General features: G+C 47.0%; 3 protein-coding genes, 2 long non-coding RNA genes and 1 other non-coding gene across 13 annotated transcripts; 4 read left to right on the forward strand and 2 right to left on the reverse strand.

Annotated features, from left to right (window-relative positions):
• The first annotated feature begins 1,550 nt into the window (after positions 1–1,550).
• Positions 1,551–9,117, forward strand: ARL4D (ARF like GTPase 4D). 2 transcript variants are annotated; one of them, XM_088788953.1, is made up of 3 exons: positions 1,551–1,836; positions 2,903–3,511; positions 7,844–9,117. In XM_088788953.1, exon 3 carries the CDS (start codon positions 7,939–7,941, stop codon positions 8,539–8,541), a length of 603 nt encoding a protein of 200 aa, XP_088645079.1. In that variant the 5' UTR covers positions 1,551–1,836; positions 2,903–3,511; positions 7,844–7,938; the 3' UTR covers positions 8,542–9,117. The 2 variants fall into 2 exon arrangements, with proteins under 2 accessions (XP_088645079.1, XP_019607752.3); XM_019752193.3 differs by lacking the exons at positions 1,551–1,836; positions 2,903–3,511 and adding an exon at positions 7,090–7,268.
• Positions 9,118–15,470: 6,353 nt separating this feature from the next.
• Positions 15,471–29,479, forward strand: LOC141568908 (uncharacterized). The gene is made up of 3 exons (XR_012492210.2): positions 15,471–15,649; positions 20,981–21,055; positions 21,423–29,479. It is a non-coding gene; the product is annotated as an uncharacterized LOC141568908 (long non-coding RNA).
• A 24,178-nt stretch (positions 29,480–53,657) lies between these two features.
• On the forward strand, positions 53,658–79,167 carry DHX8 (DEAH-box helicase 8). The gene is made up of 23 exons (XM_019752259.3): positions 53,658–53,942; positions 55,305–55,390; positions 55,694–55,766; positions 56,173–56,258; positions 57,192–57,301; positions 57,691–58,074; positions 58,482–58,626; positions 58,718–58,921; positions 59,610–59,697; positions 61,068–61,165; positions 62,150–62,297; positions 63,312–63,493; positions 64,779–64,973; positions 65,279–65,464; positions 65,587–65,797; positions 66,131–66,312; positions 68,407–68,547; positions 71,178–71,333; positions 73,647–73,784; positions 74,240–74,368; positions 74,546–74,742; positions 75,197–75,376; positions 76,111–79,167. The coding sequence occupies exons 1-23, from the start codon at positions 53,795–53,797 to the stop codon at positions 76,328–76,330; spliced, it is 3,687 nt and encodes a 1,228-aa protein (XP_019607818.2). The 5' UTR covers positions 53,658–53,794; the 3' UTR covers positions 76,331–79,167.
• LOC141569119 (U6 spliceosomal RNA) lies at positions 70,664–70,770 on the reverse strand. The gene has a single exon (XR_012492511.1). It is a non-coding gene; the product is annotated as a U6 spliceosomal RNA (small nuclear RNA).
• A 1,022-nt stretch (positions 79,168–80,189) lies between the features above and the next one.
• Positions 80,190–94,664, reverse strand: ETV4 (ETS variant transcription factor 4). 7 transcript variants are annotated; one of them, XM_088788946.1, is made up of 13 exons: positions 94,462–94,664; positions 93,866–93,951; positions 93,559–93,652; positions 93,266–93,313; positions 86,634–86,687; positions 85,293–85,419; positions 84,668–84,823; positions 84,180–84,439; positions 82,345–82,419; positions 82,120–82,188; positions 81,772–81,944; positions 81,408–81,509; positions 80,190–81,068 (listed from the first exon to the last, which is right to left on the reverse strand). In XM_088788946.1, exons 1-13 carry the CDS (start codon positions 94,505–94,507, stop codon positions 80,844–80,846), a joined length of 1,515 nt encoding a protein of 504 aa, XP_088645072.1. In that variant the 5' UTR covers positions 94,508–94,664; the 3' UTR covers positions 80,190–80,843. The 7 variants fall into 7 exon arrangements, with proteins under 7 accessions (XP_088645072.1, XP_074176775.1, XP_074176777.1 ...); XM_074320674.2 differs by having other exon boundaries at positions 93,841–93,951; positions 94,462–94,655; XM_074320676.2 differs by having other exon boundaries at positions 84,668–84,805; positions 93,841–93,951; positions 94,462–94,654.
• Positions 93,103–100,401, forward strand: LOC109458518 (uncharacterized). The gene is made up of 2 exons (XR_012492353.2): positions 93,103–93,342; positions 96,646–100,401. It is a non-coding gene; the product is annotated as an uncharacterized LOC109458518 (long non-coding RNA).
• The last annotated feature ends 41,435 nt before the right edge of the window (positions 100,402–141,836 follow it).

The following is a 141,836-nucleotide window of genomic DNA, read 5'->3' on the forward strand; positions in this document are numbered from 1 at the left end:
CGGTGGGGAGGGGGGAGGAGGCGTGTCACACGGGGAGGCCCGGGCAGGGCAGCTGAAGGGGTTCTCTGAGATTCCGGCATCCGCGTCTCTCGGCGCTGCTTCTGTGAGTGAACCAAATCCTGGGCTCCGCGCGTCAAGCTCCCTCCGCCTGCGATGCGGTTTCCCTTCGCCTCTTCCTCACCTATGTGTTTCGTCCCACCCGGTGATTCATTTCCAGTCCACCACTCACCACCCGGTGGGGCAATCTTTTATCTCCCCGCACCGAAATCGGAGATCATTGAGGGCCGTCACCTCCTCAGTGCTTACCTCCTGATCGCCACAGGAACCCAGTGCCCTGCACGCCGTAGGCGCTCAGTAAACGTTTGAGTGAATAAACGAGGCTCAGGTCAGACTGATTCAGAGAAACAGCAGTTAGGAGGCCACCGGCTGGAACTCCATACGTGGCGGGGGTGGGGGGCAAGATCTGGCCAAGGGTGGCATTACACCAGACAGGAGAGCTTCTTACCGGACCAAGGTCCCACGCTTCCCAAGGCCAAAACTCAAAACGTCAGAGTTTGGAGTCAGGAAAAGGTTTATTGACGGAGAAGGCGCCAACTGAGAAGATGGGAGACCTAATGGTGTCTCAAATCCATCTAAGCCGACCTATAAGATTAAGCAATAGCTACGCTGAGATACCGTTTTCCCATCCCTCGTCCCCGGACCCACACACTCCTTGTAATCCTCAGCACCCCGCGGGCTGCAGAACTTTCGGGTGGGGGAACACGATTCAGTCCGTGACACCTACTGACCTAGAATCTGCGTTTTGTGAGGTCCACAGGGGATTCGTGTGCACCTTTAAGACTGAGAAGGAATCTTCGGAAAAGAAATGGCGGGTGGGTGGTCAACTTGTACGTGACACTTTGCATATTGTCGGAGGAAGATATTTATTCCACGTTAAACTGGCTTCCTGGGCGGATGTCTTTTTTGTGATCGGTTGTGTGGGGACAGAGTCCCAGAGAGCAGTTTCCAGGCTCTCCGCCTCACGTGGAGAGGTGCTGGCTGGTTATTAGATGGCCGTCAGCTGGAACCAGTTAGCAAAGGAAGGGGTTGGTTGGTCGGCAGAGAAGCGGACAGCGGATTGCAGCTAGCAAGTGGGTTGGTTGGCGGAGAAGCGGGCGGCCGATTGCGGATCGTGTGGCTCCGGCTTCCTGTGTCTCCAACCCAGCCGCCAGCGGGAATGTGGTGGTATGACTCCCCTATCTGTGGCTCCGTTGGTGTTCCTTTTTGGCCTCACCGTATCCTGCGTTCTGGTGCGGGGAGCGGGACTAGAGTCCCCGAGTGACAGGTTGAGAGAAACTAATATCATCATCATAAAAACTACCAGGCGTAGAGGACTTGTATATGCCCAGCCCTCTGCTGCGTACTTCACTTCTTGTACCCTGTTTGTTCCTCACAGTAACCCTATTAGAGAAGTATTATCATCCGATTTTACAGGTGAAGAGGTTGAGGCTGGGAAAGATAAGTAATGTGCCCAAGGGCTCACTAGGAGATGTTACAGTCAGGATTGGAACTCATCTTCCCAGCCAGTGCTCCTCTGAGTGTAGTCCCCGGGCCAGCGGCATCGGTGTCACCTGAGAACTTGTTATAAATGCACGTTCTCTGCCACCAGTGACTGCTGGAAGTGGGGCCCAGCAATCGGTGTTTTACCCAGTCCTGCGGGTGATTCGGAGGTGCTGGCGAATTTGAGAACCATTATTCGAAGCTCTACGCCCTTTTCAATCAATGTATGCGAGGCAACACTGGTGACTTGGCAGGGAAACCTCCTTTCCAACAAAAAAAAGAGACTGAACCAAACAGGTAAAGGCACTGGCGATTGGCCCCTGTTGTGAAAGCCCCTCGGCTTGGATGACTGGCCAGTCATCCTATGGGTTCCCTTCAGAGCCTGGGCCTGGCTCTCCCCCTGCTTCATCTCTCTGCCTCTCTCTAATTTGGTTGTTCCTCCTCCCTCGCCATTGCCCCCCAGATATTGTCATATCACTCTCTTGGGGCTCCTGTTCTGTTTCTTGCTGACCACCCAAGTCCCCTCCTCCAGCCAAAGCCCCTCCTGAGCACCAGGCTCCTGTGTGAATGAATGTTGGATATCTATCTCCACATGGATCTGTCCCTACAGACACAGCAAGTTGGCTGTAACTGAGCTCTTCATAACTTTCCCTCCTACAGCCCTGTCCTGCCTCAGCCTTCCCTGCACCTATTATTAGGCCCTCAGTAAAAGTATGGGAAATGTAATTGTAATGAGATTTTTCCTCTGAAATAATGTACATTTAAATCTGATCTCACTTACACAAAATAACTGTAAGAGGGTGGAGTTGCCATTCCTACAACCCCAAGTTGTAAAAAAGATCCTGTCTGAAAAAGAGACTCCAGAAGGAGGCAAGGGAACCTATGCAACTTAACCAGGAGGTTAAGACTACTCCTGCACTTTTCTTCAGGAATCAGGCAGTTACAAACACGTCCGCCAGGGGGAAGCATCTACTCCTTTCAGCCCTTGACTGGGCTCCGGGGTTTGGTTTTGGAAGGCTTGCCTCTGAAAGGGCCCCTAGTAGGGGAGAAGGGTAGCTGTGGGGCACTTTCACATATTTTTAAAAATTTTCCATACTCATTATAAGAAGTATCATTGTCTGTCTCTCCATTGTATTTTTTCCATTTTATTCTTGAGGAAACAAAACTGGGATTTGAAAAATGGGTCTTTGTGGTTCTCAAGCTGACAGCTACTCCTTGATATGCATCCCCCCACCCCACCCCTCTCCTCCCTTCATTTGTGCACTCAGACAAGTACTTGGTTAGGATGCTGTACTGTGGAGGTCAGGATCCTCGGCCATTTCCTAGGTGACCTCTTTCCATCCCCTACCCTCTCTTACTCTAGAGCATGGACTGTTACGGGGGAAAGAATCTGGAACCATCTAAACCCTGCATCACATGCTGAGGAAACCGAGGCTTCCAGGAGGAAAGTGGCGTTTCCAAGCCAGTCTACTAGTGAGGGACAGGACTCATGACGACTCTTAGCCCAGGGTTTCAGTCAGCTAGGCCTTGAGGGGGGCCTCCCTCTCCAGTGTCACCCCCACCCCGGCTTCTGTTTTTCTCCTCCAAGAAGACCCTCCTCCTCAGTAAAGGCCTGCGAGATCAATACTACCCAGACATTGCCTACAATGCAGGGTTTTATACGCATTCTTGGCCAACCCAGTATCAATGGAACTCCCAAAGCCTCGAGGACCCCAGACCAAGAAACTCCCAGGCTTGGACTGGATGTTTGGTTCCCAAATACAGGGAACCTCCTCCCCCCAAGTACATTTAAGCATTCCATTAGGCATTCATGAATTCCTGCAAGATTTCCTGACTGCCTAGTATGTACCAGGCACAGTGATGGACACTGCAGAGAAGGCGAAAAGAACCAACTCCTGGGTTCAGGGCTTTGTCTGGTGGGGGAGACAGCTCTGAGGAAGAGCAATGACACAGCAGCTGGAATCTGATCCAGGTAAGGGAGCCAATAGGAGGAAGCAGGTAAGTCCCAGATAGTCTGTCCTTCTGTCTAGAATGCTTACCTGACTCCTTGTCACTTAAATCTTGGCTCTAATGTCACCAATGGGAGAGGCCTTTCTGAGCACACATACCTCCAATCTAAAGTAGTTCCCTTCCCCCAGACACTTTCCAGCTCATGTCTCTGCTTTATTTTCCCTGATGGCATGTATCGCCATCTGAAATTAACTTCTTTATTCATTGTCTGTCTCTCCTTACTCCCTACTGTAATGTACACTCCATGAGGGCCTTATCCATCTCTCTCAGGACTATATGCTCAGAACCTAGAGTGGTGTCTCGCACCTAGCAGGCACTCCATATATGCATGTTTAATGCATGAATGTTTGAATGTTCTATGCAGTGAATCCCCCAGTGTTATTGGTCCTGGGCTGTGATCTTGTGAAGAGAAAGGGCTGCAGAGGTGAGGATGCCAGGAAAGAAAAGGGTCATTAATGGAGGAAAGCTTCCTGAGGCAGATGCCTGGGCTGGGGAGAGGAGGGGTGAGGACTGGAGTTACCATTTAAAGGAGACATATTGGGGTAGGTCCACAACCTGGTGCTACCCTGACAAACTGGGCCCCTTCCTTTACCCCTCCCCTGTTCCACCTCTTCCTTCCCATTTGTTCATCAACACCTTCCCTGGCAAACAGAAAAGATGAAAGGTGGGGTGGGATCACTAGTTTTGTGTTTTATCAGATAATCAAGTGACAATTTCCTTCTTGGGTATGAGGCCCAGGAGATATAGGAGAAATGTTAAAGAAGTTTCAAAGATTGTTGAAGAAACACAAGACAATCTGTATGTTTTCAGTTCTCTGTTTCTGTGTGTTTTGATTTCATAGCCATTGTAACATTTGTTCAAAGCCAAGTTTGGCCAATTTCTAGCTGGGTGACTTTGGGTAAATTACCTAACCTTTCTGTGCTTTAGTTTCTTCCTTTTAGAATAACCATACTTACTTCTTGGGTTGAGGTGTGTATTAAAGAAAGAAAAGTATGCAAAGTTCCTAGACCAGAGCCTGGCATGCCGTGATCACTAAATGGAGTGGAGTAGTCGTTCCCTACCTCTTGCCTTGCTCTGTCTTCTCTTCTCCTAACTGACCATGCTCAGCTCCACCTCTGTACCTTAGCTCCTGCTGCAATTTGTCACCCTCCCCCCCAACCTGGGAGTGTAACAAACTGATTTCCTAAGGTCTTGATCTCTTCAGGGGTTCAAGGAGGCTTCCAGTATCTTAGAGGAAACCAGGTGGCTGGTTGTGTAGCAGGGAGGGGAAGGAGGTGGCAAGGCAGGCTGGTTATAAACAGATGGGATGCTAGTGGTCAGGAAGGGTTAGGCCCTCCTGTCTGGCAATGACTGCCTCTCCCCTTTTTCCAACCCCCCCCCCCAAATATAGCCTTTAAAAGGTTAATATTGAATTATGTAATAAATGTAAGAATCCCGCCTCCTTATAAAAATGGAAATATTAGAGTTACAATTTCATCCTCCTAACCTCCTTCAATTTTACCTTGTTATCATTGTTATCCTTTGGGTCACACTGCCCCTTTGTGACATCTCTTCTTCAGGGATGCCCAGATTGTATCAGGCTGCAATGGCTGGGGAGATGCCACCCAGTCCTGTCCCCGCTCCTAACCAATCCTACACAGGACTAATTAACTTCTAGAAACCTTTTCAGAAGCTTCCATTTGACACTTTCTCTCCCTTCTCAGAAGTCCTACAAGTGCTTATCTCACGATTTGCAAAGGCCCAATACATGTGTGTCCTGCACTGTCACTGTTCCCTGTGTTGATGAAAGAAACCCAAATCTGTAAACAATTTTTTTTTTTAAAGATTTTATTGGGGAAGGGGAACAGGACTTCATTGGGGAACAGTGTGTACTTCCAGGCCTTTTTTCCAGGTCAAGTTGTCCTTCAATCTTAGTTGTGGAGGGTGCCGTTCAGCTTCAAGTTGTTGTCCTCTCAGTCTTAGTTGTGGAGGGCGCAGCTCAGCTCCAGGTCCAGTTGCCGTTGCTAGTTGCTGGGGGAGCAGCCCACCATCCCTTGCGGGAGTCGAACGGGCAACCTTGTGGTTGAGAGGATGCGCTCCAACCAACTGAGCCATCCGGGAGCTCGGCAGCAGCTCAGCTCAAGGTGCCATGTTCAATCTTAGTTGCAGGGGGTGGAGCCCACCATCCCTTGCAGGACTGGAGGAGTTGAACCAGCAACCTTGTGGTTGAGAGACCACTGGCTCATGTGGGAATCAAACCAGCAGCCTTCGGAGTTAGGAGCATGGAGCTCTAACCGCCTGAGCCACCGGGCCGGCCCAACAATTTTTTATAAGAGTTTATTTGAGCCAAAACTGATGACAGTTGTTGGGCAGCAAGATCTCAACTGCTCTGGAGAATGACAATTTCTTAGTTTCTTTTACACATTTAAAATTAAAGCGGGAACATAAGAAAGATTACATGAGGGTGGGAGAAAGCAAGGTGGGGATTGGATTACAGAACAGTTAACAAGATCATGTACTTTCTCCGAGGGTGATTAAGATTATGTCAAGGGTGTGTTAACCTAGATGCACAAAAACACTGGACAGGGCTTACTTAAGGAAAAGGTAAATCTTTAACTAAAAATTCATATGCCTGGGGTGTGGCTACTCACCATAACCTGCCCAGTCAGGAATTTATGATCAGATCACCCTGTGAGGTTACTTTCCATAGAACCCCTTTTCGTCCATACCTTTCAATGGCCAGTCTTGTCTCTCTCAACAAGAGTATAAGCTCTCTGAGGCCAGGCCCTGTCGCCTGCACATTCTCCATATCCCTAGTTTCTCTGGCTCATATATGGTGCGCAGTGTGAATGGGGTCAATAAATACTTGCTCTGTGGAATGAAGAATTCTGCCTTTATCTATTTGAACAAGGAGGTCTTTAAGGGGTCTGCTGTAGACCAACACTCTGACTAGTGATTGATGGTTTTTTGTTGGGGATGCCTAACCCTACAGCCTCCCTGATGAGAGAAGATGGTCAGAAGCCCAGAAACTGGATTTAGACAGGTCCTTGCTCAGCCTCTTACAAGCTATGTGTGACCTTGGACAAGTCATTGAACCCTTCTGAGTTTTCTTCACCTATAAAATGCAGGCAACATCAGCCCCCTACTTCTTGGACTGTTGTGAGAATCAATACGGGTAATGGGTTTAGGCTATTTTATAGGCTTCTTAGGTTCACACAGGTTTGAATATTGAATTAGGAAAGATAAAGGAGGGAGACTTGTCAGTATCTCCCCCAGAGTCCCTCGCGGAGGGATTTTACCCGTGGAAAATCCTGGTGGAAAACTCTGCCTGGGGGAGGGGGATGCGGTGGCATTGAGTATTAAGCTCTTTACTTCTCCAGGGTTAAACGCTGCCACACGTGTGTTCCTTTTGCCCTTCCCACCTCCCATTCCTGGTTAGTCCCGAGTTGAATACCAAATACTAGAATATGGTAGAAAAGATCAATTAAAACGGTTACGGATGGAACAGACACAGATCACTGTGGGGTGGTAGATGCGGCGCGCGTATCTCCACGCCCCGCCCCGCCCCGCCGTAGCGGGGCCGCTGATTGGCCTGCACAGTGTGACGTCACTTGGGGTTTTTAAGGCTGAGTTCCTCCACTGCTCTGCAGTGGCGGCTTGCTGGATGCGGGCGTGGAGGTTCGCGTGGCGGCTCAGGCGACTGGCCCGGAGGGGCTCCTACCGCAGAGAGCGCGGCTGAGGTAAACGGGCTGTTCAGGCGGTACTGAGGCGGCCTCCGTCCGGGGCCTGGGGAGCTGGAGTGGGCAATCAGAGGAAGGCGGGCAGAGGAGTGTCGGGGTCTGTGGGGAAGAGATCGCCGTGTAAGGAGGAGCGTGCCTACCGCCTGGGGATGTGGAGGGTGGGTGGGAGCGGGCTTCAATCTTCGGTCCCAGCGCCCGCACCTTAATTCTTAAATTGGGGGCGCTGCCCGACCTGCCTCTACCCGCGAGGATTCTCGCCTGGGGAATGAGGTCGCGGCTTCTGCTACCGCACCACAAGCTCGGAGAAGACGCGCTGGAAGCCGATAGTCCGCCAGTTCCACGCCTTATCCCCCACCAGTGTCCCGGTACCTGGGGGTTTCTTCAGGTCTCGTCGCCCTTGTTAGGACTCCAGGAAGAAGGGAGCGCCTTTGTTACACCTGCAGCTGTTTTAAAAAGGAAAAGAAAGAATTTTAACAAGGAAGCATGGGCAGCTGATTTAGGAAAGGATCAAGACGTTGCACATTTCATGTTTATTAAATGTCTCCTCTTTTCTCTGATGACCATTCCCTGCTCAGATAACCTAGCTGTGGTCCCCGGAGCCTGTAATTTCAAGACCTCCTTCGTGCCTCTACTGTGAGCCCCAAGACCCGCACTTTAGCCGGAGCTCACCATGGGGAACCACTTGACAGAGATGGCGCCCACCGCCTCCTTCCTGCCCCACTTTCAGGCCCTGCACGTCGTGGTCATCGGGCTGGACTCAGCTGGAAAGACCTCTCTCCTTTACCGTCTCAAGTTCAAGGAGTTTGTCCAGAGTGTTCCCACCAAAGGCTTCAACACAGAGAAGATCCGGGTGCCCCTGGGGGGGTCCCGTGCCATCACCTTCCAAGTGTGGGATGTCGGTGGGCAGGAGAAGCTGCGACCATTGTGGCGCTCCTACACACGCCGGACAGACGGGCTGGTGTTTGTGGTGGATGCTGCCGAGGCCGAGCGGCTGGAGGAGGCGAAAGTGGAGCTACACCGGATCAGCAGGGCCTCGGACAACCAGGGTGTGCCTGTGTTGGTGCTGGCCAACAAGCAGGATCAGCCTGGGGCACTGAGTGCTGCAGAGGTGGAGAAGAGGCTGGCGGTCCGAGAGCTGGCTGCGGCCACGCTTACCCACGTGCAGGGCTGCAGCGCTGTGGATGGCGTGGGTCTGCAGCCAGGCCTGGAGCGCCTTTACGAGATGATCCTCAAGAGGAAGAAGGCAGCCCGGGCAAGCAAGAAGAGGCGGTGACAGAGGCCTGCCCTGCCTCACCAGCAGAGGGCTGTGTGCACACCTGGACAGCCAGGCAGAGCCTGCGGCCCCTCACTCAGCCCCAGCGTCAGGACCTGTCCACCTCAGTGAAGGACCCAGGAGCACACTGGGGGTCCTCTGTTTTGGTGCTGAATTGGGGAGGGGAATGAGACATGGACTTTGTTCTCCCATTTCTCCCTCATCCTCCCATCTGGAGACATGGGGGCTGCAGGACTGAGGAGGTTTCAGTGTAAAATGTGACTCTACCTCGACCTTGTTTCTTGTTTTTCTTCTTTGGTTTTTTGATAGATGTGTTTGGGAGCAAAGGAAAGTTGCATTTGGGATGAATGAGAACTGTCTCTGCCCTGTCCCCACCCCCCACTGGGGAGTCTCCCCAGGCTGCTTTTCTAGGGATGCCAGTCACAATAGTCTTTATTTTTTTGTGTTTGTGTGAGAGTGCCAAGAATCTCTTCCCACATTTGTAGATCCACAGCCGTTTTATAAGCCATGTATGTCCTCTGTATTAAGTATTTTTTAGCATTTGTCTATAAGTTATTAAAGACTCATGATACTATAGCTCTAACCATGGTCTGGTATGATTTTCGTCTCTTCTTACCTAGCTCCAGGAACAATCTAACATTTCTTTCCCCCACCTTCTTTCAGCTCCCCCTCCCAACTCCGGTTCAAGCCGTTGTTTCTCAGTCTGGTTGTGTAGGACTCAGCTCCCTGGCCCATGCTGGTATTATGAGCCTTGTACCCCCCCCCCCCGCCCCCCGCCTCGCTTAAGGGGTCCCTGGTTGTCAGTCAGCTGCTCACAGCAGCTTTAGCCAGCTGCCGGCCACTCACGCCAGTTGCCTGCCACTCAGGATGAGGGCGGGCCACTCACACTGACCCCTGGTTGCTCAGGGCAGCCCAGCTCCAGGGAGAGCTATTGTTCACAATATTAGCTGTAGAGGGCGCAGCTCACTGGCCCATGTGGGAATCGAACCTGCGACCTCAGGGAGGTTAGGAGCAGGGCGCTCCAACCACCTGAGCCACTGGGCTGGTTGGCCAAGTCTAACATTTCGATATGGGCAGGGGTGGGATCTGGGGGTGGGTGGTGAGAACAACTATCTTGAAGGTGAATTTTCAGAGCAAGTGCACTTCTAAAAATTAGAGTTAAACCCCTCTCCCAAGCTATTGCCCGATCTCTGCAGTTTTTTTTTTGTGTGTGTGAGGGATCCCTTCTTTCTCCCACTTTTCTCCCTTCCCCTCATCCTCTAGCTCTTACTTGCCCCTGATACCAACTTGTCCTTGCAGATTTCACTTCAAATTTTGCTGCTCTGAGCTGCTTCTAGGTTTTTGCCTTTAGGGACACGTTCTAGGTCTACATAAATAAGTCCTGAAAGAGCCATTCTGTCCCCATTCTCCTCCTCTCTCTAGCAGTCAGGTTGGTCTGGATTTCTTTTCTTTTTTTTCACCTTAGGGGGGATCCGCTGAGAATGGAAAGTAGTTCCTGGCCTAAAGCCACCTAGGTGTGCTCAACCTGCTGACTACTTACTGGCAGCAATGGCAGTGATTGGTGCCGGGGAAGCCTGGGCTGCATTGAGGCAGCCTGGCCCTGTGACTAAGCCATGAGTTGCCCAGATCTGGGAATGGTAGCTGTTCCCACGAGAGCGGCAGTGGCAGCTTATGCCTGGTGGGAGTAAGGACTGCTGGACATCCACCCCCAACCCTCTGGGAAAAGAGGGGGAAGGTGTAGGCCACCAATGTTAGCTGTGATAGTAAGAACATGCTAAGGTGAAGGCCAGAGGGCCTCTGCCCAGACTTTCCGGGCAGCCCCCTCCTCACCAGCATCAAGGCCCTGCTGGGTCTGAGGTAACAGAACAATCAAATCCTCCATATGGGTGGGAGTAGTGAATAAAAACCCAGCACAATTCTTTCCAGCCCCCAGTCCCCCTCCCCCCTTTGTGCAAACATGGGCTCTGCAGGGCAGGTTTGGAGTCCCTGCTCCGGAATCATAAAGACCTTGAAAACCCTGCCCCAGGGGAGTTTTCCTCAGGAACTGCCTCTTCCTAGCTGGGCTGGCAGAAGCCCAAGTTTTCTGCTGAGTATGGGCCAGTTCAGATTTGCCCCCTCCCCACCCTGGGACTGGCAGGACAGGGGTGAGTGTGCATTGATCCGGAAGGGTGCCTAGTGTGCGTCAGTGCTGGGGACTACTCAACAGAGCTGCTGGGCTGGTTCTGCTGGGGACACCCACGTGGCCCCCCTCTACACAAGCCTGTGACTCATGGCTCACAGTCCTCCAACACAGTCTTCTTCTGCAGCCCAGGAACAGGCTGGGGAGGACCTGGTGAGAAGGACCTGTCCTGCTGGGAGATCTTTCTGACCCGACCCACTCCTCCCCAATTCTGCTCTTTTGTCTCAAAATCTCCAAGGACATGTTTTCTCCATTTCTTGTCATCTAGGGGACTGAGGTCTCTGGATTTGGGAGAAGGATGTATACAGAGGTGCTCGCCCCTCCCTAGCAGAGGGGCCTCCAAAGTGCCAGCTCTTGGCTCTGCCTATCTGGTTAGGATATCTTCTGCTCCCCCAGGCTCCAGCCCTGGGGGCCATGGTCCCCATAGGAGACCAGCTCTTTCCTACATCCCTCTGTGGCCAGCTGGTGGGGGTGGAAGACTGGGGAGGGGGGAGGGGGATGGTGGCACAAGTGAAAGTGAGATGGAGAAGCCAGTTGCTTTGAAGGGTTTGCAGGAGGGGGAACACTGAAGAAATATTGGAAAGCTACATTCTGGCTGAGTGGGGCTGGGAAGCTTTGGAATAATCCTCCTGCCTTGGTCCATTCCACCTAGGTATTCTGCATGCTGAGATTCTGGGACAATTGTTTGGAATAGGGGTGGGGTCAGGGTTGGGGGGGGGGTTGTAGTTCCCTTAGCCCAGCTTCTTTAAATAGACTTTCTTTGAGATCCTGAGATGGATGCTGAGGGAAAGGCTCCCTGAGGGCAGAGGGTCTTTGGGGACCAGGAGTGGTGGGCAAGGCCCGGATACCTGTGAGATGAAGCTGAAGGAAATCAGTGGGCCCAGAGTTGGGTCCCCCTTCTGAGCTGCCCTCCCCCCTACTTCCCGGTCTCCACACACAGGTTGGATTGTAAAATCCAGATGGAGGACACTTTCCCTGGCAGCCTGCCCTTCCCCAAGCCCCTCCTCATGAGAGCCAAGATGGCAGTGGTCCCTCACCTTCCTGTGCCCTCTGCAGCCCTCCTATGCTGCACTTGCTCCAGGAAGAGAAAAAGCAAAGAGGAAGGAAAGAAGTCCCTAAGGCTGACAGGGCAGTGACTTACCCAAGGATACACAGCTACTTGGTGGTACATACATACATCCTTCCTCCAGGCTGGCTTTTGTATTCACAATATAGACAACAGGAGATAGGAGCCAAGCGGCAAGTCTAGCATCCCTGAGTTCTGACCTCCCATTCCCTTCCTCCCTCCCAGCCTTGATTAGACTAAGAGCCAGCTTTCTGCTCCCCAACTCCCCTTCCTGAGGAGTGGGAGTTTTATCTCCAAAGCCCAGCACAGCTCTGGCCTCAAATCTGGCCAGAAGTTCCCACCCTCCTTTCACATTGACCATGTGTCATTCCAAGTCTTTCTTGAGATGGATGCCTCTACCAGGCCTGAGAAGAACTGAATTCCACTGAAGTACCGGCAGCGCATAGGACAGCCTGTTCTCCAACCCAGGCCATTTTGGATGGAGGCCAGCGGGAGGGAGGGAGCGAAAGCAGTAAGGGAGGCCCAGACCAGCACTAGGCGGTAAGGGGTGGGCAGTCTGTAGCCACACATCATTTCCAAGGCCATCTGCATACCACGGGCTGGGGAGTTTGTGGGTGGGTGTCATGGGACCTCCTCCCAGGCTAAGCCAGAGGAGGGTGTTTTCCTTCCTTCCTTTTTAAAAACATTTTTTTACTGTTCTCCCCCTCCCCCACGTGGTTACAAAAGTAATAGATTTTTGTTGTGAAAGAAACTTAGAAAATGGAGAACCCTGTAATCTAAAATTCAGAGCTAGCTAAACATTTGAACAGGTTTTTATATATAATCTTCCAGATGTTTTTTCTGCATATACAAAAAAGGCATGTATATATAACACACATGGGACTATTAGTATATAAGACATACTGTGGTATAGTTTTTCTTTCCTTATTTACATCTTGGGCATTATTCAATGTCAAGACATATGGATTTTTCTCATTCTTTCTGATGACTACGTGAGATTCCATTGTATGAATGCACCATCGTTTGTTAATTAAATCCACAGAATGTCCACAGCAATGAGCTTCCTTGCATATATTTCTTTGTACATTAAGGGGGAGATTTCCCATAAGATAAATTCCTAGACATGTAATTGTCGTCAAAGGGTATATGTATTTCAAATTTTCATAGATAATGCCAAAGTGTAGAGAGGGTTTGAGTGGGGCGGGAAATTTGATCCAGCGTCCTCTATGCCCAGAGTTCAAGATCTCTTCACACTAAGGTGTGTGTTGGGTAGACATTATAGTGCTCCTGCTTTTTGGGAAGTAAGAAATAGACCGGTTTCTGTAAACTTGAACAAATCATTGAATTTCATCATGCCCTATGTTCTCATCTATAAAACTGAGAAAATATCTGAGTATAATGATCAAATAAAATACTATAATTGTAAAATGTCTTTGTAAATACTAAAGTGTATATGCATGTTAAGTAATAGTTACTCTATCAACAAAGCTAAGAAAAAAAGTGGGCCAGGTGGAAAAAAGAAAGAAAATCACTAGCAACTTGGCAGAGGATTTGCAGGCATGGGGAGTGAGCTTAGGGTGACTTTCAGGGGATTGAGCCCTATGGGGGTTGCTGGCTGATGGTGGAGGTGGGTAGATGGTGAGGACTCCCTAAGCACCCGGCTTCTCGCAGACGTTAGGCAGAGTGGGCGAAACAACTCCTAAAATAAATCCCCAGGACTTGGCTCAGGGAGAGAGTCAGGCTGAGACTAGGAGTACATGCTGTGAAGGGAACATGGAGAACAAACCTGGAACCTGAAGGAGGGCAGCCGAGGCCCTGGACCTCACCCAGGGTGACCCTTGACTCCTCTAGTGGGGACCCCCCCCAACAATTGCTATAGCTCATGGACTCCTGGAACAGGAAGCAGAAGCCAGTGTCAAATACCTTGGCCACTCTGGGCTGTTTGGGGCCTCACCTCTCTGTTTAGTTCATTCAGGCCCCTCCTGAATGGAGTGGGGAGGCAGAGAGGTAGGGAGCCAGGAGGGTTTATCTCTTTAGCACCTCCCACCCCCTTCTATTAGATCTAGTGAAAAGGCTGGTGGGGGAGTAGGGATGACAGCTGGGTTTTAAAGATTGCTGAAAGTGAGGTTTTGTGCTTTTGATTGTGTTTGTTTTTACAAGATTATCTATTGCTTTTCACTCCAAATGCTGACTTATCCTTAGGGAGAGGGAATGCAGAACTGCTTACTCACTCTCTGGAACTCTTCCACTCTGATGGGGGAGAAACAGAAGAATCACCAGTTTGACCAGGCAGCACCTCAGAAAGTAACCCACAAAGCAAGACTTGGCTCTGCTACCAACTGTGACCTTGACCAAGCCATTCCTAGTCTTCTTGGCCTCAGTTTACCCTTCTGTAAAGTGAAGGGGTTGAGTAAACAATATCAGATCTTCTCTGGTTCACTTTCTATGCTTCTCAGTACAAACTGGGCCTGGGAACTCCTTAATGATCTTTCTCCCTTCATCTTATCACTGAAATTACCTTGTTTGTTTTGTTTTTGAGTTTGTTTGCTGTCTGCCTTCATCTCTAGGCTATGCTTTCTAGGAGGACAGCCCTTATCCATTTTGCTCAGCATTGTATCCCCAGGATAGTGGTGGGCACACAGTAAGTGCTCATCTCATATCTGTGGAATGTGAGGTATCCACTAAGGGGTTGGAGGGTAGGGGTGTCACCTCAGTGAAGAGGTGGTTTTAGTCTATAAATGCTGACAGCACTCAGGAAAGAAGCTATCAAGTAAGGTTGGAGAGTTTACCTGGGAAGGCTTCCTGGAGGAGGTGAGGAAAAGAAGCAGATTTGGAATACTGAATCAGTATTCTGATTAACAAGGGACTTGAACGACCATGGGCTTGGAAGTACTTTCTTGGCCTTACCTACTGCTCAGGAGGAAAGACTTGAGGTTTAATAGACAAGTTTCGTTCCTCCCTCCCCAGTAATTAATCACCTGGCCTGGGAGGTTCCCTAGAGTTTGTTTACCACTCCTCTCCCCCAGCTCCTCCCAAGGTCACCCTAGGATAGTCTAGCTGTATCTAGATCCCATTCTCTGCCTCCCACCCCAGAGGAACCGAGTGTGGGGCAGGTGTTGGGAAGGGACTCCCAAGATTTAGACCTGTGCTGGCCATGTGGCAGCCACCAGCCACATGTAGCGACTAAGCAAGGGAACTGGACTGAGACATACTGTAAGTGTGAAATACAACACATTTTAAAGACTTAGTACAAAAAAAGAATGTGAAATATTCATAACTTTTTATATAGCTATGTTGAAGTGAAAAATTTTAAATATATTAGTGAAATAAAATAAATTACAGGATGGTTCAGTTGCTTAGAGCACAATGGGATGCAGGCATGGGATGGTGGGCTGTGCCCCTGCAACTAAGATTGGAAAAGGTAACTGAACTTGGAGCTGAGCTGTGCCCTCCACAACTAGATTGAAGGACAACGACTTGGAGCTGATGGGCCCTGGAGAAAACACACTGTCCCCCAATAAAATTTAAAAAATAAAATAAAATAAAAGCATACAGTTGTATTGACTTTAAAAATAAATTACAATTAATTTCACCTGGTAAGAAAGTTTTTGCCTTTAAAAAAATGTGGCTGCCAGAAATTCTAAATTGATATGTGGTTCACATTCTATTTCTATTGACAGTGCAGGCCCAGATATTTGGAAGAAGGAACATTATGGATAAAAGAATGGAAAGACTATTGTTCTTCTGAAGTCAGAAGAGAAACGGATCAAACTGCAGCAGTCTGGAAGGAGGGTAGATGACAGGAAGTTCTGAAAAACCTGACAGATCTGCAGACTCTCCTTCCTGAAAAGCTTTCTGAATAGGTGAAGACTTTGCTTATCTTGATTTGTCTTAAAACATCTCATCAAACTGATTCTCAATCATCCAAACCTGATTATTTAGCAGTTTAGGTTTCCTAACTTCATTCAAGGTGTCTTCACTCTATAAACAGCAATTTAATTATCTATTTGATAATGAACCCAGATACCTGGGATCCACAGAAAATTCCTAACATGATTTTACCCAATAGTTTCTGATCTTTCATCAGACTGCTGTGACAGTAGCAACAGTGTTGACAGACTGAGATTTCATCATCTTACCCTCCCCGCTGCCTTCCTGTGCCCACCCCACCCCTCACCCCACCCAAAGGTGCTGGAGCAGAGAGAGGGCTCAATCAGGCGATACTGAGGGGGAAGATGGGGGTCTGGATAAGCCACAAACTGTGTTATCTGCCCCTGAGTTTGCACCTACATAAGCGGGTGGCCTATATGCAGACAGGATATACTGGGATAAACCACAGGGATCATGTGTGGGGGGGAGAGCAGTCCTGCAGTAAACCCCTCTACCTACTTATCTCCCATCAAGAGCATTAATCCAATCAGTCACTCATTCTCTCAATCAACCACATTCAATATCATACTATTTAGCGTTACCGTGCACTGACACACTGTCCTAGGCGCTGCAGCTCAGGGGCAATCTGTACACAAAGGCCACATAGATGAGGTTTCCTGAGACAGGGATTCAGGGGACACATGGTTTATTGAGGGCACAGTCTCAGGAGAAGGGGAGGGGTTAAGCAAGGACAGGGCTCTCATAGCTGAAGGCTAATTTTTGTGTGATCCTGTGGGGCAGCTCACTGATGGAGAATGGAACCCAGAAAGTGTCCCCTCCTGAGGCAGCGAGGCTGGTCTTTTCTATCCTCTGCAGTCAGCTAATGGGCTGCTGCTTGCTGGGGTCTCCAGAGAAGGGCATCCAGGAGCCCTTGGAGCCAACACTCAGACAGTCCAGGGGATGTGGGTGGGGCAGCGAGGGTATCCTCTCAGGGTGTAGCCCGAGAAGAGAAGAGTCAGCTGACCTGGGCAAGCCAGAGTCCTAATTGCTGTCTTTGTTTGGCAATCTAGTCGTCTTTCTACTCTCACTCTCGGCCTCAGCCTCAGCCCTTATCTGCCCTCGTCTGTCTAGCCTTGTTTCTGCCGCCATCTGTCTCTTTGTCCTTGGTTCCTTCCTCTGATCCTGCTGTCTCTCTTCTGGAGGTTTATCTGAAACTCAGGATAAAACGCTGCATTCCTTCAAGAGCCTCCAGGAAGCTGGGGCTACTGAGTCACGCCTGTTGACCTCTTCCCTTGCCAATGGGGCACCAGAGCCCCACTGCTCCCCCAGGCAGAAAGCTTTGGTGTCCCAGGGGACATTTGAGCCAAACCTCTTCTCTGTGTTTTCCCTTTACTGGCTGTATCCATCCCCACTTCTTGTCGTGGAGAAAGGACAGGAGAAATTCATTCTCAAGGCTTGACTTAAACATCACAGGATACGTTCTCTGGAAGGGAAGGGTGGGATCTGGGCTGGCTTCCTTAGAAACTTGAGCACAGAAGAGACACCTTCTTTCCCTGCCCCCTCCCATATTCAAACAGGGACTGGGAGAGAGGAAGAGATGAGTTTCTGCCCAAAGGCTGGGGCTCTCATAGCTGAAGAGACTGACTTCTGAACCTGCCTTTTTTCTGGCTCAGCCCTGTTTGTGGAGGTGCCAGAATTCTACGGCAAAAAGCAAGAGAGGAAAAGAGCATTGTCTGAGGGTATTTGACTGCCCTTTTATACTCCAAATCACACAGAGAGCCCAGTGTCATGCCCTCTACATCTCCTTGTCCTTCACATGTGGATTTCCCATAGTATGTCGCACACACACACACACACACACACATACACACACACATACACACACACACCCCTTCAAATTGTTGAAACCAGAGCTGCTGGCTCCAGGGAGGGGAGTGAGGAAGCAGCTGTGGACAGGTGTGGGTGGCCACATACCTACATACCTTTCTTTCTGGGAGGTGACACTTCCACTACACCTCCACAGGTTTCATCTGAACCTCACCCTCAGCTTGGCCCCATGGTGTTAGGGTGGGCAGGAGGAGTTGAGCTGGCCCACTGCCAACAAGGAAAGCATTCTTAACAGGCCCTTGAACTGGCCCCAAATCAATTCTCTGAAGGACCAAGTCTGAGGGAAACTCACGTTAGAGAACAGCAACAGGAACTGGGTCTAGATTGTGGAGTGAATTTCAGTGATGGTTGAGAGAAACACCCTGGAGAAGTGTGAGGAGCACCCATCCTCCCTGATGTATTGGATGAAGGCAGGGTGTAGGGCCAGGACAAAGTTTGGGGTCTGGACTGGGAAAAGTGACCCCGGAGGCCCAAAGCATTTGGCATCTCTGAATCAGAGGAAGGAACTGCCTGACTGGATGTGTCACCCCCATTAGGCTGGGGCTGGGGCTGTAATTGCTGTAATTCGTTGATGAATGCAATTTGCAGCTGGCTTCTCTCCTTGTGACAGGCTTCAATTAGAGCTGCCAGAAGGATCTGGAGTGGGAGGGGGAGCTGAGATGTTTCCAACTGCTTTGCCTGATCCCCTTTCAGCTCTCTGCCCCACCCCGAAAAAGAGGGGGTTCTTTAGGTTAATTGTCCCCCACTTTCTCTAAACATACCCTCAGAGATATAATTCCAGAACGAGTGGTACTGGAGTGGAGAGGGAGAAAGGTATAAAATGGATACCTGCCTGCAGGCTGGTCTGGGATGCTATAAACTGATTTTAAAACTCAACCATGTTTAATTTAGTTGAGTGTTTTCTCATTTATTTTAGAGCCCCTAGAAGTCCTATAGGAAGGAAGACTTTTGAGCGAAACTACTTATTTCTACCTCATAGTCTCTTCTCCAGCTCATCAAAGGAAAAAATACAAGGCAGAATGATGGAAAGGAGAGAGAGAGATTAGTTTTTCATAGATATATACTAATTTTAATTTCAAAAGACTGTAAGGACACGAGAGATCATTAAGTCCAATGGTTTTCAAACTCTTTTTCCAAAAAGCAGTGGAATGTTTCTTCAAACAAAATCTACTATAGAAGCTCAATGTGTAAAACAAGCCATGACTGATCCAGTTAAAGTGGAAATGGGGGCTCTGATCCCCCTGGACTGTCCTCCCCTACTCCTGCCTCGGTGGCCTCCCTGTGAGAGCTGTAAGGTTCAGTTAAGGTGACCAACTCATCCCGATTTGTCCGGTTTTAGCATTACAACTCTGGAATCCCAAGAAATTTGCAGAACCCCAGGCAAACTGGGACAGTAGGTTGCCCTACACTCAGTGGAGCATAGAAAAGCACTGATACAACCCCTTTGATCTATTGATGAAGATACTTAGGCCAAAAGAGGTGATGTGATTTGAAGTCCCATAGCTAGATTCCCCATATCCAGGAGTTGGGAGCTAAATCCTGCCACTCTGCCCTGAATCTCGGTGAGAGGTAAACAATCTACCTCCAAATCGCTTTCCTGCTTCAAGTACCTTTCCTATGAAGTCTTCCCTGATTCCCCTAGAAAGAGTATGTCCTCTCTTCCAATTCTTCTTTTAGAGCACTTATAAGGTAGAGTCTTTTTTATCTTGGGTCTTTCTTCCTATTTGGACTGGAAGATTCTTGGTTTCATGTCTCATTTATTTATTTTCATATCCTTCAGCACGTAGTGTAGTGTCTGCCATAGAGTAGGCATTCGAAAGATGATTTTAGATAGATATATGGATGGTGGATGGGTAGACAGATAGATGGATTTGATGGATGGATGGATGGGTCAATTGGAAGATGGAGAGATGGAATGGATGAGAGGATATAAAGATGGATGGATAGAAGGCTGGGTGCCGTGTTGAAGGCCTTTGGATGGAATAATGGGGCAGTTTCTAGGCAAGTTCCTCTTGTATCAATTCTCCCTAAAATGGTCATTCTGCTTGGATCTGATTTTTGGAATAGCTAACATACCTATATTTAGAGGCAAGGACCAAAGCAGCTTCCTAATCCAATTAGAAGTCATTTAAATTGATCATTTTGGATTATTTGTGGCATTGCTTTCCTCTATGCAAAGTTATGGTTTAACTACACAAATACAATATTTGATGAAAATACCTCAAATAGGCAGCTGATGGCAGTGACGAATCCTGTCTGAAAATAAAACAGTTTAAAAATATCAGGCAAGGGAGCGTGTAGGAGGCAAGAAGAGAGAGTGAGCAGTTGGTGAATATATCAGGACTCGAGGACTGGAAAGGCTGGAATCCCAATTCCTTGCAGGAAGAATGTGAGGTGTGCATCTGAAGAACTTCCCAATTACCAGGATCAAGAGACAATAGGATAGAAGGTTTTAAAAGAAAGAGGGGAACGGCATTGATCATGTTTGGGAGTAAAATATTACACGAAATGATTATTCACGATTCTTTTCTGACCTACTGTTCATTCAACTACAATTTACTGAGAGTCCATTCTGACCCACGCGTCAAGACAAGCACTTTCACTTATATTGTCTCAGCCCATCAGACCTGGGGGCGGGAAGATGGCGTGGACCTACTCTCAGTGTGTACATTCTTCTTGGGCAATCGCATCCACACCCATGGCTTAAACCACAGCAGCTACGCTGACTCCCAAGTGTTGGTCTCCAGTCCAGACCTCCTCTTGAGTTGCACACTTTACCTCCACCCCACTGCTGGGTGTCTCCCCCGGGTGTCTACAGGTGCCTTAAGCTCAGACCTCACACTGAACTCATTTGTTTCCTGTCTAAACTTTCTCTACTGCCGGGATTCCCCATCTCTGTTCATGGCACCTGACCCACTCGATACCCAAGTCAGAACCATCCTCTTCTCCCTCCCCCACTCCCCATCTCCTATGCTGGTCACCACATCCAGTAATTCTACTCCCTCAGTTCCTCACAGATTTGGGTCTCCCTCTGCCTCCCCACGGGAAACACCCTAAGTCCAGGTCTGCACCGTTTGTCCCTGGGTTACCACCCTAGCTTCCTCAGTGGTCTCCTACTTTCCCGTCTCGCACCCTGGGAACCTATTCCCCACCTGGTTGCCAGACTCGTTTTCCCAAAAGGCAAATCTGGTCACCTCATCCCCTTAAAGCCTTTTGACAAAAGCCCAAATGGCTTTAAAATAATATTCAAACTCCTTAGCATCTGCAACAAAGGTTTTCACAGTCTGGCACTCTTCTACACCCCTCAGTCGGCTGCACCAAATCATGACCCTTGCTGGCCATGCTGTCTCTCTGTCAGGCCCCTGCCTTCACACAGGCCATTCCTGCTGCCTCAGAATGCCTCACCTCCCATTTTCACTGATCTAATTCCTCCACAGGCTTCACAACGCAGCATTTTCGGTGTCACCTCCAGCAGGCAGACTCTCTGACTACCCCTTCGCGCCTGAGTCTGGGTGAGGTGTCCCTCCTCTGACTTCTAATGTGAGCAGTGCTTGTCTGTTCCTTATCTCTGATCACACTGTAGTACGGTTACCTGTTAACTTGCCTGTTTCTCCTCCTCCAATGTGAGATGTCCCAGGGGAGGTATGCTGTCTTTCACACCTGCATTCCTTGTGCTGAGTGTGTTGTGTGGCATGCAGTGTGCCCAGTAAATGTTTGTTGAATGAATGAATGATCTCCTGTGGTTCTCTGTCATTTATGGGCCTTTGATCTCATCCTCCCTCTTGAGGAAGACAATTTAGTTCAATTTAAGATAGGACTCAGGATATACTGTAGAAATCAGTATATTTTTCTCTACCTCCCCTCCCCTATCTCTTTCAGATTTTGCTGGCAGCCACAGCCTTGGCACAGACACAGGCAGCTCCGTCTGCAGAACATCAGCTGGTAGCGAAAAGCCCTTCCCTTCCTCCCTGGCTCTGTCTTCGCTCCGCACAAATCGTTTTTCCTTTTTGGGTGTTCAGAGCTCTGATAGCAGAGGGCTGGGTGGGAGGGTGGCAGCATTGGGCTGTCTGCAAGGAGGCGGAAAAGGGAGGTGTGGGAGAATGAAGACGTAGATGGAAGCATTGCTATGTAGGCCCTTTTGAGGGAAAAAGAAAATTTAGCTCTTTGGGGCTGCCTAGGGCAGAGCAGCTAGGATGCGCTTGTCCCCTTTTGCTCTCTGGGAGCTGAGATTGCCCTCCTAAATATTGGTAGGCTTTCTAAGGGGGAGGGGAGAGAGAGACAGAGAGAGAAGTCTGGATTTTCAGAATTGGCCCTGTATATGCACTTCCTACCAAAACATTGGGCAGAATCTTGGGGGTCAGGCTATTATTGTTTTTTCATTTTGGAGAACACAGGAAAAGAGAATCTGTCACATATCTCATTCATTCGTTCATTCATTTGTGATGCCAGATGCTGGGGTGCAGAGATGAACAAAGCTTAGTGCTCTGGGAGCTCACCATCTGAGGCAGGATGAAGCCTGTACGTAGATATGTTACAACACAGCAGCCTGGTGTGGTCTGGGATGGCTGCGAGAGCAAGTGCTTGGTGGGCTTGGAGGGCAGGTCACTCTGTACATGGGAAGGCATCAGCTAAGAAGGTGACACTGGCCCTCCAGGACAGATTACTGCACAGTGTTGTTCTCACAACTGTCTTCAACTTCAATTCCTCAGAGGAGACTCTCTTTAACTTTTCACGAGGAAATATGGCAGCATGTATGGTAGGAAGAGTACTGAATTTAGAGAAGATCACATGGTTTTAGACTCTGGCTCACCAACTCCATTCATTCATTCATTCATTCATTCATTCAGTGAATGCCCCTGGATCAGATCTGAGACTTTGAGAAAGTGACATTACTTCTCTGAGCTTCAGTTTTCTCATTTATATAATTGGGATACTGGTGACAGCCACCTCATCATTCTTTCCAGAGAATTATATGAACTGAAGTACGTGACAGTGCTTTGTAAACCGTAAAGTACTTTGCCAATGTGATCTGTTATGTATTCTTCTGCTCATGCATTCATTCGGTCAGCCAGTAACTATTTTTTTTTTTTTAAAGGAATATAAGTTAGTTTATTTAAGAAAAAAGGCACTGGCAGAGAGACTGCAGGAGCAGAGTCTCAAGCCAGCCAGTAACTATTGAGTGCCCTTTTCTAAGGTCCGACAAGCCCCTCTTCAGGCCGCTTTGTGCATGTGGCCGTGTATGTCTGTGTGTGAGTGACTAGTGCCTTCATCGAGCAGCCACCATCTGCTCTGCCTGCAGGGAAGTCCTAGCTTCCCCAGTCCCCAGCCCTCGCCTCCAGCTGCAGGTGGGCAGGGACACGCTATCCACTCTCCTGTCTCTTAGCTGATGGTTACTGGTGCACGGAGGAGGCTGGAGGAGGCCAGCAGGGCGCATGACTCATCAGCTTTAGTCACGCTGCCACAAGGACTTCTCTTCCTACAAGACAAAGACCCAAAATAAAAACGTGGCTGAGGAGCAAGGTAGTTGTCTGGGCTGTGTCTCTGCGGGACATCTGAGCCACCAGGAAGGGAGCTGAATTCATTATTTTGCACGTCCCCCAGCCCCCCTCCACCCCCGACGCTCACGTCAAAAGTGTCCTGGAGACGCTCACGTCAAAAGCATCCTGGAGAACCCCAGAGCTGAAGGGTGGTAGAGAAAGAGGCCCTGGCCGAGTGGTGAGCAGGAGACTGGAAGTCGCTTTCCCACGATAGTCATCGTCCCAGCAGATCCTGGTCAGTCACATTATCACCTCCAACATGTGGACAGTGCTTTACAGTTTAAAAAGTGCTTTCATACATGTTCTCTCATTTGGTTCTCCCAAGAACCCGTGAGGCCATTCCTGGAGAGGCAGACTAGCGTAGAGGTGGAGTGTGTGGCCTCCAGAGCCAAACAGCCTGCGTTGGAATCCATGTTTATTGCTACCAGCTGTGGGACTAAGCAAATCCCTTAACCTCTCTGTGCCTCAGTTTCCTCATTTAAAAAATAGGGATAATGGTGGCCGGTTAGCTCAGTCGGTTAGAGCGTGGTGCTAATGCAATCAAGGTTGCAGGTTCGATCCCCACATGGGCCACTGTGAGCTGCGCCGTCCTTAAAAAAAGGGGGGGATAATAGTAGTACCTACTCTGTACAATTTTTGTAAGGATTAATAGCTTACTTTTTCACTGTCAGTCTGCCCAAATTAGACTGGAAGCTACAGAAAGGAGGGATCTTTGTTTCGTTTGCTGAGTGTCTGGCATCTTTAGGACGGTGCCCAACACAGAGAGGTTTGCAAACAATATTTATGAATATTGCCTGAGATACCAGATAGGAAGGTGCTTTGTAATCTAAAGGAGACCAGGAGTGGGGCCCAAGCCGTTACATTCCTGTCAGAAGGCATGGTCCCGTGGCACAATGTCCCCCCATGACCACATGGCGGTCCCTGAAGAAATGCCTTCTGAGGAGTGTTTTGTGGTCAGAATATATTCTCTGCAACCTCTCATTCTTTCATTCATTCGTTTGTTCACGTGGTCAACACTCCTTGAGTACTGCTCCGTGCCAGTCCCTAGTCTGGGCACTGGGCATAGAGGGGTGTGAACAAGGCAGATCTTGTCCTTGCCCAGCAAACAGTCTATGGGACAGAGAGATTCCTGGAGGAGTCCAGTGCTGTGTGATACCAACCCCCAGGACAGAGGGACACACAGGGGCTCTAGGATCACAGAATCCTCATATCATTTCTTTCCAACTTTTTTTGCGGGGAGAATAGGGAGCCTCTGCCCAGCATGGCCTCCCCTAGCCCATCCTGAGATATCCCTTTGCTTTAGCTCATAGGTCCAGGATGGACAGCGGATGGGGAAGCTCTGGGAAGGCCCCACAGGAAGAACCCAGTCCAGGCACGTTCCTGCTGTAACCCTACTGCCTAGACCCCTGTGTCTCCCTGGAAGACATCTGCAGAGCCAGTCACGACATTTCAGCTTTCTCCAATTAAGCGTTATGAAGGTGGAGAGACTTGGAGTGCACCCTGGCCAATGGGTTATTTATTCCATCACTTGAATCACAATACATCTCCAAATTTTCCTTGATTTGGCTAATTCAAGAGATTAAGGCTCAGATGTGATGGGGGCAGGGTTGCCATTAAGTGTCACAAACCCCTCATTTTGTACCAGCTGATGGGAGACCATATTGCCCAGATGGTAGGAAAGCATGATTAGTCCTTCTTTTATGCCAAGCCCCAAGAGAGACAGGAATTAATCATGGAGCCAGGGTGGGAGGGGCTCTTCTGTCTCATCGCTCTCTCTTAAGCTGGCAAGAAGGTCCCTGATGAATATGCAGTAGAGGAAGCTGGTCACTCTTCCTGCTTAGCGCCAATCAGGTCTAGCAATAGCTTAGGATTCTGGCAGGCTCTGTGCTCAATACAGATTTTCCCTCCTCGTGTTCTCTCTCTGCTGCACATTTTGTTTCCCCTTTTCCTGCACGCTTCACTTCACCTCCTACTCACCCTGTTTTTATGTTCTTGACAACACTCTTACCAAGGTCAAGAGTGACCTCCTACTTGCCAAGGTAAATGGCCTCGCTGGGTTGTCGTCATCTACTTGACCTCCCTATAATGTTTGAAGCTGTTGGTCACTTCTTCCTTTTGGAAATTCTTTTCTTGTCTTCTGGGACTCCCTCTTCCTGCTTTTCTGATCTTTTCTACTTTCATCTTCCTCCCTTTTCCTGAAAATGTTGACAAATTCCCAGTTTTCTGTCTTAGACCTTTATCTATTCTCTTGGCTCCCTCAGGGAGTGGCAGATACAGTTGGTCGCCCATTCTTTTTCTTCTTGTGCAGTAACAGTGACCCTCCAGGGGATGAACAATGATTGGTCTAAGAAATCACGGTAAATAATTTATTTTCGTCTGTGATCTGTTTAAGGGTGGACACGTGACATAGTCCTGGCCAGCAGGGCATGAGTAGAAGTGGGAGGGATTTCAGGGAACAACTGTGTGAGGCGAAGCAGCCCTTCTTGCCTTTAAGCAAAACGTGAGGATACGGTGTCTGAAGCTGCAGCATCTGTCTTGTGAGCCTGGGGAGAAGACCAGTAGGCTCCATCACAGCCATGCTGCTCTGACTTTGATATAGTTAAGCCAATGAATGCATCGATCCAGGCCTGGCCCTGCTAGTCTCATTTTTAAGCTGCGGAAAGCGTGCCTGACAGATATACTTGGAGATCCTAACGTCTCCCATGACTTCAATTACTAGCTCTCTGCTGATGCCTTCCGAGTTTATCTGTTTAATTCAGACCTCTTGCCTGCAGCATCACAGACATCTTCACCTGGATATCACTGAAACCTAATGTCTGTAACAAAACCCCATCTATATAGCCTCTTATCCTCAGACCTAGTCAATTTGCCTCCTGTCACCTGAGAACTTTATTCATACCTCTGCTGGAGTACTTGTCCCATGGGTTTGTCTTCCTCTGCAGAATTTAAACTCTCATAGGACTGGAAACTTATCCTTCTTTAAATCCTTAGTATCAAGGAGGAGCTCATTAGGTTCTCTCTTTTTTTCGACAGTCATTGTATCATTAGGTTCTTGTTGGCAGCAAAGGGCTTCAACCTCACATACGTCTCCCATTTGGGGGAGGCAAATCCTCTTATTAGCTAGAACTGTGTTATATGTTCCCTTGGACCAATCTCTTGCAAAGGGAACAGAAATTACTACCAGGAATGGCTTAGAGCAATCCCAAGTCATCCTCGGTGCTGGGCACACTGCTGTGTGACAAACGCAGGGTTCTGAATCAAGGCAGACGAGGAAAGTATCTACCGTATGGATGACCAACGATGCTTGCCACTGAGGTGCTCCGTCTTGGTCCAAGTTCTTCAGAACCCTCACTGCTTCCAAGATACACATAGCTCTGCGGGGAGTGCACCTGTGCAGGAACAATCTCTAAATGCTTCATGTTTAGTGATCCAGAGCTGAGGCTGATTGTGTGCAGTTCTACGACTTTGCGAACTTGACCTCCAGCAGGGCTGCAGCAGATACTTGTGAGTGTTGTTCATTGCGCGTGGGGGGCAGTGTCAAGGGGAAAAAGATGGGGCTGAAAATCAACTCTGCTTACCAAACCACACACTGTGGCGTGGGGTTGTGTCTACTTGGAGGTCGGGGTGTCTGGCTCCCATTCTCACAAAGGCATTCGAAGGCCTGGGGCTGCCCTGCCTTCCAGAAAGGCTGTATCCATTTATACACCCACCAGCAGTATTTGAGAATGTCCATCTTTCTCTGTCTGCTCTCCATTACTAGGTATTATCACTTTAGAAAATCTTTAACACTCTCTTATCTGCTCCCCTAAGCCTTTCTCTTTGCATTTGCTGTCTACTCCCAGGTTTATCTTCCCCAAGAGCTTCACAAGATCTTCTATGACTCTTTCTTACTAATAAGTTAAATGCCTTAGTTGGCATTCTGGGCCCCTCAGGGTCTGGCCCCACCCTATGCTCCCAGCCTTATTTTTCATTACAAATCTTTTGCCTACGCCAAACATTTGCTGTGCTGTTATTCACCCTCAAATTTCTTTATTCTTTTCTGTTCATTCTTGAAGCCGTGGCTCAGATCCCATCTCTTGCAGAAACATCTCTTGTCCTCTCTACCTTCTTATCACCTCTGCATTCCTTCAGTTCAGTGGCTGTCAGGCTTGGTTGCACGTTGGAATCACTGGGGAGCTCTAGAAAATACCAACACCTGCCCCCCTCCCCGCCAAGATATTCTGATTTAATCTATCTGCGTGCCAGACTGGGCACTGGGACTTTTAGAGTCTCATGTGCAGCCAAATTCCAGAACCATCTATTGAAATCATTTGGTCTTATTGCCTTGCATAGGGAGAGCTGGTTGGGGGGAGATTTAAAAACCAGATTCCTTGGCTGCACCCCTGGAGGTTCTGACATCTAAACTTTTGTTTAAAGCTCCTCAGGTGATTCTGATGTTCAACTTGATTGAAGGCCACTATGCGATGCTTATATTTTTTTTACACTTCCTGTACACTGTAGGTGCTTAAAAATGTCTATTTATACATCAATTAATTAAGAAGAACTAGAATGACATAAGTGTGTAAAAGAAATTTGACAACGGTAATGTGCTGTGCAAGCATAAGAGTTTATCATTGAGGTTATTATTACCACTTTTAAGTTCCAAGTTTGCCCTTTACACTAGTGTGATGCTGCAAAGGACGTACTCAGGTTTCCAACCTTGGCATAAGGGCTTACTTACCAGTGCCCTTAGACTGTGGCAACACAGGTTGGTTTGGAGAATGGGTAAGGGCCTTGAATGCCTAGGTTCCTAAGGCTTGACTTTTTAGTTCAGAGGCAAAATCGCTAAAAAAAGCCCCACTTCTTCTCCTTCTCCCTCCTCCCTCTCTACTCCTCCCTTTCTCCCAGCACCCCAAGTCCCCAGGTGCAAATGCTGTGGTGGCCCCAGCCAGAATAAAAGGAATCCTCGCCCCTTTTTTTAAAGCAGGGGTTTTGCAAAGCAAAGCCAGATTGGGGTGGAGGTGGGGCACAGAATTGCCTCGGAGAGAGATTGGGATAGGGGTTCAGGTGGGGGTCAAGAGGGGAGCGTGGAAAATGGCACTGAAGCCAGACCAAAATATGATCTTTCTCTCAGTTACTCTTATTTCTTCCTGCTTCCTCTTGCCAATTATAGAAGCAATTCATATTTTGTATGGATGGAGGATGTGAAAAACAAAAAAGCCATCAAGGAATATCCAGGAACATCTGACCACCCATAATTCTACCACTCAGAGAGAACCATTGTTATTTGAATTTCTTTCAGTCTTATTTCTATGCATAACAAAAATGGTATGCAGTGGCCTGATTTTTTATTTTCACTTAGCAATATATTATAAACATTTGCCTTTGTCAGTAAATATTCTTCTATAGCAGAAGTTGGCAAACTTTTTCTATTAAGTTTCTGATAGTAAATATTTTAGGCTTTGCAAGCCATAAGGTCTGTTGCAACTGTTCAACTCTGGCATTGTAGCATGAGAACAATCATAGACAACACATAAACAAATGAGCATGGCTGTGTTCCAATAAAACTTTATTTACAAAAGCAGGACGCTGGTCCATTTGGCCATTGGATATGGTTTGCCAACTCCCGTTCTATAGCATTATTTTTGAAGAGCTTACTAGATTCCTGTTGTATATCCATAATTTTTATTTTCTTCTATTGAACCTTAAGTCATTTCCACTTAAAAATATTACAAATAGGGCCGGCCCGTGGCTCAGGCGGTTAGAGCTCCATGCTCCTAACTCCGAAGGCTGCCGGTTCAATTCCCACATGGGCCAGTGGGATCTCAACCACAAGGTTGCCAGTTCAACTCCTCGAGTCCTGCAAGGGATGTTGGGCTGCGCCCCCTGCAACTAGCAACAGCAACTGGACCTGGAGCTGAGCTGAGCCCTCCACAGCTAAGACTGAAAGGACAACTTGAAGCTGAACGGCACCCTCCACAACTAAGATTGAAAGGACAACAACTTGACTTGGAAAAAAGTCCTGGAAGTACACACTGTTCCCCAATAAAGTCCTGTTCCCCTTCCCCAATTGAAAAAAACACAAAACATTTGTTTGCTTATTAAAAAAAAAAATATTACAAATACCACTGCAAGTAACACCATGTTTCCCCGAAAATAAGACCTAGCCAGACCATCAGCTCTAATGCGTCTTTTGGAGCAAAAATTAATGTAAGACCAGGTATTATATTATATTAGACCCAGTATTATATTATATTATACCTGGTATTATATTATATTATATTAGACCCAGTTATATTTATATTAAAATAAGACCAGGTCTCACAGTACCTATGTATCTTTTTTTTTTTTTTTTGCCCCTTGGGATAAATTCCTAGAAGCATGAACACTGGGACATGGGATTTACCTAATTTTTAGGGCTTGTGATACAAACTGCCCAGTTGCCTTCCAGGAAGTATTAGTGCCAACAGTGGGTATTATAATTCCTTTTAATCTTTGTCAATTTGACAGATTTAATTTCTTTCCTTTTTTTTTTTTTTTTTTACTGATTGTAATCTCATGGTGTCTTCACTTAATGGTTTTGTTCGCAGGTCATGACACAGAGATACACTGTGCTCTCACCAGTCCTTTGTCACCAAGTCTGTGGGCTTTTGATAGACAAATTATTTGGTCTGGGCTGCAACCCCAGATTTTCCCGCTTACAGATAAGCATGTGGTGGAGAAGAAGGTAGGAAGATTGCTATAAATCTGAAGTTAAATATCTTCTCTCCCCAACTCCAATAAAGGGAGAAATATTTTGGAACTTATGTAAAAACATCTTTGTGATTTTGCCTGCGCAACAAACCCGACTCCTTGTTCTAAGTCCTGGGGCTTGTGATTGCCTTCCAGGGTGGTGTCCTATCCTGTCACGTAGGAAGTGGTGCCTCTGTATGACTTCCAGACTCTGCAGGCTCTTCAGGAGTTTGATTTGGGAAAGGGGGAAAAAGGCGAGTTAAGTTGCTGCCATCAAGTCCCAGGATAAATGGCTAAGTGATGAACAATTTGCTGATGAACAATTTGCATCTAAGAGGCGGTTTGGGAGTTTGTTGAATAGCCCATGATTGCAGCTAAACACCACCTGCCACGCTGTCCCCCGCAGCTCCCCTTCTGCTTGGGAGGGAGTTTTCTCCTGGGCAGAAATCTGTTCTCCTGTTCTTTCACTCACCAGTGCTTTTATGCTAATGTTTGGGAGCTAGATGAGAAAACCAGATTTACCGGAAGTTTAGCTGGTTCCTCTGGGAAGAAGGAAAAGCTGTTTCCAACTGAGACTCATCTACTTTTGATTAAATTGGAAAAGTGGTGGCTGCAGAGGCCCTTTCCCAGTCCTCAAAGGTCTCCTTAGTGTGTTCTGTGGACGTCACACTTGTCTCAATGCAAAGTCCACGGCCCTAACACCAGACCCAAGGTAGGATGGAATCTTTAACAAGCACCCTTCGGTGACCTTACGAACCCAAAGGCAGTGGGTTCTAAACACAGGTGAGCCTCATTACCTGGAGGGGTTAAAAACTATAAATCCTCAGGCCCCAGCGCCTGGAGATTATGATTCTGTAGGCCAGGAATCCTTGAGTGGAAGTGGGAAGTGTTCTCGCAAGCGATTTTTGAAACAGCCAGGTCTGGAAATCACTACCCTCGGGAATTGATCAGAGGTAAAACACTAGGAACCCTCCTATTCGTTCTACAGGACCTGGAGCAGAAGAGGCAGGGAAGGAAGCTGAAGGCCCGGTTCTGGGCCCATTATTTGCGCCAGATGGGCGTTAACTACTGAGCTCAGAGGCCCTTTGAACCAGCCCTTCATCTGCTCCTGGGTGGGAACTGCATTCTGCAAGCTGATTTCAGCCCTGAGCCTATCTGAGCCAGGGGAAGCTATGGGTGGGGTGGGAAGAGCACGGGGCTAAACAAGTTAAAAATTTTCCTTCCAAGTTTGACCCACTCTGTGAACTTGGGCAACTTTCCCTCACCTCTCTGAGCGGGGTTTTGATGTGTAAAATGAAGATAATAATGACCACTTTAGACATTATGTACAATTTATTAATGTAAGGAGGAATACAAATAGGAAACAGCACCAGGAAAATGAATAAAATCACAGAAATGCAAATTTAAAACAACTTGAAATACCACCATTTCACATAGTGGATGGATTATTTTAAAAAATGAGAGTGCTTAATGCTGATGAAGTTGCCATGAAATTGGTGCACTCATAGATTGTCAGGAAACGTTGCAAATTGGTACATATCTCTAAGAAAGTGATATGAAACTTTGTGCCAAGAGCCATAAAGATGTCCACACCCATTGATGCAATAATCCCATTTCTGGGAATTATTTGAATAATTAAAACAGAACCAGAGTTGTGTGCATAAAAACATGTATTGCAACATTACTGATAAAGCAAAAAAAAAACAAAACAAAAAAAAACAACCTGGAAATTAGCTAAACATTTAACACTTGGGACATTTTAAAAAATGTAACTAGTTCTGTGCAATGGAACACTATGTAGACATTAAAAAGATCATTCAGTATGAAACCCTGTAGCAAACGGAAAACATTTATAAGTGTTCAGTGGAAATAGCAGAACCCCAGAAGGTATGCTCTTTGACTATAACTGTGTACACTGTGAGAGCAAGTGTAGACAGGGAATGGAGGTAACATACAAAACAGAGTAACTATGCAGGGGTAAGGTTGTAGGTACTTTTCTCGTTTCCAAAATTTAAAAAAAAATTACTCTTATTTGTTCTTTTTCATATTAGAAATTACTAATTTTTAAACTGTGAAAACTGTTGTATGTTCCTGAAAGATCGTTGAAGGTGAACCTACCATGTATGACTCATATTTTCACCCCTATCATCCTAGATCTCTAAGACTAGACAACTCTCTTCATTCAGTGTCCAGCCAAATCCTGGGGAGAGAGCATGAGACAAAGTCTGTGGGCGCCTTCAGGCTGTAGGGACAGAGCACATCCTGAACTTATGGGGTGAATGTGTATACAGTTCTCTGGGCCATTGCTGGGGGAGGAGGGAGAGAAGGCACATGGATACTAGGTCTCAAGGGGCTCACGAAATAGAGAGGTAGACACCTGTTGAGGGTGTCTGTTTGTCCAGTGGTTCTCAACTGAGGCTGCTACTTTCCCCCAGGGGACATTTTAATTATCACAATGATTGGGGGGTTTACTACTTACTGGCATTTAGTAAATGGGGTTGAGATAGTCGTACACAACAAATGATCTGGCCCAAAATGCCCGTAGTGCCTCTGTTGAGAAACACTGATCTGGTCAGGATTGCCATGCACGGGTGGACAGGTTTGCCTACTGCACAATTCTTGGGGTCATCATTCACATGATGGTTAAATATGTGGCTTCTGAAACCTGACTACCTGAGTTCAAATGCCAGTTGGAAGACATTGGATGTGTTGCTTATTGTCTGGGTACCTCAGTTTTCTCATTTGTAAAAGGGAATAGTAATAGTAATATACCTAATAATAATTACAATAAGGTAAGAATAACCTCATAGGGTTATTCTTATGATTAAATGACTTAATATATGTAGAATTTATGTAGAATTTAGATCAGTGCCTGGCAGAAGGTAAACATTCAATTCACGTTAGATGATTATTATTCTCTGAGATCTAACTTCCCCATCTACTTGGATGGAGCTGCAGTTTCTACTCTCTGATCTTGACCCTACATGTTCTGATACTTGCTCTCTCTGAGGCTTAACTTTTCTGGTCCTTTCTGTATCTTTTCTTCTTTTATTGGGAAATATTGGGGAACAGTGTGTTTTTCCAGGGCTCATCAGCTGCAAGTCCAGTTGCTGTTTTCAATCTTAGTTGCAGGGGGTGCAGCCCACCATCCCATGCGGGAATTGAACCGACAACGTTGTTGTTAAGAACTTGAGCTCTAACCCACCGAGCCATCCGGCTGCCCCTCCTTCCTGTAATCTTATAAACTCCCTTGCTTAAGCTTACTTAATTTGGTTTTTGTAATATGTCACCAAACGTCTTAATAACTAAGGGAGAAACGGCACACCTGCATGGAACAACAGTGGATAATACAAAAGAGCTTTCAGTTAAGTGTGAGATTGCTTGGCCTAGAAAACCCACGAATGCCACAGACAACACCTAATCATAACTTCATGAAATTTCGATTCAAACCACAAGTCATTAAGCAAATGGAATGCTGCTAGCTCGGCTCTCGTCCTGTGTTCTAAGGAAACAGACAGGCCAAAAAATCAGGACCAGTCCAGACACGGACTGAAAAGTGAAGGGAAAGAGACCTCCTCTCTCAAAACCAACCCTATTAGCATCTGAAGTTTTGTCCTTAGCCATTTATGCCTTTGTTTAGCAGGGGGTCTTCTTTGAATATATGAATGTCCCTGGGAAGGGTAACTCAGAAAGCCTGCTACACCCTACTGAAAATATGTTTATTAAGTGGTTTCCTCCTGCCTCCTCCACTTTCTATCCCCAACCACCAAGGGGGCCAGCGAGAGAGCCGGCCATCCTAACGGAGGCAGAGCGTTGTAGAATGGATCTTGCTTCAATTGTTGGTGGTCAACCCCATGTTTACAGAGAGAGCAGTAGACCTTAAGGAACTGGAAAGAATGATCTGATTTGTTTCTGTCTGGCATGGTGAACAGTGGGAATGACTGTAGTTGCTCTTTTTGCCAAGGACCAATCCGATCTGATTGCTCGGAGGTGAAGGCGGGGCTTTTGGCTCCCTGGAATGGTGGGTCATCACACATTTGCTAAGCCAGTAGGTCTCAAATTCTGCTGCCCTTAGAATCACCTTGGGAAGCTTTAAAAATTCTCAGTCTCCAGTTTGCACCTCGGATCAGTTAAATCAGGATGTTTGGGGGTGGTTGCCAGGCATCAGAAGTTGTTAAAGACCCCCACCCCCACCCCACCGAAGTGGTTCCAAGGTGTAGCTGCTTGGGGACCACTATTGTAAACATTTAGTGTGTGAGGCACCTTAGGTGACACAAAACAGCTAAGAACCTGGTTCCTGCCCTCCAGGTGCAATGCTTAATTTTGTTAAATTTAATTTTCAAATTTATGTTTCTGTTGGTGTATAGTTCCGTGAATTATTTGTCGATATAATTCCGAAACATACCGTAACATTTACCCATTTAAAGTGCATAACTCTGGCTTTTAGTACTTTCACAAAGTTGTGCAACCATCCCCACTATCTAATTCCAGAACGTTTTCATCTTCCCAAAAAGAAGCCCTATACCCATTAATAGTTACTCCCCATTTTTCCCTCCCTGCAACCCCTGAACATGCATCTACTCTGTCTCTATGGATTTGCCTATTCTTGACATTTCATACAAATGGAATTACATAACATGTGGCCTTTTCTGGTGAGTTTTTTTCACCTAGCATGTCTTCAGGATTCATCCATTTTGTAGCGTGTATCAGTATTTCATTCCTTTTTATTGCTGAATAATGTTTCATTGCATGGATGTACCACGTTTTGTTTATCCATTCCCAGTTGATGGACACTTGAGTTGTTTCCTCTTTTTGGCTATGGTGAATAATGCTGCTATGAACATTTGTGTACAAAACTTTATGTATATGTGTGCGTGTGTGTGTGTGTGTGTGTGTGTGTGTGTGTGTGTGTGTTTTCTCATTCTCTTGGGCATATCTAAGAGTAGAATTACTGGATCATGTGGTAACTCTATGTTTAACTTTTTGAGGGATCGCCAGACTATTTTCCAAAGTGGTTGCACAATTTTGCACTCCTACCAGTAATATATGAGGGTTCCAATTTCTCTACATCTTTGCTAACACTTATTATTATATCATTTTTATTATAGCCATTCTAGTAGGTACTTCTGTGAATTTTGACACATATGTAGACTTATATAACCACCACCATAATCAGGATACAGGATTGTTCCATCACCCCAAAAAAACTCCCTTCTGCTATTCCTTTATTGCCACACCTCCCCATCAATAACCCTTGGCAACCACTGATTTGTTGTTCTCCATCCCTATAGTTTTATCATTTGAGAATGTCATAGAAATGGCATCATACAGCATGTAACCTTTTGAGACTGGCTTCCTTTACTCGGCATAAATGCCTTTGAGATTCATCCAAGTTGTGTGTACCAAAGTTTATTCCTTTTTATTGCTGAATAGTATTCCGTTGTATGGAGGCACTACAGTTTATTTATTCATTCAACTGTTAAAAGACTTTTGGGCTATTTCCAATTTTTGGCAATTATGAATAGAAACACTATAAATATACATGTACCAGTTTTTGTGTAGACATAAATATTCATTTCTCCGGGGTAAATGTCCAGGAGTTGGACTACTAGGTCGTTGGATAAGTGTATATATGTTTAACTTTATAAGAAACTGCCAAACTATTTTCCAGAGTGGCTGTTCCATTTTGCATTCTCACCAGCAATGTGTGAGAGTTCCAGTTGTTCCACATCACTGCCAGCATTTGGTATCGTCAGTAGTTTTTATTTTAGTCATTCTAATGGGTGTGTAGTAATATCTAATACTATCTAATATTAGTAATATCTAATGGGTATGTAGTAATATCTAATCATATTTTAAATTTGCATTTCCCTAATGATTGATGATACTGAACATCTTTTCATGTGCTGATTTGCCATCCTTATATTCTCTTTGGTGAAGTATTTATTTATATCTTTCGCTCATTTTTTAAATGAGTTGCCTGTTTTCTTATTGTTCAGTTATGAGAATTCATTATATTAATATATTCTGGATACAAACCCTGGGTTGGGCATGTGATTTGTAAGTGTTTTCTCCCAGTCTGTAGCTGAGACACAATATTTTCTTGTACATGTGTTTGATGAGAGAAAGGAATGGAATTGATGTTTATTGAGCACCTACTATGTGCCAGACATTGTAGTGGGTTGCTGGAGAAGTAGAGATATGAGTAAGACAGAGTCCCTGGTATCCCAGGAGTGGGGGTGGAGAGATGAAGCTTGGACATCACCATTCATAACACATGCAGAAAAACAGTCACTGGAGGGAACTCAGTGACGCGGAAGAAGGAAATGGTAGCAACGAATGGTTAAAAGTGAGAACTCAAGAGTCGGACTCTCTGGTTCCACCTGCACCACTTGCCACCTGTGTGACCTTGGGCAAGTTACTAAACCTCGCTGCACCTTGGTTGCTTTATTTACAAAACTGGAACAGTAATAATGTCCGCCTTAAAGGGTTGGAGGCACTAAATGAGATGATGCAGGTGGCATGCAGTAAACTCTCCCCCGTTGGTAGCTGTTATTATTTCTTTTTGTAGCAACATTATTCTGTGGCAATCAGTGAAAGCTCTGTGGGGGAAGAGTCCTTTGAGCTAAGCCTCAAGGACTGGAAGGACTTCTAGAAGTTGAGATAGGGCCAGCAATGTGATGGAAGGTGCTCTTTGGAACCATATACTTTGTCCCAAAGCTTATATTTCTTCTCTCTTCCTCGTTCCATTCCCTCCCCTCTTCAGCCTGTGCTCTCATCTCACATAGAGTCTGCCTTTCTTTTCCTTTCCTCTCCCTCTTTTCCTTCTCACCCACCGGAGGAGGTCTCTGTGGGCCCCTCTTGTGGTCTTGGCCTCAGGAGATCACTACTACTGGGTTATGGACCGCTGCTCCGAGGCTGCAGGGCCACCTTTGGATTCTGCCCCCCTCTCCAAAAGGAACAGGATGCTGTATAGAGGATTCTTCCCCTACAGCCAGGTGCCGCTGCTCAGGGAGGGATGAATTTAGCACTAGGTCACGTCTAGTACAGATTATTGAGCAATTTTCTATGCAGACATCAGGCCTATATTGGGACAACAGCTGGACCAGCTCAAGCTTGTTCAGTTAATAATTTAGTGCCAGGGAAATGGGAGTTAAATGAGCCAGGAGGAGTATTTTGTGTGAACTTTGGGATACCTCTGACAGCAATTTGTGTAATTTGTCCAGAAAGATACTAAAGCTGTCTGAATTCTAATGTCCTGACTGCCACACTGACCCTTTGTGTCCATTTTATTAACATGGTTGGCTTTGATTTATGTTTATTTTACTGCTTTGGTTTCTCTTCTGAGTTCATGATCAGAGCAGTGGTGACTGGAAAACGACTCTGAGAAATTACGTTCCTGTGTGTCCTGATTCGACGAAAGTTACCAGCTGCCATGGGTCTGCTCTGCTTTGCAGGACTGAAATGTCTTGCAGCAAAATTGCCCCTTTCTGCCCAACTGGCCACCATGTGTGTACAGGGCTGGCCCCATGGGTGTACGACCTGTGTAGTCAAGCAGGGCCGGGTGTTTAGAAGGCCCCTACACTTGGATTTCATGTTCTGCTCTTACTGTTTTGAAATTCTTAATACTTGACGAACAAGGGGTCAACACTTTGTGCTGGACCCTGAAAATTATGTACCTGATCCTGCGTGTGTGCCATGGCTCTTGATGTTGCAATTAAGTGACCCTCTAAGGTCATTCTGTCCTTTCTCCTGCCTTAGGGACCATCCTAAAATCCTGACTCTCAAAGACCATCAGGGAGGCTATGGCTACGCTGTCTAAGAATCTTACAGCCCGACCAGCCAAGATATCGTAAAACAGAACACAGAGAAAGAATTTGTTTAAAAATACATAACATATATATTTTAAAATATATGTTTTCCCCTAGTTTTCTTGTTCCCCTCCTGTAGAAGGAAGCACTGTTACCCATCTCTGGGAAACTTCCAGAGAGTAAATGCTGCAATGAACATATGTGTACATATCTCCATATTTCTTTTTCTTGACCAAATGGTGGGATAACTTGTATGCTGTTCTGAACCTTCCTCTTTTCACCTAACTATGCATCTTGGAAAATTCCAAATCATCATATAAATCTACCTTATTATTTTTTTGGTAACAATTTCCCATTGTTTGGATTTACTATCGTTTACTTAACAAGTCCCTTGTTGATAGACACTTAGGTTGTTTCTGAACTTTTGCTCCTATAAACAATGTTCTTAGAATTAGGCTGTCAGAGGTAGCAAATTAAAATACAGACTTCCCAGTTAAATTTCAATTTCAGAAAAACAATGAATAATTTTTTAATATAAGTATGTCTCATACTTATGTCTCAAGAGGGCAGGACAGTTGGGATATAGTTACACTAGAAAAAAATTGTGTTTCTCTGAAATTAAAATTTAGCTGGGCGCCTGTATCTTGTTTGGCAACTTTATCCTAGAACAGTGCCTAGCACATAGTAGGGGCTCAGTAAAGGTTTATTGAATGAATGAATAAGTATTTCCTCTCTAGAGTGAAAGCTCATGAGGGCAGCTACTTGGACTTATTTCCTGCTCTATCTGCAATGCTTAACAGATATTTGTTCAATACAGGCATACCTCATTTTATTGCTCTTTGCTTTACTACACTTCGCAGACATTGCATTTTTTACAAATGGAGGGTAAGACCCTCCACCAGCAAAAAGATTACAACTCGCTGAAGGCTCAGATGACGGCTCGCATTTTTAAGCAATAAAGCGTTTTCTAATTAAGGTATGTACTTTTTTTTTACATAATGCTCTCACACACTTAATAGACTACAGTAGAGTGTAAACAGCACTTTTATATGCACGGGGAAACCAAAAGCTTTGTGTGACTCGCTTTATTATGATATTTGCTTTATAACGGTGGTCTGGAACCGAACCTGAGCTGTTTTTGAAGTATGGCTGTACATGGACATATCCTATAATGAATGTCGTTGGAATACGTCATTTAGACCATGAGAGAATATATTTGTAGAATAAATTCATTTGTTTAAAAGTTTGATAGATTTTGTCAAATTGCCCTCCACAGGCCTCTGATGTTTGTTGGCCAAGTTGTCTAATTGTATTCCTGTTCATCACCTCAAGTCAGCTAACCTTTGGGGAGCTTCCCCCTTGAGGCTGCTCTAAATGGGGGTCAAAAAGGAATCAAAAGTGCCAACCCCATTATACCACCGCTTTATGCCTCCTCCATTAATTCGTGCCAAGAAATGAGGGACTTTAGATGCAAATGGCAGTAGATAACATCTGGCTCATCAGGGTCCCCGGCTGTCTTGTCCCCAGAGGTGCTGGAGGAGCCCGTGGGTCCTGCCAGCCCGTGGTGATGGATGGCTCACATTGCTTGGGCTGTCCCAGAGGTGCTCTTGGGTTCATAGTCCACCTGCCTCCTAATCTTCCAATCTGTCACTGACACAGGACGGTTTAATCATTGTAACAAGGCTGTCATTGAGAGCATGCTCTGCCGCCTCTGGTGGGAAAGCCTGTTCTATGGCCTTCCTGGCCAACCTAAGCACGCGTGGTCTTCGTTTGCCAACCACCAAGATCTGGTGGTTGCATGGATCTGGGTCCCTATTTCACCACTCCCTGTATTAGCTGGGTGACCTTGGATAAGTTACCTAACCTCTCTGAGCATCAGTTTCCTCCTCAGTAAAAAGGGGCTGTTAACCCCTATCTGTTACCTCAAGGGTTTGTTATGAAATTCAAAGCAATAAGTTATGGGGGAAAGGGTGTGGAAATTGTGAATTATTGTGTAAATATAAAACATTTTGAGGATGAGAGTGTGGATGGCAGAGGGTCTTGAGTGGTTTCTGAGTTGTTGTTGTTGTTATTATTAGTTAATTTTTTTTTACTAGCGTGGTTTCAAAATATCTATCCAGGAGGACTTAAAGGGCAGCCAACCACATAGAAGGCTGGAGTGGGGGCTTGCCCTTTATAAAAGACTGGGAAACAGTCAATATCAATTAATAGGTCCCCTCAAAGCTGGGGAGTAGGGCTGACTGATTACAGGGTTGGGTGAAGTGTCTCTAAGCCACCCTTTGGTGACCCTACTTTCTCTTCCCGGTACTGGGAACTGGGATCTCTGCTCCCCTGGGCTCCCTGTTTCTCTGTGTAGAAGACCTTCTCAATATTGTTCATCAGGACATACATACACTATTGACTCCACCAGCTTCTAGAAACTTGCCATTTCCAAAGAGGCAACAGTTCAATCTAATTTAAGATTGGGCTTCTTTCAAGTTCTCACTGTGGCACCTCTCAATCCCTGGTAGATGGGAACTCTTGCAATTTAAGACACAAGCCAATTTCTCAGCACTCCCCTGGTAGGAGAGCCTTCCCAGAAGTGGCTGGAAAGCAGAGGAAGTGTTGAGCCCTGGGGCGAGGGAGGGTGGCTCATTCTTACATGAAGACTGCTGAAGTGAAGGTCCTGACCCACCTGGCACCTGCCTGCCAGCATGGGGTTTATGGTTCTGAACTCTTCTTTTTCCTCTGAAGTAACAGGAAAGGTAGCAAATCACTGTGTGTGTGTGTGTGTGTGAGAGAGAGAGAGAGAGAGAGACAGAGAGACAGAGAGACAGAGAGACAGAGAGAGAGAGAGAGACAGAGAAGTATTACTGATATGGCCCCTTACCGTGAGGACCAGTGAATTTTGTCATTGTGTGAAATGCCAGTGAGCTGCAAATTAACAATAACTTCCAACATCTACTTCCAGTGTAAATTACCCCCCAAAGCATCTCATTATACTTTTACAGAGAGGCTGCCCTTGTAGAGATGTCTTTCTTTGCCAGTTGTTGGGCCTGACAGCCTCACACCCAGAAGTGGGACATGCACAAGAGTGAAAATGGGGTTGTCTAGGCTGCTTGGGGGTGAGGGATTCCCTAGGTGGAGGAAACAAACAGATGTAATCAAAGCAGATAAAAATGCGCTTATCTCATATGGTTCTGCCCCTGGGGCAGAAATAATTTCTGCACTCTAACAAAGCAGAGAACTGAGAGGTGGCTGGCTACTTGGATGCTGGAAAAATGGAATATAACCATTATAATAGGTTGCCTAGGTGTCTCCACTGCCTCCTGCAAGGGAGAGGTGATGCATCTGGCAGGGGAAGCCTCCAAAGTTTGGGGACGGGTGACTGGCTCCTGGCTTGCTGGGTGGTGACACACCAGTGTTTCCTCACCTGCACTCTTACTTCCCTGGGAGTTTTGGATTAGGAAGCTGGATGAGTCCCTTTCAGGGTTCTGTTGTGGGCACAGGAAAATTGGGCAAGTGGAAGAAGGAAGTGAAAACCTTCCAGTTCTCCATGTCTGCTGTTGTGCCCAGTGTCCCAGGACTCCCCTGCCCAACTACAGTTTAAAGTTCGGGAACTGGTGGATTTTTCCAGAAAGTATCAGTTTTCTCTTGCTTTGCTTCAGTTCCACCAGCCTCCTTTCTATTCCTGAAAGTCACCTTCCTGCCTCAGTGCCTTTGCATCTGCTGTTCTCCTGATAGGTTCTTAGAGAGACTGCTCCTTCAGCTCAAAAGTCTCTTCCCCAGACTACTGCTTCTAAAACTAGTATCCCTACCTTTACCCCCACAAGCTATCACCTCCAGGAGCTGGAATGTAGGGTGCAGTGGGCAGGGATCTCTGTCAGGTCTTGCTCATTGACATCTTTCCAGCACCTCGCACAGTGCCTGGTCCATGGCAGACGCTCATACATCTTGTTTGAGTGAACATTGAATAGAAAGCACTCTGCTTTCTATTTCCCATAGCTCTTATTGCTATGAAACATCACCCTGTTTACTTATTTATCTGTTTGCTTGTTTGTCGTCTGTCCCTCTGGCTGGATTAGAACCTCCATGAGGGCAGAGAGCTGGCAGTGACTGAGGCAAGGGTACAGTTGGAAATACCTGCAAAAATGAAGGTGATGCTGGTGATGGTGGCATTGCCTCTAACGCTGGTTGAGTGCCATGGCCAGGTTCTGAGGAACCACGTTTCCCGTGTTAACTCATTTACTCCTAACTACAACCACATGAGGGAGGCACTACTGTCATCCCACTTTTCAGAGGACAAAATTGAAGCCCAAAGAAGTTAAGTGAGGAGAATCCTTTAGTGGCAAAGGAAACAGCAGGCCTGGGGATAGGAAAGGGAATGTGGAGCTCTGCCTGTACTTGTCTCAAAGATTTAAAAAAAATGTTTCCTACTTACAATTTTTCCAGAGTCTCTGAGGACAAAAGCATTTTTCCAGACCTGTAGTCTGCTCAGATTCAAACTGGAAAGCAGGACAAGGGATTGAGTGCCAGCCTGTCCCTTTCACTCACCAAAAAGATTACTTTCCTGCAATCACTAAACTTCTTCAATGTGCAGAACTTGCCACACATCCCTGTTTTTTTCTGAGTTGGCAAGAGTCAGGCATCTGCTGTGTGACTTGGCTAGATAATTGGATGTTAATGAGTGACTGATGAGATAACATGGAAACAATTACCTGTTAGACGTGGAGTGCTGCAGGAGAAGCTGCTAGGATGTCTGTTGTTCAGGCCCTTCTGGAAGGGCCACTGTTTCGGTTTGTGTACCTTGGTGCATTATTTCTCTGTCACCCTCAAGGGCTCACCATTAATTTTCATTTGTCCTGGTCCTTTACAAATGGCTCCTTTCCTGGTGTCCTACAAAAATCTTTCCTTTTCAAATAGTACCATGTAATAGGGAGAAAAGATCTCTTTAGAGCTGGGTAATATATGAAGGACTTTGTTTTGTTCTACAGATGGAGTGGATTTAATTTGCTAAAATCCCAGTGACTGTCCTTGATTCTGCTTTCAGATAGAATGCATTTAAAAAAGGGGGGAAGGGCTTTTGTTTTGTTTCCTTCTTACTATTTGCCTTTTTTTCTTTTTTCTTTTTTTTTAATTAAGGAGGGCGCAGCTCACAGTGGCCCATGCAAGGACCAAACCGGCAACCCTGACGCTATCAGCACCACACTCTAAACAACTGAGCTAACCAGCCACCCTTGCTTTTTCTTTTTAAAATGCACTCTGATTTCGTGGATGTGTGAAGTGTGGTTTGATAAATGAAGAAAGGGTAGCTATCTGCATGCATTTTTAAAAATATGGTAAAATGCACATAGTAACATAAAATTTACCATGTTAACCATTTTCAAGTGTACAGTGTATAGGCATTAAGTACATTTACATTGTTGTGCTTTCTTGCAAAACTGAAACTCCGTATCCATTTAACAAGAACTCCCTATCTTGGCCCCTCCGCAATTTTTTTTTGACACTATGTTTTAAGAAAGTCAGAAAGTACATTAAAAATGTGGATTTGTCTCCTGTAACTGGTGTGTGCTCCTCACTGTTTCTAAGAAGAAATGATTATACAGCTGAATGAATCATCTACTTATAATGGGATCAAATGATTGAATATTCCCCCTTTACAATTGTGAGCTGGAAAGGTGTCTTGATGTCCCAATTTGCTGAGGCCTATCAAATTCAAGGGCAAGCTCACTGGGTAATTAATGGTCCAGACAATAGTCAGGTGGGACAGATGCTGGGCTGACATTATTCTGAAGAAAGACTGAGGGATAGAATTTTTAAAAAATAGTTTAGGGGTGGCCGGTTCGTTCAGTTTGTTGGCGTGTGGTGCTGGTAGCACCAAGGTTGCTGATTCAGTCCCCATGTGGGCCACTGTGAGCTGCACCCCGATAAAAAAAAAGTTAAAAAAATTTAAAGATAGTAGATGCTCCATTATACAAATTTTTAACTGTATAAAAGGGTATAAAGAGAAAATTGTCACCTCCTTAGCTCTCTCTCCACTTCTTGTGCTTCTTTCCAGATTAAATATGTATAAAAACGTATGTTTCCAAGTATGTTTATATCCATCTGTATCAACCATTCTTTAAAAAAGAAACAACGACAAAGGTCTCCTTGTTCAAACCATTCTGCCACTTTGCCGCTGCCTTACGTTCACTCTATGGATGTGCAGGATTCATTTAATCATTTCCCTGGTGATGGGCCTTAGGGTGGTTCATAGTTTTTCCCTATTACAAGCGGCGTGGCAATGAACATTCTCATGCATTTGGACACGTAGTTTTGCATCCTTAGCTGCACATGTCTATAGGATAAATTCCTAGAAACAGGATTTAAAAATTGGATAGATATTACCAAATACTGCAAGATAAAAATTTAAGACAATTGCTGACATCTTGAGAAGCTTCCTCAGGGTCTTCCTTCAGCTGATTCTATGAGCTGAAGAGCTCCCCTCCCAGTCAGTCAGTCAGTCAGGACCATCTGACTGATGAAAATGCCATGTGCCTCCTGTGCCTGCGTAATTTTTGGCTGGAGTACTCCTAGCATTCATCCTCATTATAAATAGGCAACTTGGCCTTCTGATTTCGAAGTCAGTTAATTAATGACTTTGGAGAGTATCAATAAATTCTCTGCAGATTGCTCATTAACCAAAGGGGACCAGTGCAATTTACAATCCAGTTTGTTCACTTGAAGTTTGAGGTCATCAACCATGGGTTAGCTGTTCTAAGAGGCCCTGTTTGAGAATGCTTTCCAGCACCTTGTCATCTTTCCCAGTACCTGTTCTTGGTGGCTGTTTTACGAATGTCTCTTGAATGAATAAATAAATAACCACAAAGTGATTTATCTCTCCCACGGATTAGAAATACCCTGTGGGCAAGTTCCCAAGGGCTAAAAGTCACCTGACCTGAATTTCCTGCAGTGGTTAGCCTGCATCCTCAGTTGGTCTCTGGATTGCTGGCTTGAATAACCAAATATCCAGAGCCACCCTGAGACCTGGGATAAGTCTGAGTTTGCATTTTCCCCAGAGCCCAGGGGCATCCCATGTTGATCTTAGCTGACCTTGAAGAGTCTGCCCTAAAGAGCAGAGCATCCCCACTGGGGATTCGCCCATTTATTTCCTCAGGATTGGGTCTGGTTGGAATCTAGCCAGGACTCTGATTGTCCAAGACAGATTTGAGGTAGCGATTCAGATCCAGCTGCTTCTGCCCGCCCAGGGAACAGAAGCATCTGTCAGGTGCTGGGGGAGTCAGTGACAAAAGCCTTTCCTGGGCTGTAGGAAGAGCTTCGGCAGTTTCAGCTGGGGAGAGTCCCAAGTGACAGCAATGCCTCCGCCCCCATTTATATTTTTATCTATTTTCTGCATGGGATTTCTGAACTGATATTCTTCTGGTGACAAGGGAATAAAGCAATGACAGGTGTCCATCATCTTCATGTGCTCAGCAGGAGAAGTCACATATTATTTTTTTTTAACTGCTGGCATGGCCTACTAATAGAAGAGCAGGGTGTTCACCATCATAGGACTTAGTCACTCTAACGTCCTTCTGCCTCAAATTAGCTTCACAGGTCACTGAGAATAGCAAAAAGGGGATTGGGGCTGTGTGTCTTATCCATAAATCGTTCACCAGTTCCCCTGGTAATCATTCTGTGTTTCTTGAGTGTTTTTGTGCTCGAATCATAGATTTTTGATACAGCTTGCTTGGGTAGCAAGACCTTTCAATGCTAGAAGATCTAATTGTGTGTAGGGCTAGTAAGCATTTATTTGAAGAACTTTCTGCAGGGCCGGCAGGCCTGAGAAGTGCCTCTCTCCTGTAGTGGGGAATTAGTCTCTGAAGGTATAATCCATGAATGCATGAAGCGGTTAGAATTGCTCACAGTTTCAGACGCAGCTTATGTAGCGTAGTGCCGAGCAAGACAACCCAAGTTTAAGTGCCTCCTCTGCCCGTTATTAGTTGTGTCACATTGGACAAGTCACTTCATGCTTCTGAGTCACGTATGTTCATTCATCAAATGGTCAATGAGCACCAGTAGCACATGGAATGAATGAATGAATGAGTTTATTGAGCATCCACTATGCTCTTGGCACTGTGATAGGTGTCTTTTCACAGTTTTCTTCTTTGTAAAATGTAGGTAATACTGTACCTACTCTCTATGTGGGAAAGTACTTTGGAAGAAGCAAACAGTATAACCATGTGGAGGCCTGTTATCTTTGCCTTTAATTCAGATTTTCTGCTTCCTCTGTTTTCCCTTCCCATCCTTCCAAGTCTATACCAGTTTGCCTGGGTGTGGCTTCATGGGGTTGCTTATTCACCATGTCACCCAAATCCAGTGTAGACACATAGCTGGGAGTGTAGCATTTCCTTCCAAACCCATGCCCTTAGGTGTACGCGTCATCTTGAAATGTACAAGATCAGTGGGAACAGCAGTTTCCCACATGCCATGGGCAATTGAGGCTGAATGCGTGTGTGAATCACGTGAAGTTGAAGGACAGGGATTGGTGCCTTTATGCTGTTCATGCCCATATTGTCAGAGACAAGATCTGAGCAATCAGGTGAACTTGATCTCCTACAGCAGAAAGAGCATGAGCTCAAGACCAACTGGGGGCAATGTGTCTCTTAGAAAGAGCTGGAGGATATTGTTCAAGGCTTAAACCAACCCTGCTCAAATTTGCTTCTGAAAAGCAGCAAAAATCAGAGGCTCCATCATTGGAGGCCTGGCCAAATGGCCCTGCTGCCTGTCTTCCCACTTCCTTGTATCTTGCAGCTCCTGCCCACCTCCTAGGGTTGTGATAATAATGACTAAAGTATCTAGCCATGTGGCTAAGTAGGTACTAAATAAATACAGATCCTCTTTCTTTTTCTTATGGCTTAAAACACTTGGAAAAAAAAAAATCATGGTCATATAATGTTGGCTACAGACATTCAGTTGTAAGAGCAGGTTACATGGCTCAAATATTGATCATGGTATCCACTGATTGGTTTTAAATTGGCCCAGAGGATCCCACAGTGATTCTCAATTTAAAAAGTATCTCAGTATTCTAAATGCTTTCTGACCCATGAAGAAATCAGGCTGGCTAGAGCACGTTTGGGTGCAGACACACAGATATAATTATAGTGCATGGTATGCCAACGGCTCAGAATAGCAGAACGCTGATTTAAATTGTAGTTTAGAATTTGTCAAATCACTACCTTTTCCTAAGAAGCCTATGTCCTCAGGACATTATCAGCTCAATGAAAAAAGCAGGAAATATTGTTACCGTCTGAATGTGCAGTCTCAATCATACAGCAGAACACTTCTAACTAGCCATGTGGCTTTGGGCAAGCTGCTTCAGCTCTTCAATTTGAGAAACATTTTCGGACCTACCACATGCAAAGCTTCGGGATGACTTCTGTGGATGACTCAGACAGGCCGTTAGGGAGAAAGGCAGGCTGGGTAGGGACTTTCAGTAGAGGTGAGTACAGAATCTGTAATAGTTCTGGAAGCATAGGACATATTTAGGAAGGCAGACTAGCAAGTGGTTTGGTTGAAGTGTATGGGACATTTAGAGGAGTGGGGGGAACTAAGGTTGTTGGGGAGCTATTAATTGGCTATAGGGCTCAGACGGGAGGCAGGTGTCACAGATTTGGAGGCTGGGTGACTTGGAGAATAAGATGCTTTATAGTGAAAATAGAAAGAGTTAGTGTGGGAAAAAGAGTGATGATTTTGATTTTAAATATACTAAGTTCAAGATCCCAGTAGTTGGATATCCATCTGGAGCTCCCAGTAGCTAACTGAAATGTGGGGTTAGCACTTGGGAGAATTTCAGGGCTGGAGATAGAGATCTGAGAGTTGCCAGAAGTGATAATTGACCTTGACTGGCTCTGTATTGATTAGGATGTAGGTTCAATTGATATAATAGTGACACCCAAATAATGATAGCTTAAACCAGACAGACGTGTATTTCTTTCTCTCTCACATAATAATTCAGGAGTAAGCAGTCTAGGGCTGGTATGGTGCCTCTGGGAGGTCAGAGACTTCGGCTCCTTCTATCTTTTTCTCTACCAACCCCAGGGTCATGACCTTGTTCATATGATCCAAGGTGACTCATCGCTACCACATCTGTTCCTCCCGCCTGTGGGAAGAAGGGAAAATAGGAAAAAGACAGATCTGAAAGTATTACAGGACCAGAACTCCAGTCATTAGCTGGACACGTGGCTACCTGAAATAAAGGTTACATTTCTCATCTCCCTTGCAGATAAGTGGCGATAAGAGGTGGGCAAAAGACATGTGAGCAACTTCTAGGTCCACTCTATACTCTGTTTTAAATATCAATAAGTCCTTGCATACTGAGTGGAGAGTACAGTGTTGTGAAAGCCAAATTAAAGAGAATCTTCTGTAGGAGGGGTTTCACAATGCTCCTGACATGTCTAGGAGGGTGAGAACTGAAGACATTAGGTCAGTGGCCTTCAACCAGGATGATTTTGCTCCCCAGGGGACATCTGGCATTTCTGGAGACATTTTTGACATTTATGACAACTGAGGGGAGGTTGGCATCTAATAGGTAGAAGTCAGGGATGCTGCTAAACACCCTACACTGCATAGGAAAACCCCCCAACAACAAAGAATGACCCTACTCCCAAATGTCAGTAGGCTGAAGTTGAAAAACTTTGCATTAGGGGATTAGGGCGGTGGTCCCCAAACTACCACACATTAGCATTACCCGGGGAGCTTTTAAAAATCCTGATGCCCACGTCACACCCAGACCAATTAACTCAGCATAACTCAGAGTGAGTCTACTTACATTATCTCTTAAATCCCTTCCCACTCTAAGCCTTTCCCGAGAAATGCAGTGATTGAATACTGCATTTAAATCCGAAATGTTCAAATAGCTGACAGTATGACCCCAATCAATCCTTGTTACACATGAAGTCCCACAAGGTCCAAGTCCATGGGGATAAAACAGAGTGGGAATTTCTGCCTGTGCTCAGTGGTGAGGCTGATCCATCAATATTGGATCTCTAAGTCTTTCAAAAATGTTTGTATAAATTCTACTCACACCAATATTTGAGAGTGGGCATGGGAGTTGGTGAAGGTCAGAGTCTTTCTGGGTCACGTAAAAGCAAATATATGACTAAGAAGAAAAAATCTTTGCCCCACACATACCCATGTGACAGTGGTTTATTCTCACTTCCCCCTCCCCCCTCCCTCAGCCAATTTGTAATAAAAGAGGGTAAAATGGCCACGCTGTGGAACAAATGACTTTGTTTGAAAGGCAAAACCACAGGCTGGTGTTTATGGGAGGACCCAGACTGGGACACTGTTGAGAGGCAAAGGGGCTGCTTGTTAGGAGCTGCTTTTGATCATTACTGAACCAGGCAAGGGAACCTGGGCCCCTGAACTCTGTCTCTTTCTGCTGGGCTGTGAAAGCAGGAGCTCGGCTCCCTAATTGTCCCATATGCTGGTTTTATTTGATGGCTCAGCTGGGTGGAGTGAACTCTAGGAAGAGATGCATTCATTTTTAGTTACCTCACCAGTTTGCTAATTTTCACTCTGGGAGCATAAATCACCATAATTACTATAATCCCAAAATGGAGAGGCAGCTATTCTGGCACCAGAGTAACAGCTACAGCTACCACCAAAGCTCTTCTACCTGAGTCTCAGGGTCTGGAGAGCCAGGAAGGAGTCCCATAGGGCCTGCTCAGCCTGCACTGTCAGATTTGGGATGGAGGGCATGCTGGGAACTCAGCCTCCTTCACTTGAGGGAAGAGATGGAGTTCCTGGAGGAGTAGTTTCTTTTGAGTTAGTGGTGAGAGCATGCAGATTAACACAAACCTTTGGCCCTGGGCTAGCTGGACAGTTGTTTACATGCTCAGCTTGCAAACAGAATGTCAGCTCTTCTTTTCTTTGGTCTCTTCCCACTAACACACTTCTTGGTTCGGCTTGTTTTTTGCATCTTTCCTGAGGAAAGCCTTAAAAGTTCAAAGAATGACCTCAAACAGAAACCAGAGGCTATAAAATTCTGCTGCCCCCAGAGGTGGGGGCTAAATATCACTAGAGAAAAAAGAAGCCCAGTGTAACTCATCACTTTGTCACCTATACTTGTAATATTAATTTTTTTTTAAAGAAAACCAACCTAACATAAGTCAGAGAAATATCAACCAGATGTGGAAGCAGGGTCACTTAAAGAATAATTGACTCATATTTACGTATGTGAAAATTTCTTGCCATTCCAATGGAAGGTGAGGAGGTGTAGAGGGGGAAACAAAATGTTTTACCAAGTTCCCATCATAGGGTGTCTGATTTTTTTCTTTTTTCCTGACATTTTTAAGACAGCCCTTCAAGTGAGAGAGAAAGGAGGAACTTGACTGTGACACGCAAAAAAGAAAGACCTAGTTGAGGCAGAACATTTTTTTGCCTGATACTGGAAAGCTATGGAGAATTTAGAGCCCAAAGTACCCACTATTACTGATGGCAGGTTGATGGCCTAAGAAGAGAGGGAATTTTAGGTCATGGACATTTGGCGCAAAACTGAGGCTGTGCTTGGGCATTAGAATGTAAGGCAGACAAATAATGGATTGCAACAGCAGGAACTGCCCTGTGAGATGGCCGCGGCCCCAGCCTGCCCCCTCACCTCCTCCCAGCTACCTTCAGATGACAGAGAGCAGACCTGATTTGTTTTTTGTCTTCTAATCACCTGCCTTCATGTTTTGGCAGCAGAAATGCCTGAGTTATAAACACAGCTCTGTCCTCTGCCATGAGCGTGGCATTTAGAATATTCTAGTTCTTTCCTGATGGTTTTCCACCACTTCTCAGACCCCTAATGATCCTTTCCAGAATATACCACAGTGCCTGGGCACAAAGTTGGTGTTCCATACATGTTTGATGAATTGATTCAAATTTGGAGAAAAATTTGGGGGAAAAGTCAAAGAGTGAAAGATGAGGGGTGTTTCACTGCTTCACTTTCTCTGGGGTCCTGTCCCTATCAGTGTGGGCCTCAGATAAAAGGGCTCAGGCCACTCTAATCAATGTCTTTAGGTTGGTTCCCAGGCTCTCTGGTTGTGTCGGTTTCCAGAGGAGCAGTGAAGAAGGGTCCATTTTTTCTGAAGTCTCTCTGCATTAATAACAATCACAGTTGGTGGCACTTACATGCTTAGAAGCAAAGCATTCTTGTTTTGCCTTCCAGAGCAGGAATGTTTCCCCTCAGGCCCAGTTTTACACCATCAGAAAAAGCCAGAGCTGTCTTGCTTGCAGCAACACCATTTTGTGTGGTGACAGGAAGTCCTGTAATTTTTCTCACCAACTTCCCTGAGGATGCCACCTTTCAGTTACAAACAGACTACATCTGCCCTCCCCCATCCAATCTGGGGTTGCTAAGTGGTTCAATACTTTCTTCTCTGCTTCCTGACTTCCCCCTGACTGTCCAACTTCTTACCCAACTGCCCACAGCTGGGAGCAGTCTCCAGGACAGAACAGAAATAACGTGGGAATTGTGGTTAGGGTTGAACACATATATCAGTCTGGGAATAAGCATAAAGTACAGCCTTTGTTACTACAAGGGGGGTGGTGGGAAATAATTTCTTATCCATCATGGGTGGTAGGGTGGGTAGTGACTAAGCATAGGCTATTTTTAAAAATATTTTTTGGTGAAGGTAAATTATTTACTGGGAACTATCCTGGCTGTGTTAAAAGGGCCACATGGAGGCTGTCTAAGGAAAGCAATATAATAATAATGGGCAATTAACTATATCTGGTATAATATTTTAAAATATGATATGCAAAGGACAATTAGGATGCATTCACTTTGAATTGCATTTGGTTCAGCATCTCTTATGGGGAGAGAGAGTAGTGTCCATGTAAAAAAAGTCCAAAAGGGTAGAGAATATTTATAAGAGTTTATTTGAGCCAAAATTGACGGCAATTGCTGGGAAGCAAGATCTAAAGTGCTCTGGAAAATGACAATTTTGCAGTTTCTTTTATGCATTTGAAATTAAAGAGGGAATGTAAGAAAGATTACATGAAGATAGGAGAAAGCAAGGCAGGGACTGGGTTACAAGATTGTGTTCTCTTGATGGTGGTTTTGCCTTTGAGGGGTATTACTTCTGGCATTTCAAAGGTATATTAACCAAATGCACAAGAACAAAGGATAGGGCTTGCTTAGAAAATTCTCACTAAAGAAGTTATAGGCCTGGGGCATGATTACCCACATGACCTGCCCAGTTAGAAATCTATGATTTATTACAGCACCGCTTTTCATCCACAGTAGGTTTCCACGTGTATCTGTATTTGGGCTGTCAAGTTATCAGTGTCTATGTATTTATCTGTTTTCCTTCAGCTTCAAAAAAATTCCTTACTGTTACAGGAAATAGGTGTGTTGCATAAAAAACTTTTACTTCAGAAAATGTAAAGTTAATGGCATATGTAAATGAAATTTAATAAGTTTTGCTGTTAATATTTACTATTGAGATATATGTTCAACAATTCCCAAATAATTAGAAAAGTTCTTACAGTATTTACTGCTACTCCTACTACATGTATGGCTCTGTACTTTTTTTCACAGTACTTTTTTTTTTTTAATTTTCTTTTTCTTTTTTTTAAGGAGGGCGCAGCTCACAGTGGCCCATGTGGGGATCGAACCGGCAACCTTGGTGTTATTAACACCATGCTCTTACCAATTGAGCTTATCAGCCACCCCTCCACACAACTTTTAAAACAAAACAAACTCCAGATTCTGTCCCCATCCCACTTAAATATTGGAAGAAAGCAGAATTTAAAGGCAAAGAGGCACAAAGAAAGGAAGTCAAATGGATTAATCCCTGATATCCTAACTCCAAACTGGCAAGTTGAGCACATGGAATCAAGTGCAGGATTTTCCATTCCATTCATGGGGAAAAGAAGGAAGAGAAAGGGGAGGAATGGGAAAAGCTCAGAGGGTACAATACGGACTCCTTAGGAACCTGGAAACACGGAGCTCTTGGAGGCAGTGAGAACTATTCCTCCGGGGTTTTCTCCTTCTGCCATCCTTCAGTCCGTGGTGAGATGCTGGAAGAACAGAGTCCAAAGGTGCAGCAGTCTAATGCAACCTGAAGTTAAAAGCAAAAGGGTCTGATTTCCTTCCTTTTGTTTGATTACAGGTCACTCACTTTGGGGTGCCTCTGTTTCTTTATTTATCACACAGAGCAGTGTGATGTGGGAAAATCCTCACCTCACCATAGGGTTGCCACAAAGGAAAAGGGGGCCTGGAGTAGAAGTTGGGGGACCTGAGCTTATGGCACTGGGTTCATAGCACAGCAGATATTTGGAAGTATGAATTCTGAGAGGACTGAGGGTATTAGCATCATTAACATTGGGAAAATCAGGGGTTGAGAAATGGTTTTCACAAGAGAGGAGCCAGGCCAGGTGGCATTCTGGGGTCTCAGACTGAGGTTATCTGTTCTTGACATACAAATTTTAAAGTGAGCGTTGTTCCGGCCTTGGGATGGCAGTAACTGCCTTTGTAGTGTGTTTGCTTACTTTAGGCTCCTTGCATAGCTACCTCACAGTCATCACCTAAACCCAGTGAGAGCAACACTACCCCAGTTTACAGGTGAAAAACCTAAGGTCCCAGAGATTAATTTGCCCAAGGTCATTCAGCTAGACAGTGGTAGTTTTAGTTTCCTCTTCTGTAAAATGAGTTAACACAACTAGACTCCCTTGCCTGCTCGTTTGTCACAGAGTCGTTTGAGATAGTCATGAGCCACGCAGAAGCAAAGCCCCGGGAATGAATATAGGGATCTGTTGTAAAGAGACTTTTGCTCCCCCCCCACCCTCCTACTTGAATTAGGGTGCCTTTATCAAGGCCTCTAAAGCGCAGGCGCTGGCAGGTGGCGACCTCCCCTGGCACCCTTTGCGCAGGCCACGGTTGCCCTCTGCCGACGTCGGGCGGGAGCGCTCTGTGAGTGAACGTTTCTGGGCCTGAGAATCGGCCAAGAAGCTCGCTCTCCTGTAGAGGGCGCCAGCCGGCGCGCAGAGTAACCCACTCGGCCGTCCCTTCTTTACGCACTTCCTGTTTGATCTCGATGATCTATCCGGTTACGACAGGAGACGTTACTTGAGTTTTCAACTTACCGTAAACAAAAGGGATGTACGCTGACCCGGAAGGGAAAATTGGAGCCAGGCCGGAGTAGCTCCGAAGGCCGGCGGTGAGGAGGCGGGGGAAGCCGTAGCCATGGCGGTGGCTGTGGCCATGGCCGGAGCCGTAATCGGGACGGAGCTAGGCCCCGCGGAAGAACTCGCCAAACTCGAGTATCTGTCTTTAGTGTCGAAGGTTTGCACCGAGCTGGACAATCACTTGGGGATCAACGACAAGGATCTGGGTGAGCACGGGGAAGTTCCTGCGGCCTCTGGGTTTGGGAAGCGGAAGGAGAAAGGGGGTTGAGGGGCCCACTGGGTCGGTGTGAGTCTCTGTCACAGAGACTTCGGCCTGGGGAACCTGCGTCCTTGGCCTCCGCCTGACAGCCCGCCAGACCGAGCTGTTAGAAACCATTTTTTCAGGGCTGTTAGGGAAACCCGGAGCGGCCATCGCTGCTTCCTTTTTAAATTTTATTTTAGCCCCAGGTAATTAAATAGCGTTAACGACAACAGCAGCCACATGATGATGGTGATAATGGCAGACATACTTCTTGCACCGGGTACTTGTCAAGGAACTTTAATTCACAGTAATCAATATGCCATTGTGGGATGTCTTGGGGCGGCCTGTCGTGGGCCCCCACAGTACCTACCTGTGAGGTGTTGTAAGGATCATGGATAACTGTGTGAAGGATCACGGATAACTAAGTGTGAAGCACTTAGCATAGTGCCTGGCATGTAGTAGATGGTCAAAAGGTCTTAACCATTGGCGTTGTTCCTAACTTAATATGCGTAAGCTGTGTTTAGGTAGCCTGATGGCATTTGGCTTTCTTCACTTATTGTCATCAAAAAGGTAAAGGCAGATTCCAGCATGGAAATGGCATGGCAGTACTAGTTTATGAGTTACTTATTCAGGTCTTCCATGTTGTTATTATTTGTTAGGATTAAAATCCAAATGAAATCGTTCAAATTTTCTTGCAGGACTCACAAGGTTGAGGCATATTATTTTGGCTTATCATAAAATGCACTTCTCTCCTGAAAGGTTCTTAATAAAATAGCTCTGATATTAGAAATTTCAAGAACTAGGCAGTATCGCAGAGAAGAATTTGGGGGGCAAGTAAGTTTTCCTTCAACTTGTAGATTGCACCATCCAGCAGCTACCTGGCCATCATATATAGATTGCGTCTGCCTTTCCAGAAAGAAACTAGAAAGCATCCTATGTGTGTGTTTTGTGTATACATGGACTCATGCTTTTGGACGTTGTTACCTCTAGAGTCTATATGGCAGTGTACACAGCTATTAGTTTCATGAGAAGAGAGTACAATGATATGGAGGGGACAGGGTCCTCCTCCCTCAAGTGCACTCAAGGGCTTGGTGAGCCATTTTGTAGTAATATCTCCTTTTCATTTATAAAAACTAATTAGAACATACATGGATAATCTTGGTAGTCTAAATTCTCTTTTTTTACTGGATGGTGGTCTTTGGCTTTTATGATTGTTGGATAGCCTAATTGGTTTTGTTTTTAGCGTACTGATTTTGATTTTAGCATACTGAAATTGATTTTTTGCTCAAGTCTCCATTCTTGTTTTCATCCCTTTTTTCATTTGCAGCTGAATTTGTGATCAGTCTTGCTGAGAAACATACCACCTTTGATACTTTTAAGGCTTCTCTGGTCAAAAATGGTGCAGAATTCACGGTATGTGTATCTGAAGCACTCTGTTTTATTTTAATGTCACAATTGAATTTAAATTTTGATAGGATTTAATATGGGGTTTTGATACAGAAAGGAGATACTTTATACCTACCAATCAAATACACCTTAAGTGTGTAATGTTTTCATGCCACTAAGCAGTGGTGATGTAACTGGATTTCCTGTGACACCTTTCTAGGAAAATGGGGCAGGTGGGCATAATCACCCTTCTTTAAAGGACACCCTTGTCTTAGTGTTTTTAAGCACTGGTCCAGGGGCTGACAATTTTTGTTCTGTTTCTTTTCAAAGGATTCTCTTATTAGTAACTTGCTACGTCTCATACAAACCATGCGGCCTCCAGCAAAGCCTTCTACTAGCAAAGGTGAGCAGAGCTTCCAGCTGAGCTTAGCCTGCAGAATGGTTTAGGTCGCAAGCATTCTGTAAATTGTGTTTGTTTCCCTTGCAGCAGCTGCCAAACAAGTAAATGTTCTAGTATAAATTTTCAAATGACTTAAGACAAAATTAAAATAAGAATTATAAGACATAACCAACCAAATGAATGCTGATGCACCCTCCCCCACCCTAATGCCCAGATAGTTTGTTGAGGGTTTTGTAATCAATGTTATTTTTAGAAAATTAAATTATGTGTATAGTAATGTATATGAATAATATGTAGAAAAATGCCATGTTAATGCATATCTAATGTTGAAGTTCTTTGGTCAATCATTGAGAATACTGAATGTATCTTCTTTTTTTTTTAATTCCTTCATGCTCTTTAATGAAACAAGATCCAGTTGTTAAACCCAAAACTGAAAAAGAAAAACTGAAGGAACTCTTCCCAGGCCTTTGCCAACCAGACAACCCTTCTGTTCGGGTACTGATACCATTTTGAGAATGTCTGCTATAACTGTATGTTGCCCTCACCCCTGCCTCTTTTCTTTGTGTCATTAGTTATTAACTTTAAGTTTACCTTTATTGTCACATATTTTTCAAAGTGAAAGTGATCACTCTGTGAGCATGTGCTATGTATAGAGTAGTGTTAAAGGGTTTAGATAATGATGTTTGAGGGAAATGAGTTTGGGAATTGTAGAAAGCAGTGACTGAAGTATGTATAAAATAACTTAAACCTCTAGAACACATGCTGATGTGTGAAATTAGATTTTTTTTTGCTCCATTACATGTTAAAATATCTAATCTTTGAAATGTTTTGATTTTTAAATTTTATCTTGGCAAGTATTTGTTGAATGCCTACTATGTGCCAAGCATTGTTCTAAGTACCAGCAGTGAACAAAACAGTCTAGAGTTTCTGCCCTCTTGGAGACTACGTTCTAGTATTGGGCTGGGGGCAGGAAATAAACATGTAAATTCTTTTGGTGGGGAGGAGACAGGCAATAGACAAATAAGTAAGTATATAACATAGCTGATAGTGATAAGAACTATGGAAAAAAATAAAGCAGGTGAAAGGGGAGAAGGGAGTGCAGACAGAGAGTTGCTTTTAAAAAATTTTAGCATCTGTTTTCTATTTCTAATCATTATTTGTGTGATTCACGGAAGGGGTGATATCTAATTTCTTTCCATAGCCTTGCACTAAGGACAAAGGGGTTTGCCAAATGTAGAAATGACTTCCAAGAGCCTTCGCTTATTCCTCTGCCTCAAATTGTGTTGGAAATCTCAACCCCCTTCTGCTTCTCTCACATAAGTAGGGAGTGATATAGGGGCTGTCAGATTTGTAGTACCTGAAGTACAGATTCTTGAGTGATTATTTTCCCCCCCTTTTTTCCTAACTTTGCTGGCCTTGCCCCTATAGACCATGCTGGACGAAGATGATGTGAAAGTCGCTGTGGATGTCTTGAAAGAACTGGAGGCCTTAATGCCCAGCGCAGCAGGCCAGGAGAAGCAAAGAGATGCTGAGCACCGGTTTGTCCCTGGTGTCCTATCCTTTGGGGAGTTTAGGATACTGTGGTAGTTGAATTTTGTGGACCAGACAAGCAAAATTGGGGGCAAGTTTACACAATCTAGACTGGCCATGTACCATATTGTTGGATCTGTTTTCATTGCTCCCTGTCAAGAATATTTATGCAACAAATGCTACGATGTTCAGAGGATAGAAATCTGGACCCAGAGAGGCTGAATATTTTTCTGGCCTCATTCTTTATTGGCCTGCAGGGACGTCATAATTGTTGAAAGTCCTAATTTAGTTTAACACTTAGTACCTACCACATGCATGGCACTGTGCTGTGTTCTTGAGAATGCAAAGATGAAATTGGGTGGTTTCTTTTTCAAATAGGTGTTTGTTGATTTGTTAGGGACAAGACAAAGAAGAAGAAGCGCAGCCGGAGCCGCGACCGAGAGCGAGAGCGTGACCGTGACCGTGACCGTGACCGTGACCGTGAAAGAGAGCGAGACCGCGACAGAGACCACAAGCGGAGACACCGGTCCCGCTCTCGATCACGTTCCAGGACCCGGGAGAGAAATAAAGGGAAGTCTAGATATCGGTCCAGGAGCAGAAGTCAGAGCCCCCCTAAAGACCGGAAGGACCGAGACAAGTATGGGGAGAGGAATCTGGACAGATGGCGGGATAAGCATGTGGACCGCCCTCCCCCGGAAGAGCCCGCTATTGGGGACATTTACAATGGCAAAGTTACCAGCATCATGCAGTTTGGATGCTTTGTGCAGCTGGAGGGACTAAGGTAATGGCTGGTGCTCTTCTTTCACACCAGTGATGGCCAGAATTTCTTTTATCACGGGATTTTCACATTGTAAAAGTTATGATTAATGACACTTGAATCAAATCAGCCATATCAGGTTGTTAGAAATTGATTCATTATTTGAAATGTCATAGAGCCATTTATTCCTGCCCACTGCTTTCAAGAGATCGACCCTTTTGCTGGTTAAGACATGAGAATTTGTCTTGTCTACTCCCCCTCCCCCATGTCTTTCCTTTGGGAGGGAGGTAATACTATTTTATTTGACCACCTTCTTGGTACTTTCCTCTTGAGTTTAAGACCATTTTCGTTTGTTCACTTCCAACAAGGGGGGAATCTATTGGGGAAAAGGTATTTTAGGAATGCTCCTGATGTCTCTGCCTCTCCCTCAGGAAGCGGTGGGAAGGCCTGGTGCACATCTCTGAGCTCCGGAGGGAAGGCCGTGTAGCCAATGTGGCTGATGTGGTGAGCAAAGGCCAGAGGGTCAAGGTCAAAGTGCTGTCCTTCACTGGCACCAAGACTAGTCTGAGCATGAAGGTAGGTGAGAGAGCCAGCTTATGACCACATTTGATGGCCAAGGAAACAAGAGGACAGCAAGTGAGCTAGTTTCATTGTTTTTGTCCCTTAGGATGTGGATCAAGAGACCGGGGAAGATTTAAACCCAAATCGACGACGAAATCTTGTTGGGGAGACCAATGAGGAGACCTCAATGAGGAATCCAGACAGACCCACTCACTTGTCCCTTGTCAGCGCCCCTGAAGTAGAAGATGACTCACTGGAACGCAAGCGCCTTACCCGCATCTCTGACCCAGAGAAGTGGGAGATCAAACAGGTCAGGACTATTTGCTTTTATGGCCACATAGTCATACAGCAGGTAGCATAGTGGTTAAGAGTGTGGGCCCTGGAGCACGATGGCCTGGGGTGACTTCCGGTCACTAACTCGCTGTGTGATCCTGAGCCAAGTTACTCTACCTCTTTGTGCCGCTGCGCTCCTCTGTAAGACAGGGCCACTGGTGGCCTGAGGATTAAATGAGTTAATAGGAAAGAAGCTCTTAGATTACTGCCTGCATGTGGTAAGGCTACGTAAATGTTCGTTCTTGTTTCCATCATTCAATAAACAGCAGAAGCACAGCGTGCCAGGCACTGTGTAGACGCTAGGGCTGCGAAGACGACTGTATCATGGTTCCCGCCCTTGAGGAACTCCATGTCGGGTGGAGGAGGTGGATGGAAACAAATAGCTGTGAAGGTTTACATACTACATAACGAGGAGTGTGCAGAGTGCTGTGGAAGCAAGGGAAGAGGCAGATCACTGTTCCTGGGGAAGAGACCCTTGAGCCATGTGTTTGGGCACCATGTGGTCTTGTCCCCCAGGGGTGGGATACATGGTGTTTGAGGCCCTGCAATGCTGGGTCAGGAGGAAAATACCTTGGTTTCCTACACGAAACCTTTCTTAACTCTCCTACAAAAGAAGAGTTTTGATCCTAGCAAGTAACAAGTGCTGCCTTCTGTCCTTTGGCTAGATGATTGCTGCCAATGTCCTTTCCAAAGAAGAGTTTCCAGACTTCGATGAAGAGACTGGCATTCTCCCTAAAGTGGATGACGAAGAAGGTAATTAGCCACTGAGATTGAGCAGGATAATGTTTCAGGAGAACATTTGGCAATTTGAGCCCCTGGACTAGGTGGTTCTATTTGTAATTTAATCCAGTGGTTATGAATCATTTGTTCCTTGGATCTCACCACTCATCTCTCAAAAGAACAAGGGCCCCTCATGATGGAAGCAAAAAGCTTCATTTTTCTGGGAAACGTTTATGTATTGTTATACTTGTTGCTTATAGTAAGTTTTTAGGATATAAAAAGTTATAATTGTATTTGGGGGAGTAAATTTGATCTCATATTCTTTAGTAATTGTTCTAAAAACCCTGGATCTGCCTAGATTATCTCTGAGTTGCCCTGGAAACAACTTCTAACTCAGCCCATTAAAAATTTTAAAAAATTGTGAAGTCCTATGACGGAACATACATAATTCATATAACAATAATAAGTAAACACCTACTAAGTGAACTGTAAGACCCAGTATTATATTATATTATATTACATTATAAAGACCAGGTCTTATGTTATATAATACCGGGTCTTATATTAATTTATGCTCCAAAAGACGCATTAGCGCTGATGGTCCGACTAGGTCTTGTTTTCGGGGAAACACGGTATCTATCTGTAAACATTGTATTGTTTAGTCTGTTTTTGAACTTAATTTTTTTTTATTTTAAGTGTGTTTTTCCAGGACCGTCAGCTCCAAGTCAAGTAGTTGTTTCAATCTAGTTGTGGAGGGCGCAGCTCACAGTGGCCCATGTGGGGATCGAACCAGCAACCTTAAGAGCACCACGCTCTAACCAGTTCAGCTAACTGGCCACCCCCAAACTTAATTTTTTTGATTCATCATTCTTTTGATATTTAGCTTTGTTGATTTTCATAGTCATATTTCACTCATTTTCAGTGCTGTAGAGTGTTGCTGTATATAAATTTACTATAATATATTGATTTTACCCTTAGTGGGGATCGAACCGGCAACCTTGGTGTTATTAGCACCATGCTCTAACCAACTGAGCTAACCGGCCACCCCTAATTCTTTTTGCCAATCTTTTTGTGGGTTGAGTTACTTTATAAATGAAGTTGAATGTCAGATGCCTTAGTACTATCTAGAATATCAGAACAGCATTTTTCCACAGGCTTAATTGCTTTTGAAAGTAGCTTTGATCAGTTCTTGGGCCGGAGCGTAGATGCCCTAGAAATGGCTGGAGAGCAGGGGGAATAGTCACCTGGGTTATAATTTCACTTGCATTGCTGTCCTTTTGACCTTAGGAGCCAACTGTGATAAAGACTGCTGGTGTTCATGGAAATTAATTATTTTGGTGAAAATGATTGGTCATTTTTGTGTTTTGTGTTTGGCTAATTCTTCTTTCGGGGGGGCCTTTTAGATGAGGACCTTGAGATTGAACTGGTTGAAGAAGAGCCTCCATTCCTGAGAGGGCACACCAAGCAAAGCATGGACATGAGCCCTATTAAAATTGTTAAGGTGAGAAATGCTGGGACTCTAACCTGGACATGTCAAGTGAACTTCTTTTCTTAATGTAACACTTCAGTTTTTCAGAGCAGGTTATTAGATCTGTGTAAGCAGAACTCAAGCCACAGGAGCTAGCACTGACTGTTGGTCAAGGTCTAGAATATTTTTATTTTAAAGGGAGATCGACTCAACTTTGTTGCTTTTGCCTTTTTAATTCTTTTGTTCTCATTTTAGTGTGTTTTGGGAGAAAGGAGAGCTCACTACACGTGCTTGATCTACTATCACTGCTTTTTCCCAGGCCTTAGGGCTTGAACCTTGCAGATTCAAAGGCAGTTCACTTGACCGATTGCTGCTGGCATCGAATAGGAAGCTTTAGTGCTGGGTGTTGTGGAGGGCAGAGTATGAGTAGAAGAATTCATGGAACAGTTACGATAAAATTTAGATTTGGAAAAAGGTTGTCTTAAAGGTCTCTCAGCCCAGCCACCCATTCAGTGCTTGCAATCCCATGTATCCTTCTACAGTGTTCCTCCCATGTGGTCTTCTCGTGTCTGCTTGACATTGTTGGTGACAGGGAATTAATTGACCAGCCCTTAAGAAGACACATTCCATTTTCAGGTGGATCTGATCATTAGTTCTTCTTTAGGCAGGAGTGAAATCTTTCTTACTGAGGTGTCCACATTGCTCTTCGTTTTAGTTCTTGGGACCATACAGAAGATTTTTTATCCCTTTCTTATATGTCCTATCTCTTGGAGTTCCCACCTTCAAAGTCAGCATCCCCAGTTCCTTCAGTGATGTATCGTTGTCCTTGTTTATTTTCTCTGAATTTGCTGTAGTTTATCCATTTCTTTCATGTAGTCTGGTATGTTGATAGGAACTTTCTTCTAGGAGGGTCTCATTCTTTAGATTCAAGTGGCTTAACATCTATGTCGTATTTCCTGGATATTTAATTCATGCTGAGACCCCATTCTGATGTTGCCTTGTCCTCTGTTGCGCTAGAACCCAGATGGCTCCCTCTCCCAAGCAGCGATGATGCAGAGTGCCTTGGCCAAAGAAAGACGGGAACTCAAGCAGGCTCAACGGGAAGCTGAGATGGATTCTATTCCCATGGGACTCAACAAACACTGGGTTGATCCTCTGCCTGATGGTGAGACCCTGGGATGGGGTGTGGACTTTTCAAAAAAAATCTGAGCCTTCAAGTACACAGGGAGGGGGCATTGTCAGCACATACTAAAGGTTCAGCCTTGGCTTTGGTGATTTGCTTTTTCCCTTCAGTTAAAGCATGTTTTTGTTTTTTTAATCAAGTGTTTAAAACCAAAAATGTTTTAGTAAGCCTGGTCAGGTTATTATTAGATTGAGTTTTTCTTCTGAATAACTTAAAATTTTTATTTAAAAAATAGTATAGCTCTGAAACTTTCCTTTTCGTACAATTCTTTGTATGGCAAGTATTAACTAATTGCTGGATACAGTCATGACAAGTATTTATTCATTTATGTTGGGCAACTAGAAATACAGCTGTGAATTAGACACGATCCCTGCTTTTATGACACATACAAGTTAGTGGGGAAGATTGATGTTAATCAAATAATTGCCAGCTAACTAAATCATGACCAGTGCTGTATGAAGAAGTACAGATAGTATAGTTGGCTTAGGGGGTCATTTCCCTGGGAAAGTTGAGAACCGAAGGATAAATAGGACTTTGTCATAGGGGATGGGACAGGGGTTAGGGAGTTACAGGGGTTACTCCAGGCTGAGGAGTAGCCTGTGCTGGGGCTGTGAGGTAGGAAAGAAGACCCGTGTGCCTGGAATACAGAGTGATGGGCAGAGTGGTGGGGGGGGGATGGATGGCAGGCCAGGACTTTGTAGATGATATTAGGAATTAGGGCTCAATTCTAAAGTTCACTTGGAAATGTTGCAAAGTTCTAAGCAGGGGAGTGGCATGATCGGAGTTGCATTTCTAAAGGATGGATTGGATGGGGCAGGAGTAGACACGTGAGATGAATTACGAAGCTTTTATAATAGTTCAGAAGGCAGGGAATGGTGGTTTAACATGGAACTAGCAGAGAGGAAGGGTGTACTGGAGAAATGTGATTTGTTGGATGTGGGGGAGGGGCGGTGGGGTAGCTTCAGGACATTTCTAAGTCGCTGGTTTCCTTTGCAGCGGAAGGCAGGCAGATTGCTGCCAACATGAGGGGTATTGGGATGATGCCCAATGACATTCCTGAGTGGAAGAAGCATGCCTTTGGGGGCAACAAAGCTTCGTATGGAAAAAAGACCCAGATGTCAATCCTTGAGCAGAGAGAGAGCCTACCCATCTACAAACTGAAGGAGCAGCTGGTCCAGGTGAGAAGCCCCTTTATGATGTATTGGTGGGGAAGTAGGGGTCTTTTCTAAGGGAAGGATGACATGTTTTAATTGAAATTAGCTGGACAGGTATGTGTATGTTTGAAGTGGCTTTTCCAGAGGGCATAGGAAATAAACAATATTTCCAAGTACTTTTTTAAAAACATACAGTAGTCTACATATTTTATTTTTCCTATGAGGAAGTAAATCTGTTTGAACTGGGGGACCCTGGAGCAGTTCCAAGTGGGCAGAATATTTGTAGCACAGAACACTAGCTCTGGTCAATAAGAAAAATGTAGGTGCTTGGCCAACAATCTCATATCAGCAAGACTTTGCTTCAAGTACTTATTTCCATTTTCTGGAGATCTGATTTTAACACTACCAAACTTCCTGAGGCTACCGAGTTTACTAGTTTCTAGTGAATCCTTTCAGCAATATCTTATACGTATATAAGCAAATACAAATACGTATGTGTGCACACACACAAACATATGTTTTATGTGTACAGTGTGTGTTTCTAGATTGCAGCATGTTATATAACTGTTGGGCATCTTGCTTTTTTTCCTTAATGATATAGCTCAGAGGTTGTTCCTTATTATTATTACTTTTTTTAGTGCTTTGTTGTATGGATGTGCTCTGGCTTTTTTAACTAGTCCTGTATTAGTAGACACGTAGGTTGATGGCAATCCTTTGCTGTTATATACGCGTAGAAATGAGGTGACTGTTGGAGGAAAGACACTGGTGATTTGGGAGTGTCAGTAGAAAGGAATACTTTATAGAGCTTTTTATTTGCTATTAAACTCTTTATGTGTGTGTAATGCTTAAAAATTACACATATATAGTCCATACGTACATACATTGTGTGTATGTACCATATATATGTGTATATATGGTATGTGCACGCGCACACGCACACACACACATATTAGGGATATCTGGGTGATAGTTTATGCTTTCAGCATCTTTTTATTTTTATGAATTTAGGAAAACCAATAAATTAAAAAAAAATTAATGTTAGTTAAAGAATACCCATAAAGTTTAAAGTTTTTAAGTTATATGTGCAGTTAAAATAAGAAAGAGCATCGCCCATAGAAAAAAAATCATTAATGTTTTTTTCTATGCATGATTAAAAATAATTTAAACCCTGGTTATAGTCTTACCATATGTACATTATCGTGTGCCCTTTTTCTCGTTTAGTTTTAGACCGTAAGCATTAGTTATTTTACTCCAGAGTAATGAGTGGCAAATTTTTATGACAGTATTTATATTCTGTTGTTGCTTTCAGGCTGTCCATGACAATCAGATCTTGATTGTTATTGGAGAGACAGGATCTGGGAAGACAACGCAGATCACCCAGTACCTGGCGGAGGCGGGCTACACTTCCAGGGGCAAGATTGGATGTACCCAGCCCAGAAGAGTGGCAGCCATGTCGGTGGCCAAAAGAGTGTCAGAAGAGTTTGGTTGTTGCTTAGGCCAAGAGGTAAGTGGGTAGTGAAGTTGTTCTGAAAATGCCTGAAGAAAGAGTAAAGGCCAGGTCTCTAAATATGGGCATAATGCTACCTTCTTTCAAGTTTCTCCTGAGGGAGAGAAGGTTCTCCTTGTCCTCTTTGATCTGTTTAGGATCAAGTCCAAGGCTGATTTTACTATGAGGGTATCACTGTACATCTTGGTCAAACTGAATCTAATAAGATTACGGGTAACAGTCTGCCTGGGCTGAAATCTTGCCTGGTGATTGCACAAAGGAGAGGTTTGTGTCTAAGGTTTTCAGCTTCTGTTCTGCCTTAGGTGGGCTACACCATTCGATTTGAAGACTGCACCAGCCCCGAAACAGTCATCAAATACATGACAGACGGGATGTTGCTCCGCGAGTGCCTGATCGACCCCGACCTCACTCAGTATGCGATCATCATGTTGGACGAGGCGCATGAGAGGACAATTCACACCGACGTGCTCTTTGGATTGTTGAAAAAGGTAACTGGCTGTTCTTTGGTGACCCTTCTAGCTGCTGGGAACTGAATTCTGGGGATGGGATGGGAGTACCTATGCCTTTTTGGGTAGTCCTTCCTAGTAAGCCGCATCGCATTTCCCTTTAGACAGTTCAGAAACGGCAGGACATGAAGCTGATTGTCACCTCAGCCACCTTGGATGCGGTGAAGTTTTCTCAGTACTTCTATGAAGCTCCCATCTTCACCATTCCCGGCCGAACGTATCCAGTGGAAATACTGTACACGAAGGAACCTGAGACAGACTACCTGGATGCCAGCTTGATCACTGTCATGCAGATCCATTTAACAGAACCACCAGGTAGGGGAAAAGAACATTTTTTTCCTTAGTCCTAATGTATCTTTTTCACTCAAATGCCTTTTAAATATTGTAAGTCTCAGGCTTGCATGTTTGAAATGGTGATGGTAAAAGTGTAAATAATGGTGTACAGGGTTTAAATCTACCTATTTAAACATAGACACAAATTATAAATAAATAAAAATGAATAAACATGGACAGATAAAAACCTCTTGATTTATTAGAGGTGAGAATTTGAGTGTGTCTTCTGTCGTTTGGAGTTCTGTTAATGTCACTATGGCCTTTGGGTAGAACATACACAGAGAAAGTAAATTAATGCTCCTATTCTCTTTTGAGGTGACATCCTGGTCTTCCTGACTGGTCAGGAAGAGATCGATACCGCTTGTGAGATCCTGTATGAAAGAATGAAATCCCTGGGCCCTGATGTTCCAGAGCTGATTATCCTCCCAGTATACTCTGCTCTTCCCAGTGAGATGCAGACCCGAATCTTTGACCCAGCTCCGCCTGGCAGCAGAAAGGTAACCCTGGGCAGAAATGAAGCTCCATTATGTTCTGAAACCACGTGGTATATGCCGCTGGCCCTGATGGCGATTGCTTAGATGTGTGCAGGTCTTGTTTATTGTTTTAGAGACTAGTCCAGCCAGTTTGTTAAGGAATGAGGGTTGTGTATGTGACCCCTGCTCTTCTTCCTCTTCCTCTCCTTTCCTTTATTTGACAAATATTTTTTGAGCATTTTCCCGGCTTTGGAGTAGACACCAGGGCTGCAGTCTGAGGACAGGCCTGTCTCTGCTGTGGGACGTCATCTACCAGTAGGCAGGCCTTTAGCATATGGTGTGAAAATGCTACTGGTGCTCTGGATACCCCGGGGGGAGCACCCAAACCAGCATTCTTAGAGGAGGTAAGGATCTGACTTGAAGAACACTTGGATGTCCATCTAAGCAAGAAGGGCAGGAGGGCACACGTTCTGATTAGACAGAGTAGCCTGTGATACTCTGTCTAGAGGTAAGACAGTGTGGCCATTTCAGGGAGCTGTGTAGTTCCAGGAGCTGACACTGACTGTGCGTGTGTGTGTGAGACAATGGGAGAGGAGACAGATGGATTGTTTTTAAATAAAGCTTTATTGAAATATAACTTACATACCATACAATTCACCCCTTTAAAGTGTACAGTTCAGTGGTTTTTGGTATATTCATAGAATTGTGCAACCATTAATTACCATTACTAATGGTAATTAATCATTAACTCTTAATCACTACAATTAATTTTAGAATAGTTTTATCACCCCAGAAGAAACCCTGTGCCCTTTAGCAGTCACCCCCATTCACCCCTCTGCTCAGCCCCTAGAAACCACTAATCTACTTTCTGCTTCTATGGATTTGCCTGTTCTAGACATTTTATATAAATGATCATATAATATGTGGTCCTTGGTAATTAGCATCTTTCACTTAGCTTGTTTTCAAGGTTCGTCAATGTTGTAGCCTATAGAAGCATTTCTTTTTATTGCTGAATAATATTCTATTGTAGAATATTATTCTGCATCCAAAATGTATCCATTTATCAATTGATGGACATTTGGGTTGTTTCCACATCTTAGCTATTACTCATATGCTGCTGTGAACATTTGCTTACAAATTTTTGTGTGGACATGTTTTCATTTTCCTACAAATGAAAGACAGATGGATTTGAATAACAGTAAAGAATTAGAATGGGTGAGACATAGTGGGTGCCTGGAAGTGTAGAGAGGAAGGGCAGAGAAGTCGGGAATGACTCCCAAGTTTTTGTCTTGGGCATCTGGAAGGAAGATGGTGCTGAGAATGGAAACACAGAGGAGGAGCAGGTTTTGGGGGAAAGATGGTGATTCCTTCTCTGTTCTGTTCCTGATGATTGGACTGGTTTCCGAGAGGTCATCTGCAGCTCTGTGGCAGGAAGAAGCCTCTCAGGGTCGGGCAGGTGCTGGCATGATGCAAAATGTTCTGGTGCCTCCTAGCAATGATTTTCCCAAGCAATGTGTTTTATTAGCTGAACCTCTGGGTGGAAGAGCAGTAGCAGTGCCAAGCTGAGACCAATAATCTTCTAGATCACAAATACTGCTGCATTCACGCAAACCGTGAAATTCCTCTGCCACCTCGTGGTTCATTTTATGATCAGGGAAAAAAAAGGCTCCCTCTTGTTCCACATACACAAACAGCCCATTTTGTAGTCCAGATGTCCCCGTGGGGGAAGAAAAATCTCATTTTGCACTGGCACATGTGATGCCAGGAAGTCTCTGCTTTCCCAGGGTGCTAGAAAATTAAAATTGTAGTAATCAACATTGGATCTAGAAAATGAGCTATGTAGCCATTTGTACCAAATGAAATTGGCTTTGATTGGCCTTTGCTTTTTCCTGTTCCACTTATCTCAGGTTCTACCCCCTCCCCAAGCTAACCCTTAAGATGAAGGCCCCTTTCTTTCCCCCCATTTGGGGCAAAACTGAGATTCAGTGCTATCTAGTCGTCTGTAGAGGGAGATAACTGCATACTGCTTTGGGAAGATGTCTGAGTTCAGAAGTCATGTTTCACACCTCAGGGCTGAACCTGGGTAGCTCAATCCAGCTGTGTCCCTCTTGCCTGCAGGTCGTGATTGCCACCAACATTGCAGAGACATCGCTGACTATTGATGGCATCTATTATGTGGTTGACCCTGGATTTGTGAAGCAGAAAGTTTATAATTCGAAGACAGGGATCGACCAGTTGGTGGTGACTCCTATTTCTCAGGTATGATGGCTTCTCCCAAGAGCTTGCCTGCAAATCCTGGTTGTGGCCTTTCGGAAATTTTTTTTATAGTTTTGTATTTTGAACTTTGTTGTTTTCAAAGGTAAACTTTTAAGATACCAGATGCTTTCGTGAGATAGAGATTTTGTGTTGTTTGTTTTTAATCTTTAGAATAGTTTTTCAACATTGAAAAGCCCCATATAATTTGAACTTAAAAAAAAAAGTTTGAATCCTAGCAACATAGACTCATCTAAGATAGTTGGTTAGAATGTATTTTCTAAATACCGTCCTTAGCCATAGATAGCTGAGATGTAATAATTAATGAGATGATAATGTGTTTCTTTGGTAATTATATTTGGAATAATTTCCTGCCTAAATTATATTTAAAAGTGAAGAACCTAATGATCCTTTCTGAGGGCAGTCCGGCCACATGTATCCAACATTTTAAAGATCATCTCTTTAACCGAATAGTTCCAATATATCTGAAAATTAGACATGAATATATACCTCAAGATAATGGAAAAGGATGTTCACTAAAGCACTGTTTATATGAAACTTGGAAAAATTCTAAATGAGCTCCAAAAGGGATGTAGTTTAATAAAATAAGGCATATCCGTGCCGTAGAATGTTATGTGGCATTAACATGGTGGCGTGTATATGTATTTAGTGACTTAAGCATAAAACTATGATATATTATTTGAAGAAAGTGAGCTACAAAATAGGAGGAATAGTATAAACCAATTTTTGTTTAAAAAGATGGTGTGCGCTTGTGCACAGTGTATGTAAACCCACCTGAGACTTGAAAGCATGTATTTGATATGTTAATTGGTATTATTTCTTGGTGGTGCTACTGGTTACTGAAACTTTTTTTTTCTTTATACTTTTATATATTTTCTTAATATTTTATAATAGGTGTGATTAGATTCATAGTCTATAAAAACCTTTAGTCTATTTTCATTTTGAAATTTAAGTAATAGTGGCTAATACTTGCAGGGTGCTTAGTACCTTGTTTTCCCGAAAATAAGACCCGTCTTACATTAATTTTTGCTTCAAAAGACGCATTAGAGCTGATTGTCCGGCTAGGTCTTATTTTCGGGGAAACACGGTAAGTGCTGCTAGGCACTGTCCTATGTACTTAAATGAAATCATTACATTCTTGTATTGATCCTTTGTGGAAGATATTATTATCCTCATTTCACAGATGAGACTGAGGCAGAGGGGTTAAGTGACTTGCCTAAGGTCACACAGCTAGTGGAGCCAGAATTTGAACCTGAGCAGTCTGGCTCCAGTGCGTGTACTCTGCACCACTTCTCAGGGTGGTGCGTGCAACTCACAGTGACCACCCAAGAAATTAGTACACTTGCCCTCGCTGATTTAGAGAGAGACGTCTGTAGAATACTGTGGAGTCTGCCACGGTGTGTGATCATTATGTGCTTTTGTGTGGTTCGTGACCTTTCATACTACATACATCCTTTGGTTTGGAGTTGGCATAGGAATTTGTAAATCCTGATACTATTTGTAAGATAGATGGTTTTCTACATGTATATATATATATATATATATATATATATATATATATACACACACACATACATATATATATATATATATATATTTTTTTTTTTTTTTTTTTTTTTTAATTAGTGCCCCTAAGTATAGAAGTAATATTACATTTTATTTTTGGGAAATAGGAAAAATTGAAATTACCATTGATCCTACCAATGCTGTCATCATTTTGATGCTTTTCTTGACCATCTTTTTTCATGTTCTTTTTTTTTTATGGTTGCAATTCTAGTAGTCTAGTAAGTAGGTTTTGTATATTTTTAAGGGTTAATTGTCCTGATTATTAAGGTAGTATGTGTTCAATATCAGATATTTGGTAAAGTAAAGAAAATAGAACCCATCAGCAAGCCTACTGTCAGAGTTAGCCATAGTTAACATTTTAGGTTATTTTTCCCTGGGTTTTTTCCTTTTGGTAGTTTATGCTATATATGCATAAAGATATATATTTTTTAAATCAGTATTGTTTTGTAACTTGCTAGTTCACCAATGTGAGTGAACATTTCCTTCTGGCATTGAGCATATCAAGCCTGATTTTTTTTTTTTTTCTTTTTTCTTTTTAAGTATGGAATGCTCCGCGAATTTGCGTGTCTTCCTTGCGCAGGGGCCATGCTAATCTTCTTTGTATGGTTCCAATTTTAGTATATGTGCTGCCGAAGCAAGCACAAGCCTGATTTGTAAAATGGGTACAGTCATCATTGGTATATTAACATTACATTTATTTAGTTCACTTACATTTTCGGTCCTAATTGTGGGGATAGTATTTTGTCATCTTGTTTTATGCATTGCCTTTTGTGTTGTGCCACAGTTTTGAAGGTACATTTCTGTAATCTTTACAATATTTCTTCTATTCACCTTGCCTATATTTGCGTCACTTGAACAAACTTTCCAAAAATGTTGAGTATTGGAGAGGGGATGATAATAACATTGATAGTCTTGGAAATGGTCCTAAACGAAGTGAAATAAACCCCATTTTGAATTTTGCTAGTTGCCCCTCTTTTAACAGATTTTCTGGGTAAGGCTGTTAAGCAGTTTTTAACAGATACGTTATTTTTATATGCCCACCCCTCTAGGCTCAGGCAAAGCAACGAGCTGGCAGAGCTGGGAGAACAGGCCCAGGAAAGTGTTACAGGCTATACACAGAACGTGCCTACCGAGATGAAATGCTGACCACCAACGTGCCGGAAATCCAGAGAACCAACTTAGCCAGCACAGTGCTGTCACTCAAGGTAGGTACCATTGTCTTGTTAGAATGGGTTGGTAGGACAGTCCAATCCTATGGCCTTAGTAAATGAGTGTTTTATGAACCTTGTTAAATACTTCAGTAACCTCATAGAAGCAGTCCCTTTGAGTGAAATGCAAATGGCTGTGCTAACAGCCTTTCCACTGCGGTTCTGGGGTAAAGTTGGCATGTGTGCTGTGCACATGCATTTTTTTCTTACCATAATAACCAGCAGAATGTTTGGTTATAAAAGATTTTAGTTAGGAACATTTTCTAAAAGGATATTAGAAAAATCTAATCGGTGCCAAACTGTGGACAAATTCACTTCCTTTATCCCTTTAGCTTTCAGATCCAATTGTGTTTTTTTAGAATGGAAGCAAAACTCCCAGTCCAAAAACTTTGCAAAGGAGCTATCAGTAGAGGTTTCAGACTGGCCCTCCGGGGCTTGGTTTTCATTCTGAATCATTGCTCTTCCTCTCTTAGTCCCCCGTGAGCACCTTCATTCTCCTTTGGCAGGGAGAGCCACATGAGTAATTTTCCAGATGATGGCACCCCCGCCCCACCACCCCGACACTGATGCTACCCTGGAGCCCTGGCACTTTCCTGGTGCAGAAGGCTCTGTTGTAATTTATTATTCATTCCCCGTGAGAGAGGCTACAACAGAGCTGCAGAAAAAAACCTGCTCCAGTCTCTGGAGTGAGAACAGAGGCATCTGTGGCTCAAATTTCTGCTTCGAGCTGTTTCTCCTTGGCAAATTTACCTGCTCGGCCCTCTGCTCTGTATTCTCTCAAAGGGGGAGGGAGGCTATTAATAGTATCTGTTGTGAAGATAAATGAGATAATGCAGGTAAAGGCACTTGGCACAATGCTTACTGATTGCTAACATAATTCCTTGTAGTTATTAGTCATACAATAAACATTTATTGAACACCTGCTGTGTTTATGGTCACAATCACTTTATGGGAAAGACACAGAAAGCTTATGTCCTCCCACATCACCCTTTGTATACACTTGGTTAGCACATCATTCGTTTCTTTTATTCTTCAACGTGGCTAACAAATGTATTGACTGCCCACTGTGTGCCAGGCATGCAGATTGCACTGTGTTGTCATGGTTTTGTGCCCATGTGTCTTACCATTGTGAACTCTGAGAGCAGGCGCCATAGCTTAGTCATTTTCATATCCCTACAACCGAACATGGTATGAGACAGGTCCTGGATGCACAGTAGAAATTACATGTGCAAGAGACAGGACAGGCTAATGTATTCTCTATTTTTAAAAATTGTGGTAAAATACACAACACATTACCATTGTTACCTTTTGAAAATTTTCCAATCAGTGGCATTAAGTACATTCACAATGTTGTGCAGCAATCACCATTCTGTACCCATTAAACTAAACTATCCCTTCTCCCCTCCTCCCAGCCCCTGGTAATCATTGTTTTCTGTCTCTATGAATTTACCTACCCTGGGTATCTCATATAAGTGGAATCAAACAATGTTTGTCCTTTTTTATCTGGCTTTTTTTACTTAGGATAATGTTTTCAAGGTTCATCATGTTGTAGCATGTGTTAGAATTTCATTCCTTTTTAAGGGTGAATAATATCCCAGTATATGTACATACCATTTTGTTTATCCATTCATCTGTTGATGGACATTTGGGTGGTTTCTACGTTTTGGCCTTTATAAGTCATGCTGCTGTGAACATTAGTGTACAAGTATCTATTTGAGACCCTGCTTTCACTTCTTTTGGGTGTATATCTAAAAGTGGGATCAGTGGATAGTATGGTGATTCTATGTTTAACTTACGAGGAATCATCCAATTATTTTCCACTGGCTGCACCATTTTACATTCTCACCAGCAATGTGTGAAAATTCCTGTTTCTCCGTATACTTGCCACTTATTTTTTTTTTTAATAGCCATCCTAGTGCGTATGAAGTGGTCGCTCATTGTAGTTTTGATTTACACTTCCTTAATTGCTAGTTATGTCGAGCATCTTTCCATGTGCTTCTTGGCCATTTTTATATCTTCTTTGGAGAAATGACTATTTAAATCCTTTGCCTATTTTTTAATTGTTGTCTTGTTATTGTTGAGTTGTATGTGCTATCATTTTGAGGGAGTGTTTTTTAAAGTTTCCTGAGAAAGTGTATGCTTTCTACTAGTCTGAATTTTGTGTGGCCCAGCCTTGGAGATTACTGCTAATCTTGCTGGTGGCTTCCTGATGCAATTGAAGAAACAGGAACGATAGCGACAAGGAGTCCTCCTGCACGGTGATTGAACCCTGGTGAGGCTGAGCCTCCCATCACACACTTTCTGTTCTAGGCCATGGGCATCAATGACCTGCTGTCCTTTGACTTCATGGACGCCCCGCCAATGGAAACCTTGATCACAGCCATGGAGCAGCTGTACACGCTGGGGGCCCTGGATGACGAGGGCCTGCTGACTCGCCTTGGCCGCAGGGTAGGGGACTTAACTTCCAGTGCTTTGGGGCTGATTCCCTGGCCAGTCTTCCATACTGTTTTGTGCAAAATGTAGCTCTGAGGCCCTGGATAAGCGTTGAGTAGAATTCTAGATGCCTGTTTTTAACTTGGGTTTTCAACTATCACTTAAAACTGTTTCAGAAAAAGGAAATTCTATCCACAGTTTTACCTCAGGATATATTATTGAGTCTAGCCTTAATTTTAAAAGATGTCTGCAAAATCCCCAACTACCCCAACAGTAGTCATGTTCTTGGTCGCATACATTTCATTGGGGTTTATTTGGGAATAAACAGTAACAACCTTCTGGTAGAGACAGGCACCCCACGTCATCATGCCTCCTATGGTCTGTTACCCACTCTGACCAGTATCTCCCGCAGGTGGGTCCAGATCCATTTTCCACAGGGAAGCAATTGCAGTTTCTTCTTCTCCCTCTAGATGGCAGAATTCCCCCTGGAGCCCATGCTGTGCAAAATGCTGATCATGTCTGTGCATCTGGGCTGCAGCGAGGAAATGCTGACCATCGTGTCCATGCTGTCTGTGCAGAACGTCTTCTACAGGCCCAAGGTAGGGAGTGCAGAGCCACACTCAGATGGGGGTGTGATAATGTCGGGTGCAATCAGCCGTTGCCACTCAGTGCTTCATGTGGACACTGACAGGGCCATGTAGGGCTCCGTGGAACTGCTGGGTGTTCAGTTCGTAGCTTCTGGGTGGCAAATGATCCTCTGTGCCACTGCTTGGCAGGATAAACAAGCCCTCGCTGATCAGAAGAAGGCCAAATTCCACCAGACCGAAGGGGACCACCTCACCCTACTGGCCGTGTACAACTCCTGGAAGAACAACAAGTTCTCCAACCCATGGTGCTATGAGAACTTTATCCAGGCTCGTTCTCTGCGCCGGGCCCAGGACATTCGCAAGCAGATGTTGGGCATAATGGACAGGTAACATGGTGACTTCTCCCACGTTTGAGTTGAAGCTCCTTGAATGTCATGTCTGTTCATCTCTGTATACCTGCGAAGCTGTAGAATCCTCGCATGACCCTTTTCCTCCAGCTTTTCTAGTTTTGTTGTGCTTCTCCCTAGGCAAGGGTGTAGCCGAGAATCACTTCAGAAAGAGTTCCTAAGGAAATTGATTTCTTAATTGTTGAAAAATGCTTTGTTTACAAGCATCTGGGACATTCTTAGTCGAGTTGAATTAAGTCTCTGGCTCTCACTGCATCCATCTTGCCCACTGTGCAGAGCTGCCCTGTAGTACATTTAGGTCTGGAAGGAGCGTCCTGGTGCCTACTCTGGGGACCCGAGATGGGGGTGTTGAGCACCATGATTCTGGAAGACAGAACCTCTGAAAACAGAGTTGCCCACCTCTTCATCCTGTCTTGACTTATGTTCCTGACAGACACAAGCTGGATGTGGTCTCCTGTGGCAAGTCCACAGTCCGAGTGCAGAAGGCCATCTGCAGTGGGTTCTTTCGGAACGCTGCCAAGAAAGACCCGCAGGAGGGTTACCGGACGCTGATCGACCAGCAGGTGGTCTACATCCATCCTTCCAGTGCTCTCTTCAACAGACAACCGGAATGGTAGGTGGGCTCTTCTGGGCGGAGAGAACCTATAAATCTGCTGGCACTTTGTGTCTGTGTCTTCACCCACCGCCAACGCTTTTTCCTATTCTCACATTGCTTATATTTCTAGGGCAGCAAGAGCCTGAATTAGGCCCAATATCAGGCCCTTTTCAGAGAAATAAAATCATAGGAGTGAGAGCTAGAAAGGATCTCAGAGATCACTCAGTGAGGTGGTTAGAAAAACAATTTTTTTTGAAGTAGCATTTTTAAAATGTTGTAATGTTACCCACCCTAATATAAAAGTGATTTAAAACCACCGTGCCACCGTGGTAGAAGAGTTGGAGAGGTAGAGCCTTGCCTGTGTGGCTTTTCCCCTCCCCTTTATAACAGCCCCTGAAGCTGCTCTTCAGGGCCCTAGAGTTCTGTGGAGATAGCCTGCAAACCTACCCTCCCATTTCACAGACCAGGAGACTGAGGTCCAGAGAAGTGATGTGGTTGTCTCTGTGTCACTTAACTAGTTGGAGCCAGAGCCCGGTTTAGAACGCATTATCCTGACAGCTTTCTTGTGGTTAGAGGTTTGCAGGCTCCTCAGTATTGGAGGGTGGTTGTCATAACGAGAGACAGTCTCCTGAGGGGTCAGGCAGGAGAGGGAAGGGTAAAATGCAAGCTCAGCGCCGCCCCCTGGGGACCCGGGTAACTGGAGTAGGGCCTGTATTGGAGGCTTGAGCCTATGTCTGTCCACCCCCCCTCAGGGTGGTGTACCATGAGCTGGTGCTGACCACGAAGGAGTACATGCGTGAGGTTACCACCATCGACCCCCGGTGGCTTGTGGAGTTTGCTCCGGCCTTCTTCAAGGTCTCCGACCCGACCAAGCTAAGCAAACAGAAGAAGCAGCAGCGTCTTGAACCCTTGTACAACCGCTATGAGGAGCCCAACGCCTGGAGAATATCCCGGGCCTTCCGTCGGCGCTGAAAGGCAAGACTTGTCTGTTTGCATCTCCTGCAGCACTGGCCTGGGGCTTGGACTCACTCGTACTGGTGAGAAGGAGGTCCTGAGGATACAGCTGTCCAGTGACTGAATATCTTAAGTGGACATTTTCTAAACTTGACTCGCATTTCTTCCCTGGTGGTGAAATAGAAACAGGGAGATTTATGCCTGGTTTGACCAGAGCCTGCAGCCCCCACCACCCCGTCACTGGGGCCAGCTGGGACTCACAGCCAATATGGCGGTGCACTGTGTCATCTCCAAGAAAGGGGCAACTTGTGTAGCTCTGGGATGGAAAAGGCAGTTGTGAGCATTGGAAACCTGGACAGACGGACGAGGTGAGGGCCCTTATGCCCTAGCTGGTACTCTGTGGAGGAGGAAGCCACAAAGCTCATTGAAAGTGTTGGCACCACTTCCTGGTCCTGTCCAGCCCCGGTACTTTACTTAACCTCCCAGAAATATTTATTTTCTTAAGGAAACAAAAATGGTTTTCTGTGAAGGTTTCTTTCAGCGGAAAGGTTAGGATATTAGCTTGGGCTCAGCATGGGGAGATTTAGTGTCTGTGAGTTCGGTGCACATGGTGGAGAGTCCCCTGAAACCAGAGCCCCTGGCCTCTTTGGGCTGAGAGGTGACGCACAGCCCAGACCTGTGTCTCGTCTCTCAGCACCCGCGCCCGCCCAGCTCTGCCATTGATGGCCAGGATTCACTGTATCCAGTGCGCAGGCGCTCAGGTCTGGGCGCCTGAGTGCTTACAGATGCCACATGCTGAATACAGAAGGCTGTCCCTGGCTCCCTGGCCAGCCCACCACACTCACCGTGTACAGCGTGTCCTATTTCCTTTTGAAACATGTAAGTAACGACATAGGTTTTGTTTTAGTTTATTTTTTCTCTTTTTGCCCCTGAGGTCCTCGATGAGTTTTAACAAAGGATTTTTATGGTCAAAGCCTCCCTCCCCCCACCCCAAACAGAAAACCAACACAACACCTCTCAGAGCCAGTTAGTGCTGTTCAGCATCTGTGCTCCGGGCCTCCTCATGCTGAGTGGTTGTCTCCCAGCATCCTGTTGGGGAATGGCCACCTCTTAGTGCTCCTCCCACAGTTTCTGAGGAAGCTCTTGACTTGGAAGAACATTAGACAAATGCTGCCAGTCCAGGTTGTAGAACTTGGAGAAAGCTGTTCTGGATGCAGAGCTTGTAGAGAAGCCCCTGGGGGGTTGGGCATACTGTATGTTATAGTCCCCACTGCCTCCCTCATCCCCATTCTAGTAAATTTTGAAACGATGTAACTATTAGAACTACCACAGATTTACACACCAGTCACTAAAAGACTGTGTGACATTCTAGGATATGAAGGAATATAGGCTGTTTCTGGGCAGCAGACAGAACACCCTAAAGACACAACTCAAGCCAGCAGAGGAGAATACAGGCCAGGGAGTCTGCTGACTGAGGTCCCTGCCCTGTTATTGAGCTGAGTGTGCACCTCTCGTTCTGTTGGAGTGTGCTCCTGGGGAAGCCCAGACCTGTAATTAAGGGCAGGGGATCTGTGTGCTGACCTTTACGACTTACGGGGAGAGACAGTGTAGGGGCTGACAGGAAACCGAAAGGCAGCAGGGGCCTGGCACCCAGGTCTCTCCAGTTCAGAAATAAGTTCTGGCCTTGGCAGCCCGCCTGACCCAGCCGAGTGCCCAGCACGACGGCATTGGCACCTCTGAGATCATAACCCCTGAGGAGGGAGTTCTGGGATTTCAGCTGAGGTGGAGAAGGGGATGTTTCAAGATGAGAGAGAGCCAGCAGGGCTGGTCCTCTTTGTGGGTTAGGTGTGCGTAAAAAGGACGCTGCTCTGTGGGTGTTCCTTGAACATCTCCCCCAGGAGCTGGGGTCACTTCTCTGCTATCACAACATGGCTGGGGTCTGATCTTCTAACTGTCCATGAGGAAACAGCATGCAGGCCGCATTGCCCAGCCTGCTCAGAAGGGGGCTTCCAGCCAGATTCGAGAGGACTCGCCTGCTGCTCCCACACAATGGGGCCCTTGTTTCTCTTCCTTGAACCAATATTACCCGGGATTGAGTGACAGCCCAGGAGAGGATGTGGGTCTCACACAGGGAGCTGGAATCTTCTCTGCCATTAAAATCTACTGTTCACTGCTCCCCTGCGGGAGCCTCGCTCAAAAGTTTCCTGCCCCTGCACATGTGCTGAGTCTGTGCTTGTTTGTGTATGTGGGGGGACCGTCCCCATGGGGCATATGTAAGCTCTACTGCTGGGTCAGGCTCTTCAGTCCCGGGTTCACCTTCTTCCAGCCCGGAGCATGGTTTGGTTTTGGCTGTCTCCTTCCACCCAAAGAATTTCCTCCCGTGGTTGCTGTAGCTGTCTCTGAGCAGTGCCCTTCCAAGTTTCAGGCTTTGAAGGAAGAGCTGTGAGGAGTGGCTTGTTGATGTACATTTCAGAGGGCAGAGGTCACGTGTCTCAGCCTGTGGAGACCTTTTCCGCGATGCTGCTTCTCATCCAAATCCCTGTGGCTTGTGTGCGTACTTAGGACCTGTTTGTACTCAATAAACTTTTACACCTTCCGATGATACCATGTTTCCCTGAAAATAAGACCTAGCCGGACCATCGGCTCTAATGTGTCTTTTGGAGCAAAAATTAATATAAGACCCAGTCTTATGTTAGGTAAGACCCGGTCTTATAGTAAAATAAGAACAGGTCTTATATTAATTTTTGTTCCAAAAGACGTATTAGAGCTGATGGTCCAGCTAGGTCTTATTTTCGGGAAACACGGTAGCTAGCCTTTAATGTGGAATTAAATCATGTATATTTTTAAAAACTTAATATTTTCTTTTCCTTGCTCTAAATTGTAAAAATCAGTACATTGATGTCTTCTGTTTCTAGGAAAATTTTTATTTTTGCTTTTTATTTGCGGGTAGTGGTTGAGAGGCATCTCTTCCTGAGAAGGCCGCCAGGTCTTAACATCAGTACTGGGCAGCGGCTGTGGGTGAAGTGGGACAGGCATTAAAAAGGGTTGGGTGACCCAGCCTCAGCATGGCTGTGGTTCTGATTTAACTGGAGAGCGCCTAGCTTCTGGGAAGCTGTTTACACAGTGGCTGGGTCTCTCGCTGCTCCTTCTGCTCTCTTATATCCACAACTACCCGTCATACTTGCTCAGCCACACTGTCACTTTTTCAGCCTTGCCTTTCCTGCCCACCCCCCAGGAAACTTGGCCCCAGGGTCTGGTCTCCCCCAGATTTAGGCAAGGAGAATCCACAGGTCCCCACTCCCCTTTCCCCTGAAGATCTAGTGTCCTTTTCCTAAACTGGCTAGAACCCAGGGCTTTCTCCAGCCTCTCCCTGCACCCTCTTGCCTGGGTGCCTTTCTTTTCCCATTCTCCAGATCTTCTCCACAAAATTGTTTCCAACTTCCGCAGAAACAACATGGAGCCACAGCAGGAGGGGGGACACACAGTTGGGGTGCCGTGGCTCATGGGAGCAACTGTCATCACAAACCACAGGCCAAACCCTGCCTGAACTAGCTCCGAAGGCCTCAAGCTCAGTAGCCCTACCTACCCCCCCCAACCCCACGCAGGGAGATGGCCAAGGGGCACAGGGCCAGATTACAAAGTACCACATCCATTATTTCAGGATCCTCATAATAATCGTGAAGGGGGGAAAGAGCAGGTATCACTGAGCCCATGAGCTCATTTTTCAGAGGAAAAAGGTAAACTTTTCCCCCAAAACATACGGGAAGTTAAGGGTCAGGGTCAGGGTCAGGCCCCAAACTCTGGTTGTCTGCTGCAAGGCTGAGCTTTTTCCACCCCAGGTCCTTCACCCATAGCAGCAAAGAGGACACAGGAGAACTTATAGAAGAAGCAAGGGCTTTTATTAGGGTCTGGCAGACACGGTGGAGGTGATATCCCAGGCCTGGGCCTAGGAGAAGGCAGAGCAAAGGGCCCTTGGAGCAGGAACCCAGCCCTTCCTGTCTCTACCAGCAACCCCTACCCCATCCCAGGTTTCTCCCTCCAGCTTCCCCCTGCCTCTGGAAACGCAGAGCACCAAGAACTAACAAGCAGGACCCTCCAGGGCCACAGCTTGGAGTGGAGTGCAGGATCCAGGCTTCTGTCCCCCAACAGTGGGAGATCTGAGCTCAATGCATCCCTCTCCACCAGGATAAAGTGGGGACGCTCCTTCTCTGTCCCCCAGAGCAGAACAAACTCTTGTTCTTGTGATAGGGGAGAGGGAGTGGGGCGTGGGTGTCTAAGCATGACCTAGGAAGAGACCAGAGGTAAAACCCCAGGAGTTCCCGAGATTCCACCTTTGCACTTGCAGTGTCTCCACTTTTCCTTCCCATTGGCTCTGGTGAGCAGCTCAGAGTCTGGGCAGGGCGACTGATGGGCCAGTGGGGATCTGCTCCAAAGACATCTGTGGGTTTCAGAGTGAGGGTTTCCCCAACACCAGATTCATCGATATATACATAGGGCAGCACCCCGGCAGCAAGGGAGCAGCTGCTAGGGGCTAGTAGGAGTAGCCACCCTTGGGGCCAAAGGGTTGGGCAGGGCCAGCCAGCTCTGGCAGGTAGGCCGGGCTCTCGTCCAAGTGGGACAAAGGGACTGTGTCCTCCTCACTGACTGGCCGGTCAAACTCGGCTTTGAGAGCTGGACGCTGATTGTCTGGGAAGGCCAGAGAGAAGAGGGCCTCAGGCTCGCACACGAACTTGTACACGTAACGTTCGCCAGCCACCTGTGGGAAGAGAGGGACTGGGTTAGCCTAGCTCTCCCTCCAGGTCATTGTAGGGTCCAGGCAGATGGCGTGGGGTCCATTTCTCTCCCATGCAGGTACCTCCCTTCACCATTCTTGTTCGCCTCTAATCTCACTGTCTCCATACTTGTGGCTTCTCAGTTACTGTTTAGCACTTTTTGAGGAGAGGGAAATATCAGGATTGTCCACAATTTCTTGTCCCTTCTGACTGGTTCATTATCCGCTCCTACAGACTCACTGAGAATGCTCTCCTACCCCCATCACCTTCCCACAGCCACTGCTGCCGCCCCCTTCCCTGTCCCTGGACCTTTAGTTCCTGACCTTCTGCATGATGCCTTTCTCATAATAATATCGGAGTGAGCGGCTCAGTTTGTCGTAATTCATGGCTGGCCGGTTCTTCTGGATACCCCAGAGCCTGGCGACCTGGGGGGATAGAAGACAGTTTTGGGATGGCGATGCTAGTTCAGCAGAGGATAAAGGGGGTCAAGTCAGAAAGAGCACTTGGGATTTTTAGTGCAAAAGGCTAAGCTGGTCCTGCAACTAAGCACCAGCCCAGACCCAAGTCTGGCAAGAATTCAGCTTAGGTAAAGCAATAATGGTGAGGGCACATGCCACCTGTTCCTGGGTTCTCTCATCTCCAGCCCCCAAAGCTGTTAGGAGAGGTGGGGACATCTGAGAGGCCCACCTCTTCGGGCTCAATTAGTTTGAACTCCATCCCCCGGCCGGTCCAGGCAATGAAGTGGGCATTTGTTGGGTCATCCAGCAGGGCCACCAGAAACTGCCACAACTGCAAGGCACCCCGGCGCTGGTAGGGCGGTCCCTCTCGGAATGTGCCAACTCCTTCCTGCTTGATGTCTCCTGGGGAACACAGGAAACAGGAGTGGAGAGTTTGTGCCTTCTAGTCCCCCAATCAACCCCCTCTCCCAGGGGTCTGTCCATGCTCTTTCTCATGAAATGTCATGTAATTCCTGGGTGGATACAGTCAGAGGGCATGGAGAAGACCCTGACCCTCTCATGAAGTCACTTCTCTGACCTTCAAATTTCTCAGGGACGACGCAGACATCATCTGGGAACGGTCGCACAGGTTTCTCATAGCCATAGCCTTGAGGAGGAAGTTGGGGATCATCAGAACTGAGGGCTCACTGATGAGATCCTCGAGTCCAGAGGGAGTCCTTGAAACAGACCCTCCCCCAAGGCAGGCAGCAGGACTCCCTCCTCCATCGTGGAGGGCTTGGTTGGGAGGAGGGGGCTGCCTTACCAATGGTCCCGTCACCTGGAGAGGGCCCAGGGAAACCCTCTGTGTGAAGGTACATTGACGCACACCCAGGGACATCTGGGGGTGGAGAAAGAGAAAGGGTGATGTTGTAGGGTAGAGGCGGGGGCAGCAGGCCTACAAACACTGAAGAACTTCCTGCCCGCCTGTTCTGGTTCTGTTCCTAGATGCCTGCCTACCACCAATCCCAGGGGAAGTTCACCCAGAGGGGCTGTGAGGCTGGAACCCCTCAGTGAGGGCTGGCCCAGAGGTCAGGGATGGCAGCAACTGGGGCTGGGCAAAGCTGTTCCAGAAGGCCCAGGATTCCAGGGAGCAGCTGTTTCCTGTGAGTTTAGCGGCAGGAGGGAGGGGTAGAGATGAACCTCCGGGGAAAGGCTACAGTGTCCATGTCTAAGACTCTCTTGGAATGGGCTAACCTCCGGTCAGCAGGTCAGGTTCCCTGCCCAGTTTATATGTGAAGGAGTGTGTGAGGGAGGGTGGTGGGGAGGAATCTGCACGTATCTGTATCTGGGGAAGAGGCAGTGGGCATCGGGCTGTTTTTTCAGGTCAGACAGCACATTCCACTCCATTTGATTCCGTTCCATAGGATTGAAACCTCCCCACTCCACCTGGAGGCGGTGGTGTGAAGCCACCCATTCAAGTTCCAGCCCCTTCCCGCCCTCCCCCTCCACTCCCACCTATGAATGAGACGGTGAAACCCGACACCTCAGGAAGGAGGCGGGAGGGTGGGCTCATTCATGCCTCCATTTTGTGAATGGAATTCCTGACTCCATTCAGAGGAAGCTGAAGGGGGAGGGACAGGAGTTCAAGGGCAAGTAACACGATCTCCTCCGGTCTACATCCTTTGAAGGTCGGCAGCAAGAGCGGCTCCCTCTTTCCTGCATCTCTCTGCCCGGACCTGGCTCAAGCTTATGCCCCGGGTTTGAGGAGAGGCGCACTCTTCTGGTTCTCACTGGGGCAGCCCGGGGGTGGGGTGGGGAGGTGGTCGCTCATGCCCCTGCCCCTGAAAGACTGGGCATCAGGATAAGGGAAATTCGAAAGCTCTGGCCAGCTCTGAGCCTATTCTAATTGCTTATTTTTCACATGCAAGTTTGCAGATAAACTCAAATTTGGGGATGGTAGCAATGTTACCAAGTCAGAGTTCTCTGGGGCCTCCCTCTGCGTTTGGGGCTTTGAATTACAGCTATCTATGACTATGGCTGAGTGCATCTCTCTCCGGTCAACAACAGGCGGAACTAGAATATATAGCAGTCCCTACTTGGGGTGCCCAGCTCTGGCCAGAATTGTGGGTCATCCATCAACCTGGAGGCTAGAACAGGTGGAAAACACCTATTAACCCTGAGTCCCAGTTGCGAACAATGAGCCTGGCTAGTTGAAGTTCATGGTTCTCTTCATTCAAATCCCTTTGTATTTTTAAGCTTCTGTGGGGACAGGGAACAAGGATACATTCTATTGATCTTTGTATCCTTCAACTCCCCACACTCCCGCGCCTGGCGCAGTACTTTGTTCTCAGTAGGTAATTAAAAGCCCAAACACTTGCTAAATAGAAATAGAAATGCCTTAACTTTCCTATTAAGTTACATGCTACCTGAGGGCAAGGACCTACATTGCATTTATCTTTTATCTGAATATAAGTTTACTGATTGAAAAAAAATGACAATTCTTTTGAATCTATGAAAAAAATGGATGAATGGGTTGGAGGTCTGAACTGGTAAACAGATAGGGAGGGAAAAAACTTATGGGAGGACTCTCGGGGGTTGATCCCATGCCACTCCACCAGCAATTCCACCCAAACTCCCTCACCCCCCAGCATCTCTTACCTGAGTCATAGGCGAAGTCTGTCTGCTCCTGTTTGATCACCACCCCCGCCCCTGGGTACCTGTGCCCATTGACCCCACCCTGGCCCACGGCCAGCTGTTCATACAGGGGGTCAAGATATTCCTGCTTGAAGCTCTGCTGGGGGTAGGGTGGGCAGGGCTCCGACAGCTGGTGTTGGTAGGGGGCTGGGAGGGGTTCCCGGCCCCCTCCCTGAGAGGACGTGAAGGAGTGACAAATATCCAAGGGCTGCTGGAAGACAGAGCTGGATGTGGTTGGATGGAGAAGAGGAGAGAATGTTAGGTTAAGCGCTCCTGTGCCTGCCACTCCCAGAGCTTGCAGAGTGGGTTCTAGTGGGTGTTGTGTCAATATCCCTTCCCCCTACCTTCCCCACCCCAGGTCTCTTAAGGGCAGGTGGACAATACTCTGGGATTGAGGAAAAACAGCTGAGACCTGGGTCTACAAGTCTGGGGGTTAGCGGGTGTCTCCTTACCTATGCTCCCCGAGGTACCCATGGCCAGGGTGGGGCTGAGAGGTGCTGGAGGATCTCAGGAAACTCCGTTGTTCTGCCCGGGGAAAGGGCTGCAGGGGCGACTGTCCAGGGGCACCAGGGGACTTGATGGCGATTTGTCTAGGGGGGTCATAGGCACTGGAGTTGAGGGAGGAGACAGGGATGAGGGGGCAGAAAAGTGGGGCAAGCATCTTTGAACCCTTCATCCATCCCCAGGGAAGTGAGGGCACAGGGATTATGGGAGGAGAGGACAGGATTCCAGGAAAGGAATGGCATGGACCAGATTCAGCCCCAAATGAACTTTTTCTCCTTTCATAAATGCTAAAACTGGGTGTAATCTTGAGAACACCTCAACCAGCCCAGAGCCGCAGGGTTGGGCGGGAGAGTGGTTTCTCCAGGGGAAACAGACTCTGCCCTGGCCTTCACATACATCCCGTGAACCCCCTGCTGTGTTTTCCATCCTGACTACTCAGAGGAAATCCTGAGCTGTACTGTTCCCTTACAGGAGCTCGGAAATCCTTTCTGTTGTCTAATTTGCATCTCAACCATGGCCTCTGCTCCTAGGTGCCTCACTCCCTCCTCCAGACTACCCTTCAGCAGAGCTCACCTGGAATAAAGGCACTGCTCGCCATGGTGGTAGGGGAGTGGCGGCTTCCTGCTGCAGGACAGGGCCGGGTCTGTGCGGGGACTCTGGGGCTCCTTCTTGATCCTGGTGGTGGGGCTGTGGAAAGCTACTGTGGGGGTGGGAGGAGGCAGAGCAGGGCCACAGAGTGTCACAGAGGACGCAGTAAGAGCTTCCAGCACCTTCTGCTCTCTGAGAACCAGCTGGGGTCACCGGTATAGCCTCATCCCCTCTCTGGATCTCAGTTTTCAGAGAGTTGTAGTCAGACACTTTTAAGAACAGTTTGGCTATTTACATTATGTCTAGTTTTATACATCAGGCTAATGTCCAATATTAACCAAAGGAACGGTCTAAAGTTGAACATTTAATGCAACACCAACACCCCAAAAACACTTTTGGAGGAGTGAGCACCTCCAACCTAGGGCCTGTGGTTTTCCTGAGTGCCCTGGAAAATTCCAAGGAAGAGAAATGTTTTCTTATTTGGGGCTATAAAGAATCTTTCTTTTTCTGGTTAACGTTGGATATTAGCCCGCTTGCAAAGTCAGCTGACTAACATTATACACATGCTCCTAATTATCTGTGAAGAACATTGGCCTTTCCTGTGGCTCCTGCTGGGGCTGAAAACTCCAGCCACTAGGCTGAGCAGCAAAGAGTTGGTTCCAAGTTGGTGAGTGTGAGATTCTGTCTTACTGTAGTCAAGTCAATGGCCTGCAATCCACCATTCCGATACCTGCTGTTTTCGATTATTTGTGTCCTGTGTCATTTCATTGGTGAAGACAGTTGAGAGTAAGTAAAGTATCTGACATTAAAGCAGGGTATCTCAACAGCAGCACTACTGACGTTTGGGCCAGATAATTTTTTGTTGTAGGGAGGCTGTTCTGAGCTTTGCCGGGCGTTTGGCAGCGTCCCTGGCCTCTACCCACTAGACAGCACCCACCTTCAACCAAAAATGTCTCCAGACATTGCCACATGTCTCCTGGGGGGCAAAATAGCCCCCAAGTTGCATAAAAGTACCAGAATGGTAGAATTGGACCCTGCTGAACTTGTCCATACCCCTCATTTCAGAAATGAGGCAATGGAGGATCAGAGACAAATGTCTGTTCCAAGGTCACACAGCTAGCATGGAGCAAGCCCAGATTTGAACGGAGGTTTTCAGCTCCCAGTTACTGTCTTGGTCTTTGAGTCCAAACCCAAGAATGGGGAGCCCTGCCCTTTACCCTTTTCTTTAGGAGAGAACAAGTTGATCTTTTGTGATTCCCTATCCCTATGACTCATTTCCTGCCCTCCCTCACTCCCCATTCCCTCTACCCAGGGCCCTCTACTCACAGTTTTCTGAATGGAAATCAGGAACAAACTGCTCATCACTATCTGGTACCTGAGCTGCAGAGAGAGGTCAGAGGTGAGTCTGGGGTGGGGGCCCTGGATGGCAACCCCTGGGAGACACCATTATAGTAGCCCTGCAGACTAGCACCCGCCAGAAAGAGAGAACAGTCTTCCTAGGACTGAAGGCAACTCCACCCCGGGTCCTAGTGCCCGCCATTTCTGGGCTCCATTAAGACCCTGGAGGGAAGGCTGCAAGTTCTTGGAACCTGTCTGAACAGATTCCAGAGTCTTTTCCTAGATGCTTTGTCTTTATTCCCTCCATTTTTTTCTGACGTGAAGATAGCCCTGCCCCTCAGAGTTTACAAAGGTCTCTCAAAGCTTACAGCAGAGTCATGTCTGAGATGGGGCAGGCATTAAAAGGAATGAGATCCTGTGGACTTAGAATCATGTGGGGAGATTCTGAATCTTGGGCTGAGCCCAGGAATCTGCATTTCATACAACCTCGGGGTGAAATCTAGACATCTAGAGCCTGGGAAAGGAGATGGAATGGTGGAAAGAGGGTGGTTCAGAAGAGAATGACAAAGGGAGAGGAGGAGGCTGGGGACACTGGCAGGTCAGTGTCCTTTGATGTGCAGCTTGGAGAGGAGGGCTTCCCAAGCACAGAGGTCTGAGGTGCACTCCCACGGTGCCGTCTGGGTGACGCTGGGTTTGGGGATTAGGCAGCAAAACTAAAATAGAACAGCAATTCATCCATGGCTTCCAGCCTGGATATCCGGGCTTTGATTTCTAGTTTTTGTCATGGCCTCAAACACTCCTTCAGGTAGGTATGCAGCTGAGTACTTCCCCTGACCCCAGAGACTGCCCACTTTTGCCCCTCTCTCAAGAATAGCGATCACAGCCGGAAGGGGGAGGGTAGATACCAAGGAGATTGGTCTCTTGTTCCCTGGAGACAGCTCTCAGATGGGACAATGGGGTAGCTGATGGGTAAAATGACTCGAGTTGGGAACGGCTGGCTGGTAAGGGCCAGGGATTTGAGGAGACCGCTGCAGAACACCCCACTCATCCTGGCCTGTACAAGTACACACCCCACTCTCTACTGCTTCTCTCCTGAGCAAGGGTTCCATCATTTCTTCCTTGGATTTCAGCCATAGCCTCTGGTCAGAACTCCCTACTTCTCCTCTCACTTCCTATAGTTAGTTGTTCTCCACAGAACGGTCAGTGATCTTTTTACAATAGAAGTCCGATCCCTTCTCTCCCTTGCTTACAGCATGAACCCCAAACTCTTCCACTCGGCCTCCAAGGCCCCGCATGGTCTGGCCTTGCTTACCTCTCTGATCTGCCTCCCCTTGCCTTTTACCCTCTAGTGGTCTGGTCTCCTTTTGAGTCCTCAAAGCCGATCAGCTTGATCTCTCTTCCCCAGATCTTTGCCTGCCTGTTTTTCTCTGGCCACTTCCATCTTCGCTAACTTGGTCACCTCCTCAGAGGCCTTCTCTAACCACGCAAACCCGAGCGGTCCCTCCCAGCCCTCTCTCTCGCATCCCTGTTTTATTATTTTTTTCTTCAGCACTTAGGGCTACCTGAACTTATTAATTTACGTTTACGTGTTTATTGTCCATCTCCTCTACCAGAAAATTAAGCTTGCTGAAGGCAGGGGCTTTATCAGTCTTGTTCATCTAATGCCCCAGCATCCCAGAACGGGGTCTGGCTCAGAATATCTGGCTCAGAATACACAATGCGTTATTTGTTGGCTCCATGAATACACATACAATGACCCGTCCTCAGGCTTGTGGGAACCAGCACGGTGGGCTGGGGAGCAAGAACTAAAGAGATCTTAACCAGCCAGCCTGTCCCTCAACCTGAGGGCTTCCCCTCCCTCTCCACAACCAGGTAAATTAGAGGCAGGTGCTCTGGGGGGAACCCATCTCACAAGGAATACTTTAGGCCATGGTAGGAAGATACTCCATCAACTTGCTTTAAGTATCAGAGATAACAAGTGTTCTAAAATACACATTTATAGATAGTTGACTTCTTGACAGAGAGACTGGTTGGAGGGGGTTAAGAATCAAAAGCCACCAGCAGCTAAAGAAGAGCTTACGAAACGTCAGCAGAAAACAAGTCTAGAATGATCAAATAAATCAGTCGGACATGAAATCTCTTGGCCAAAACAAACAAAAACACACAGGCAGCACACTTTTTTTTTTTCAGGAGCGCCACCAGCGCACAAAGGCAACCATTCCTAAACTGGCCTGAGTCAAGAATTTGGGGGCACTGTTAAAAACATGGATTCCCAGGCCTCCCCCCACCCCAGTCTCATTGCATAGGCCACCAGTGGGGCCCAGGCATTTTTATTTTTAGCAAGCGCCCCTGGAGGCCCTTAACAATAGGCAGGTTTGGGAAACACTGGATAAAGGGCAGGTCGCAAAACCTGCTCACTGCCCAGGGAAGCAAGGCCCAAGCTCATCCCTGCTGGCCAGGGGGCGGAGGAACATTTCTCTCCCTGTTACTGAGGCAAGGAGGGTCCCCAGAGCGGGGGTGGGGGAGTGAGGCTATGTGCAGATCATGGGGGAGGGTGACGCACCTGGGCCCCCTCTGGGGCTTCATTAACTGCAGCTTTCCACTGAGGTAATGGGCTGAGGGCATCTCCTACTGGCATCACTGGCGTCACATGATGTTAAAGAGCCCTAGGGGTCATCTTGCCGTTGCCTGGGCTTCAGGTTTAACCAGACACCCACCCCCCAGCAGTCCCAGAGGAGGCCACCCCCAGCACACAGACCACACCCCAGAAGAGGTGGTGCCACTTTTTCCTGAGCCAGGAGAAATCAGAAGAGGCAAAAATGGGCTGTGGTATGAACCCCAATCCCTGGTTGGTTCTTCCCCAGAACGCTGGCTTCTCCGAAAGGGGCAGGACAGAGCCTCAGTTACTCAGAGAATGTTAACAAAGATAGAAATAGGAACAGTAACACTGCCTCACGTTCCTGGAGAGCAGGCACATTTCTGATGACCATGTTTGGTCTTGAGTGTACACCACTCTCTTTATTTGTTGACTTGGCTGAGGTTTGGCTGCCAAGCCTGAGTGCCAGTGTCTTCCCCCAACTCCATCCTGGCACTAAGGTTGAGTTTATCTGCCTGGGGACATTGCAGGTGACTAAAGAGGGATGAGAAGTGCCAAGCCAGCATAATGCCCAAAGAGAATTGTAGGGAACGTCCCTCCAACAGGAGGAAGTGCTTGGGGGGGGGGGCCTCCCAAGCTGGGCTCCAGGAGAATGGGGAGGTTAAACCAGCGAGGCAGCTAAGCCCACCCCTACTGACGCATACCCCAGATTAGCTACCCACCTATACCATATAGGCCCTATATCCTTCTCCCCTTCCTAGGGTCCAATCGCAGGGTGAAGGGGCCTCTGAAGGGGTCCCAGTAGAGAGATGGGGAGACATTCTCCTGAGCTTCTGCATCATTGTGTCACCACTGGCCTCAGCTCTCACCCTTACCCTGACCCCACTCTGGCAGCCTCTGTACTGGAAGGAACCGGTTCTCTATCTGTGGAGGGGACAGAAAGATGTAGAAGGAGGCATTGTAGCTAAGAAAGACTGGGGGAGGGGATTAACCCCGTCTCTCCCCACAGACAAGCTGAGGCACCAATGTGCATACACACAATTCACACTCACCCTGATTCCTTTTACTTCACGGCAGCACATGAGAGAAACATCCTCCAAACACACCCTTCACACATGGGGTCTCCTTCTGGACTTACAAAGATGATGGGGGAAACCAAAGGGAAAGGGGACTAGAGACCTTAGAGGATTGGGGAGCAATGGTTCTTATGAAAAGGGGAACACAGACCCATTCCTTTGAGAATCTCATAAAAGCAATGGATCATTCTTCTATTCCTAGAAAATCCATATTCCTTTGTGTATGGTACACCTTCAAAATTTCCCACAATGTCAGAGGGCTCAAGGACCCCTGCAACCTATCTGCAGAGCTTTTGAGACTCCACAGACTCCAGCCTCACACAAAGGACATACATGGCCCAGAGTCAATGTTCCTTACTACAAATAGACCAAAGCCATTGTCCCTGAGGGTTCCGACAAGCCAGGAATGGAACCCTAGACCAGAAGCAGCACCTTTTACCACAACCGGGCACAGTTTGGGTTTAGCCTACCTAAGCCTGGGTTTCCCTACAGCAGCCTGATCCTTTCTCCAGTAACTCAACAGATCCTAGGCACCCCCAAACCAGACACGCCCTCTTAGCCTCACTTCATCCCCCCTCATCTTCATCTGTCTAGAAAAACCCCAACCCCTAAGATATCGGAGCTGTCTCTACAGAGCCCCACTCACACTGACCCCCAATGATACCCAGACACCAGACTGTGAACCCACAGCCACATCAGCCGGATCTAATCTGGGCATCCCCCAAATTCTTCAGTCCCACCCACACTACAAGGACCTGCTTCTCTCCAGACTGGGGATTTAGGAAGAAATCAAGCTGGAAGAGGGCAGTTGGTCTCTGGTCCCCATCCCTACTGACGCATACCCCACCACTGGCAAGTTTCCAAAGGAGCTAGCCCCTCCCTGCCACCCCAAAGCTCCCCCTGGGCTGCAGGGGTCACTGACCTGGTGGGAAGAGGCAGGAGAGGAGGCTGGGGTGGTGCTGGGATGGTGCAGGGGGACAGGGCCCCGGCAGCTGCATCTGTCTCCGCAGAGAGAGTGAGAAGGAGCGAGCGGCCTCAGCATCCCCCCCTCAGGCCTGGCCGTCCATTGCCAGCTGGGAACCTGAGCTGCTCCCTCAGAAGGAAGGAGAGGGAACCAAGGAGATCCCAGCGCCCCCCCCCCACACACTCCGCCTTTCGATCCCCACCCCCCACCTCCCCACCCACTGGATTTAAATGTACAGAGACTCCCAGGGCAGCAGCATGAAACATACACACACATACACACTCGCTGTCACACTGACACACAGATAGACACCAGTACAATCTCTAGACCCCCCACCGCCAAGGGGTGGGGCTTCCAAGGTTGAGAGGAAATGAGGCTGTTTTCCTCCCCTTCCCATTCCCAACCCAGGCACAAATGGACCAGCTGCAGCCAAAATGCCAACCTCTGAGCGCACCCCTAGATCACAGCCCTGGGAGCTGCCCACTGTGGGGAGCCCAGGGACTCTCAGCTGACAGACAAGGAGCCTGGTGAGCCAGACAGAAATCAGGCGTTGGGAAAGGAAGTCTTTGAGAGACCACGGAAACTGACACCTCTGCGTTCTTCAGCTCCAGCCCAGCTCCGGAACCTCAGGAGGATGGGCAAACTGGGCATAGCTCTGCCTGTAACTCAGGGCTAGGCACTCAGGGTTTGCAGAATTGGAAAGATGTGCACAATACCCCCAGAACTCCGAAGACCCCTTCAGCACTCATGCAGCTGGTCAGCCATGAAATCCACAAAATGTCTGGAGTGCTTGTTCTATGCTAAATAGTCATTCTGTCTGTCTATCTATCTATCTATCTATCTATCTATCTATCTATCTATCTATCTATCTATCTATCTATCTCACAGTGGTCAAGAGAGATCTAGTCTCACTCCAAGGACTAGTTAGGGGTCTTTCTCTTCTACCCCAGTCTTTTATAGAGGGTTTCAGACGAGCTGGATTGGAGCTTAAAAAAATCACCAAGGATACAGAGGTGAGAACTGTGGAGATCCTAAGGAAGAGAAAAGCCTCCCTAAAGGTGTTGCTAGTGTTGTGGTTTCTTGGTTTTCAGAGTGTTAAAATAAAGGGACCCTAAGATGGGGGTGTTAACCCTTCCCTCTCAGAGGCTGTCTAAACACCATTTGTCTCCTACCTATAGCCCCACCAGCGACACCCTCAGGCTCCACCAAAACACACCAGTGAATCCAACCAGGAGACCCCCAGAATACACTTCTCCACCGACCCAAGGCCCAGCTACTGACCCCACCCCAGCCAGCTCGCAGCTACAGCTAACCTCAAGGCAAACAAGAGGGGAAATTTGCCTGGGGTGCAGGATTTCAGGAGGAAAGGAGGAGGGATCAGTTCCATCAGAATTACAATCAAGGCTATTGGGGGGGAGGCGGGCTAAACCCTCTTTGCCACAGTGCTGCGAAAAGAATTAATTAAACGTTTGTTGTTCTTTTGGCTCAGACAGTAACTTGTTTGGCACTGGGAGTTGGGAAGAGAAACCAAGGGGGTAAAAATCAATGTTTTGGCAACTCTTGAAGACAGGTAACAAATTAATTGCTCTTTCTCCTCATCCTCCTGTTCCTCACCCCCCCACCCCCTACCCCATACACCCCGACATACACCTCGGCCTGGTGGCTGCTGCCAAACAAACTTTGCAAATGAAAATTTCAACCAGGAAAACGGGCCTGGGGCCAAGTTCCATTCAAATAAGCAAATACCCCGCACAATGGTCTGATTCATCCCCAGGCCTAGTTACACAAGCCTGGCTCAGGGCAGAGAAAATAAATATCAATATAAGTGTCCACACTGGGCGCTGGGGAGAGGAGAGAGGCCGGGGACTTGGGGAGGGGCCTTTGGAGAGCTGCTTCAGGCCTGGGAGAGAGGAAGTGGGCTAAGTTGGAATGCTGGGGTAGAGAGCACCCCCACCTCAATAGAAAAGGTCACAAAACTACTCACCTTCAGCGAGCCAGGTCTCCTGGAAGTGACTTAGATCCTGGAAGAGATCTGAGGGGTGAATAATGGAATTGGAGAAGGTGAGGTGGACGTGATGGTGAGAGAGAGCCCCAGCGAGCCCGGTGACACCCCCCGCCCTTGGGGTTAGGGGCCCAGAATGATCAGAGTCCCTGGGAAGGCGAGTCTTATTGGGAAAAGGGAGGGGGTTCCCGGATCGGCCCTTGGCGTGTGTGTGTGTGTGTGTGTGTGTGTGTGTGTGTGTGTGTGTGTCGCGGTTTGTCTCTCTGGCTCTTTACCTTCGGAGTCGGGGGGCGGCAGGGAGCCGGGGTCCATGAGCTTCCCCTGCGGGACCATCAGCGCTTCGCGCAAGCTCCCATTTCCGGGCGATTTCTGCGGGGAATGGGAAGAATGCCCGGAGTTACCCTGAGGCCCGCTGGTCTGGAGGGGTGGGACTCAGGTTCCGGGGTGACTCGGGCCGGGCAACCCTGGACCCCAACGGGCCGCGGAGAAGGGGCTGTGGGGCGGGTAGGAACCCGGTGCAGGGAGGGGGCGGGCGTGGAGACCGGCGCGGCGCTCACGCTGCAGAAGGTGTAGGGCACTTGCTGGTCCAAGTATCCGCCTTTCATCCTCCGTTCCATCCGGCCGCTCCCTTCGGCCGCACGGCCCGGGCCCCGCGCGGGGGCAGAGACCTGGGAGGGGGGGGGGGCTGCGTTCGTACACTGTCCTGCGAAGGCAGGGGGTGGGGGTGGGTAAGGGCAGCGGGGAGGGGACTGTCCCCAGGCTCTGGGTCCGACGGCAAAACTTCTCCGACTCACTCAGGCGATGGGGGGGTTTCCGCTTGCTGAGCGCCGCCACCACTCCCCTCCCGCCAAAGGAGGTCCCACCTGCTCCCGGGAGCCTGACTCGCCGTTTCGGCTGCCTTCTGCAGCCCTGCTCTGCCCAGGCTCGGTTACATAAGACGTGTGTGTGTGTGTGTGTGTGTGTGTGTGTGTGTGTGTGCGCTCGCGCGCTGAGGAACGGGCGAGGCGCGCACCATTCGGGTGCTCACAACTCCCGCGCCCCCTCCAACCCTGAATCCCAGCACCTCCCACCCCCGGCCCTGGAATCTGCGCTGGTGGCAGTGAGAAAGTGTGGAGTGTGTTGGAGGTGAGGCGAGGAATCACCAACACTCTCCCTCCCTTCCCTTCCCGCAGCCTCACCTGAGGCCGGGGCTTCAGTGCTGGAGCCGCGGGGGGTCCCGAGCATGCTCCGGGGCCGCAGCGAGGGCCGCGGGGCTAGGCCGGAGCGAGGCGGCCCCGGCCCCAGGTCCCCCGCGCACCAGCTTGTTTTCCGGGCGCCGCGGACAGTTGTGAGCCCGGGGGAGCCGCTGATTGGTGCATTTCCTCCTCGGCCTCGGCCCTTTCTCCCCCCCCACCCGGTTCCCTTTGTTTCATTGACTTTTGTGAATGAAACCCCAGGGCCGGGCACGCCCGCCAATCCGGAGACTCGCTTGGCCAAGCCGGGGGGGCGGAGTTTCCCAGCCGCGAGGGCCAATCAGAACGCAGGGGCTGGCTCCCGACTTCATTCACGGCTTGGGCTCCCATTCATAAAAAAATAAACTCTTCGCGGCCCGAGTTCATTCAGAAAGAGCTGAGAGAAAAGGAGGGAGGCCAAGGACCTGATAGCTTCTCCGCGGTGCTCGGCGGTGGCCCTGGGTCTGAGGCTCGGTGAGCTCCGCCGGCTGGCGTCTGCACGCGTCTCTGTGTATCTGTATGTAATGGGAGTGTGAACACGTCTGTGTGTGCGCCCTGGGGGAAGGCGAGTGGACTTGTGCCCAGAGGAACACTAATAACTAACATTTATGAAGCACTCTTCTTCCACATGCTTATTTCATTCCCATAACCTGGCGAAGTAGCTCTATTGTTTCCATTTTACATAGATTGAAAACGAACACTCAGTTAGCTGCTGGGGTTTACAGCTCCCAATCCCCCACATTCTTCTAACAGCCCTTTGAGGCCACAGTTAAATAAATTAAAGCTATGTGACAACAACTAATACATGGTAGGCACTCAATAAATGAAAGCTGGCACAGAATCCAGGCTTTTCCTCAAGGGTCTGCTCTGCAGAGCAGTTCTGTGACCCACTTTCTACTGATTGCAGCAGAAACCAGAGCCCCCAGCTTGGACCTCTGAAAGGACAATTCCTCTCAGCCATGTTTTCTCTTATCCAGAGAACAAACATAGGGTATTAAGGAGGCCCCAGAGATCTGATGATCTGAGAGCAGGACTAGTTTCAGTTCTAGCCAAAAAAGCTGGCCATAGTCTCTGTCACTACATTTATTCACTTCATTCAATAAACATTTATTGTGCCAGACACAGTGCTGGGTGCCAAGCAGGAAGCAGTGACCAAGACAAGCACTTGATGGGAGTTGGGCTGGTTAGGCTGCAGCCATAGGGACACACAGGACACAGAATTCCCCAGGCCTTTTTTCTGAGACAATTCTGAGTCTACAGTCTATGCACTTCTACGAAGAGAGCCTGATTTTGCTCCCTGCCTGTTTGTGATAAAACACAAGAGAATGGCCAAACCCCAGGGCAATAGGAGCTATCTTCAAATCAATGTAATCTACCACTCCACTTTATGGGTGAGGCAGTGAAGCTTCAGAGAAGGAAATGATACATGTGCGCTTTCAGTTGGTCGATATTAGAGCTGAGACTAGAATACCAAACCTCTAGCACCTGTTTAGACCTCATTCCACAAGATCATCTTGGGCAAATGAGAATAACTTCCTCTCTTCTCTGCTGAAATATTCTTTAAGGCTCATGACTACTTCCCGTCTCCTCCAGGAAGCCTTCCAGATAGCCTGAATCTGTTCCTTAAGGTCCCACAACATTCTTGCCTATATCTCTGGTGTGGATGTCTTTTAGGCCTCATACCGGTAGTATAGTAATTCCTATGTATATAGAGATCTCCAGGGCCCCAGGAAGTCTCTTATGCCTTTGTAATTCTTCCCCCAGCCTGCTTCACACTTATGAGGGTCCCATGAATACTTATTCGGTGAATAGTTACAATAAAGACAAAACTAATGGAGCTTCGCAGCAACCCTGCCCAAGAGAGGAGAGACAAGCCCAAGCAAATCCCAGATTCAGGCTGGATGGAACCAGTTTGGTTAGGGAGGAGCTTGTGTGTCCAGGCCCAGGCAAGCAGGGGAGGAGGACAGAGGGTTCTTCTGGAATGCAGTTGTGGTACAGTCTCAATGACGATGAAGGAAATTCGGGCAGGTCCCTGAGAGGGCACTCCAGGTGGGGGCTCTCTAGGGGTGCCCCTAATTCTGAGTTTTTACTTTTTTGTGGAGAGCTCCTGGCTCTCTGGAGAGTAACTGCTCTTCCCCATTTCCCATCCAGGGACCCTCTCCTCTGTTTCCTGTTCAGCATGCAGGCTGAGTGAGAGAAGGCACCCGTGCTGCCACCACTGCTGTCACCTGGCCTCCTGTTCAATAACACCCAGGCTCAGAGTAGTAAGATCTCCAGAGGGAGCATTTGAGCCTCTTCCAGGGCTCGAGATAGTTGGTGGAGAAGAAGGAATAAAGCGGCTGGAGATTTCCACACTAACCAACATTTACTTGCTATGCGCTGCTGCAAGGACTGGACCTGTATTAACTCATGCAGCCTTCACAGCAGTCCTGTAAGGTGTCCCCATTTTACAAATGAGGAAACTGAGGCCTTGAAAACACACATCTACTCCAAGAGTTCACTCAACAGACTGAGTACACCCCAAACGGACGAGGCACAAAGACTACACCTTGAGGGAACACATAACGAGCTGGATGGAGGACAAACCTGAGCCAGAGAGTACACATGGACACCCCCAGATTAAGGACGCTTCTGGACGCACAGCTTCAGGGAGGATGCGCACACAACTCCCTGACATCCCCCAACACACTTTTGGTGGGGGTTGCAATAAGTAAATGCTTCCTTCCCTCTAGCATATTGGAGCTGGACTCTGAACAGTTTTCCAGGAGTCTAAGTTATAAAATGTAAATGTGGGTTTTAGATCTGCAGATGCTTGTACCAAGGCACCCCAAGGCTGGAAGGATGAATTTCTGGGATGAAAAGGGAGAGGAAGCCATTGAGACACCTGGATCAGACTAAGAGGTCCAGCAGCCATCAGCGAAGCAGGCTTACCTCGGGCCTTCAGATAGACTTTCCAATATAGTGGCAGGGGGCTGTAAACCTGACTACGAAGGAAGAACAGAAATGTCTTCAAAGGCCTGGCTTGCTTAATGTCTGGAAGAACTGAGAGTCCAAGAGGCTTAAAGGAGGGAACTTAGAGGGTAACGCAGGGCGACAGCTTGGTAAGGCCAGATAGATAAGATAAATGGGGTTAAGTGATGTCCTACATCCCTTTAGTGTCTCCCAGACTGGAGTGGTTACCTGGGGGAATGAACCAGAAAGCAAAGTCAAGCGGTAAGGGTGGAGGACATGGGGTCTTCCCAGGGGCTGGTGAGTCAGGACCACCAAGAAAAAAAAGTCCCACTCTTGGATTTCCTTTTGTCCTTGTCTCACAGCCCCACTTTCACATTTCTTCCTGTAAACTGTCGGGGTCCTGAGCCCAGAGACAATGGATGTGCAATCCCCTGAAACTAACAGCCTACATCGGTCTGTGCGTCCCTGTGTGTATTTGCTGGGAAGAGGGTCCATCAGGGGTCATCACAGAGCAGGTCTATGAAGCCCTCCTCCCCAGGTTAAGAACCACTCTCCTATGACTTTTATCACAGACGGCTTTACAAGATCATAGGTCTTGTAAATATATATTACCTTAAAAATGATTGGAAAGGCTCCACTTTTGGAGAGTGTGCTTGGGAGGAGGTAGAATGACTTCCCTTGTTCTTCTCCACCTTCCACTTAGCCTGAGACCTCTCATGAGACCCACAGAAAAGGTGGCCCTTCCTTCAGGCAGCTGGCCGGGAGCATGTTGGGTTAAACAAAGAAAGGTACACAGAAAGCTGGTGACTTGCTCAACTCCCGAGGGCACCCTCGTGGAGGAGAACTGTCTCAGGAGAAAAGACAGAAAGATGAGGCCTTGGGTGGAGACCGGGCCTCTTTCCCTTATGTTGTAGGGGTGGGATGTCCTTGGCAGAATCAGGAGGAGACAATAACCTCAGCCTGACTCCCGTGGGATCTCCTACTGCAGACGGAGCCACTGCAGTCAGGAATCGGAGGTGGCAGGTTCTGGTTCTGGGAAAGACTCTCCTCTGGGGTGACAGCTGTGAAATTCTCAGCAGTAAAGCGATAGACCCAATGACACCAATGTGTGGGCAACCCAATCAATCCCTGATTTTAGGATTCTTCCTGAGGGGTCATCTTTTGGGGAGCTGTATAGGAACTTGTCAGAAATCCAGTGAAGAGCATGGAAATATTTTTAAACAAGGCTGAATAAACGTGTCCTCCTTTCATCTGGAATATTGTCCCAGGAGGGAAGGTTGAGCCTAATGCTGGGAAAAGAGTCTGGGAGGCCAAAGAGAGACCAAGGGTACTCCAAGGAAAATAATTTTTATTTTTCGAGGGTGCTGGTGAGTTCACCTTTTCATATTTGCCGCCTGCAGCAGCTCAGGACTCCCCCAAAATGTAAAACCTTCCTTGTTCTGTTTTGTCTCTTCCCCTATTGGTTCAGATTTCAACCCTCTGCATTTAGATGAAGTGCCCCAGCTCAAGGACAGGCCCTCTCTGAAAGCTGCAGGATATAAGATTTTATTTTTCCTTTTGAAGTTTTCCCCTTTCTGTCAAAGAGAGACAAATGGACAAATGTCAGCAGCCTAAAGGATTGGAATGGAATCCGTGCCAGTTGGGCAGAGTCCAGGATGTTCCCTTTTTTAATTAAGTGCGGACTTGAATTATGAAGGCCACAGCTCCCCCTGGGCGGGGCTCTGCCACGGGAAGGTGATTTCTCTCCTGAAAGATTAAATGCCGCTTATTCCACTTAGTCTCTCCTCAGTTCTCTGAGAGTGTCTATATTTGCTTTTGCCATCACGAATAATGGGCAATCGAGTGGATGCCCCAGCTCACTAGGGCAGCAGCAGGGAACCCCATAGCTGGCAGAGGCCTGAGCACTTGACTCATCCTGGACTCTCTTGGGGGGAATGGTGGAAGTGGGGATTCCTGGTTTTATTCCTAAAAAATTTCCCCCCAAACAGAAACTTTTAACCCCCTCTGTCCCTGTCTGTCACGGGCACCCCACCCCACCCCTGACTACGCCTGAGGCTCTAGGGCTTCCCTGTGACTGGGGGAGCTGCTGCTATAGATTTATTTCTCCTGTTGATTCTCACCTATCCTGCTGGGCACCCCAGCCCAGATTATCTGGTAATTTACAGCCAAAATTATTAATTTACAATCTGGGGCCATGGAACCCTGAGCCGAGGAAATGACTCTCCTCCTGGGTGAAGGCAATGGTTTCTTCCCACTCCGTGAGGACCAAACGCCTGGGTGGAGAAGAGCATGGCATACAGGAAGGATCTTGTGGGGACACATGCTGAGAGGACACAATACCTAACCAGATGGAGGCTACTTCTGGATCTCAACTGCAGTTTCCAAAATATGGTGTCTGCACGTACACTTTACACGTTACTGTTTTCTTAAGCCTTTTCAGATAATGTTATCTTACTCTATTTTCCCAGCATTCCTCCAAGTAGGTCCTTTTAGTTCCATTTTATAGTTGAGCACTCTAGAATTTGGAGAGCAATTTGCCTTACGTCACCCGGGTGGGGAAGTGGGAGAGGGGACTAAACTCCTACCTCCTGATTCTCATTCCAGGGCTCCACCTAGCTCCAGGGGAATCCACCTCTGAGAGCCAAGTAGGGACAAAGCAAGTGTTCTTATCAGCCTGATCCCCAGTCCTCTGATATCCTGACCCACCTGACCCTCCCCTCCCTGACATTTCCTTTTTAATGTTCTTTTTTCTCCCTATAAGTCCCAATTTCCTGTTAAGAAATACCTGTTAGGGTCTTGTTAATTGTGTGTCTTCTTAGGGGGTGGTTCAGCATTTTCTTAAATTGCACATCAGACATGAATGTCTCCCACAAAAGGAGAACTGATTGGGGGGGAGCATGTTGTTCCCTAGAAATTGAGAATGTAAAGTATATTTAATTAAAATGATAAATCTGATTTTCAGTTTTGTTTTTACTACTGCTAAAACTAATCTATTTTATGCACGTTTGCAGAAGGCTGCAGCCATCAAATCAGAGAATATTAGAGCTGTGAGGCACCTGGAGATCTTTCTGGGCCAAACCCTTCATTTTATAGACAAACTGAGTCTCAAAAAAAATTTAAATTAAAAAAAAAAAAGAAAAGAAAAGGAACTAAGTCTCAGATTAGGGAAGGGACCCCTGAAGTTCCAGTGATGTGTGAGGGGCTGGGTCTTCAGGGCTATACCTTCTGTCCCTACTTAAACATACTGGTGTACTCCTCTCTCTTTAAATGTCTCCCCTCCCCCCCACCAGTCTCCAAAGCAAACTCTGTTGGGAGAGGCTTGGCCTCGGGAGCCCCTCCCCCCACCTCCCAGTTGGTACCAATTACTTCTCCATCCAGTTTCCTCCTTCTGACCTTCTGTGGCTTTCCGGGCTGAATCCTTATTCTGGATGGATCTCATCTGGTGAGATTTTATTTATTTTTATTTTTTAAATTTTTACTGGGGAATATTGGGGAACAGTGTGGTTTTCCAGGACCCATCAGCAGAGGGGTCAGCAGCCTAAAGATGTCAAGTCGTGTTTTCAATCTAGTTGTGGGGGGTCACAGCTCAGCTCCAAGTCAAGTTGTTTCCAATCTAGTTGTTGTGGAGGGCGCAGTCAGCTCCAAGTCAAGTGGTTGTCTTCAATCTGGTTATGGAGGGCGCATCTCAGCTCCAGATCAAGTTGTTGTTTTCAATCTAGTTGTGGAGGGTGCAGCTCACTGGCCCATGTGGGAATCGAACCCCGGCGACCTTGGTGTTATGAGCACTGTGCTCTAACCACTGAGCGAAACTGCCGCCCCCCTCATCCGGTGAGATTTTAAATCATACTTGGTTCTCTCTATTTTTCTCTCTGCCTTACGACAAGGTAGTAACCCAGACCTTTGTTTTTCTTGTCCCAGCTATGTCTGTCGTGTTGAAAACAGAAGCTATTGAATCCACATTTCATGTCGCTTTTGCTTAAAAATGTAAATGTTGTAAATGTTGTGAAATGTTTCTTTATTTGAGTAAGTAAGACAGCTACATGGTACAAAATTCAAAAGTCATATAATGCTCTCCGGTTTAATTCTATAATCTCTCCCCTGGCAACCCACTTTAACTTCCTAGAGGCAGTGAAGGTGTTCAATGTCTTGTGCATTGTTGGTGATATAGACCATTCACATGTCCTATATTCATATGTACAAACACACACACACATCACCAAATACACACCTCACACATACATTAATCCCCTCTCCTTTGTTTACACAAGTGGTATAGAACTGTGAGCCCTGTGACATGAATGTATCAAGAGCCAAAGAAACTTCATCTCTACAGAGCCTGGCATAAGCACAGAACATGTAGTTCAAGAAGCAATGTATGCAGATCCAGAGAACAAACATGGTTACCAGATGGGAGGGAGGTTGGGGGGCTGGGTGAAAAAGGTGGGGGGGATTAAGAAATACAAATTGGTAGCTACAAAATAGTCATAAGGATGTAAAGTACAGCATAGGGAAAACAGTCACTAATGTGATAATAACTATGTATAGTGCCAGGTGGGTACTAGACTTATTGGGGGGATTCACTTCCTAAATTATATAAAGGTCTAACCACTACACTGTACACCTGAAACTAATATAAACTAATATTGATTGTCAACTGTAATTGAAAAAAGAAAAAGAAGCCATGTATGCAGCTGGACTAGAACTTTTGGAGGTTGTTCTGTGTTATAATGGTTACCCTTACCTCCCATACAAATAAAAATAAAGACAATATAAACCATAGAATAAGTTAGAGGAGGTCCAGACAAGATTTGATTTTCATTCTGACAACCAATACCAAAGTATTTTAAAGAAAAAATAAATTTGGTGCTTCCACTTTGGTGGAGGCCTAAGTACAGTCTTAGTCTGACTGGGGTTACCTGACGTAGGTTCTGACATAGGCCCAGGTCCAAATCCTGGTAGTACCTCTGACTGACTTCGTGATCTGAGCGAGTCAGTGAATCTCTCCGAGACTCAGTTTCCTCATCTGTACAATGGGGATAATATGATCTACCTTGGCTCTTGATTTGAATTACCTTGTAGGAGAGTGGGGAATAGAGATAACGTGTTGTCAACAATACCTAGTTAACAGGAATGAGGCTCCTTTCACCCTTTCTCTATATAGGTGTGTGTACACACACGTACAGATCTCTTCCCCTTGCACATCCTCATTTTACTGCTTCCTCTACTTGAGGCCTCTCCTAAAGTAGATGGAGAGGGAGATTTGAGAATCCTCAGGGGCGAGCCCTGCCCTTCACTCACCCGAGTCCACAGTCTGAGAAGTGACCCCTTCTCCCAGGGCTCAGCCACCATACCACTGGAGTTGGCTCCAGCCTGCACTCTGCCACCTATGAACAAGGGGTTAAACCAGCGTGCTTTGTGCTCTCTCCTTCCTTTCTGCACCCACACGGAGGAGGCAGCTGAAGACATTTGGGGAAACTTGCCTTGAGGAACAGCTGAGTCCGAGAGATAAGCAAAAGACCCTGTGCCTGGGTGGCATTGACCAATGTGGGAAGTCACTATTGGGGTCAACCTCAGGAGACCACCTTGAACAGCACTGAGAGCATTCTTTTTAAAGCTTATCCCGACAGTGCTGGCCCTGTCCCTCCCCGCTTGTTCATTCATTCAGCACATGTTAGTGGAGTACCTTCTGTGGGTTGAACTTACCCTTTGGTAGGGAAGATTGACAGTCTCTACTCTGGGGAGAATGTTATAAGTGAAATAGAAATCACTAATGTTTGTTGAGAGCGTGCTAGGTGCCAGGCACTATTCTAAACCCTGTGCCTGTATAAAATCATTTAATTCTCTCAAAAATGCTGTGGGGTGAGGTTTGGAAAGGTACTGTCATTGTTCTTTTATTATAGATGAGGACACACAGGCTCAGCCAGGAGAGGGAACTTGTCTGAGGTCATCCAGTTGGAAAGGGGCAGAGCCAGCCTATGAAGCCAGGCTTGTCTGATTTCAGAAGCCAAAGTCCTAACCACCTAAGCCTGAACTTGGGTGAGAGAGAGAGAGAGAGAGAGAGAGAGAGAGAGAGACCGAGAGACCCTTCTACCTGGGAGGATCAGAGAAGACTTCTTGGAGGAGGTAGCAATGGAGCTGGCACTGAGATGGGTGGGATTTGGGTATGGGGTTGTGGGGAGGGTATTCCAGGCCCAAGAGATATCAGGACCAAAGGCTGGGGAGCACAAGCTAGGTAGGGGAAGAATCCAGGGTAGCATGGTGAAGGGTTGTGGGGAGACTAAAAATCCCTGAGACATTTGCCTTGGAATTTTCTCTTTGGAATCTTGGCTCTGTGGCCTCAGACCTGATGTCTATGCTTACTGTCCACTAAGCTGAGTGAGAAATTCCAGGCCAGTATGAGAGAGAGAGGCTCCAGTTGGCCCTGACCTTCTCCAGGCCTGCACACACCAGTAGCCTTGGACGGATTTCCCAGGGCTCAAGCCTGGTCTGGGTGTCGGGATTCCCCGGAATGGAGCCCGGACTTGCTCCCCACGCTGAGATTCCAGGTCCTGCTTGTGTATTTTCCATGGGGCTGTCACACCTCTGGCACCATGGGAAGGAAGAAAGAAGGAACCTTTGTAAGCATGCAGCTTGTGGCTTTTCCTCACCAGGCTGGACCCACTGCTCCCTTGTGGGATGGAGTGGGGGAAATTTTACCTTCAGGAATCCGGGAGACCAAAGTTGGGGGCCCAACTAGAGATTTAGCAGCAGACACCCCAAAAGAACAAGCCTCCGGCATCCAACCTGGGTCCTTGGCACCTATAGCAGTGCTTAGTAAATAGGTGTAAATGAAGGAAGAAGGAAGAAGTTCAGTGTATGCTGGGGGAAAGGGTTTGTTCACGGAGGTGTAAAACAGGCCTCTACTTGCCAGAGGCTTCCTGTCTAGCCCGGAGGTGGGTGGGGAGTGGCAGTGGAGGGGTATAATAATAACAATGTATTTCATAACTCAAGTTTGAGGCAACAGAAAGGCGACCAGGGTGAGGTATGTGTCAACACAAAGGTGAGAGCCACTCCCGGAGGGGTCATCCCCAATTTTAGCCTGAAGAGATTCGGAGCTCCTGCTCTGCTCAGCAGTGGCTTTTCCTGGAGGCCCTTTCACATAGGGCCCCTCACACCCACAGTTTGGGATGTCAGGTCCTATTTGATTTCTGCAGTTCTCTGCCCAGGATAGAGACTCCAGAACCACATTGATCAGTGTGTGTCCTCCTGGGGGTGGGAGTAGGGAGAGGGGGCCCTGGTGATTTCCCACCAAGGGGACCCTCACCCCAGCAGCTGCAAAGCTTACTTTCTGTGCTCATACAGTGCCGGGGATCGAGTTGTGCTTTTTCTTCAAACCCAATTTTAGCCACTACCCGTGAAGGGAGAAACATGGCAGCCCTGAGCCACACTCATGGTGCTTTGTCCCATGGGTCCCCCTGGAGGGGTGTCTGCTCATGCTCTCCAAGTCATCCATTTTTCTGTGGCCAGGATAATGGTGATATCTCTATATCCCACCCCTCTTCCCAGATCCCCTCAGAATTTCAGATTCTGGAGATCTGCAAGGTATTCAGCCCTGACCCCTTCCTATATCCTGCCCTCTTTCCCAGGACAGGCAGCTGTCACAGGGAAGGGAACCCATCAGAATAATCTCGGTGAGGCTTTATATTGCTGAGTCTCACCCATCTCTCTACATTATCATATCACTGGGGGCTCAGAGAGGTTAAGTAACTTGCTTAAGGTCACATAGCCAGGAGTGGCAGTTGGAACCTGTACCACTCTGACTCTGTCCTGTGTTCTTGTATCAGTGGATTCAACAGACTAAGAACAGGAGATGTGGGCTTGTCCCAGACCCTCACTTCCTGAGGAGCAGGGCAAGGAGGCAGAGTCCCAACTGAGGACTCCTGGTTCCAGATAATAGAGATGGGAAAGAGAGTCAGAGAAGGGAAAGTGAAAAGGAAAGGAACTGCTTGTGGCAAAGCTCTGTGTTATCCACATCTGGAGGCCGGAAATCCTGGTACACGCCTGACAGCTGCTGGTTCAAAACGCCTTCTGCTGCCTGGTGTGGGAGGGGACCAGGTGTTAATTTATGTGGAACCCTTGGAGTCCTGTCTTCCAGAGGAAATACCAGGCTAATGGAAACAGCAAATAGGTGCTACATCTGCGCTCCCAAACTTGAACAAACAGCAGCATTTCTGGGGTTGGGGTGGGGAGAAGAGGTGGAAGGTAATTAATTAATCAGTTATTTTATCCATTGTATTCATTTATTGAGCAACTGGTACATCCCAGGCACTATGCCAGGAGATGGGATTACACAGTCAATGACAGCCAAAAACAACAGGGAATCTTTTTTTCAGCACTCACCATGTGCCAAGCTAAATGTTTTACATGTGTTTTCACTTATTCCACATCACGCACATGTGGGGCTCAGAGAAGTTAAGTAACCTTCCCAAAGTCACAGAGCTAGTAAGTGGCAAGGGGAGACAGCTGAGTACCTCATGTTGTCAATACAGCAGACCAGGTCTCCTTCCCAGAGAGATGCACTCTGATTGCCCTGGGGGATTTGAGAGAGGGGACTTTGCTTGGGGAACTGGGGAGGAAGCATTTGGGGGGAGGTTTGTTAGGATGAGTAGGGTTTCATCTGTGGGGGAGGGAAAGAGTTTCCAGGTTGAAGAAGCTGCATTTGCAAAGGTGGAGAAGCCCCAAAGGAAATATGTGTTCCAGGGTGGTGATAAGTTTGGGTATGGAGGGTGAGGCTGGGGAATGTGGACATTTTGGAGATCATGTTTAGGAGCTTGGATTGTATTCTACAGACAATGCGGAGTCACAGGGCGGGGGGGTGGGGCGCGCGTGTTAATGTAGTTCTGACCCATCAGATCTTGGGCAGAGGGAGGGTACTGGCTTGGAATTTTCAAGAGTGTCCCATCCCTGGTCCTGTCCTGAAGCCTATACCTCCCCCTTCTTGCCGCATAAGACATGATGCCATCCTTCAACCCAGAGAGAAGGCAGAGGCATTACCGTAGCAAATGAAAGCATGGGCTCTGGAGGCTGATTCTTCTTGCTCTGCCATCAACAAGATACAGGGACTTGAGCAAGTTAACTTTTCTTGACCTCAGTTTCCTCATCCATAAAATAGCAGTGTTAATAGTACCTACCTCAGAGAGGTGAGGGTGAAGATAAAATGAGAAGCCCAGTGTCAGGCTGTCAGTAAACATTCAATAAAAGCTAGTTCTTGTTATCAGATGTCAGTTCCCCACCCTGTCCTGGGTCCAGTCAGCACCTGACTGTCAGAACTTCCTGAGTCTGATATAAATACCGCCTGCTGCAGATGGATCCCAGCTTCCCTGACAGTCTTTCAGGTCCAGGATGCACTCTGTGTGCAGTACTCCCTACCCTCATCCCACCCCTCTGATCTCAGGTCCTTCCCTTCTCCCCTCCCCTGTGATTATCATACCCCCCTGCTGCGGGCAGGCTTGGCTGGGCCCCAGGGCCCTTTGAAGTCCTCAGCCACGTTCCCAGCCCCACACATTGACTTCTGAGAAAGCTGCTTCCCATCAAATCCTGCTGCCAAAAAGACTCCTCTCTTAGGTATTCCTGCCAACTCCGTTTTATAATCTCCGAGCTGGGGAGGGAGGACAGTACAGGCACTTTGTGCGCAGGAAGGAAGCAATTAAATTATTAGCACTTTGAGAAATTAAACGACATAACTTATGGCGGAATAAGTTTAGCAAAAAAAAAAAAAATCCTGTGTAATGTGAGAAAACAATTAAAAAGAATTATATAAGGTTGGGCTTGCTCCTTTATTGCAATAGAGTTAGCAGTTCATTGATTATCGTCTTGTTATAATGCAGCAGGATGGAGCGGGCTGCCATGGAGGCAGCGACACTCAGGAAGTGAGGCGCTTAGCTGGGTCCTGCAAAAGGACACAGAGGAGGAGTTGAAAGGTTTTCCTGGAGGGAGAAGGGTGAGGGGTGAATGGGGTCAGGGGAGGATCACCAGAGCAGCTCTCCCTGCGCGGGGCTCCTTCTGCTTTGGTAAAATTGTCAGTTTCAGTCTGTCCAGCCCCTGTGCCCTCGCAGTTCCGCTCCTAGGTATTTATCACAGAGAAATGTTCACACAGCTCCATAAGGCGACATGGCCCATATGGGCTGATCACCCAGGCGCCGTGTGTGTCCCTCACTGAAGAGTGGAGAGGTAAAATAGGGTGGAAATGCCCCGGAGCAGCAGCGAAAAGCAGACCGCTGGATGTATACAGAGCCACGTGGCTAGATCTTAAAAACTGAGTGCTCCATAGCCGTAAAAAAAGCAAACCGCTGCCCCCACCCCACATGGAGGAGTCTCCCAGAAGTTGAGCAAAGGAAGCAAGACATGAAGGAGGACCCACTGTATGATTCCATTTAGATGAAGTTCAAGAACAAGCTGAACTAATGGGTGGTGACAAGCTGGAAGAATGCCTCTGGCAGAAGGGGGAAGGGATAGTTCATTGACTGGGAAAGGGACACAAGGAAACCTTTCTGGGGTGCTCAAAATGTGTTATATTTTTTATCTAAGTGGTGATTACACACGTGTACATATAGAGAAAAAAATTGAGTTTATGCTTAAGACCAGTGCAATTACACACTTTACTGTATGCATGTTATGCCTCAATAGGAGAATACAGAGTGAAAAATGTTGCCAAGGGAAAAAAAGGAAACAAGGAGATATGACGCAATACAATTTATGTAAATAAAATACCACACACATATGAAATAACGCCAATCAGTCTGTAAGAACTTAGCAAACAGAATGCTAGAGGCTATCATTTGGACATAGGCTATGGGAATAAAAGAGAATGAATGAATGAATGAATGAATGAATGAATGAATGAATGAATGACTATCAAGAGCAGGGCTTTGCACAGACTAATCATAACAGGCCATGAACAGAGAGTGTGGTTAACTCAACCCTCTGCCTATGATTTAGAAGTTTGTAGAAAATCACTAGCTAATTAATCAGAAGGTCTTTGGGCTGGAGGTGGTCTGTGTGGGGTATTGGGGCATTTTGATCTGAAGGGTGAGTGTAGAGTCAGTCACTGATGCCTGCCAGGAGGTTAGGATGGCATCTGTCTCATGTTTCTATCCTTTTCTGCAATTTGCCAAGCAAAGCCACCATGCCTGCTTCCTCAGAGGGCCTCACACAGGGTGGGCAGCTCCCTGGGGTAGGTGAACTGGAGCTTCCACCTACACTTGGCTTTAGACTTTCCACTCCCAGCTGGGATCCCTTGGCAGGTTTCTTAACCTCTCTGGATCTCAGCTTCCTTATCTGTTATGTGGGACGCTAAAAAGAGTGCCCACAGTGAAGGTGGTTTGGAGCAAGGGTCAGCAGACTTTTAACATAAAGAGCCAGATAATACATATTTTCAGCTTTGCGGCCCGTAAGTAAAGTCTTTGTCACAGCTACTCTGGAAACAGTCATGATGCAAATGAATGTGTGTGGCTGTGTTCCAAAACAACTTTATTTATGGACACTGAAATTTGAATATGATAATTTTCAAGTGTCATGAAATATCATTCATTTTTTAAAAACCATTTAAAAATGTGAGAATGACTCTTAGTTTGCAGGCTATACACAAACTGGGGGTGAGGGGCCGGATTGGCCTGAGGGCTGTAGCTTGCTGACCCCTGGTCTAGAGAATTAAATGAGTTAAAGAGAATTAAATGAGTTGGAGCAGTGCTTGGCACATGGCAAGTGCTCAAGAGAGTTGAACAATATTAGTACTCTCACCTCCACTGTGCAGAAGAGAAAGCAAAGGTGCAGAGAGGCGAAATGACTTACCCAGGGTCACCAGGGAGTTAGTGGCAGAGCTAGGACTCCAACCCAGATCTCCTGAGTCTGTGGTCAATGTGGTGGTTTCAATCGACTTTGAAAAATGCCGAAGGAGGGAAGAGTCAGGTAGCACCTCATGTCCCCTTCCAGGGCCCACATCTTGCAGCAAGAAGTCTGGCTTCATTCTTGGGGGGCTTGTTTCACCTGATGGATCAGAGAACCCCTTGCATCCGTAGGGTACATTTTTACTCTTCAAAGCCCTTCCTTATGCTTTGTCTAAACAGTGATCAATACTACTCTACACTCCTGTTTCCTACTCTTCTTTTCTCTTGTGATGTCACGGTTAGGAATTTTTTGATGTGGATGTCATTACAGGGAGTCAAAGTAAACTTCTGATTGCATTTATGTAAAGTGCAAAATCAGGCAAAGTTCATCTATATGCTAGAAGCCAGAAGGGTAGTTACCCCGGGAAGGCGGCACATAGGGGCCTCTGGGGTTCAGGAAATGTTCTGTCTCTTGATCTGAAAATGGTCTTTGTGAAAAGGCAGTGAACCTACACTTACAATCTGGGCACGTTTCTGGGTAGATGTTCTACTCCAATAAACGGTACATAAAATAGCTCCAAAGGCACTTGGGAAAAACAGTAAACTTTTGGTGAGTCTAGCTGCAGGAACAGGAGGACAATGCTGACGTCACCCAAGCCCTATTGCTCTGCTGGGCAGCAGGGAACGCGACTGAAAAAGCTGTGCAGATGAGACCAGAAGTTCGCCGGCCCTTACACACCTTTCACCTTAACATAGAAGGTGCTAATCTTGCTTCCCTGGGGCACGGGGTATGTGTGAGTGTATATGTGTGAGTGGGTGATTGTGCTTGTGAGTGTGTATATGAATATCTGTGTGGTGTTGAGATGTGTGTTGTCTGCAAGTGGTGATTTTGTTTGTGAGTGTGTGGTGTGTGTGTGAGTGTGTGAGATGTTTGTGTATGTGTGAGTGGGTGTATTTGTGAGTGAGTGTATGTGTGGTGTGAGAAGTGTGTATGTACAAGTGATTGTGATTGTGTATGAGTGAATGTATATGTGTGACTCTTTGTATTGTGTGAGATGTATGTATATATGTGTGTTTGAGTGTGTACCTCTGCATGAGTGTGTTTGTGTTTGTAGGTATGTGTGAGAGATGTGGTGTGGGTGTGTATCTATGCATGGATATCTGTGCATGATATATGTGTGATGTGTGAGGTGTATGTATGAGCAAGAGAGTCTGATTGTGTTGTTGTGTGTCAGTGTGTGAGATGGTATGTGTGTGTCAGTGTGTGAGCACCAGCTTAAACAGGGCCCAGAAGCTATCCCCTCCTGCTGGAGTTGCAATTTGGGACCTAGCAGGGGCCCGTGTGTACACACATGTGGGTAGTGTGTGCCAGGCATGGAGGTGCTGGGCTCATCTCTCTGGCGCGAGTGCCTGGCACACACCGTGGCAGCTCCTTCGGTGAATGGCCTTTATGTGCTTTTGTAATGCACAACCCTTGATTGCTGCAGATTTATGCAGAGAAAATGGGTTCTGGTAACCGGCCGACCCTTTTAGCCATTGCTCATTTGGGTGGATCTCAGGCCCTCTGCTTGTTTCTGGAGGGTTTGCTGGAATTCTCTCTGAAATGTGCCAAGCTTCCTGCCTGGGAGAAGAAATTTATTTAATTTATTTAAATCAGATGATTTAATTCTCTCATTCACAGGGAGCAAAACATAGATTTTGCATTACAGGGACTGGAGGAGAGAGAGGAGAGAAAGGGATGAAGAAGGTTGAAACGGTGATTTCAAGTGGAGCTCTTAGAGGACTTCTCTCTGCTGGAAGGAATTGCTCACTTGGACCGAAAGGATGAGGGCCTGTCTTGCCGGCCTTTCTGTGAAAATGGGCTGATCTTGTTGGTCAGATCTGGGAAAGGACATTACATTCCTTCCCTTCCACCCAGTGTCACCTTCTTCTGCCCCCTCACTACTGAGCTCCCCTGTTCCTAGCCTTCAGCATCAGACTCCGCCTACTGAGATCTACCTTGACCTACCTCTCTCCCCTCCTTTGAACTTGACTGTTCTAGTTCCAAGAGCACACCATGCCTCTGCATGTTTCTCTCTGCTGCCTACAACACCCTCCTTCACCCTTGGCCTACCTGGTGAATCCTCATTTGTCCTTGACTCTGCTCAGATGTCGTGTTTGACAAGATGCTTTCCCGTCTCCCCTCCCTTGCAAATATCTTGACTGGGTATTCACACGCAGCTGTAATTCTTTGCACATGTGTTTTTCTCCCACATTCGGCCACAAGTTTCTCCTGGGTAGAGAATGTATCTTGCTCATCTCTGAATCACCAGATCTCAGTGCAATGCTTGCCACAGAGGAGATGCTGGACAAATGATAGCTTCCTGAATGAATGAATGAATGAATGAATGAATGAATGAATGAATGAACACACAGCAGGGGAACAGACAGAAAGAACTCCACAGGTCTCAAACACAGGCACACAGACATGTGTACAGTGCATGATGCCACCCCTCATGTGCTAAAATCATCACACAAATATTCACCTATACAAACACAGGCGCCCCAGCTCTAACTCGTGGCTGCTGTGTTAAATTCTATTGATTGATTCATATTCTGCACACCTTGGCACTTTGCTTTCAAAAGGTCTCTGTGTAGCGTTGGCTGTCCTTTCAGGCAAGGTCTACCTGAGTCTAAAAAAGCACAAGATGAAGGTGAAAGGTGGGACTGGAGGGACATTCTGATATGGGACCAAAATCAAGTTGGGGGACTTGGTGCTTTGGGGTCCTAGCGCAGATGGGCTGCTCTGCCTGTGATCACAGACTGGGGTAGGAAGAAGGCCTGTGGGGAAAAGGGTTAGATCAGTGATCCAGAGCAGAGCAGGATCACAGGCTGCCAGGACAGATGCTATCTCCACATGGATGAGTATTCCCACAGGCGATTGGTGAGAACACATACAAGCACCTGGCACGGCAAATGAATGAATGAATGAATGAATAAAATAATTCATTGTATGAATTGGGCACTTTTTTTTTACATCTCTTGGACTTTTTTCTCACCTGTAAATGAGGGAGGGTTGAAGTTGATGCTTCCTGGAGCCTTTCCCATTCTGTTTCTGCTCCACTCCCCTCTTTGTCTATTAGTGGCACATGCACTGCACATACATAAATAAGCATATACTTACATTAAATATTAACTTTGCCTTATTCCCTTGGGCTCTCAGCATAGGAGGATGAAGACTGGAGTTAGACAACTGAAGGTTTAAAGTTTTGAGCTAATTGTGTGAGTTAGGGCCGGTCCTGTTAGTCTCTCGTCCTTTGTCTTTGAAGCAGGGATAATAATCGTTCTACTGATGGCTCCGAGTTGTGAGCATCAAGTGAGATAATAAATTTAAAAGACTTTTGCAAGCTGTAAATGTTCCTAAGACATTATTTATGATTGTCCCACACAGTAGATACTCAGTAAATGCTCACTAAATGAGTGGGTGATTTTCTGGATTTGCTTCAATCTTCACTCAAGCTCCGCTAACATGAATTCCTCCGTGTGTGTGTGTGTGTGTGTGTGTTTGTGTGTGTGTGTGTTCAATGGCCTTTACCCTAATGCTGCAGAGAGCTGGAGACAATGCAGCCAGAAGTTCCCCATCACTCCATAAAGCCCCCCACCTAAGTGCTCTAACTTTGTCCCTCCCGTAAGTCAACAGACCGGGTGGGGGCTGGGAGGGGGAAACAAAGGAGCTGTTAGCAGGTAAGAGCAAGCTGGCTCGTCACTGTGCAAGTCACCACCAATAAAACCTAATCAATGCAACCCTTTTTAAGTTGGTTGGATTAGTGACCCAGAAAATAGCTCCCCTGTAGAAAAGGAAATGATAGTCAATAAACTGAGACGTCAATGGGAAAAATCTATTAAAGTGAGAGAGATATCAGGAGACCTCTGGTGTTAACGGAGACCTTTTGGAAAGGAGCCATGGAGTGAGAGTGGGTTTTTAACCCTCTTGAGGCTGAAGTTGTTGCCTCGGCTCCAACGCAGACAGCAGCAGAGGCTGCAGCTTCTGCAGCTTCACTTGGCCCCGGTCTCTCCAAACAGTATCCAGGAGCCCATGTAGTGCTGGGCTCTGGGCTGCTTGCCGGTTCAAGCCGGTCCTTTGGGTGCATGTTCCCTGCTAGATGATCAGCAGGTGAGGCTGGTCTGAGGCGCTGTCTGGGGTTCTGTACCGACAGCTGACACCTCTCTGGAAAGGAGCTGGTGGGCTCTGCTCCTTCTGTTACAACGGCTCCTCTGACTTGGGTATGGGAGCCAGAGGGCAGTGCCTCCCCCTGAGCCTGGCCTGCAGACACCACCTTGACAATTAGCAGGCTTCCCTCCTGTGGCGTTTCCAAGGAAACAAAAACTGTCCCCAAGAAACTGGCCCGGCCTGCACATTGCTTCAGTGACTCTTCAAGCTCTCTGTGGTCAAGTAGGGTGGGAGATGGGCTGGCGGGTTTCAGAGTAAAGCTGAAAAATATGGAAGCCCCTGGGCAGGACAGAAGCGCTCAGAGTGGTGTGTACTGGTTCTGGGAATGCCGTACAGCCCACCCAGGCCCTTGTCCTACACCCATTCTCACCACCAGCTCCAAGCTGCTCACATTGCGCCTGTGTGTGTGCAGCTGTGGGCATGTCTCACCGGGTGAGGGCTGCTGTTAAAGAATGTCACCATTGTAGCACACTCAGCAGTCACAGTATCCTAGATAAAGGATATTTGGATGTGCTGATGTATTGTGAATAGATGTGAACATGTAAAAGTAAGTGTAAAGGGGGCAAGTTAATCGGGATTTGGGTTAGGTACACGGGACTGGCCTGGGGTGGAGGTTTGCAGGGAGCAAGACCTTCACTGTGCTGTGCCTTCTCTCACGTGCATGTGACTCCACCCATCCTTTGTATATTATTGTCATTACTACTGTTTAATCTTTGAGTTTTACAGTCTCCTTTTGGAAGGGGTAGAGTCATAGAGCTGTAGTATTTATGCTACCCCAGAGCTCTGGGCTCTAGGCAGTGTCTTGGTCTGTAGGTGGCATTTCCAGGGCCCGTGGGTGGGTGTTTATGCTCCAAGAGGCCAAAAAACTCCATAAGAATAAGATAAGATCACTGGATGAGACAATTACAGACAATATCTTCAGAATGGGGGTAAAGGTCATCCTTGCAGTCTCTCCTTCCATCTCTCCTGATGATGCCCACATTGCTTGTGGGTGTCAGCCATTATGGCGTGGGGGTGGTTACATTTGCTGGGGATGGTGAAAGATGTTCTAATGTGTTTGAAGAGGTAACTGATAAGCAACTCTAGGAACGTATAATTTTTGGAGCTGCGCTTGTCTTGTTCCCAAGGCGTAGGAATGCATCAGGAGGAGAAACAGTTTTCCTGAGTGTATTAGAACTGGATGGGTCTCTGTGTTCATTCACCACCTCAGGTTAGTCATGGCCTCTGGGAAGCGGTGGTGTGGTTTCTACTGGTGGTGGCAGAATACGTTGACAAACATGTCACAGACACATGAGTCTAGTTTCCGGTTTCTCTGAGTAATGGGTTCATGCCTTTTTCAAGATCGGGAGGTTTCTCTTTGGCATTCCAGGGAACATTCTGAAAGCTTCTGATGTGCCTCAAGTCTGCTTGGTGAGCCCAAAGCTTTGGGTGAGGGTCCATCTACTCCCATTCCAGGAGCAGGCAGGGGTTCATTAGAGACCTTGCTCCCTTGTCCTTCAACTTAAGAGTCCTGTGAAAATGGAGTATGAAATATCTGAGAAAAGTCAACTTCTCATTCCTGAGGAGGTAGCCTGAGTTTTGCAGTCCGTTGATCTTTCTCTGTATTTGGGGGTAATCTCTTTCTAGCTGTGTGACTTTGGGCAAGTCACTTCATCTCTCAGAGCCCCAGTTTTCTCATCTGTAAAATGAAGGGCAATTGATTATATCTTCCTCACAGCATTATTTTCAGGATCAAACAAGACAATGTGTAACCTATTTACCACGGTCACTGGCACATAGGAGGAACTTGGAAATGGTCGTTAGCTATCTTTTCCAAGACAGGATCATATTTGCAACAATGAATGTCCTATGATACAAAGCGTAAGAGGGGGATTTTTCAAAACAGAGTCATTGTTGATATGAATGCATCCCTGTTGTGGGATGGGGATGGGGTGCAAGGACCCTTCTGGCCTCGGTGGTTTTGACCACAAAGGCGCCAAAATAGAGGCCTCAGCTGGGAGTTATGTGTTTCTGCCACAAGGTGGCAGTGTTGTCAAACACACCATCTCTCATTCACTGCTGAGGGGCCCTAAATCAGAAGAATTTTACCTCTAGTTTAAATTATTTTTAGAATGGAAATGCTCTTAGAGATCATCTAATCCCATGATTATACATACACCTCTGGAAATGGAGGCCCAGAGAGGTGGAGAGCTTTCCCCAAGATCACAGAGCTAGTCAGTGGCAGAGCTGAGTTCACAGTCCCTCTACAACTTCTGACTAGATTCATTCATCCAATAAACTCACCTTTGTCATCCTGCTCTTTCCCATCACATTCTTCCACTCAGGGTGGGTGGTAGGAATTAGGTGGGTTTGAGAGCCCTTGATTCAGCCTTCGTGTTTATTTTCAGGAGCCCCCAACCAGTTTACATGATTACCCAAAATAAATTGAGGGGTCCCTGAGTCCCCAAGATCTTAATTATATATTTTGCACCTCACTGTTAATTAGTATCCTACTGACAGGAGCAATGAGAAAGCTATTTCTCCCCGCCTCTCCCTGAAATAGTCTGGTATTTTCATAAATCCAGGGTGAATGGATGGCCTCGCTCTAGTTTGCTTGCTCCTTCACAGAATTAGAAGGCCCGGCCTAGCTGTGTTTGCTTAAGGTTCAGTCTGTAGGCTTCGGCTTCATGTTAGGAACAAGATAATTCCCTGACCCTCACTGAGTGATACTGGGAGAGGATGATTAACACCCAACTCCCAGCTGAGGAAGCTGACGCTCAGAGGCTCAGAGACCAAAGTAACTCATCCTGGGTCACACAGGATTTCCAGATTCTGAGCTTCTGCTCTTTCTGGGCTGGCCCAGTAGGGTGGGGGAGGACTGAGATGGCCCACCTTTTATGATTTGTGTCCTCAGACCCAGGGCTTTGTTTTGCCATGAAAAGTCTTTCTTTGCACAGACTCCTTCTCTCCTCCCACGTCGCCCCCTCCCCACTGCAGCTTCCCACCAGCTCCTTTCCAGAGCAGTCACTTGCTGAATAGGTTGCTAGTGGAAATGTGGTTTTCAAATTTGGGAAATCTCCATTAAGTCCTTTTATTTAAGGAGGATGTCATTATCGCGCCTCCCCGAGGACTATTACAGTTCTATTAGGCAAGGCCGCAGACTTCCTAGGTACTGTCTGGGGTCTGATTCCTGGGCAGGAAAATGTGAGACAGGAAGAAGAGGAGGGGGAGGGGGACAGAGAACAGAGATGGTGGGGAGGAGAAGGAAGAAAGGAGGAGAAAAATGAAAGAATGCAGGAGGGAAGGGGAAAGGAGTGAGGAGTGAGACAAGGAGAGGCAGAGGGCACACACCCTTTGGCTCCCCAAGGTGGTGAAGAGAGGCCCGAGACCCTGGGCCACTTGGCCACCTGCTAGTCTAGAGGGTTCAAGATTAAACGGGAGGAGAGATACTCAGAAATGCCTTCCTGCTTTTCCCTTCTGAGCAGGCGGGAGCTACCGGGCAGCCCAGACAGCTCAGTCCTCGTGCTCTCCAGCGGCCAGTCCAGCCTCAGGCCTCTGGGTTCAGACTGGGGAGGGGCCTCTGGGCGTGCCCGGAGAGAGGCAGAGGACACCCCGCGAGGGCAGCTCTGGGCCTGGGTCTGAACTCAGGGCTTTGGCTTTTCTGACCTCTTTGGTGAACATCCTGCTTTCCATCTCTGCCCCTCTCTCTAGAAGGTAAACAGGACCTCTTCTCTGCTCTTTGCTGTCTCCTGGGCACCAAGAACAGGGCCAGACACACAGTAGGTGCTCTGCTCATTAAGTGTTTGTGGAATGAATAATGAATGAACGACGGATGAAGAAACCATTCTGCTGGTTCCCCATCTTCTCCCTTGTCGTGTTCAGAGCAGTCCTCTGGTTTGAAAGTATCTTCTCTCTGTCCTCTACAAAGCCTGGTGACGCTGGATCATTATCCACACACACACACACACACACACACACACACACACACACACACACACACACCCTGGGCAGGGTTTAGGGAGGGTCAGGAACTGCATGGCATGCGGCTGACGCTGGCTTGGCCAAATGAGAAAAAAAAAAATATATGCCTCTCCCGGGACCTGCCTGTTAGGGGGTTACCAGCCACAGGCTGGAAGCGGTTTTTAACCTCCGGGCAGGAAGGCTGCTGCTCTGCGGACAAACATCCTGGCTGGGAAATCCCCTGGCCTGGGGGTCCCTGGGGCCTGGTAGCCTTGCTCCATGCCATCCTGGACTCTTCAGACCTTCCCTTGGCTCCGGGATTGAGGCCAGGTCCCCTCCTGCCTCTTCCAGGAGCCCCTGTGAGAACTAGCCCAGTGACCCTGGGGTGCCCCTCCCTCAGAGCTCCTGTGCAGAAGTGATTAATGAGGCTGAGGAAGACTTTCTTCCCAGCTGTGTCAACACGCCCCTGCCGCCTCCAAAGTGGCCCTGCTAGTTGTAGGAATGGCCTCCTCCATGCCTGTTCTCCCCTCACCAGAGGCCCCCTTCAGGGCCCTGGGCCTCCCACGGGGCCATAGGAGTCTGATGGTGGTGATGATGATAATAAAAATGATGATTTTATGTCTACAGCACTTGATCTTTGCAGAGAGCAAGGCCCTCCTTTTACTCTATTCCTTCCAGCTACCTGAGCCAGAAGATCAGGTGTGTGGCTAACTTTGGGTCACAGGGATCAACTGGGTTACTACTGCTGGAGCTTATGCCACCTCCTCTATGAAGCCTTCCCTGATCACAGGCAGGCTTTGTGCGTATCCCGCCCTCCAGTCACGGCTGGGTATTGTCATTGCGTGGGGAGCACATCTGTTTCCCTCGCTGCTTCCATAAGGGAGGAGACTGTTTCTCTGGGTCTTATTCATCTTTGTACCCACAACACTCTTCCTCCACATTCCTGTCCTCACAGCAGCCTAGCACGGTGCTTGGCATGTGCTGTGATAAACACAGGAATGAGCAAATGACCTGGAGATCTGGAATGATCTGGAATTCCAGGGCTCTGGTCTGTCTGTGGTTCTGCAGGCTGATCCCCTGGTGTTAGAGCTGGCTCAGACCTGCTCATGACCACACATCCTGCCACCGGTCCCAGCTTGTCCTTGTGGGGCTGTCAGCGGTTGCCACCCAAGGAACTCTGGTGGAGCGATTGTGAACTTGGCGGGGAGTAGTGGTGGTGGTGGGGTGGGGGGCCAGGAAGTCAGAAGCAGCCACATGAGTAAAAAAAATAATAACCTTTTTATTTTGGAATAACTTTATATTTATAGAAAAGTTGCAATGATAGTGCAAGTTTCCGTACACCCTTTACCCAGTTTCCCCTCATGTACACATTATATAACCAAGGCATTTTCGTCAAAACAGAAATTAACACTGGTGCCTTATTAGTAATTAACCTCTAGTCTTTATTTGTACTCTACCAGTTTTTCCATTAATGTTCTTGTTCTTTTTCAGGATCTAATCCTGGATGCCACATTTGTAGTTAGCCCACATGATTTTGAAGATGATGTTTTATATAAAAATGTGCATGAGTGTCGCTTTCTTTCTCATGATCTATCTGGGTTTTTATGAGAGAACAAAGGTTCTCCCTGCCAAATAGTCCAGTAAGTGAATGTCATCATGTTTGTTTCTTGTGGCCTGTCAGGCTCTCTTCTGCATTCTGCTGCGTGCCTGAGGGAGTGGAGGACAATCTCTGGTCATCTGGATTCACAATATTAAAATCTGAGCAAGGAACAGAGGGATCTTTGAGCCAGTATAGGGCTGGGGATAGCAGAGGGGCAGGAGGGAAAGGATGTATGTGAGTATGTTTGGGGGGAAGAGGGACCTCAGGGTGGGAGCCTGGGGTCTCCTGAGAGGCAGAGACATGGTGTTTGAGCTGTGAGTAGAATTGTCCTGTGTTCTCTGGTTATTGGTCCTCAGCCTCTCTCTCCTATCTTTTCACGTGTGTATCTATTTGCAGCATCACACAGAGTTGGTCTTGGTTTTACTTGGATTACTGGTCAGCTGGTGGAATAATTAGAGTTAAATTTTCAATTAAAATGTTACCGGATGTTCTGTTAATAGCAAAGGCGAACATTCTGCCTGCTTTAGGAAAGACAGGATCTTCCTGTGCAGCTAAGGCTTTGGAGGCCCAAAGGGCTGGGGGAGAAAGAAGCTGGAATGCAGGTGGGGCGATGGGTCAATTAAGATCCCTGCTCTCTGGCCCCTCCACAGACCGGCTCCCCTTCTGGTGTGCTGGTCTCTGACCAATGTCCACTGATGTCATTTTTTGTGCTTCTGGTTTCTAATTCCTTTGCTCCAAGAGGTGGACAGGCTGGTGGGGCTATGGGAGGATGTGGGAGGTAAGGTATTTGGAGTTTGGTTTTGGAACTCTTCCCACTTCTGAAAGGCTAGCCAGTGACTTCTGGGAGAGCCCTCTGCAGGCTGTCTGTTCTGGGCGGAGGTGGGAGGAGAGGGAGGAAGAGGCTAAGGATGGACAGAAGTCTAAGCGACCTTCCTGCCCTGCTGGAGACAGAACACCCTGCTGGGTGGGCCTGCGGTTGGAGGTCCAGGACTCACCCTCAGGCTTTCACCCCAGGTCTCCCAAGGCCTCTCACTATTGGAAGGAAGAGGCCTGTAAAAGGCCAGTGCCAAGTCAGCAGGCAGGAGACCACTGGGCACAGGGATCTCCTGACCCCACAGACACCAGTGCCTTAAGGGGCAACTCCTCTCATCTCTGGGTGGAGGAGCCGCGATGTGTGTAGGCAGCATGGGGCATTCACCACCATCTCCTTCATAATTCTCGACTGCAAATCTACTTCCTGGTCTGAATGTGATAATCTCAGAGGTCCATAGCAGGTGGTCACTACCTTAAAAACCCTTGAATGGTGGTTTGAAACATCATCATCTCCTCTCATTCGGACCAATCGGCTGGTTTAGAGGGGAGCATGTTTATTGTGCTAGGTGTGCTTTGGGGTTCTTGTCTGCCCAGCCCTTGTTCCAGCCTCAGTAGGAAGTGCCTGCTTAAATAGTGGAGGTGTCCTGGGTCCCTGGTCCCGTTTGCTGCTCTCAATGATTGGAGCAGGGGTGGGCACCTAAAGACAGGCAACTATAGACTGGATAGGGACCCAAGGGCTTGTCCGAATCAGGAGCTGGGCCAATCAGATCCCTGTTTTGTATCTCAGCTAGAAAACAGAAGCTGGACCTGGTAGGGGCTATGACAGTAGCTGGTGGGGATTCCGTGAAGTTGAGGATGAAAAGCCAAAGCCTCATGCAAACCAAAGTTAGAAGGGAGCTGAAAAAACAGAGTGGAGGAAGCTGGCTGGCAGAGAAAGAACCATGGAACAGATGCCCAGAGAGAAACAGGGCTACCGCAAGACAGGGGCCAAACACTGCCACCTCCTCTATGGCTTTTCCTTTTGCATTCTGGTTCTAGATCTCTGGCCACATGTATCCTTGCCACAAACTCCCCTTTCTTTGCAGTGACTTAAGTGGCTCTCTGTTCTTGGCAAATAAATGAGCCAGACCAGAATATAATATGTCCAGCTTGCCCACTCCTGGGAGCCCATTTCCCTCCTTCCAGCATCCTTAAGAGGGTGAGACAGTCTCTAGAGCTCAGAGCTGGGACAAGGAATGTACATAATTAGTACTACGCTTCTGGTGGATTATGGGTAAAATAGGTTTTGGGGGCGTCTGGTTGGGGAACCTAAGCACTACGTGGGAAAATGAGTTAAATTCGAAACAACCAGTTCAACAAGGACGCCTGGGGTTGGGGCCTGACCTGGGGCTCCTGTGCAGCGCAGCTGCGATATCACTTCTCTCTCCATTGCCTTTCCTCTTGATTCTAAAACCCTACTCAAGTCTCTCTCTCTTTATTAGACCTACTCACTTTCTCGCTACCTCCGGATTCTGCCTGTCCCACAGGCACCACCTTCTCTCTTCATTCCCAGATCTTCTTTTAACCTTTTTTTTTTTTTTTTTAATTTTATTGGGGAACAGTGTGTTTCTCCAGGGCCCATCAGCTCCAAGTCGCTGTCCTTCAATCTAGTTGAGGAGGGCGCAGCTCAGCTCCAAGTCCAGTTGCTGTTTTCAATCTGTAGTTGCAGGGGGCACATCTCACCATCCCATGCAGGAATTGAACCAACAACCTTGTTGTTGAGAGCTTGCGATCTAACCAACTGAGCCATCTGGCTGCTCCTCCAGAAGCTCAATGGCAGCTCGTTGCCTTCATTCTAGTTGTGAAGGGCACAGCTCGCTGGCCCATGTGGGAATTGAACTGGCAACCCTGTTGTTCAGAGCCCATGCTCTAACCAACTGAGCCATCCGGCCGCCCCCAGATCTTCTTGAAGGAGCTGTCCACCTCCTCACCTCCTGTGGCTTCCTCATTCCTCTTCCCACCATTCCCTGGAAACAGATGTTGTATTCCATGGGTTTAAGGGAGATGCAGATTTTGGTTGATTTTGAAGTTGCTCTCACTAAAGTCATCAATGACCTCCTTGTCTTTAAACTACAGTTTGGTTCTTGTCTTCATGCCCTTCCTTCTCTTTTGCATGAACCCTTCCTCCTCCTCTAGTTTACCAGCTTTCCTGGTCTTCCTCTTGCAGGATCTCCTTGCTGGCCCCTGGTCTTCCTCATCTCTCTCTGCCCTTCCTCTGGCAGCCTCTCATCTTCAGCTCTCTTCTCCCTCTAAACCCTCTCTCTGGTTCAGCTCATCTGAGCCCATATTGCTTGCCCAGCAGTATCACCAGCTTAAACTTTTTCCTAAGCCTGAGCCCTTCATATTTCATCTGGTCATTTCATCTGAACATTGCCTATTCATTCAAAGTCAAGTCTAAGATTGAGCACATCCTCTGCTCCCCAACTTGCCTCTCCTCCCATATTTCCCTGTTTTATTTGCTGTTGCCACTATGCACAGTTGCCCAAATCAGAAACCTGGAAATCAATTTAGACTCCTCCCTCTCTCCCTCACCCTCCACATCTAATTGGTCACCAAGTTGGGTAGCTTCTTACCAGAAATCTCTTTAACTCCATTCCTGCTCTCCATTTCCACCATCACGGTGTTGGTTCAGGCTGTTATCATTTCTCCCTTGGATTATTACAAAATATCCCAACTGACTTTTCTATTTACAGACACTTCCAGCTTTAATCCCTCCTCTCCATGGCTGCCAGCATTCTCTTTCTAAAAACAGATTGAAAATGCCATTTTCTGTCTAAAAGCTTCCAATGGCTCCCCATTGCCAATAGAATATGATCCAAAATTTTATCTTAGTATACAGGGCTTTTTATGGTCTGTGCCAAGTTTATCTTACCACCTCCCTCGCCCACCATTGCTTCTCCTGCATGCTTTGCCCAGCTATCCATGCCTCTCCTGATCTCAAATCACGCTACCATCTTTTATACTCTACCCTGCCTTAGCACACACAGGTCTGCTATGGACTGAATGGTTGTATCCACCCCAAAATTCATGTTGAAATCCTAATCCCCAGTTTGAAGTGTTTAGAAGTGGGGCCTTTGGGAGGTGATAGAGTCATAAGAACAGACCCTCATGATGAGAAGAATGCCCCTATAAAATGAGATCCCAAAGAGCTCCCTTGCTCCTTCTGTCATAAAGACAACCCTTTGTGAACCAGGAAGTGGGGCCTCCACAAACAGCAAATAGGCCGACACCTTGATCTTGGTCTTCTCAGGCTCCAGAGCTGTGAGAACAAATTTCTGTTGTTTATAAGCCATCTTGTCTATGGGTTTTTTGTTATGGCAGTCCGAATGAGTTAAGACAAGGTCCTTGTTTGAAAAGTGCTAGCTAGTCTGTGTCTGACACAATTCTACTTTAAGGAATTCGAGGCCCTGCTCTGAAAAACCTCCCCCCCGCTGTCAGCTAAATAGTTGTCCTCTCTAAATTCCCATAGTTCTTTGTCTCTGAAGAGCACACATCACTCCATACGGCAGTTCTTTTTCTGTCTGACTCTTGTAGGTTATCAGGTTCTTGGGGCCGAGGGTCACGTCTGATTCAACCAAGGCCTGGCAGCGTCAGGCATACGTAGGTATTCAGTAGATGTCTATTATTGAAGGAATGAATGAATAAATGGACAAATGGATGAATTATTTTGGTCTGCATTTGGGCCTAGCTCTTCCTAATCTGTGGGTATAAGCTGCAGAGGAGGCTATGGGTTGGAAATACATTTCTCACATACTGTTTATTGCCATCTCCCCAAGACAGTGCCCGGCACGTGAGATGGGCTCTGAGTGTTGGTGGATTGGATGCACAAAAGGTGCTGGGTTTGGGCTGACTTAAATGTCTTTGACATGAAAAGCAACACATAAGTGTTCCTCTCCCCATTTTACAGGTGAGGCAGCCTGAGCTTGTACAACTTTTCCCAGGTACACGGTAACATCAGATTTTCTAAGTGACAAGGTGCCAGGATCTGGGGGGCCCCTTGGTTCAGAGTTGCGGACCAGTGTGGAGCCCTCAGCACACATGGGATCAGAACACTCTCACGTCAAATTCACGAGGACATGTTGCTCTCTGCAAGCCAGAGCTTCTCACTGGGGTTTATATTCCAGGAAGGGGCGTCTAGGGCCGCCCAGGTCTAAGGTGAGGGGAGTGAGGTACTTGCCACAGGCCCTAAATGTAGTGAGGCAGCAAAACATTCAGTAATCAAGAGAAATAAAAAAAAAATCAGTAAACTACAGCCCATGCATTGGCTGCCTGGTTTTTGAAATAAAGTTTTATTGGAACCAGGGCTGGGATTAAGGTGAGGTGGATGAGGCGGGGGATTGAGTACAAAAGGCTGGATCTTGTCTTTATTTGAAATTTTCATATTTTCTTCATCATGGATTGCTGCATTAATTTTGATTAAAGCATACTGCATTAAAATATTATCTATCTGGATTTCTGAGTTTTGGGGACTTCCCTTAAATTTTGGGCCCCAGGCGAGTGCCTCACCTGTCTCTCAGGGCTTTCCTCCAGTGGACTGGAAACCCTGGATCCCAAGATGGGCAGCTGTAGGTCAGTGGCAGGTCCCTGGGGCTCATTTCTGATGTGTCCCTGGTTAACCACAGCCCTGAGCAGCCCATACGAAGTAGCTGCGGGCCTGGACACTTCTCTGTCCTTCAGAGAGATAGGGCATGAGGTTTTGCTCTGGGTTCTTTCGGAAGTTAGGTCTCCCCTAGTCCATTGGTATCTCATTGTTGAACAGCTCCCATCTGCCAGCTACTGGGGGTAACAGAACTGGGATTCTAAATGTCTTCTAACCCCTGCCCTCCCCTCCTTCCCCACTGCCTTGCCTTATCAGCCGCTGTCTTCTCTTCGGACTGGTCCCCCTGCCTCCAGCCTCACCCCTTTGCACCCCATCTTCCACAGTACCACTAAAGTCACGTGCACAAAGTGCACACCTGTCCTTGGTGTTCCCCAACGCCCTTGACATAAGTCCCAACACCCTAAACACCCCCCCCTCCCCAGCCAGCCCAGCCCTTAGATCCTGTCTGTGCCCCAGGCACACCAGACTGCATGGGATGCAGGTGTGGATGTCTCTTTTCTTTCCTGCTTCTTTGTCTTTGCAAACAGTTCTTCCCCTTGGATGTCTTGTCCGCTCTCATCTACCTACCCTCTGCACCAGCGCAAGGGACTCCTCTGTGCTTCACGACTCTCCTCTGCTTACCTTGGTTATTTCATTTGTGCCTCTGCACTGTAATTATTTATTTACAGGGCTGTGCCCCCAATCAAACTGTGAGCTCAAGGGCGGGTCATGCCCATTTTATGTCCACCCCCCCACCCCTGTCCCATCCCCACACCCTCAGTACGGGAACTGGCACAAAAGAGGCTCTGAGTGAATGACTCAATGCACGAACAGAAAAAAACATAATCTTGTTTGCCCCTTTAGAATTTGTCACACAGCAAGATTTTGAGCGGAGCCCTACTCCCTGGCTTCATTCTAGAGCTCGTAGCGAGGTTCAGAAGTTAGGGGTTTCTGGAGCCTCAGCACCAGGGAGGACAAACGACCAGGCAACTTTGGGAGAACTGCGCCACTCCCGGGGAGGAAATGAAAACTAAGATGAATTAATTAATGTTCATGTTGAGCCCTGCTTTTTGAGTGTGATAAAATCTGATTAAATAAACAACAAAAAAGATAGAATCACTTTGATGTATATATATGTATTTTTTTTTTTTTAGTGAGAGAAAAAGCCAAGATGTTGATTTAAGATATGGCCCAGGACTGGGGGCCGGGGGAAACCTGGTGAAGGCTCCTATTGTTTGGGGTTGGAGGTCACAGGAGCAGCCACTGCCTGGGGATCAAGCTCAAGGTTCTGGAGTGATGGAAAAACCTGGCCTGATGCTTTTCCTCAGCGGACCCTTAACTCGCTAACAGGAGCCAGCTGAGCGAACACAAACAGAGGCGCTGTAACCGGCACAGATCCCAGCTTCCTCTGAAATTTCCAGGCCTCTTTTTTCCTGTCGGATTCCAGACAGATGAAATTTTCCTGGCCCCAGCCCTGTTCCTGGCAGCATCTCCCCTCTGAATCACCATAAATCAGGGCTAGGGGTGAGCAGTGGGATTTTTCCTGATTGACAAGTGGCTGCCCTGCTAAAATGGGGGCTCCATTTCCTAGGCTAAAAATAGCTCTGGGGTGCTTGCTCGAGCCCTCCCCATCCCAAGTCCCTGGTAGATATCTGCTTTGGATTTAAAATGGCCATATCTGTCTGTGATTATTATTTCATCAAGAAGGTCTGTGGACGTGCAGATGTGAGCTGCTGGGGGCCTGAAGTGGTCGTAAGTGACACCATTGTTTGCGGGATCACATTGGGGGCCTGTGCATTCCTCAAAGCCTTCATCATCCACGAAGCCCCCAATTAATTTCAATACAAACACCGGATTTGGCCTCCCCCACGCCTTTGCAGCCATAACACATGAGGTCATGCCGTTTTGGTTAACTGAAGAAGTTTCAAGGTTTCAAGGGTGAGATGTGTGTGTGTGTGTGGGGAGCTTCCATGCCCCAAGAGGTATCCATCCTGCATCGCTCAGGACGGGTTGTTTACTGCATGGGGTCCACCGCACACCTCAACGCTCTTTCTTGACTTCCTTCTATCAGAAATTCTTAAATCTTTTATTTTTTTCTGTTGCTTTTCCCAGCCCCTCTAGCTTCATCTCCAGCCATTGGGCTGCCAACCCCCTCCCCTGTAGTTCTTTGAAAATATTCAGAGCCCCTCCCTCTCTGTGCTCGGGCACATACAGCTTCACCCACCTGGACGGCTTTTTACCATGTCATCTGGTTCCTTGTTCTCAAAGATTCGCTGCAGTAGTTTCTTCCTCCAGGAAGCCTTCCCCATCACTCCATTCAGGGTTAAGTACTACTCTCTGTTTTGTGTTCCTATAGCTCATTGGTTCTCAAACCTGAGCCTGTATCAGAATTACCTGGAGGGTTTGTTATAACACAGATTGCTAGGACCACCCCCAGTTTCCCAATCAATAGGTTTGGAGCAGGACCTGCAAATCTGCATTTCTAACGAGCTCCCTGGAGATGGCATGCTGCTATAATTCCCGGGGACCACCTTCATTGATAGAACGTACCCTGCTGCGTTGCAACGACCTGTTTATTGGTCCTCTCCTTCTATTGGAGGGCTGGGACTGTCTTTTTCATCTCTATGTCAGTGCTTAGCATGGTGCATGGAGTGGTATAGTGAAGCTGTCCACTGGAGTTTTGTTGATTGAATGCACTGTGGTTATAGAACTGACTTGCTGGATGCAGAGCTCAGTTGGGGGGAGGAGGGCAGCAGACAGAGCCTGCGCTTTAAGAACCTGGCTGCTACCTTCCCGAGAAGGGCAGCTGGACAAGAGGGCTGGTTATTGGGGCACTCAGGGTTATGAAGGGGGATCACCTCAATCAAGGTGAAAAGATGCAACCCCCTCTCCCTGCAGGTCTCCCAGAAAGCCTGAAACAGGAGGGCCATGTTTCAGCTGCCAGCCAGAGATGCCAGAAGTGTAGAAAACAGAGTCAGGATTTCAATTTGATTTTCTCTGTCTGAGACCCGGGAAATGCCAGATGATGCAAGTTACTGGGGACCCTGTCCCTTCCCTTCAGCTAGGTCGAAATCCCAGCCGTTTTTTCTGTTACCTTATGCTCCAGCCACGCGGTTGGGCAAGATCTCACCCCCGGCCTCAAACTATGAGGTCACATCTTATGTCTTAATCATCTCTGTAGCTGCCCTTCTTCCACACTTACAACTGTGTTTTCTATAGTTTCTTTAATGTACCATTTCTTTCTTACCTCCATAGTTTTGCTCACACTGTCACCTCTACTCAGCACTCCCCTTGTTTCTTTTTTGCTAGTCAATATCCAACTCATTCATTCAAGGCCAAGTCCAAATGTGGCGACCTCTGTGCAGGTCAGAGTCTCGTTGGCTCCCCGGGCCTCCCACATGGTAGCAACATCACGGCCTGTTATGTTAGTTTACATGGGTTTGCTTCCTGCCCCAGATGGGAAGTCTCATTTGTTTCTCTACCTCTGTTTTCTGGCCCGGTTTGCAGTGGGCACTTGGTCAGGGTTCTTTGACCTGGGTCGTCCCTGCTTATCTTGGAGTATATGTTGGTGAAGGGGTTCAACTTGGGACATCACCCCCCTTTAACTACCAGGGATGAGCAAGGGGTTTCCTGCCCCAACCCCCATTCCAGGGGTGGCCCTGTCTAGCCACATGCTCAGATGAAAGGGATAACAAGTTGGGGTGGAGGTGGGTAGTGCCTAGCAGCTGGTGTGGCTCAGAGAGCAGGGACTCCTGAGTCCAGTGGGAGAGGGTTGGAAACTGGGTTCTGCTTTTTACCACCTGGGTCAGCTTAAGTTATTTGTTGTCATTGAGCCTCAGTTTCTTCTTCTGTAAAATGGGGATAATAACGCTCACTTCCAAGGCTGTAATGTGGAATACAGACGATACCATATAATGGGCTTCAGGCACAGGCCTTGCCTTGCATGGCGGCCTCCCCTCTCCACCAGAGCTTCAGAACTGGGCCCTTAAGCTTTCTCTTTGTAAGTCCCAGAAGTGGCCACCTTTCTACAGACCCCCCTTAATTTTCTTATAGTCACAGCGGACAGCCGTCTGAGAGGGAAGCAAGCTGTTTTGCCCAGGCTGATTTCGGCTGGAAAACCAGGCCTCAGACAGGAGGGAGGAAAAATTATTAAAGGATTAAATCCAGAATAATCCTATAAGCCCCAAGAGGCTCAGAAAGCAATAAGCCACAGACTTAAAATCTGATCTGTGAAGTCACGGGGGCGGAATCAGCATCTGAAGGCTGGGAGTGGGTTTCAAGTATACAATGGGGTCAGATATTTTATAAAAAGTGGCCTCATTTTCACTGCTCAGACAGCTTTTTTCCCCTCTTCTTGTCATGGTTTTTAATAACAATGAGTGAACTGCAGGAGTGGGGGAACTTTAGCTAAAATTCCATAAAAATAAAAATTTAATTAAAATACACAAGTTGTGAAATTCCATCCTTGTAAAGTGAGATGTCTTGGGACTGTGCCCCGAGCAGATCTCGTTCCCGGCCCCAGGCTCACACTGGCTCCTCCTCGGACCCTGATAGATGACATGCATCCTGGAAATGAGTTGCCCCGAGTGAGGAGGTGTCTTGGGCCCCTCCTCCACAGCTCTCTCCTGGATGAAGGAGATCCCCAGTGTCCTGTCCAGAAAAACCAGAAGAGCCACTGGGCTAGAGTGGGGGGCATTTTACAGGACTGAAGCCAGGCCCCTGTGTGTGGGCTGTGGAAGGGACTGAGCACTCTGAGGTTTGGGGGCAGAAAGTATGGTTTTCACATTTTCCCAGGCAGAGAGAAGCACACAGACCTGGCCACTAGGGTCGGGGTCTTACATCCTTGTCCTGGTGAGGTCACAACTGGTTGGACAACTGGAGTAACTCACTTCTTTGTGGGTCTCAGTTTCCCCATCTGTAACATTAGTTGATTAGGTGAGATCAGGAATTTTGCAAAGTGTGCATTGAGGAATCTTAGAACTTCACCAAACCTTCCTCAAGGTCTCTCGGGTGTCTTCGAGGGTCAAGGCTTCCTTTTTCCTCACCACCTTCCCTATCTCCTTTTGTCTGTTTTCCTGTAATATTTGTTTGAACACAGGGTGCTCAGGCTGAAAATGTTTGAGAACCTCTCAGGGCCCTTCTGGTTGGAATAGTGGGTGATCTGCCCTGTAGTGTCTGACTCCAGCTTCCATCTGACAGCGTGCTCCTTCCTCCTGCTCTAGTGTACAAGTAGCCCTCCCTCTCCAATCCCGTTACCTTTTTTTTTTTTTTTTTAAAGATTTTATTGGGGAAGGGGAACAGGACTTTATTGGGGAACAGTGTGTACTTCCAGGACTTTTCCAAGTCAAGTTGTTGTCCTTTCAATCTTAGTTGTGGAGGGCGCAGCTCAGCTCCAGGTCCAGTTGCCGTTGTTAGTTGCAAGGGGTGCAGCCCACCGTCCCTTGCAGGAGTTGAGGAGTTGAACCAGCAACCTTGTGGTTGAGAGCCCGCGCTCCAACCAACTGAGCCATCTGTCTGTCCCCCATTACCTTTTTATCTCTCTTGATTTCTGAGTCATGGAACTCTTTGAGAATTGCATGAGAATGACCAAGCCTCTCTCCAGAAAAATACACCTAGAAAAAAATATATACGTATTATGAAAATATAAATATTTTAGCATCTGGATTCCTTTGGGGAAAGAAAATGCCTTCATTTGGGAAAATTACTTGATGGGGCTATAGGTCCGATGTTGGGGCATGAAGGGTGGGAGCCGAACAAAGAGAGGACTAACTAGTTCTGTATAAGAGACTGGTGCAGTTTGCACATGGTTTCATGATACTGCAGGTACTGCTGTCCTGCTCTGGCTTGACCCAGACGTGCAAATCAGCCCTTCCTCATGACTTCAATACCAAAAAACGTGCTGCAGAATTGGCTAAAGGCGTGAGGACCAGCAAGGCAGAGTAGATGGAAACCCCATGTGTTTTTAGTCTTTTGATAGCAAGTGATTAAACCTCAATTCAAATTTCTTAAAAAAGAAACCAGGGAAAATGGAATGTGTTGGCTTGCCTAACCGGGAAGTTGATAGTGGATCCATGGTCCCACTGAATTGCACAACTCAAGGGGGTCCTGTTCATATTGTGGCAGCTTTCACATTGGCACAACAGGGTCCTGGGACTCAAACGACATTTCCCTTCTCGTCCCCCTGTCTCTCTTGGCTTGACTTCTTTTGGTCTTGGCTTCATCCTCATTCCTGGAGAGAGGCCTCTTTCACACAGTTGGGAAGATGTCCCCAACAGCCCCAGGCCTACCTCAGTCTCTGGGGGATGGGGCACCCTAATTGGATTGGGCCGGGCCTGGGTCAGGGGCTTACCCCAGTGGCTGGTGGGCTGGGATACTGTATATGGCAACACTTCCAGAAACATGGAACTGGGAAAAAGCAGTTCTCTGTTTTTACTGGATGGTGAAAGGGACACTGGACAGATAAAAAACAAAACACACACACAAATACAACAACATCGAAACAAAACAAATGTTTCTCTTGGTGGTTCTCAGACCTTTAGCCCAGTCTGCAATATGAGTTGAGCATCATATGAGTGATTTTGCGTATGTGTATTGACGTCACAGAGAGGGGCTGAGTTCTGTGTCTGGGTCAATCCAGAGCAGAATAAGAGTAGGACTTACATGGTGGTGAGATGACCTATGAACTGAACCAATTTGGAAGACAGTAGAGCCTGTGATAACCAGGAAAGTATTTAGTCAGATCCCAGAATCCCTGAAGTGGCTGGGAGGGGTGCACGTGGGGTGGGATAGGCACCGATTTTACTGGAACTCAAAGGATCAGGTGTCTTTGCTGACACATCTGGATCATGCACCCAAATTATTGCATATAATTCTGGGGAATTCAGGATCCCCCTGAAACCCATCCAGTGGAAGCCCCCATCGTGGACCCTGCCTCTTTCTCTAGTCTTTACTTTCTCCATACTCATTTGTGCACTTCCTCTCAAACAGCAGATTCCAAGGCTGAGGCCCCAATCCTAATACTCAGCTCTCTCCAACTTCTTTGAGATCTGACACATATGCCGCCTGTGGGAATTTTCTGGACTGTTCTCAAAGGACTACTGGGCAAGCCTGCCTTCTGCATTTGTATCAGTTTTCCTCCCCCTCAGGATGAGGTAGAAATCCCAAGAGACAAGAAGTCCTGCTACCCTCACCCCTGCCATCCCCACTGCTGAGAACCCGTCCTTCCTGGTGACGTAATCTCTGGCACATGGGCCTCAGCTAGAATGCGCAGCTGTGGGTCACCCACTACAGGCAGCTCCTAGCAGGGGAGCTGCCACGACTTGGTCCTGGGCCGCAGCTGCTGTGGGATTTATAGTTACCTGCTTTTTTTTTTGGATCTGACAACTGCAGAAAGGGTTGGAGAAAGAATTTTGAATTTCTCCCAAGGAAATAATTCAAAAGAAGAAAAACGCTACAGGCAGAAAGTATCCATGGGTATGGTAGTGGTACTAATCAGCAAAACCCCAAAGTCCAGTAATGCCAATAACCACCATTTGCCCTGCACATGTCCCAGTACTCCTCCTGGTAGGCACTCAGCCCAGGTTTGCACAATGAGCAAGAGGCAGAGCTGGGCTTTCAGCCTGAGCTCTTTCAACTCCCCACTACAACTCAACTCCCTCCGCCTGGTTTCACAACTTGCCTTGTACAAGTTAGGTGAGCTAAGGATATCTTCTATTGATTACTGGCTTACTGTGCGCCGGGCACTGTACCACACATGCTACGTGTGTTCTCCTATCAAATCTTCCCCAAACCCTGTGAGACGGATGTTATTTTAAAGATGAGGATACTGAGGCCTAGAGTGGGTATGTGATTTGCCCAGAATCACAGATGTACTTTCAGGCTGGGTCTGATTATTATTGCCACTGGTGTCACCCCCAGGAGACTGATGGACTTGACGGCAGGGCCTGTTCCTTTCTCTGGCACTGTAGCACCTACTAAATGCCCAGTAAGTCCTGGTGGTGGTTGTGAAAAAAACAGTAACTGACAACTGTCTGGTAACATTTCTTGGGGTCTAGCACTCACTCAGGACCAGGCTTCAAGTTTCTGGACGGCTACTGTGTTTCCCCAGAAATAAGACCTAACTGGAAAATACGCCCTAGCGTGATTTTTCAGGATGATGTCGCCTGAACATAAGCCCTAATGCGTCTTTTGGAGCAAAGATTAATATAAGACCCGGTCTTATCTTTGGGGAAACATGGTAGGAGGGTTGTGGATGGGGGCTGGGAGCAAAAGGAAGCAAAGGATTGCTGATCTGGTTCTCCCATTCTGCACAGCCCACACCAGCAGCTGTAGCACAGCTAGATGTGGCCAATCAGATGAAGCAGAAAAGCTGCAGGTGCTTTCTGATGATAGCTGTATGAGGAAGCTGCCTGCCCTCCCCTCCTCTGTCTTCCATGTCTTGGGCTGGAGTGTGGGATCACCCTAAGGAATGACAGGGCAGCACAATGGGAGGAATCTGGGTGTCCAGATAAGCTCTGGGAATTTGCTCTGGTTACTTGCCTAACCCTGGTGCATAGCATGAAAGAAAAAATGAAATTCTCTCCTCTGCTGTATTTCTGTTTGTTCCAACATCTTAGCTTGTACCTTCACCCAGAGAAGGTCATTCACTTGCCTTCCCAGTGTCACCCCTGCTCCAGATCTTCATTCACCAAATTGTCCCTCGTTCATCAGAGTGTGGACCCAAATCCACACTTTTCTTAATTTTCCTTAGCAAAAACTAAGACAGGATGGGGGAAAAAAAAATTTCATGAACTACAAAGAGAAGTCAAAGGAGAAATAAAATCCAGGACGCCAAGCACAAGCCAATTTGGTTTCTATCATAGAGAGACCTCATCCCACCACAGTCAGGACCAGGGCAAGCCCACTAGGGTTTTTGCCCAAGGGGCTGGAAATGTAGAGGGTGTGAAATTTTAAAAAGATAATTCCAGAAAGTGATAAAATTTTAAATGTTGCAAAATTTACATGCTGATAGCACATGTACTCCTTCAGGGACACAGAAACAGAGGGATTTGGCTCTTCCATAGGAAGCTTCCAGAGGCCCATTGTTAATAACACCCCCCTCGTGATTCATAGATGGAAAATCAAAGTTGGCTTGAGGGTGTGTTTCGGGCCCTTGCCTGAGGCAGCCCAAATACCACTTAGCGCTCTGCGTCCTACCATAGGTGACTCATTCCTTACCTCACCTTTCAGAATTTCCAACTGGTACAACTTTGTGACCACTTTCTGCAGTTTCTTGCTCCCAACTCTCTGGCTGCTTCTGTCCAACTAGCATCATCTTGTTTTCTGCCCTCTCTGGCCTGGGCTCCTGGCCTCGCTCGCTGTTTCTTTCTTGGCCAAGACCGGGGAAGTTCCCTCTAGCTCCCTGGAACCCCTCTTCTTAATTCTGGGTTCAGTTCAGAGTGACATGTCAATCCTAGGCCATGCCAGGACTCTGGTGATGAGTACAACAAATAACCTGTGACCCCCTTATTTCTAGTCCTATGGGAATTTAACATTTCTAAATCCCAAAGTCTCACGACTGCTTCATTATATAACATCCTTTGCTTCCACAGGAAGAAAGGGCAGAGGGAAATACTAAATAAGCATCTACTGTGCTCTAGGTTTCTTCCCATTGGCTTTCTCATCTAGGTGCAATCTAGTAACAGATGAGACAGCAGAGGCCCAGAGAGGTGAAGGCCCTTGTCCAACATCACACAGCCAGTAAGTGGTGGGGCTGGGATTTGAACTGAGGTCTCTCAGATTCCAAAGCCTGGGCTCTTCCCTTCACACAGTCTCTAAACAAAAATACACACAGACACTCAAGGGTGTTGAGGGGGAATGTTTGGTCCAAGATGCAAGACGATCAGGGGATCAAATACGAATGGGCTCAGATCATGAGGAGCGAGATGATAGAGAAGGGAGGTTACAGACAGACTAGCTGATGGAGGAGGGAGGTGATGGGAAGGTCAAGGGTTCTACTTTGACAAGGGATTTGGGATTCCAAGCCTGGATCTTTTTTTCCACACTGTGCCTTGCTGGAAACACCTCACATCCCCACATGCAATGAGCTCACCCTTTTGTTGGCACTGACTCACCTCTCATCTTGGCCCTGGCGGGTGCGCACCAACATTTCTGCAGGAGGAATAAGCAATAACAGGAATCTCATTTTTCTCCCTAAAATAATACCTCTCTGTTCTGCCAACAAGCAGAGAGCTGCTCCTGCCAACAGTCCTGTGGGAAGCCTGTTCCCAATCCGGCAGCATTAGTCTGATGCTGGCTTCTCAGGAGACCCCAGCGGGCAAGGCAGCCCTCAGGTGACCTCAAGCTCCTGGCTACAGGTCCCCGAAGACTTTCTCAGCCCTGGAGGGTCCCTCACCTCCATGTCACCATCCTAGGCTTTCCAGGGAAAAGGGACACACTGCTCTTACCAGTGTGGACCACAGGCTTCTGTAGCTGGTGGCTTCTTTGGCATTTCTCTAGGACCTAAGCAATTTCCTACAAGGAAAGGATCCTTGGAAAAACCATTTTGAACAGGAAGAATTTAATTTTTCTGCAACAGGCTTTTCCCCCTTAAAAAAAAAAAGAGTCCTCATTTACCTAAAGGTCTGAGTGCCTGGAAATTTCTTCCCTATGTGCACATTACCCACTTCCTGGCTGCAGAGATGGAAGGACTCAGAGAATTCAGAGGATATTAAACAGATTCATAATGGACCCAGCAGTATAAACATGTCTCAAGTGCAGACAGAAATGCCACAAGTTCCTGTTTGGTTTAATGTAAAACATACACCCGTTGTGTCTGTGTTCCCATTTTACAAATAAACAAGGTGAGGAGATGGACTCTGAAATTGTCCCAGGGGAGCCAGGTGCCTCTGTTCCTTGCAATTTCCAGGCTTCTCCTGCCCACAAACAACTCGGAAAAGAACGCTTAATGTAGCCTTGCAGATCATTGCCAAAAGGCAGAGCAAATGGGAGAGGCCTGGCCAAATGGTCTGCAGCCATTCCCACCCTTCGGTGGTGATGCCCCAAGTAGCTGGGGGCGCCAGGCCCCTCCGAGGGTGTTACCAGTGGACTGGTTCAGGCATCGGGAGGCCTGGATTCAAATCCGGCCTCTGCCTCCACCTCCAGCGGGCTGTGTGATCACAGGCAACTGACAACAACCCTCTGCCCCTAGCTGGGTTTTCTCATTTGTGAAATGGCGTGACCTGTGTACCCCACCACGTGATGGCGAGTGCCCCATGAGACAAGGTGGGTCAATGTCCTTGGTTAAGATGTAAATGATCTCAGGAATGGCCATTTTCCCATTTTCATTCAAAATCAGTATTTCCTACCACTGGTTCTTTCAAACCCAGAGGTGGAGGGACGTGTCACTGTCAGAAAGTCTAAACATGTTGAGGCAGGATTGTTGACTCAAGGGCCAAAATGACTAATTTGGCCGCATAACTAATTTGGTGTGGGGAAAATCAGCCAAACCAGTGAGATGGCTGAATTGACCAGCGGGTTCAGTCAAGATGCGCCGCCTGGTGGCTCCAGCAGCCCTGCTAGACAGTGAAAGACGATGGATGAGACACCGGAGGATTGATTGTGGAGCCAGCCTGCCTGGGCCTTGCTATGTGACATGAGGCAAATTCCCCAACCCTCCTATGTCCTGGGTTCCTCATCGTCAAAATAGGGAATGAAAGAAGGCCCCCAAAGGGGATTGGGAGGATGAAATGATGTCATATGTATGAATTGCTTTGGACAGTGCCTGCCCCCACCCCTCCACCCCCACCCCCACCCCCACAACTTCTCTGCAAGTGTTAGCTATTATTTGTGTCAGGGGAACTCTGGGCATTGAAAGTGGAAGGTTTCTAGAGAAATAAAAAATGCTTCAGATAAAGAAACAGGTTCCTAAATTGGACATGATCCCCTGAAGGTCATACAAGTTCAACTAGCATTTGCCTGATATTTTCCAGGTACCATGATCATAGTCACAATTGCATGGTTAACATTTATGGATCCTTTTCTCCATTCTGGGCATAGTGCTAAGCATATCTCACACTTTGTCTAATTAAATCCTCACCGCCACTCTGTGAGGAAAATACAATTATCCCCATTTTACAGATGAGGAAATTGAGGCTCAGAGGGAAAGACTTTGCCTGAGCTCAGACAGCTGGTAGCTGGGATTAGTAGAGCTGGTCGTAGGTCTGGGATCTTGGAGTCCAGGTTCTTTGTTCCTGGAATGCTCACCACCCCTTCAGCCAGGCCCAGAAGCCTGGTTCTTGACTCAGTCCAGACTCCAGTCCTTCTCTGCATTGTCCCCTGCAGTCTCTCCCTCTCTACTCCAGGCTTACCAGGGCCTGGGTGTGCTGTCTCACCCAACGTGGGAAGTGGAACAGGATGGCTTTGAGCCCAGTCTTGGGCCTGCATCTCCTCTTCAGGTGGGCGTCACCATGTCTCTCCAAATGTCCTCACCTAGCACTACATTTTTCATTGTGCTTGGTGAGGCTTGGAGCACTTTTTCCCCCTAGGTTTTTGGCCATGCTCTTGTCTAAGGCTCTAAGGAGTCTCTGTTTTCAGACAATATATTACAAGCTTCGGAGTCTTCCAGAGAGGTGGGAAGGGAGACGCTCAGCAGCGCTGAGGTTTGAAGAGGCCTTGGAACTTACTCAAGAGTTCCTGGCATCCTGGTTCATATGTCCCCAAAGGCATCTACTCTCCCACTTCTCTGACTGGCCGACGTGTAAATTATCCCCAAATTCTTCCCAAGGAAAATTGAAGAGAGAGGAGAATCAGCGAGAGCAAGTGAAGAAAGAAATACCCAAAGTAATCCCCCTCCTCACCATCACTTTAGAGTTTAGACCAAAAGGCGGCCCCTGATCCGAGTCCTAAACTTCGTCTAAAAGAGTCCTAAACTTCGTCTAAACGTACCCCTCTCTGTAGCCAAGGGGATGAGTCCCCTTGGAGCCACCCCCCTTCTACACCATGCTGGGCATACCTGGGCCCTGGGAATTTCCGAGCGTTCTTCCAGGATCCACATAGGTGTCTTTCTTGACTCCATCCTCCAGTGTGTGCACCTCTAGGCCCACAGCTGTTTGTGGTGTGTGTGTGTGCGCGTGTGCATGCTTCTATAGTTTAGACATTAGGGCTGGGCCCTCCTCATGTGTCATGCCCTGAAGCCCTTACTGTGCGGGATGAAGCTGGTGGTGGGAAGAAAAGGGGGCACGAGGGCCACAGGCTGGCTTCCCCATGCCATGGTGTTCCATGCTGAACTCCAACGGGTCCAGGAATTCCGAATTCAGACCTGGCCCTCCAGGTTGTTATGATAGAATATTTGTCAAGATCAAACATATTTCATTTAAGAGTTTGTTAAATTTGACTTTTAGCTCTTTAGTGTTTAGACATATGCAGGTGAACCTCCATCCATATTCTTGCCCCGGCCCAACAATTGTCAGGGGTGGGCCCGGTTTCCAGAGCCCTTCTTACCCCGCCACTGACATTATCTTGTCTAGTCAGCATAGTAATACTATGAGCTGGGTTTGATCATTTTCAATGACAAAGGAAGCCTCTGAGGCTCAGGGAGGTTAAGACACTTGCCTGAGTCAGCATAGCTGGGAAGTGGCAGAACTTGGACATGAAATCAAATCTTCTGGGCCCTCATCTGGCTCACCCTACTTTCTGGACCCCCTTTTGCCATGGGGAGCCCCTTTTCCTTAGGAGGTGGTGCCTAGGCCAAGTGGTCAGCCAAGTGGAAGGGGACACACACAGGCTGGGAATATAAGAGGACAGACTCACCCCAGCAGAGGAGGCTCTAAACTGGGGTCAATGAAGAAGAGCGCCTACTTAGAAGAAAGAAAAATGAGAACATTGTCGCCTGTTAGATTGGCGGTTCCAGACAGCTCCTATTTCAAAACCATAACCTCATCAAACTCCCCCCTACCCCCCTAAAGTCTCCCGTCTCCCAACAAACTTAGAGTTTTCCATTGTAGAGAAGGGAAGAAATGCAGCTCTAATCCCCTTTGTTCCATGATTTCATCTCCCCCCCTCTCTCTTTCTTTCCCTGGGGACTCCAAGCAAACATTTGGAGGAGGGAAGATGGGGCAGGGAGGGGAGCCAACACTCTTTTCATGGTCTGGTTGGGGGGGGGTCATCCTGGGCTTTAGGCAGGAGGGAGGGGAGCTGGAAGGGATAACCCATCCCCTCCCCCAGCAGTCAACAAGAGCTGGAAACCTGGGAGACTTCCACCCTCCCCATCTCCGCCCCAGCCCACATGCCATTGATTTCACCTCCTTAACTGTGTCCCCAATGATCTATCATGAATATGCCCACTGCCTGCGTGCAAGCCTCGTCATTTCTCACTGGATTTTGCAACAGCTGCCGAAGTGGTCTCCCAGACTCCAGCGCTATTTGCCTTGGGCCTATCTCCACCCAGCTGCCCAGTGAGCCACCAGGCCACCCCTCAGTGGCTCTGTATCATCCAGAGGTTAAAGTCCAAGCTCCCGTGTAGCGCTCGAGGGCCTCCTGTCCTCTCCCTACCTCCTCTCCAACCTTGGTTGTCACAGCGTCCTCTTGGCACTGCAGTCACTATTCAGCAGCCCTGCACTCTTTGGGGGCTTGCTATCCTTCACCTCCAGCTGTCACCCTGTTGCTTTCTCTCCTCCAGGAAGCCTTTACACTCACTCACATTCTCTCTGTCTGGACTGACCACTTCTCATAGGGGCTCCTATAGTCCCCTGTGCTTTTCTCTGTCATGTTCTTACCACTTTTTTTGTTCTTGTTTTTTTAATCATCCACTTATCTCTCACCCACTAAGGCCCTTGAGGGAGGGGACCTTCTCCACATCTCCACCGTTTTTGCTTTCCTAAGCCCTAGCAAAGCTCTTGGCCAATCAACCCTACGCCCCATTCCATGTGCTTCAGGGAAGCCAGGCAAGCCGTCTACTCTCAAACCCTCAGTCTCTCATTTACCTCCTCCCAGCCCTTCCTGCTGCTGGACACGACCCCACTGCAGAGCCCTTCTTTTCTTCCATTTAAAGATGGCAGACAAACGCATGCACATCAACTTGACTCCCTCCCAAACCAAAATCCCACTGAAACAACAGGTTTTTTTGTTTGTTTGTTTTTTAAAGCATAAACCCACAAGGACAAGGAGACCAGGGGAGAAAATAATACACAACAAAAGAAAGCTCAGTCTTACATCAGCCATGGGGAAAGCTGAGAGCCAATCAGATTTTCACTTTGGGAATGGTGGCACTGGGGACCTCTGGAACTTCTGGGAGATGGGTCGGAGCTCAGCTAAGGCAGACTGGTTGGAAATCAGAGAAACAGACCCAGGTCCCTCTCACACTTTGAACAGCTAGTGACACAGGTCTTCTCAGGGCCTTAAATAAACTGATGTGCAGTTTATATTGAGACTGTCTAGGAAAGGGATTCACTAGGCAGCATTTTATAAGCATATTTATTCTTGAAAAGATTTCCCCCACTTTTTAACATCTTGAGGGACATAGCTTGGGCAATGGCTGTTAAAACTTGCCAATGGCTGGGAGAGGGGGTGGAGCATGTGTCAGATGTTAGTTCAAGTCACCATTTGAGCAAACTCTTCAGTCAGGTCTACTAAGTTCATTCATTCATTCAATCAATCAATGTTTATTAAATACCTACTATGTGCCAGGCTGAGCATGCTGTGGAAACAAAGATGAATGACATTGTTCTCATCCTCAAGGAGCTGATTTCCTTGTGGGGAAGAAATCTGTTCCCATCTGGCCCCATTCAGGTAAAAGAAGAATCTAGCCCTTTCTCTTCGTCTCTCTAGAACCACCTTCCTCTAGAATATTGAGGGCAAGTGTGGTATCTCCAATATCTCTGAGGGCTCCTGGGTTACGCAGCTCTCACCTGGCCCCGCCTCCCTGAACCTGCCTACCTCTGTCAGGGGTCTCCTCCAACCTGCCGTTGCTCATCGAGCTCCACGAACACCGGGCCGGTGTGTGGTTCATAGACTTTCACTCCAGGTTTCAGGTACTATGGGTTTCCAGACAGGAAGCCACTTGACACTGAAGATCAGCCATTGCTAGACCAGGGGTCAGCAAACCTTTTCTGTAAAGAGCCAAATAGTAAATATTTTAGGCTTTGTGGACCAAGAGGCAAAATCAAGCATATTATGTATATACTTCCATAACAACAATGAAAGCAAATTTTCACAGGTTTTCTTATTAATGAAATTCAACGCATAATGATAATAATTCAGTGAATTTCTTTGTAAGATAGGCCTACGAATGAGAAGAATTATTTTCTTTTGGTGGGTGGTAATAACGTTTTGCTTAATTGGTGTTTAAAATTAGTGTTCCCTATCAACAAATTGATTACTAATGATCCTATGTAAAAACCATTTTATCTCACAGGCCTTACAGAAACAGGTGGTGGGTCGGATTTGACCCGTGGACCACAGGTTGCAACCCTTGGCCTAGACATTCATCAGCCATTCCTGACTCCCTAACTAGCTCTCAAGCATAAGCACTGTCTATCTTTAAGCTGTCTCCTCCAGACCTTTTCTTCCATCTCTCCACCTACCCCTCCACCCCCACCCCAAGCTGTTTATTATGCAGAGCATTTAAATCTTATTTAGCTAAATGTTTCCTATCTAGACCAGGGGTCAGCAAGCTACATCGGGAGTCAAATCCAGGCTGCTGTCTATTCCTACAGTCTGGGGGTTGAGAAAGACAGCTTTACTGAGATATCGTTCACATACCCTATAATTCACCCACTTAAAGCATACACTTTGATGGTTTTTAGTATTCGGCGATACGTGCAACAATCACAATAGTCAATTTTAGAATATTTTCATCACTCTGAAAGAAACCCCATACCCTTTCACAGTCACCCCCTACTCCTCCACGCCCCCAGGCCTAAACAGTCACTAATCTACTTTTCTGTCTCAATTAAGAATGTTGCTGTTCTTTTCACATTTTTTAAAAAAGCAAAAAAAAATAATATTTTGTGACATGTAAAAATTATATGAAATTCACATTTCAATGCCCATAAATAAAGTTTTATTGGCACACAGCTATACCCGTTCATTTCTGTATTGTCCAGGGCTGCCTTCTGTGCTAGGAGGGCAGAGCTGAGTAGCTGCGGCAGAGACTCTGTAGCCGAAAGCCTAAAGTATTTATTATCTGGCCCTTTATAGCAAAGTTTTCTGACTTCTAATATGGGCTCTGCCCTGGGTTGGGGCTAGGGAGGAGGAAGGGGGGAGCTTTTCTTTCCTAGCCTGACGGGCACATAAGAAGAACATTTCTCACCTGTAGAGGAATTGAACTACTCTCCTGGGCCAGTGGTTCTTAGACTTTTATGGGGGGAA

The sequence above is a fragment of the Rhinolophus sinicus genome, chromosome 12 (assembly GCF_057876585.1).
Source record: "Rhinolophus sinicus isolate RSI-liver-muscle chromosome 12, RSI-T2T, whole genome shotgun sequence".
NCBI lineage: Eukaryota > Metazoa > Chordata > Mammalia > Chiroptera > Rhinolophidae > Rhinolophus > Rhinolophus sinicus.

What these genes read in the sequence shown, in the direction of transcription:
- ETV4 (XM_088788946.1), bottom strand. Translation starts at nt 94,507, where the DNA reads ATGCTCGGGACCCCCCGCGGCTCCAGCACTGAAGCCCCGGCCTCAG. An exon ending in GGGTACCTCGGGGAGCATAG is followed by an intron (nt 84,440 to 84,667) that starts GTAAGGAGACAC and finishes AACCACATCCAG; the next exon opens with CTCTGTCTTCCAGCAGCCCT. An exon ending in CGTCCCTGAGAAATTTGAAG is followed by an intron (nt 81,945 to 82,119) that starts GTCAGAGAAGTG and finishes TGTGTTCCCCAG; the next exon opens with GAGACATCAAGCAGGAAGGA.
- ARL4D (XM_088788953.1), top strand. Translation starts at nt 7,939, where the DNA reads ATGGGGAACCACTTGACAGAGATGGCGCCCACCGCCTCCTTCCTGCCC.
- DHX8 (XM_019752259.3), top strand. Translation starts at nt 53,795, where the DNA reads ATGGCGGTGGCTGTGGCCATGGCCGGAGCCGTAATCGGGACGGAGCTA. An exon ending in TGAAGGAGCAGCTGGTCCAG is followed by an intron (nt 63,494 to 64,778) that starts GTGAGAAGCCCC and finishes TGTTGCTTTCAG; the next exon opens with GCTGTCCATGACAATCAGAT. An exon ending in TCTTTGGATTGTTGAAAAAG is followed by an intron (nt 65,465 to 65,586) that starts GTAACTGGCTGT and finishes ATTTCCCTTTAG; the next exon opens with ACAGTTCAGAAACGGCAGGA.